The sequence below is a fragment of the Gadus morhua genome, chromosome 10 (assembly GCF_902167405.1).
Source record: "Gadus morhua chromosome 10, gadMor3.0, whole genome shotgun sequence".
NCBI classification, from domain to species: Eukaryota; Metazoa; Chordata; class Actinopteri; order Gadiformes; family Gadidae; genus Gadus; species Gadus morhua.
In genome coordinates, this window is record NC_044057.1 from 24,589,840 (window position 1) to 24,731,486 (window position 141,647).

At 42.2% G+C, this 141,647-nt stretch overlaps 11 protein-coding genes across 21 annotated transcripts in view; 1 reads left to right on the forward strand and 10 right to left on the reverse strand.

Moving 5' to 3' along the window:
- Positions 1-27,176, reverse strand: part of fat2 (FAT atypical cadherin 2) — a 54,764-nt gene extending 27,588 nt beyond the window's left edge. Inside the window, exons 1-11 of the mRNA XM_030368931.1 lie at positions 26,821-27,176; positions 16,355-19,630; positions 14,334-14,645; positions 10,835-10,893; positions 9,479-9,790; positions 7,743-7,950; positions 5,215-5,354; positions 4,975-5,037; positions 4,170-4,382; positions 2,826-3,036; positions 1-2,405 (exon numbers count right to left, since the gene is read on the reverse strand). The exon at positions 1-2,405 is cut by the window's left edge and continues 1,263 nt beyond it. Of these exons, the coding sequence (XP_030224791.1) occupies positions 1-2,405; positions 2,826-3,036; positions 4,170-4,382; positions 4,975-5,037; positions 5,215-5,354; positions 7,743-7,950; positions 9,479-9,790; positions 10,835-10,893; positions 14,334-14,645; positions 16,355-19,616 (7,185 nt within the window). The 5' untranslated portion in view covers positions 19,617-19,630; positions 26,821-27,176. The remainder of the gene's footprint in view (positions 2,406-2,825; positions 3,037-4,169; positions 4,383-4,974; positions 5,038-5,214; positions 5,355-7,742; positions 7,951-9,478; positions 9,791-10,834; positions 10,894-14,333; positions 14,646-16,354; positions 19,631-26,820) is intronic.
- Positions 27,177-41,342: 14,166 nt separating this feature from the next.
- On the reverse strand, positions 41,343-47,299 carry LOC115552926 (uncharacterized). The gene is made up of 6 exons (XM_030369320.1): positions 47,160-47,299; positions 46,676-47,011; positions 46,208-46,585; positions 45,911-46,027; positions 45,738-45,793; positions 41,343-43,287 (listed from the first exon to the last, which is right to left on the reverse strand). Exons 1-6 carry the CDS (start codon positions 47,266-47,268, stop codon positions 43,159-43,161), a joined length of 1,125 nt encoding a protein of 374 aa, XP_030225180.1. The 5' UTR covers positions 47,269-47,299; the 3' UTR covers positions 41,343-43,158.
- A 3,971-nt stretch (positions 47,300-51,270) lies between these two features.
- On the reverse strand, positions 51,271-53,380 carry LOC115552844 (uncharacterized). The gene is made up of 5 exons (XM_030369196.1): positions 53,321-53,380; positions 52,776-53,114; positions 52,316-52,687; positions 51,988-52,081; positions 51,271-51,689 (listed from the first exon to the last, which is right to left on the reverse strand). Exons 1-5 carry the CDS (start codon positions 53,352-53,354, stop codon positions 51,668-51,670), a joined length of 861 nt encoding a protein of 286 aa, XP_030225056.1. The 5' UTR covers positions 53,355-53,380; the 3' UTR covers positions 51,271-51,667.
- A 9,559-nt stretch (positions 53,381-62,939) lies between these two features.
- On the forward strand, positions 62,940-70,635 carry LOC115552843 (uncharacterized). The gene is made up of 5 exons (XM_030369195.1): positions 62,940-63,026; positions 63,566-63,877; positions 65,028-65,285; positions 67,368-67,466; positions 68,906-70,635. The coding sequence occupies exons 1-5, from the start codon at positions 62,978-62,980 to the stop codon at positions 69,091-69,093; spliced, it is 906 nt and encodes a 301-aa protein (XP_030225055.1). The 5' UTR covers positions 62,940-62,977; the 3' UTR covers positions 69,094-70,635.
- Positions 70,636-72,556: 1,921 nt separating this feature from the next.
- LOC115552043 (uncharacterized) lies at positions 72,557-75,743 on the reverse strand. Its single transcript, XM_030367751.1, has 6 exons — positions 75,392-75,743; positions 74,932-75,309; positions 74,607-74,704; positions 74,198-74,294; positions 73,214-73,354; positions 72,557-72,771 (listed from the first exon to the last, which is right to left on the reverse strand). Exons 1-6 carry the CDS (start codon positions 75,579-75,581, stop codon positions 72,557-72,559), a joined length of 1,119 nt encoding a protein of 372 aa, XP_030223611.1. The 5' UTR covers positions 75,582-75,743.
- A 4,249-nt stretch (positions 75,744-79,992) lies between these two features.
- On the reverse strand, positions 79,993-82,566 carry LOC115552296 (uncharacterized). Its single transcript, XM_030368240.1, has 6 exons — positions 82,472-82,566; positions 81,939-82,274; positions 81,466-81,840; positions 80,939-81,055; positions 80,754-80,809; positions 79,993-80,278 (listed from the first exon to the last, which is right to left on the reverse strand). The coding sequence occupies exons 1-6, from the start codon at positions 82,503-82,505 to the stop codon at positions 80,156-80,158; spliced, it is 1,041 nt and encodes a 346-aa protein (XP_030224100.1). The 5' UTR covers positions 82,506-82,566; the 3' UTR covers positions 79,993-80,155.
- A 1,817-nt stretch (positions 82,567-84,383) lies between these two features.
- Positions 84,384-99,119, reverse strand: LOC115552295 (uncharacterized). Of its 5 annotated transcripts, none has more exons than XM_030368235.1 (6): positions 99,008-99,108; positions 98,451-98,789; positions 91,247-91,624; positions 90,820-90,933; positions 85,076-85,131; positions 84,384-84,595 (listed from the first exon to the last, which is right to left on the reverse strand). In XM_030368235.1, exons 1-6 carry the CDS (start codon positions 99,039-99,041, stop codon positions 84,467-84,469), a joined length of 1,050 nt encoding a protein of 349 aa, XP_030224095.1. In that variant the 5' UTR covers positions 99,042-99,108; the 3' UTR covers positions 84,384-84,466. The 5 variants fall into 5 exon arrangements, with proteins under 5 accessions (XP_030224095.1, XP_030224098.1, XP_030224097.1 ...); XM_030368238.1 differs by lacking the exons at positions 90,820-90,933; positions 91,247-91,624; positions 98,451-98,789; positions 99,008-99,108 and adding exons at positions 85,250-85,366; positions 85,742-86,113; positions 91,713-92,048; positions 92,253-92,382; XM_030368237.1 differs by lacking the exons at positions 90,820-90,933; positions 91,247-91,624; positions 98,451-98,789; positions 99,008-99,108 and adding exons at positions 85,250-85,366; positions 85,742-86,113; positions 86,195-86,533; positions 86,738-87,004.
- A 5,203-nt stretch (positions 99,120-104,322) lies between these two features.
- On the reverse strand, positions 104,323-119,564 carry LOC115552298 (NLR family CARD domain-containing protein 3). Its single transcript, XM_030368247.1, has 12 exons — positions 119,363-119,564; positions 118,618-118,714; positions 118,399-118,500; positions 118,211-118,327; positions 114,697-114,766; positions 114,290-114,512; positions 111,068-112,901; positions 109,720-109,893; positions 108,989-109,162; positions 106,316-106,468; positions 106,094-106,140; positions 104,323-105,318 (listed from the first exon to the last, which is right to left on the reverse strand). The coding sequence occupies exons 2-12, from the start codon at positions 118,698-118,700 to the stop codon at positions 104,753-104,755; spliced, it is 3,543 nt and encodes a 1,180-aa protein (XP_030224107.1). The 5' UTR covers positions 118,701-118,714; positions 119,363-119,564; the 3' UTR covers positions 104,323-104,752.
- A 5,534-nt stretch (positions 119,565-125,098) lies between these two features.
- Positions 125,099-128,208, reverse strand: LOC115552297 (uncharacterized). Of its 5 annotated transcripts, none has more exons than XM_030368243.1 (7): positions 128,054-128,208; positions 127,509-127,847; positions 127,043-127,420; positions 126,670-126,786; positions 126,496-126,551; positions 125,856-126,029; positions 125,099-125,693 (listed from the first exon to the last, which is right to left on the reverse strand). In XM_030368243.1, the coding sequence occupies exons 1-6, from the start codon at positions 128,085-128,087 to the stop codon at positions 125,901-125,903; spliced, it is 1,053 nt and encodes a 350-aa protein (XP_030224103.1). In that variant the 5' UTR covers positions 128,088-128,208; the 3' UTR covers positions 125,099-125,693; positions 125,856-125,900. The 5 variants fall into 5 exon arrangements, with proteins under 5 accessions (XP_030224103.1, XP_030224104.1, XP_030224102.1 ...); XM_030368244.1 differs by having other exon boundaries at positions 125,099-125,696; XM_030368242.1 differs by having other exon boundaries at positions 125,099-126,029.
- A 7,477-nt stretch (positions 128,209-135,685) lies between these two features.
- LOC115552619 (uncharacterized) lies at positions 135,686-138,337 on the reverse strand. Of its 3 annotated transcripts, XM_030368869.1 has the most exons (5): positions 137,680-138,337; positions 137,161-137,490; positions 136,695-137,060; positions 136,369-136,462; positions 135,686-136,032 (listed from the first exon to the last, which is right to left on the reverse strand). In XM_030368869.1, the coding sequence occupies exons 1-5, from the start codon at positions 137,792-137,794 to the stop codon at positions 136,011-136,013; spliced, it is 927 nt and encodes a 308-aa protein (XP_030224729.1). In that variant the 5' UTR covers positions 137,795-138,337; the 3' UTR covers positions 135,686-136,010. The 3 variants fall into 3 exon arrangements, with proteins under 3 accessions (XP_030224729.1, XP_030224730.1, XP_030224731.1); XM_030368870.1 differs by lacking the exon at positions 136,369-136,462 and having other exon boundaries at positions 137,680-138,335; XM_030368871.1 differs by lacking the exon at positions 136,369-136,462 and having other exon boundaries at positions 135,686-136,368; positions 137,680-138,335.
- A 547-nt stretch (positions 138,338-138,884) lies between these two features.
- LOC115552618 (uncharacterized) lies at positions 138,885-141,542 on the reverse strand. The gene is made up of 6 exons (XM_030368868.1): positions 141,406-141,542; positions 140,891-141,220; positions 140,423-140,788; positions 140,125-140,241; positions 139,785-139,837; positions 138,885-139,470 (listed from the first exon to the last, which is right to left on the reverse strand). The coding sequence occupies exons 1-6, from the start codon at positions 141,446-141,448 to the stop codon at positions 139,354-139,356; spliced, it is 1,026 nt and encodes a 341-aa protein (XP_030224728.1). The 5' UTR covers positions 141,449-141,542; the 3' UTR covers positions 138,885-139,353.
- Positions 141,543-141,647: the final 105 nt, after the last annotated feature.

Consider the following 141,647-nt stretch of genomic DNA (forward strand, 5'->3'; position numbering starts at 1 on the left):
AACGATGTGCCCACACTTTGCCATCTCGTCCAGTGATACATCATACTGGGAATCAGCAAAGTTTGGTGGGTTATCGTTGACGTCAGTGACGTTAACGACGACATTGGCCTCAGTGCTAAGAGGAACGGTGCCATTGTCAGTTACTTTGATTTTTAAATGAAATTGCTTGGTGGTTTCATGATCCAGTATCTGAGTGTTTACAATGAGTCCAGTGTCCGGGTCTAACTCAAAGAAATCTGTCTCGTTCCCTTCTGTTTTTACCATTTGGAACATCAGATCTTTATTTCTCTCAGAATCCCTGTCTGAGGCAAATACCTGTAAAACGGAGCTGCCGACAGGAAGGCCCTCCGGAATGTCCACAGAGAACGGTAACTTTGAGAAAATCGGAGCATTGTCATTTACGTCCTCCACTTCAATTTCAACGGAGGCTTCAGAGAAAGCTCCTGTCACAGAATCGGTGGCACGCACAGTCAAAACATGCATGGACTGGCTCTCGTAGTCCAACGGGTTTGTAACAGTTAGCACTCCTGTTTTGAAGTCTATATGGAAATGTTTCGTACTGTTGTCCTCCTCCAAGCTATAAATGAGCCGATAGCCCTCTGGATTCCTAGCCTGCACGTGTAAAATGGTGGTGAAGGGAGGAACGTTCTCTGGGACTTTAAGAGGATAAAGCAATGTCTGGAAAACAGGATTTGTTCGGTTTCTCAATTGGATGCTGAGCTGTGCTGTTGTGCTATGACTGGGTTCACCGTTATCCTCGGCCAGGATGGTGAGGACATACTTGTTCAGAACATCAAAGTCAAGGGGTCGTTGAAGGGACACATCCCCCACCCTAGGGTCGATCCTGAACAGACCAAAGTCTTCCTCGAGGGAGTAGATGATGGATTTATTTTCTCCAAGATCTCTGTCATTGGCCATCGCCTGATATAAAACATCCCCTGGCTCCGAGTCCTCTGAGACCAACATGGAGAACGGCAGGTTGAGAAACTGTGGGGCATTGTCATTCACGTCGTCTATGTAGACCTTGACCTGGGTTTTGGTCCTTCTAGGTGGTACCCTCAGGTCACGAACCTCAACTACTACCTCGTACATGTCCTGCTCCTCTCTGTCAAAAGGGACACCTGTGGTTTCAAGAATACCTGACGTTTGGGATATGGTGAACCGACCCTTCGGGTTCAGAACGGTAAACACAAGAGGTTCGTTCCGGTGGCAGCCAGTGGGTCTGAGGGCTGCTAATGTTTTAACCAATGATTGGTTCTCCACAACCCTGGCTGAATAGGATTTCTCCCTAAATCCAAGGCCACTTGCTGTCAAGTTAAATAAATGCACCTTGACAATAGCAGAGTCTTTATAGAGCCCATCGGTAGCTTTCACAACAAGCTCATAAAGCGGCCTGTATTCAAGGCTATCAATCACGCGGATGACTCCAGTCTTGGGGTGGATTGAAAAGGCATCGTGAAGATTGCCCTCTGTGATGAAATAGGAGATTTCCGAGTCAGCGTCAACGGCCGAAATCTGTAAAACCTCTGTGCCTATGACAGCTGGGAAGATGATGGATGCCTCGTATTCCGGTGCTGTGAACTGTGGCGGGGAGTCATTCAGGTCCATAATGTGAACGGTGACCTTGGCAGCATGTTCAGCATACCTCGATGGCTCCCCAGAGTCCTTCACCTGCACACTGAAATGATGCACGGCCTTGGCCTCGAAATCAACTGGTGACGCTAAAGACAGTGTGCCCATGTTGAGGTCTATCTTGAAAACGTTAAGCGCCTCTGGTTCCACAATGTGATAGACCAACAGTGAGTTTGAGTCTCGGTCTGCGTCCAAGGCCTGGATGACCAACGGGGTGTTGCCCTCTCCCATCACCATGCTGTTGACGTGAGCAGCCTCACTGATCTGCCCCCGGTACTCCCGCTGCTGGAAGACGGGAGCGTTGTCGTTCTCGTCGATCACGTAGACGTGGACGACCGCCTCGGACAATGCCCCGGCCGAAGTGGAGGCCGTCACACGGAGCTTATACGAGTCGTGTTTCTCAAAGTCCAAGTGCTTCAGGACGGAAATTGAACCGGTGTAAGGGTTAATTTGAAAAGTCCTATTGGGGTCGCCGCTTTTGACACCATAGTGTACTGCTGCCGGGCTTGAGGCGGAAATGGTCACCAGCAACGATCCAGGAGAGCTGAGCTCACTAATCTCAGCAAAGTACTCCTCGGATGTAAAGGCTGGAGGGGTTTGTTCAGAGATGAGGACGGAGATGTGGAGGGAGCAGACGTCGCTACGCTGAGGGAAGCCCTGGTCGGTGGCCTTCACAGTCAGCTGGAACTTCTCTTGGGGATGGAGGTCCAAAGGTTTGGTTAAACTGATGGATCCCAGCACTTGGTCAATGGAGAAGAGATGGTCGATGTTACCTGTAACGAGACAGAAGAAAATATGAGGTTGTTCAAGTTTAATAAACTATTAAGATAAAGAGCTGAACTGATTTATATAATAACCTATGTAAAAACATTTTTTACACAGAAATCTTGAATATTAAAAGGCTTTTGATTACGAATATTAAGCCCAGAGTGGCCGCCTGCCTTTTTGAAATGTAGATTGTCCGAGGCTATGAGAGAAACTAACACATTTCCTCCGAGCTCTTCTTAACAGAATTCTTTATGCTGCTTTCACTGCTCTAGAATAAAACAGGGCTACAGCCTGTGCACAAAACGCTGCAGTTCTACCAAGCAAGGGAAATTAAAACCCATATCACTGGGTAATTGTGAAGCTGACACGTGTAAGAACAGAGAAGACTAATCCTACTGCTGCCTGACACAAAGGCCTCCACTCACCGGAGTGCAGAGAATAGGCGATGTCCGCGTTGCTGCCCGTGTCCTTGTCCAGCGCCTTGACCTGAATAACCTGCGACCCCGTGGCCGCCATGTTGGAGAGGATAGCCTCAAAGCGGGGACTCAGGAATATGGGGGAATGGTCGTTGCAGTCCTCCACATACACCATCACCCTCGCAAAGTTCCTCTTTACCGGGATATCCTGGTCGCGGACCTGTGAGGACGCAAGGCATGCAATTGTTAATAATTTGTATTTAAATTGAATATGTAATATCTCAGCATTTGAGCATGTTGTTTGTGTATATATATGTATATTTTACTATTTTACTGCCATATCTGTTTAAACGCACGCAAACTAAACAAGTAACGCATGAACAGTCCATGGCAATGCATATTAACGGGGGGACACATGCATATTAGGAACACAAGTCGATAACGATAATGCATACAATACTGATAAGAAACAATGTTTATAATGTATTGCGTATATCATTAAATAGAACCACAGTTACCGCATATCATATTTTGTATCATGTACGTTTTCTTTGCCGGAATTTATTTGAGAACTCAGAATTTCTGAAGTTGTGGAAGAAAACCTTATTCCATGTGTGAATAAGGCCATATTATTTGGCCATAAACTGAACCATTTGCAGTTGGAAATTCATGTACATCCGTCTCATCGGAGACTGCAGACGCGCTGTCAAAATATCAACTCGTCAGATTCAAATGCAGTCAAGGCTTAAAGGGGATGGGAGCTGGCACTCTCATTGGTTTGTTGCACGCTATGCCCAAACCACGCCTACGGGTAATTAGGCTACTTTAGACCAACCCTTTTTAGATGTGCGCCGGGCGCAAGAGTCATTTTTCGCGCCGGTAAAATAGCGACATCGCCATAGAACCGCCCACAAAGCTACTTGCGCTTGGCGCTTCTCACTTGCGTTTCCGACCGTTAAAATAGGGCCCTCAGTGTTATTAATTTATGTTAATACAGGTAAACCGGGTCCTCAAACCGATAACCGTGTCATTGGGCAGAGCTATCGTGACAAGTCACAAATTCAATCGGAATTAATTAAGTGCAAGACCTCGTAATACCGAGGTAACAGTTTATCTACTACGTTCATTCAGGGTTTTACAGGACTACAACCCTCTTGACTTGAGTCTCCTCAATACGCCGGAGAATCGCCAACATTTACTTTGAAAAGCACTTTGATTTTTATGTAGCCACGCAAATTGTGATATCTTTGAAAGCTACATCTATTAAATTACCCAATGTAAATATATTTCTGTTTAGTTCTGTTCCCCTGATCATATTGCACATGCACTCCTCTAAGTCCCATGCTGATTTACCATGATGACGAGTGTATGGACAGTGATGTCTTCGTAGTCCAGCGCCTCGGTCAGGACCAGCACTCCGCTCTTGGGGTCCAGGTGGAAGTACTTGAGGCTGTCAGGGTGGAGGCTGCTGTGGATGGAGTAGACTAGCTTGCTGTTGAAGTCCTGATCCTCTGCACTGACCTGCAGGACGTCCTTCCAGGGAGAGGTGTCCTCTGGGACACGGACCTAGGAGAACAGTGACCAGTTTAGTGTCGAGAGACCAGACGGGATCAGAGAGCAGATCACAGAGCAGATCACAGAGCAGATCACAGAGCAGATCACAGAGCAGATCAAAGAGCAGATCACAGAGCAGATCACAGAGCAGATCAAAGAGCAGATCAAAGAGCAGATCAAAGAGCAGACAGGATCAGAGAGCAGATCACAGAGCAGTTCACAGAGCAGATAAGAGAGCAGATCAGAGAGCAGAGAGCAGATCAGAGAGCAGATCGGATCAGACACTAGCAATACACTAATAAAAAAAATATTCTGACCAAATAAGAGTAATAATAATAATAATATATATATAATAATAATAATGGCATTTTAGAACCTAGATAAGATGTTGGAGACCAGATGGAACACAGACACTTAGATTGATAGAAAAGATTTAGCTGCAAATGTATTTGACTAGTGCACTATCATTATAGTGCTGATTCTGAAGCCATCAGAAAATGACAATGAACAAACAGCTATATAAACTGTACCGCAACACATGATCATCTATACCAGGTTAACTTGTACGGTCACATTCAGTCACGTGACCGGCAGCGCGCCTCACCTCGTACAGCGACTTCAGGAAGGCGGGGCGGTGCTGGTTCATGTCGATTACACGGATGTAGGCCTGGGGGGTGGAGCAGAACCAAGTCAGTGACGGAGGCTGAAGGGGCACGGTGAAAGTGTATTGGAGTTGATGTCGCCCGACCGAAAGAAACAGTTTTTCGAACCTTAATGAATGCAGCCGCAAACTCCTGTGTGCGTGTGTGTGTGTGTGTGTGAGTGTGGTTGTGCGTGTGTGGACCTGTGTGGTGGCGGTGTGATGTCCGTCCGTGACGCTGACGGTCAGGTTGTAGTTAGAGCGCCGAGCGGCGTCCAGGCGGCGGGCGATGAGGATGGTGCCCATGTTCCTCTGAATGTCAAAGTCATGATCTTCATCACCCCCTAGGAGGGAGGGAGGGAGGGAGGGAGAGAGAGGGAGAGAGAGGTAAATAAGGACCCTGGTAAAGTGTGTTGATTTTGAAGTAATATTCTATAACAGTGGGCTCCCCGGCCCGTTGGGTGCGATCCATCCAGAACCTGTGAGACCCTGAGGGGATTCACCACATGAACGTTGATCCAAAACCGCAACCTGGATCTGTCCTTCGCTTTGTGGGGTTTGTATGTGTTAGTGTGCGTGTGTGTGCGTGAGTGCACACAATTTCCATCTTTTATCTTTCCATCTGCCTTTCTCTTTCTCCACCTCATCCCTTTGCTTAAACAGTTTTCTCTCTGTCCCTCCCTTTCTTCCCCATATCTCTCTAGTCCCACACCTCTGCCTCTCTATTTCCCTCTCTCCCCCATCTCTCTCTCTCTCTCTCTCTCTCTCTCTCGCTCTCGCTCTCTCTCTCTCTCTCTCTCTCCTCCCTGCTTTATTTCTCTCATCATTGCCATAGCTCCCTCTTTCCACCCGCCCCTTCATGACACACTTGTTTCCGGGGGAAGCATTTGGCGGGGACACGCCCCGAGCAGAATGCTACCTCAGGAGGGCTCAAACTCCAGGCCCAGATGGTGTTTATCGGAGAGAATGAAATGTCAAGGCTCACCATGTCCTGCTTTTCTACATAAAACCCACGATACATGACATACTTTTTCCAGCAATACTGGGAGTAGTTGAGGACATCAGGAGTGGCGGGGAAAAGTATGTTCTTATTGGGTTACAGGTGAGAGGGGAAGGGTAAGTGTAAGGTTAATAACTCCCAGTTTAAAGGGTACTGAAAACCAGGAGAGACAGGATTCTCTCCCATGTTTCTGTCTCTTTCTTTATCTCTCCATCCTCTGACACTTTCTCTCATCTTTTGCTCTGCTACTCAATCTCATGTATCCTTTTAACACTAAGTGTCATACAACAGTTCTACTAGCAGACAATTTTAATCCAAAGTGAATTGACTTGAACAAGACATTCAGGAGCAGGTAGGGGTGAAGGCATCTTGCCCAAGGATGCCTGCAGGTAGACTGTGCACACTGGGGCTCGAACTGAGAACCTTTTGGTTAGAGGTCAACACTATTCTGTCTTTGAAAATACTGCTATAACACTATCATTCGGAGGATGAGGAGAGGAGAGAAGATGAGAGGACGAAGAGAAGCAAACGAGAGATGAGGACAGGAGAGTATAAAGAGGAGGAGAAGAGTAGAGGAAAGGAGAGGAGGAAAGAGGACAAGGAGAAGAGAAAAGAAGAGAGATGAGAGAAAAGGGGAGATTCGGAGAGAGGAGGAGAGTGTATGGAAAATACAACAGAACAGGCGGTCTGGCAGGTGAAGAGAGAGAAGGAGCTGATAATCTTTATCACACCTCCCGCTGCCTCTCGTCATCTCTCTCCCTCTCTCCTCACCTCATCGCTCCCTTACCCCTTGTCATCTCTCTCTCCCTCTCCTCTCCCCCTCTCTCTCTCTCCACGTCAAGCCTTCCCTTCCTCTAATCTCCTCTGCACCCCTGCAGTCCCCTCTGGTCCCCTCTTCATCAATCCTCTCATCTTTATTTCCGCAAACAACACACTTATCCTTTTGTACTCTTACAGCTCAATACAACATGTGACAAAGTAGCTGGCCAGTGGTTATGTGTAGACCTACACAAAGTAGCAAGCTAGAGTACAGGAAAATGGTTGTACTATTTGGCAACAGTCCAGTCCAGAGTGTGATATTGCTTAAACAACCCGAGCTACTTCCAGTATCCAACTCCTCAGTGTTGGGAAACCAATCCTCTGATCAAAAATCTTCTGTAGAAGCAAAACTTCTCATTGAATCGGCTAACCCACCAAACACATTTGATCTGTATGGAGTGAAGCATTTTTTATCCCAGCATTCCTGGGTTCTGGGAAAAGGAACAGGGCCAGGCTTGTTTAGATGCTCATCTGGATGGACGGTTCCCGAGACGCTGCCAGTCTTATAGCCCTGGCGCTGCACTAGTCAGCAGAATAAGCTAAGTGGCAATACTCTGAATGTCAGATATCACTTCAGCATACACACAGATGGGAATAGAGAATAAGGCATGTCTGCGGCTAGAGCTCCAGGCCAACGTGGCGCTCTTCTCTTTGGTGCAGCGTGAGCATTTCTCAGAAGAAAGTAGGATTTTAGCTTTTTCTCTTCCTGATAGATTGGTATCTGTGTGTCTGTCTGAGTGTGTGTGTGCATGTGTTAGTTTTGGAAGTGCCTTTGTCTCATTGTGTGTGTTGTTCATTTTTATATATATATATATATATATATATATATATATATATATATATATATATATATATACGTGTGTGTGTGTGTGTGTGTGTGTGTTTGTGTGTGCGTGGGTATTCATCCTCTCACCTGTGATGGTGAACCACCTCAACCTGTGCGTCTCCGTCATGATAATACCGACCATGTGAGTGACAGGCTCGGTTTCCATGACGGCGAAAGTGAACTGCGGCTCGTCGAATGTCATTGGCTCGGAGGAGGCTGTCGGCACGGCGACCCACTCCACGTCCAGGCGTGCGGTCGACGACTGCGACGGTCTACCGCCGTCTGTGGCTTTGATCTGAGAACCCATGAGAATATATTTACACTGCTACTAGAACTATTATGTGCACGCAAAATCATATCTTCTAATATTCTACGTTATAATTTCTTGCATAACATCTTGTCATGACCTTATTTATTGGATGTTATCAAATTGTGTCGCATAATATTATACCATATCATGTCATACATTAATCGTATTGTATAATATTGTATAATATATCGTTTTACAAGCAGAAACCAATCAAATCACAGAGGATTTCATGGATGCATCATCCTATAATGGAATGGAATTAATTATCTGAATTTTAATGAATTGCATTAAATTATATTTAATTAACGCCGTCTGATATATATGTATTACGCCTCAATTGTTCAGGCTCTCTTTGTTTGTGTCTTTGGATATTATGACTTCAACACTGAATGCCTATTTCGCGTTGATCCAAATCATCCCTCAATTTTGATGTTGCTAAAGAACAACCACAATGACGTTGTTTTTGTCAACAGTGTGTGTGTGTTCCTGTTTCTCTGTCATGTGTGTGTGAGTGTGTGTGAGTGTTTGTGTGTCCATTTATGTGTGCGTCAGGTCTACATGTCCTGAGTCTCGACAAAAGCCAAAGGACGCTAAAATGTCCCGCTGTCCACCAACCACTATGATGTGTCCCCTGTTGTCAGCGATTACGTAGCCAACGTGATCTAATTATAGCCCGATCATTAACTTCGATTGGGTCAGTTGTGCTACATTTTTTTGTGGAATACTTGATTCGGCCCAGCCTGACCCAGACACTACCTCCAGCGGCCCCCAGGTAAGTTGAGTTTGAGACCCCTGCTGTAAACAAACCAACAACGTGCGTGATGATGTCCGTCAACGAGAGCTGACTTTAACGTCATTGTTCTCAGCGACTCCCTCTGACACTGATTGGCCCCAGAAAATTTGGAGGGAGAAAACCCACTAACATACTGCAGCCCCAGACATAGTACTGAAGGGAAATTCAAATTGAGCAGAAGTACTTAGGCGGGCGGAGCCAGGCTAGGTTTAAGCAAGGCCAGGCTTAAACTGGAACAATTGCAGGAATTGTGATGTGAGCCACCAGAATATGGGTGAATGTGTATATGAATGGTTGTAAGTCGCTTTGGACAAAAGCGTCTGCTGAATGCCGTAAATATAATATAAATAATAAAATAGTGAAATAACGCTGTCCTCATCCACTGCTGTTGCATATATCAAGGTTAAATGATTAGTAATTGAGAAATGTTACTTTAAGTGAGAGACTAATGACGTCAGACTCAGATTTCTCTGATTTTATTCAGACATGTCCGTGATCTCTGTTTGGTAAGCCTTGAAGCTGTTCTTAGTGGTGTGCCACAGTTTAAACACTCTCAGTTTATTTACAGCTAAATCTTTATTGCTTTAAAATTGTAAGCCTAAGAAATAGTTACATATAGATTATCCGTTTGAGTAATTCCAAGTACATTTTCTGAGTTATAGATTAACTGACACGTTAAAGTTTAAATAGTAAAACTCAAAACCACAGAAATGTGTTTACCGTGAGGATGCTATAGTTTCCCGCCCAAAAGGGGCCCTGGGACGTTACTGCCCCGGTGCGCGGGTCGACCTGGAACCTGTCGTCCGTGTTGTCATGGAGACTGTAGGTGACTTCTGCGTTTGTGCCCGCATCGTCGTCGCGGGCAACCATGCGGCACACTTCCTGCGTGTTGGCGTGCGCCCGCTGCTCGGGCAGCGTGATGTGGAACAGCTTGTCGGTGAACTTCGGCCGGTTGTCGTTCTGGTCCAGGACCCGGATGATCACTGTGGCGGTGGAGCTCAGCGCTGGAGACCCGTGGTCTGAGACTATGACCTAGGAGGAGGGGGGGAAACAAGTGATAACCGGTGTGATCGAGTGGTTAGCACCATTAGCTAGCAGCGCAGGGGGGCTGGGTTTCATCTGTGGGGATCAAGAAAGGCCTTATTAGTACATATTTGGTTGTGGGAGAATGCTGACGTGTAAAGAATAGACATTTGATTTTGCCTTGTCTTTTTTAAAAAGACTCTAAAGGTTTGTGAACAGAATCTCTGTATGTACGTAGCGTGGTTCAATGTGCATGCGAGGGGATATTGATATTACTGGAAGATTTTGGTTGGGTTACAAACGATGTTTGTACAAGGAAGCAGAAGCACAAAGAAGTTGAGGAAGTAAGGGTTGCAAAGATTTACAGACCTAAAGACGGGGCCACAACCCAGAAAAGGTTTGGAACCACTTTGTTAGCACGACATTGACATCACTGCTGATGGAAGACTGAGAGCTATGCTGGGTCATTAGTCTTTGACAATTACCTCAACAGATGGTAGACAGCGGAGTTTAGACAATGTTTAGTACAACTAAGTGGAAAAAATATTTTCAAACTAAGTCCCTTGTTTGTTGGTTTAGGGCACACAAGTCAAACACATCATTATGGTCATGATACTTGGAAGCAAATTGATCGTTTTTCTCCTACCTATCTAAGACTATAAGTAGTTGAGGTTCACAGGGTTTCTGTGCAGGCTGGAGACAGCAGTGTTTATTCAGAGGCGATCACAATGTGAAAGTCTTTATAGTTAGTTGCTATGACAACTGATTATTGAGCAGCTACATGAAGAGTTTGTTTAGCTGCTGACATGAAGAGTTGACCAAACAACTAACAACATTTTGTTTATTTAGCTGTTAACACGAGTTTATTGATCAGCATATAATAGTCAACATGAATGCGTTTGTTGCTAGCAATACCAAAATGAAGTTGGAAATTGTTTAGGAGCTCATGAAGATTTTATTTAGCTCCCCCAATACTAACACAAAGTGAGGGTATTTATCAGAATATAATTCAAATGTTAATATGTTTGGTTAGGGGTTAACGAGGGGTCTTACCTCTATAGTGTGTTCCTCTTTATCTTCCCGGTCTAGTTCAGCCAGTGTCAGGATCACACCTAAACAAACAGAAACAGGAAAACACACAGTAAGATCATTAGTGCTTGGAGGGCTTCTTTGGTGTGTGTGTGTGTGTGTGTGTGTGTGTGTGTGTGTGTGTGTGTGTGTGTGTGTGTGTGTGTGTGTGTGTGTGTGTGTGTGTGTGTGTGTGTGTGTGTGTGTGTGTGTGTGTGTGTGTGATATCATGCACATACTTGTGGAGAAAGTGTGTGTGTGTGTGCATGCTTTAGGCTTGTTAATTTATTGAATGCACATGTGGGCCTGGGCATGCATTGTTGTGATTATGTGTATGTCTGCTTAGTGTGTACCGAGATTGTGTGTGTGTGTGTGTGTTTGTGTGCGTGCGTGCGTCTGTGTGTGTTTGTGTTTGTTCAATGAGAGTACTCTGCTGACATCTGAACCAACAGTGTGTGTTGGGGGTTGTTAATGTGAGGACAGGAGGTGGGGGGCATGTTTCTGATCTTAAAGTCTTAAAGTCTGCGTGTGTAAGTAAGTAGTCTGCGTGTCACATATTCCCAGTCCTGCTTCGACTTGTGTACGGTTTGATGAACACTTCCTTGTGTTTGTGTTTCTTGTCGCTGTCCATGGGTGTATTTGTGTGAGTGTTTGCTTTGCTTTTGGTGTGTGTGTGTGTGTGTGTGTGTGTTTGGACAGACCAGACAGGCACCACACCCAGTATACCCTGAGTGCTCTTATCCGATTGGTCAATATATTTTTCACGATGTGTTTATGCATGTAGAAACATGCACATAAGCCTGTATGTGTGTGTGCCTGCCTGTGTGTGTGTGTGAGCAGGGTGGGCTGTCTGTGCCTTAGGTGTGAGGAGGGGTCGTAGATCTAGGTGGAGGTTGGGTCAAGATGAGATACGTGAAGAGTGTGGAGGCCCGGTATGTAAGCAGGCGGGGAGAGCTTGAGGGGTTGCAGGGGCCAATAAAAGTTGTCATGTGCGTGGGTGTATGTTTGTGTGGGAGAGAAAGAGACCTTATTTTTTCTCTTTGTATTTTACAATGATTCCTTTGTTAAATTGTCCTAAACTTCCTTGGCAATTGAAATGAATATTTTCCATGCAGATAAAGATCTTCTGAATTGTGTGTGTGTGTGTGTGTGTGTGCGTGTGCGTGTGCGTGTGTGTGTGTGTGTGTGCACAGCGGGGGGTCACTGTGTGTTGTTTCAGGAGAGCAACAGCTGGTTGAGATTGGAGAGTGTGATAGCAGGTGGGAGCAGTAGAAAGTGTGTTTTAGTCATTGACCTGACATGGGAACCAGGGCATTACGCTGTGTCTCCCATTCTATCAGAGTACACTCTCGGGCTGGGTTTGTCCAAACTGCTTGAACATAAACAGAAGCCTTGCAGATCAGGGTTTGTTTTGTGGGTTCCCCGGACTAAGTGTCAACACTATCGACCACCAATAATTATTAATTTGAATACTTATATATTCCTTTATTGTTCTAATCATGTCTTTCAAAACTGACCATTAGGAACAGCCCCAAAGGGTCTGCCTAGACCCTTGTCTTTGTGATTCGCTTGACATTGGTTTAATCTTAAATCCATGATGACCCTCTTTAAATCCATGCCCCCTTGTTCCTTTGATTTAAGATAAGGGTTGGTTAGTGGGTTAAGGGTGTTGGACTCAAAGCCTTGGAGTTTTTGGTTTGAACACCAATATCCACAGTGTACCGCTAGAAAAACGTGCTTATCCCTGCTAGCATGTAGCAGTTAAATAAGCATGCTACAGTTGCAAGCCAGATACAGCTGGGGTAGCATGCTAAAGCTTTGCTAGCATGCTGCAATTGTTCTTGCCTGCTGCAGTCAAGCTATTATTTTCCTGTAAAGCTAGCCTGATGCTACTTTCAGGCTAGCCTTCTATGGCTAAGCTGTCTTCTACTATCATTCTACAGTATGATGCTACAATAAAAGCTAGCCTGATAAAGCTGAGGCGTCATGCTTGGGCTGTGCTAGCATGCAACAGTTAAACTAGCAGAGCAAGCCTGCTGCAGTTTAACCAGTCAAGCTAGCCTGCTACGTGCACTGAGTCACCCTTGTCCTGCCTAGACATGAGGCAACATTGTCATTCACCAGCTACAAACGTTGCTTTTTTAAATGTGACCATTCACTTTATAAGTTCAGGTATAGCCTACTGTGTTCCACTTCATTCCATTTGTCTTTTTATTTTTTTTAAATGTAAGACGCTTGGCACAATCTGCCTGTTCATACACTTTATTTATTTGTTCACAGATTATATTTTAATCTCGGAGTGACGTAAAAGATGAAACAATCTCAACTCCTGTCCATGCTTTCAGAGAAATTACATCTTGACATTTTGAAAATTACCATCCGTAGATAACAGGGATGTTTAGCGACTTTATTACTCCTACTCTTTCCACACACGCAAATGGTAATAAATATAGAATCTGAAGCTTCTGAAGTACAGAAACGTTGCAAGTCAGCTCAGCAAAAGAAAAAGGGGGATGTTTATGGCAGTAATGACATTTAAAATACACCAGTACTACGGTCCTTTAATCAAATATCAAACAATTGTTTTCCAGGCACTCGACACACGAAGGCCTGCAGGCCAAGCAGCTCTCATCATGCTGTCATCATTCACTGCAAGTGTCACTGCTATTGTCTGGATGCTACTGCAGCACCGCCTGTCCCAAACTAATCCTGCACTGGCTTGGCCTTGGGGCCTTGGAACAACACGGCTCAGTCTACAGATAAGCAGCATGAACATTAGGCGTGTAGAGACATGCCACTGCAGGGATAAAACAGCACCTTATTTGCCTGGAATATCAAAGTCAACGTCACTCATGTGACACAGAGGCTACTCAGCTGCAACTGTCAGAAGAGAGTGCCGGCGTTTGAAGGGAATCCAGGGTCAGCCATGTGAGTAATCACTCTGCACTCGGCTACCATCGTGGAGCTCGGCTGACTGACATGCTGAATGACGGGGGTCTCAAGGGCAATTGGGGGTAGTTTTGGTTTGAACCCTCACTTTACTGGCAACACGCCCTGGGTTTTAGAGGCAGATCTGCCCAGACCTGTTCAGGCCTGAGATAAACCATTTCAGGCCTTTTCGTCTTGGGAGTTATGACATTTAAATATGAAGCCTCACATCAGGTAATTGAGAGGAATTATACTTGTATTACATGTTGATTCTAGAAGGTAATTGGCTTGTTTAAGTTTAAAATGTTTTGAAGATAAATTGCCTTCCCTCAATTAGTGTTACATTTTATTCACGCATGGCTAAAAAAAATTAAATAAGGAACACTTGGAAAGGTTCTTTCCAAAAACCTTGTCTTTGAGAGAGTGGTTGGTATGTATGTAATACATGTGGAATTCCCATTTATTATAAAGACAGGGGCCTCTGCGACAAGATCAGATGGTACTTTATCTAGCCCAGATCTTATGTTCTGTACAAAGTATTATAACATGTTATTACCTGTCTTGGGCTGGATGTCAAAGTAGGTGCGCTGGGACTCCAGCATGTGGTAGGATAGCTTCCCCTCAGACGAGGAGTCTGCGTCTGAGGCGTGGAGCTGCAGGACTTGCCGGGCCTTGGCAGCATTCTCCGGGATGGTGGCGGAGTAGACCGGCTGGGACAGCTCGGGGGGGTTATCGTTGACGTCAAGGACCTCCAGGAAGACATGGGTCCACGACGCCAATGGCTCCGTGCCCAGGTCCGTCACATAGGCCGAGAGCCAGTAGTTGGGGACGGCCTCGCGATCCAGCGCTACTGTCGTACGGATCACACCTGATGGACACAAGGGCAGGGATATTAGACCATTACTGAAAATAAGATGTGGTTATGTAGGCTGTTTATGTGCAGAAACATTCATTGGGTGTAATACCAGCAATTGGGCGATTTCATATTTTATGTAATTCGTTTTTATCTTCCTTTTGTTGTTATTTGTAACTTGTTGAGGATACCTGGAATTCAACCCTGCCATTAATGACTTGTATTTGTATTTCTAATGTGCGTAAATCAACTTTACACTCAAAACTTGAAGGTCGTCCAAAACACTTGGAGCCTTTTATAGCTACTCTATTTCTGATATGCATAGATTGTGCTCAGCCCAGCTTGTAAATGTAATAACTGACTAGAGTTAAAGGCAAACGATTGTTTTGGGTGATTCGGAAACAACCAGGGAAACACAACATGATTCAACTGATGTTCAGAGCAGTGAGGGGAAGAGATGAGGAGAGACCACAGTGATGTTTAGAAACAGAGACTTGACCCAGGGAAACCTTCAATGATTTATGTGAATACCATTGGGGGGGGTAGTTAAATCCAGAGATGGTTTCCGTAGAACTATCCTAAAAGCATTAAAACGTCCAAAAACCCAAATGAGGATCAAAGGTCAAGTGGGGAGGGGTCAAGAGGTCTCAATAAATCTATCCTTATCTCTACGCTATATACATCTGTTTTTTAAAACCTGTAGATTCATATGTTCTGTTCACATATTATTATGTGATGTTATACTAAAATGGTAAGATAATGTAATGTAATGGTATATAACAATAAGATTGTGATCATAAATTCATTGTCACATTATTTATGTTTGTGACTTCCTACAATCATACAATGCAAATCTGGTAAGCAGTCTTCAATCTGTTTGTCATATTGGTCAAACTAAGATGCAGGGCTGTGTACAATTTATGATAAAATACCTCCTGAGCTAGTATTAAAGACATGTGGATAGATAGATGTTATTCACATGCTTCTCCCATGTGATTTATGTGAGAGATTGAAGAATGCACTTAGTGCCAGCGCTGGAACGGTATAAGTCCGTTATGACAGAGGAGTCTATTTGTCCTGATTTGATCTACTCCACGATCGCATCACTAATGGAATGTGCTTGTTGCCAGGGGTCAGAGGATGTTCACCAGGATGTATGGAGAACATCTTGAGCAACATCTCCCCAACAACCCTCTCCCCCACACTGAAGGGCAGATCAAATTGCACCAACCTACGCTTAGGAATGTCAACTTATCGCCGTCATAAGTATGAAGGGCTTCATTTTGACTAATTGGGCATGTCAAGAACTACATGAGGGCTGCATTGTCCAGTTAGGTTGGCAAAAGCACTTGCATAGTTGTTGAATAAAAAATCTAAGCTGGCAGCACAGCACATATTACGTGACATATTTTTCATATGGTAGTATTGGCAGTTTATGGATGAATGATTCAATTATAATGAGGATATAAATCATGTCGGTTCAGCAGAAGAAAGATGTATGTATTTTTTTTTACAAATTAGTTATTACGCCTCTACCAAAAGTGATTTTCATTTAATTCTGATACAGCACATTATACAGCATGTACAGGTTTGAAATCACTGTAGGGCGGCTGTTGACACTGCGGGAAAAAGATTGAATCCAGTTCCTTTTAGCAGGGATTCAAACACCTTAACTACAATGCTATCCTGCCTTTATATAAATAAATATATATCACATTTCGTACCTGTTTCCTCATCGATGGTGAAGACTCCCAGGCCCGATCCATCCTGGATATGATACCGTAGGGTTCCGTCCCGGCCCAGGTCCTTGTCTGATGCGGTGAGCGTCAAGACAGAAGTCCCTACCGCGGCGTCCTCCATCACGGCGGCCTCGTACACGAACTCGGAGAACGTGGGCCGGTGGATGTTCTCGTTGACGTCCAGAACCTGAATCTCCACAAAGCATGAAGAGGAGAGGGAACGAGGGAGGCCATGGTCCACGGCACGGACAGTGAGGTTGTAAGACGGCCTTCTCTCGAAGTCCAGCTCCTTCTCCAGTGTCAAGGACCCTGTAGAGGCGTCCAGGTTAAAGATCCCGCTCTCTGTGTTCTTGAGGTTATAGGTGATGAGGCCTCCACTTCCCTGGTCGAGATCAACACTGTCCACCCAAACCAACACAGTGCCCACAGGGACATCTTCGGGGACTTTTATTTTGTAGGTTCTGGGGACAAACTTTGGTGGGTTGTCGTTGACATCCTGCAACACCACAACCAGATCCATGGTGGAATACAGCTGTTGGCCAACATCGGCCTGATCTCTTGCTTCGATCTGGAGATCATATCTAGGTGTTGACTCTCTATCCAGATTTGCCGTCACTCTGACCTCTCCGGTAAGCCCATCAACTTTAAATACCTCAGAAGATGAACGGAGGGAATACTGGATAGTACCACGGGCCTCAGAGTCTAGATCTACAGCATGTGCTTTAAATACACTGACGTCCACTTCTGTGTTCTCTGGGACGCGCACCACGTATCTCGGCTGATCAAAGAAGGGAGCGTTGTCATTGACGTCCAGCACGTTCACCGCCATGAATTTCCACGAGGATGTTTGAGGTATCCCCAAATCGTAAACGGTTATGTTCAGGATGTAAAACTCTCTGCTCTCTCTGTCCAAGGGGCAAACTAATTGGAGTTCTCCGGAGAAGGTGCTTATAGAAAAACAACCATCCTCGTTGCCACTGGATATAGCATACACAAGCTTGCTGTTGAAACCAGTGTCATTGTCCGTGGCCATGAATTTAACAATGGTGGAATTGAGGGGGTAGTCCTCTGACAGGTCGATGGAGGAAGTCATGCTCGACTCAAACCTTGGAGAGTGTTTGTTAATGATGTGAACATCGGAGTAAGACTCCTCATCCTGCTCCATTAAACCTGGCTTGATAGACTCTATCAGTTGATCCTTCAGATGTCTGGAGATGCCTGTCTCCTGACAGCGAATGGTAGCATCGGTCCCTTCCTCGGTTAGAATGATGCTGACCACAGAAGGTTCTGAGTGGTGTTTCCCGTCTGTGGCTCTGACTCTCAGAGATAAAGAATGTCCCACTAAAACAGGGTTAATAGGCTGGTTCAACGTGATGAGTCCAGTCACAGAGTTGATAGAAAACAGTTGAAGCTCGTTCCCGGACTCGATGACGTAGCTGAGCTGATTGAGCTCGTCAAGATCAATGGCGGACAGCTCAACGACGGGGTTCCCAACGGGTAAATGTAGCGGCACAGTGGAGTTGCAGCCGACCCTCTCTAACAGTGGTATGTTGTCGTTTGCGTTGCTCATGGTGATGGTCACTGCACACTCGCTGACGTGGCTGAATGGACTCCCACTGTCAAGGGCCCACACCCTGAGATGGAACACACGCTTCATCCGCTCATAGTCCAGGTGTTCAGATGTTGAGATCAGGCCTGTGAAGGGGTCGATGGTGAACGGTATGGTGTCGGTGTTGGCGATGGCGTAGGTTATGATGCCGTTTTTACCTTTGTCTTGGTCTTCGGCAACAACCTGTATGACACTGCTGCCGACGGGGCCGTTTTCCGCCACAGAGGCCTTGTAGGAAACCTGGGAAAATGTTGGGCTGTTGTCGTTTTCATCAGTTATCTCCACCACTACGTGAGTTTCAGCTTGCCCATGGTTAGCCATTACATCAAACTCATAACGGTTCTTTCTTTCATAGTCAAATTTTTTGGTTGTGACAATAATCCCTGTTTTGGGGTTTATTTTGAAACTCTTGCTGTCTGGGTTGTTCTTGATGCTAAATGTGACATTTAAGGAGCCTGGGTTTACAGAAACCATGACCACATGAGTCTTTAGCGGGGAAAACTCACTAAGTGTAACAATGTAAGTGTCTTCAAGGAAAGCAAGGCGGGTGGAGTTATCTTGAGGAATGTGGATCACGGTAACAGATGACAGTAAGGGGGGAGAGCCGCTGTCTTTAGCTTGAAGGGACAGGTTCAGTCCAAACGGAAACTGATGCCACATAATCCTCTTGGTTGAGATCAACTGAAATCTCCCAGCTTCTACTCCTGCGGGGACAATTTCAAAACACTTGTGAGGGTCCCCTCCAACAATACTTAAGGATTCCACTGGCTTTATGCCTGCCTCCACAAGGACACTCACTGATATTTTCCCATCAGCCAAAAACACTTGCTTTCCAACAGGTGGGATTACAGGAGAGGCAATGTTGGCCTTCTGAACCTTCACTGATACCCGAGCAACATTGCCAAACTTTTGAACACCGGAGATCTTCTTCGTCCTGTCCTCGGCTAGGATGGTAAGTTGGTAATGAGCCGAACGGGAATAGTTTAGCTTCTTTGCAAGGCTGACAATCCCTGTGAAAGGATCCACGGAAAACGGATGGGCTCTGCTGGTGAAGGAATAATAGAATTGGGCGTTACTCCCGATATCAGCATCGGTGGCACTGACCCTTGCCACGCTCGTCCTTAGGGGGGTGTCTTCTCTGATAGCGACGTTGTAAGAGGCCGGAAGGAAAAGGGGCTTCAGGTCGTTGGTGTCAAGCACTAGGACGGACACCTTGGTCTTGGCCTTGAAGTCATGAGTGCTCTCGGTGGCTTCCACGGTGAGGACGTAACTGTCCCGCACCTCTCTGTTCAGAAGCGCAGAGTTACTTCTGCGTGTTTGAATCCGCAGGAAACAGATATCCCCGATCGTTAAAGATTCAACTTGGAAAAGACCATCGCCATCCCCGGTGACTAGACTGTACTTGATGTCCCAGGAAGAATCGGCCAATTGGATGCCCATCTTGACTGGCGTCTCTACATATGTCCGAGGGGCAGAGTTCTCCTTGATGGTGGTGTTGTAGAGGTGATGCGTGAACCGGAAGGGTGAGCTGTCTTTCCCCTTTGCTTTGCTCCCATCACAGACCCCTGTATTGAGGAGGAGGATGGTGGTGGCCAACAGGAAGACATCGTTTGGAAAAGCCATATTCAGCTTTTCCATGCGCCCTCCACACCCTGTTGAAGAGAGAGAGAGGGATACATGGTAAATAGGAATCAGTAAGAAGGATAGTATGGATAGTGGTCTTTGTACACAAAGCCATTCTACAGGGTGTTGGCTACGGTTTTGAATAGTTATAATTTCACCATACATGAATGTTGAAGGATTTAACACCTGTTGGCTTACTGTGCACCACATGAGAAGAGAACCAGAGCCCAGACCTTTTATAACTATGAAGGCCCCCATTTATTTCCCTTGGTCCCTTTTCTCAGTGAAGAATACAACGAGAACACAAAACACACAATGACACAACAGCAAAGAGGGAAAGCCTAGAGGGAGGCATTTATTTCCTGCCTCAACTTGTCTCGACCAAACCAAACTAAAAGGGCAGAAAGAAGCACATTGTTTCAGGAACTTTTTTTTTTTTTCAAACAGGTGGCAACTCAACCCTTTACCCAATAATTAATCCTCAGTTAGAAAATCGAAAATACATCTAATCAGGGTTTTTGGTTATAATCCTCTGCCAGGGGGTTCTACCAGCGGAGATTTGTTTTACAAGGGACTTTGAATTGGTAAGATTAGGGGAGGCGGACCTCTGCTGATCCAAACGTAAATCAAACAATTGTTTCATGTACAAAGTAATGTTTGCCTGCAGGCACAAGCTACTGAACCGACTTTCTCAAACAATTGCAATTCCAAGACCCCACACACATTCTGACATGAAATCATACTGATGGATTTATTGAAAGCCAAGTTAACATTATTTACGTCAGTTGTGAATAGGAGATATGAGTTCAACCAAAGGGCCTGGTTTACACAGCTGGTGGCTCACAGAGTTTGGTAGTACCTCACTTAATCTCAGTCGAACCTACACACCTAGGATGATTTAGCATAGGTGGGACGAAACCTACTGAATTCAAGTCTCACCCTGTTCTTCGTGATTCAGACACCCTGTTCTTCGTGACGTCAGCCTAATCCTTACAAGTAATATACTCCTTTTTTGTAAGGAATGATTGTAGAAAGCTGCTAGGCTTCTGAATTGAAACGATGTCACAGGAACTAGTGAAATGCCTTAGAAGCCTCAGCAAAGGTTGTACATAAAGCTGATAATCCACAAGCACATCCCATTATAACAATTTATTTGCATTTGATTTTGTTTCCTCCTGAGATAAAATTGGGGACAATACTTAAAAGGAACCACCTGGAGGTAAGCACGGAGCCCAGGTAGCTTGCCTCAACCCCTGACATCAGAGCAGCAGAAATCTCTGAAGACCTTGAGCTGACAGCAAAAGAGACAGCAAAAGAGTAAGCAAGCTAATGGGAGATGGGTGGGATCCCTAAGCTCAACTCTGACAGTAACTATCAATAGCTGCAAGCCAAAGGTCCACCCTTCAATATTATAGGGGGGATAAAGGAATGCCAGTGAAAAATAACTAAACAGAACAGATAAGGTGTTTTATTTAAAGCCTAAACGTTATGGAGAGCTGTATCGTCCATCACGAGACTGTTCCATGGTGCTCTGACCACCGTTCTCCCATGGTAGGGCTATGTATACAAAGAGAGATATATTTAGATAGACAGATAGTCCGGCGCTTGGTGTTCCAGTTAAGAAGAACAGGTATGTGTGTTTTATCTGGATGGTATCAGAAACAACATCAGATAAGAGGTGATGTTTGGGTTTGAAGTCGTCAACAGTGGTGTCTTAGTCTTTTCTCTACATGGAAGAGACTAATGGGATAGCAGCCAGTAGACTGGGAATTCAATCTCTTACAAGATAAACACACTTCCTTGAGAGCATGGGAAGAAAACTTTCTGAAGTACACAATGGGATAGAATAGCATTTCCTGATGGTCAGCATTCTTGATAAACAGTTTTTGTATTTCTGTGTTTCTGTGTATTTACATGCATGCATTTATAGAACTATTAATGTACATATGTGTGTATTTAAGTAAATATCTAATGGCTGTTATTATACGTATGCATACCTATAATTTTATGTCCAATTCAAACTCATCATAACCCACACCAAACTGCTTTGTTGTACTGAACTGGCTTTGTAGTCAATGTCCATGCATTTTGTTTGTGTTTGTGTGTGTTTGTTTGAGCATCCATGCATGCATTAATGTGCTTGTGCCTGTGCATGTGAGTGTGTCTGTGGTGTGTTCTTTCCCAGTGAGGGTTTGGGCGAGGCGAGGGACCTGCACATACTCGTTCAGTTCCCTGAGTCTGGATCGCATTTCAACACCACCCCTATGGCTCTGGGTGCAGGGTTTGGCAAAATGTCCAGTCCTACTCAATCTCCAACCTTCCCCTCAGCACTGGTCTGGCTCACACACAGACACACACAGACACACACACACAGACACACACACACACACACACACACACACACACACACACACACACACACACACACACACACACACACACACACACACACACACACACACACACACACACACACACACACATACTGGCTGATCATGGTGTATGTAGAACCAACCATCAACATCATGACGTCCCATCGCAACGACCGCCACCATTTCGGAAGTATAGGAGCACAGGAATGTTATTAGTATTAATAGTGTTTCGGAAATTGTTTGTAATTAATCATGATGTTAACGGTGCTTGTAAACTAATCCCACAACAACAAATCAGATAAATCAATGACTTGTCTATACAGGGGAGTCTTACAAGTTTTCTATAACAATCTTCGACTCTGCTTATACCAATAGGGTTCCAGGGAATAGATGGTCCAAGAGTGATGGGTGACAACGGGACAGGAGGGAAAACCCTGACTAAACGCTCCTCCTTCAATTCCCCTAGACAATAAGAGAGGCTCACATCACTAATGGTGCTCACACATTCAAACGCTTTCATACAGTGGTTTCACAGGTGGCTAGCTGGGGTACTCCCGGTAGTTTCAGCTTTTTTAAGGGAAGGTTTACAGCCCGATCGGAGGCCCCGAGCTGGTTTCAGGAGACGACCCCCACAGCACCTGTTTACGCTGCTCACAGAGGGCTGGTTGTCCCTGGGGGTCTGCACAAATTGCAGTTGTTATTAATTACAGATCTCCACAAAATATGTACTATATATATCTATATATATAGTACATATTTTAACAGAGAGAGAGAGAGAGAGGGATGTGAGAGGGGGGAGAGGGGAGAGGGAGGATGAGAGAGAGAAAGGGGATAGATTCCCCTGATCACAATTGCAAAGAAAGAAAGAATGATGTAAATAAACAATTTATTGGCAGTGCTGTAGGTCTAAATTTAAAATGTTTTCCTGAAATGATATAAATGTATAAAACTGCAGTCTGTTGCTTATTTAAATTAATTCAGTTGGAGTTTTACAAGGCGCCTCCAACTTGAAGAGGCAAACTACCGTATGTTCAATTTAACCTAATTGTGTGTGTGTGTGTGTGTGTGTGTGTGTGTGTGTGTGTGTGTGTGTGTGTGTGTGTGTGTGTGTGTGTCTATGCATGAAGATGTAAGTGTTTGCACAGATTTGGATTTGCTGTGTGGTTAATTTGGAAGGCTAGTAAAACACTACCACATCTGTGTGTATACGCATTGAAAAAAGCCTGTAATTAAGGCTTTGACATGGTTTACAAGGTTGCAACTGAAGTTTATTTACTACTCTAATTCAGTGATGTCTACATGTGTACAGATAAAGCTCCTGTCTGGATAAGTCATGGTCCAAAAAATGGGGAGAATTGCCTGCCTGTCTCTGTAAACACCAAGAGAGTATAAACACAGTGAAAGGGGCGCTGGGGGAGGTGCGTGACTGACGACCACCAGATCAGGACAGATAGCTTCCCTACTATCAGCGATCTATCCATCCACTGATGGTTTAGCTCTGCAGGCGGGATGCTATGCATGATCAATGAAGAAAGTAAGAAAGTAAATTGAAGAAACATGTATTTTATTAATATTTTACCAACATTCAGTTAAACTAGCAAGGTAGACAGGAAAGTTACCCTCCCTAACTGTTTAAAGATAATTAAACCCCTGAGCAACAATATGCATTACATTTTCTTACAATGTGCTTCTTTAAATGTACATTCAACATTTACATTTTTGGGAATTTTTATTTGCAATACAATTCTGTATGTTTACACTGTAAGATTTGGCAGTGTAAGCATAACCTACTACCAGAAGTGCTTTAGTCTTTGCTCTAAAAGGTAAAAGCATTTTAATAAGTATATTAGCTGGTCAGTTCAGCAACCTGTGTTAGCAGACATCTGATATCCGGGTAGGCATCAAGGGTTTTGTCATGGGATAATAACACTTATCTCAAGCATTTCAGGGTTAAGTAGGGACCTCAAGACCGACCTCTCCCAGGTCCTCAGAGCGGGAACTGTTCAATTAACATCAGGAATATCGCTTTGCGGCATGCTAGCCCCTTCTGGTTCTCTATTCAGATTAAGCTGTGCGTCTACTGATACACATACAACAGTGCATTTGTGTGAGTTTGCCTGCGCTGTCATAGAGCCTTGAGCGATCAGATGTGGCCTTATCGCTACCTTATCGGCATTTTCGGCAGAAATGACCTGGATCGAGGGGAGAGTATTACTCAACAGACACAGACGATGTTTCTAAGTCTTTTTTCGCCAGCTCTTGCAACCTCCTGTGTGCTTTTCTGCAGTCTTCTCTGTACTGTTTTAGATTCACACCTGAAGGATTCTATATGAGTATTTAAGGAGAGGCTTTGCGAGAGTGTAACCCCAGACGGGCGTCACACTGTCCTACCGTCTTCAGGCAACGTTTAAGCCTGTGTTTATCAGGGTGAGGTCAGTGTGTGGGTGCGGTGGGGGCATAGCTTTTGCTTTAACTTTCACAGAAAGCCTCAGGGGTCCCCGGCGCCTTAAGGTAGTATTTTAAGTAGAGGGAGGGTCTAAGCACATTCCCAGTGGGTGTATCTCTGACCCAGCTACGATGGTCAGTTCACTCACTGATGAATTTGAGCACCAGCTCAGCATGTAGGACCAGGCCTGGGCACCGGCACATGCTAACAGCACATTCAAAACCTTAAGTAACCTGGTCAATGTTCATTCAGGCTTAATGCCAAATTGATTTAAACACTGGATCCATTAGTCAGGTCTCCTGAATTTGTGCTTATGATATTAGGAACTTTGTTTGCCTGATCTTACAACTTTTGCTTATTTATCAGAGCTCTAAACTAAGCTAATTGTTATTAACATATTTAATTATTCAAATAAATGTGGACCTGGAAAGCACTCTGCGACTGTAGCTGTCCAATCAGACATTTTAAACAAACCTGTCTTGGCTTGATAATTGGACAAGAGTGTTTGGGTAATAATGCAGGATAATTACTCTTTGCACTTTCTACATTAGGGGTCCAATTCGTTATCTCCACTCATCTCATTTCTCAGCCCACTCAAACATCAGCCAGCTTGTTAGCATGTCACTCATAAAGACCTAAAGAGCACTAGACAAAGACTATTACCTTTGCCAAATAGAAATTCAGTCAATCTGAACTCTTATCAGCCAGAGATTGGCCCAAATATTCCATTGCATCATTTCAAAAGCCATCTAACGAGATAAGAGAGAAACTATGCATTCACCGTTTGAATTGCCTTGAAAATACACATGCTTATAAAGCACTTGATGAGACTAAATTCAATATCACCAACTCCATCTCATTCGTGCTACTGGAATAGTACTTTATCATACAGCCTTGCAGGCCTCCCCAGTAACAGAATTGTTTGATATAACGACACAAATTACACCCTCAAATAGAAAACTCCCAGAAACCCAATGGGAGACGGAAGAAACATTTAAATCACAAAGGATCCTTTTAGAACCTAGACTGACCCCAAGCGCGTATGCAGACGGATATAACAAAATGTCAAATGAACTAGGAACAAATTCGAAACAAGGCAAAGCCATGTGGAAAACCACCAGTCAATGTCAAAAAGGCCTTCAGTTTCTGTGCTATTTCTGTACATTCTCGTGCATATTGAGTTGTAATTGTGGTATTAAACAATATGAAATGCGTTTTAGACGTAATGATGATATTGAACCATTCCTTTTTGTAGTTGTAGGCCTCATGGCATTTTACAAATGTACAATAGTTGTGGAATTTGAAACACTTTCATATGTTATATTTCTCTAATTGTTGAATTACCACTAATAGTAATAATTATTATTATGATTATCATAATTATCCTATGGCTAATAAAACAACCGCACCCTGTCAAGTATTTTGTTTCAAAAAGGTTGCGAAACTCAATATGTTTTTTTAAGATACTCAAATTTTTTATATATTCTTTCATTGTTCTCAACTTTTTTGTCACAGTTTTGTCTAGAAGCGTCTGCTAAATGAAAATGTCAACGTAATAATACAAAAAGAAATGATTCAAACAACAGCTGGTATGGAGATCAGTACAAAGACAGGTTTCAGGATACACATGGATGTTTAGACATGCTCTGCAGTCCACCTGTTCAAAAAGTCATAGAAATTACAACGCTTGTTCCTGTGTCCATTCATCACAGCATCCATGATGGTTGTGGGGGGGGGGGGGTGGTATGTGTCAAATAATACTCAAAACGAAACCAGGATCTGCGTATGTATACATTTCAGGGACCAACCGACTGTGGAGAAACTTTGAATAACCCCGTCTTTGAGCCGACAACCGGTAGGCCTAACACTGTTGACACAGGCCTCACCAAATGCGCATGCCGTTAATTTGCAATTGTCACCCGCCCACCCCAAAACCCATCCCCCCCTTCCCATTCAACTAAACATGTCTTCAAATGGGTTCTTATGAGTTGCTCTCAACCGAAAAAAAACATTTCCCTCTACAAGTATTTTCTTTCCGCTAAGTCACTTTTAAGTCAGTTTGAGAGTCTTCAGGCTTTAGAAAGGAGGGACACTACATTATTTGCAGACTGCCGACTGGAAATATAAGACCTGCCACTACACGCTTTGACATGTGTCCACTTTACTGTCTTCCATTCTACAGACGCCAACAAGTCAAACCGCTTGGGGACAATGTTATAAGGTTCACTAGCACACATACCATGACAGTCAACATATATCCTACACGTGTTGCAGATAATATTAACACAAAAACATGTATAGTTTGTGTTTAAAGTCCCATGTTTGGAGTCCCATTTGGATGGTCTTATATTATTCTCAAAGTAATCTATAAAGCAGCTGAAAAACATCTCCACTCACTCACCTGAGTTTCTCCAAATCCGTTCCTCAGGTAAAGTCTCCCTCTATCGCCCCAAACGGTCGCTTGAGTGAAGTCCCCCGCTTTCACCCCACGCTTTAACTCTCTCTCTCAGTGTTCTCTCAGTCCGTCTTCTCTCTGTTCTTCTTGGGAGCCTTTAGGAATCCTTGGACAGCAAAGAGAGGAGCAGCGGTGAACAACTGTAGCCGTCTGGAGTAGGCTCCATGGTGAGGACTCACAAATACACTCACGCTCACACACTGTCAAAAGAGTGTTCTGAGTACCTAGCGCGCTACCGCTAAACTTGTGTGAACCAGAGTGGTGAAGAGACACCTCTGACTGCCTCTCCCCTCTCCCCTCCTCCCTGGTAGACACTGTCCCTCCTCCATGGCACGCGCACACACACACACACACACACACACACACGCACACGCACACACACACTCCGTTAAGACAGTCATGCTCTCATACGTACTCACAGTTCATTTACACTAATGTTTATACATGTTACTATACTTAATGTGTGTGTGTCTGTGTGTGTGTGTGTGTGTGTTTGTGCACACACAACCCCCCCCCCCCCCCCCCCCCCCCCCCCCACCGTAAACCCACTCTCACAAGTCCCCCCCCCGTAAACCCACTCTCACAAGTCCGTCCCCCCCCCCCCCCCCACACACACACATGGCCCCCAGCTCCTCCAGATTGTGGGCTGTGTTCCCGCCCTGCACTCTCCAGGAGCCCTGGCAAAACTACTTCCTGTGTGTGGTGCGCGCATGTGTGTGTGTGTGTGTGTGTGTGTGTGTGTGTGTGTGTGTGTGTGTGTGTGTGTGTGTGTGTGTGTGTGTGTGTGTGTGTGTGTGAAGGTATGTGAGCATGTGTGCGCGTGCTTGTGCATGTGAGAGGGGGAGATAAAGACAAAAAAGGAGTGAAAGAGAGAGTGGCAGTAAGAGAGAGACAGAGAGATAAAGAGAGGGAGAGAGACGTCTGATGACATCTTGACCTGCATTTTAAAAACAATATTTTAAAGTATGCTAAATCATTTCCAAAGCAAACCCCTCATTTCCCAAATCCCATACTTCATCATGGCCTTTCACAAAACCTAAATTCATTCATTTGTAATTAACACAAAAATAAAGGCATGATCACAAAGATCAAAAAGCTTGCCCTTATAAATTAATTTGAATCTATGTATGAATTGAATTGATGTGAATGAATTTATGAACACAGTGAAAAAGATCTGCAAATATTGGAGGCGTTATTTGTGTTTAAAAACAAAGGTTGATAATGCTATTGCCATTGCTGCCCCAAACCATTGGAACATTCTCCATCTGCTCTTTCTATGGACACTTTTAATCCCGCCTGAACACCTTATTTTCTCCCTGGTGTTTGAATCCAGAAATAAAGATATCTCTTCCTTTCTTATAAGGTCAAACTGTTGGGCGATTTGTGAAGCAGGAGAAAGAACGATTAACCAGAAGACACGTTTTAAACAGGGAAGAACAGTCAGTAAAAACCGATATCTAGAAAAAAAGGATTTTCGAGCGAACGGTGATGGGGTAGTTGTCTTGCTGCCCTGCTGGTTTATCCCCCATTCCCATGCTGACTGGTCGGAGAAAAGCACACTTAACGGCAGAACATTGCTTTGGTTAAACATCACATGAGCGATATACGTCAAGCTAAGAAAATGGAGAATGGCTCGGAAAAAGCTCTCGTTTCAAACGGAGTGACAGGGGGCAGGGTGGCGGGGGATGCTTCTCCTTTAAGGACGAAACAGTAGGTGCAGCATCCGCTAGGCTGGAGGCCCCTTGTGTCCTGGCCAAGGTAGAGAAAGCTGACATTTACACCACAGAGAGAACGAGAGACCACATGGGCCTGTGGAGAGAGAGAGAGAGAGAGAGAGAGAGAGAGAGAGAGAGAGAGAGAGAGAGAGAGAGAGAGAGAGAGAGAGAGAGAGAGAGAGAGAGAGAGAGAGAGAGAGAGAGAGAGAGAGGAAATGGTGGAGGGGGGGCTGTAGATAGATGAGAGGAGGAGAGGGGATAGAAGAGGATGTGAGGGTAGGGAGGAGAAGAAAAGGAAGGGGGAGGAGAGAGGGGGAGATGGAGGGAAGAGAGAGATACAAGAAAGGAGAGAAGAGGAGAGCTGAGGAGTGGTTTAAAGGACTGGAGCAAAAAGAGAGGGATGGAAGTAGTGAGAGGAAGAAGAAGAGGACTTTATAGGACAGAGACAAACAAATTCTCTAGAGGTCAGAGCGCATAGTGACAGAGTGAGAGAAAGATGATTGATGAGAGAGATGACAGGATACGAACGATTTGTTGGAGAAAAGCTTTAATGAACATACAAAGAATAAACGAGTTAAAGCGAGAAAGAAATTTCAAATGAAACGGCTATATGAGGATAGAGTAAGACATGAGAAAGGTGAGGAATGTGGAGAGAGAGAGAGAGAGAGAGAGAGAGAGAGAGAGAGAGAGAGAGAGAGAGAGAGAGAGAGAGAGAGAGAGAGAGAGAGAGAGAGAGAGAGAGAGAGAGAGAGAGAGAGAGAGAGAGAGAGAGAGAGAGAGAGAGAGAATGGACAGAAGGATGTGGGGGGATGGGATAATATCTTGAAATAAACACAAACAGAAGGTGGGCAGCGATCCACCAGGACCTCCAGGTGACCCTGAGAGGAGGGAAACGAGACCATCAGCCTCTCCTAGCAGATCCATGCTGGGCCATCCACCCAGCCATAGAGACCTCCGTATATCAGCCCCGCTCCACTGCTAGAACCACCCATCCACCCTGACGTGGAACAAGATCCTTTTGAGTAAAATTTTGAGAAGTCTTAGGGTTTGACTGGCAATAAATCCAACAAACTTTATTGATACATATATTTTTGCAAAACTGCTATAAAATGTGCTTTACAAGGGAGACAAATAAATAAAATGTGTTTTGATGAATAAATAAAATATGTATATTAATAATGTTATTAAGGATACGTTACTCTCATCCCAATCTTCCAACTTCCCATTCGGTTCCTCAGCAGATGATTCTTGCCTTGATTTAAAAAAAAGAAATCTGATACGATCAAAGATTGATCGAGTTTCAATTAATGAATAACAAAAAAAATACTATTCTAAATAAATTGGTGTCCAGTAAAGACCAGACTGACATTCATTGTGAAACGCGAAGGTGAATATCTGGATGGTCTCATAAGGCTAGAGGGTGACATCTGAATTCAGCTCTTTTCAAACACATTCAGTTTATTTTACCCTCCCTGTAAAACTATTAACTATGTTGAAAGTTCCGACAATGTACAGCTGGTAGGAAGTACTTATTTTTGTTCTATAAAGTAGGTCCTGATACAGCTGTAAGTGCTACCAAAAAAACAACAACTAGCAACTCCTCTAGATTACACCTCAGCTGGGTGATTCTTTTGGGGTCTTCTGTTGGTTCTGATATGCTTTTGGTGGCTGACTGGAGGGTTGATGACCATCTGTCATCCCCCATCCAACAGGTCCAACATGGCAGGTTAACTAATGGACACACCTCAGCGCTTCACTATTGGCTCTCACTCAAAGTCCTGACATCTCGTCTCCTGATCATCTCCCGACGGTTCGTCTGTCATCAAGTTTGCGGGCTCCTCGGCTCCTGACACCGTCGGGGGGGGGGGTCAAGTGATAGTCAGAGAACTAGTGTTTATGGGAACTGTCAAGGTACACAAAGAAAAAGGTAATGATATGAGTTTGGGCCTACAGGGTAGTAGAAAGGCCTTTGGTAGAGAGGAAAACTTGATAGCCAGGCAACTGATTGATAAAAATGTCCCCGACAATTACACAATTAACACAATTAACAACCATTACACCACTGACAAGATAAACAAACCCAGTGAAAGAGCTCCAGGTAATATAAGGCTACCTATTATGTCCCATTAAAACAATAAACATACATGCGTGGAATCAATCGATTATTTACTGTATGAAGTAAAATTTGTCAAAAAATAGCCTTAAACATCAGTCCAACAAAAACATTGCTTGTTAAAGGGTATTTAGCTAAATTAACTCACTAAACACACCTTTAATTCCCCTGATGTTTAAAAAACAGCCTTGAATTCATAAAGCTCGGCCTAATTGCACCAACCTACTCTCAGTGAGAGTTCATTAATTATATAACCTAACACACTGCAACAGGAAACCATAAAGCCAAAAAGGGTTCTTCAGACGAGTGCGGTTGAGTATTTAGCAGTACGGTATGTTGAGTATGTACACAGGACAAAGTGCCCGCTGATAGAGTGTCACGCTTGGTTTAACTGCTAGGACAAGCAAACTATCTTACTCTCGCTCATATCTTCTGTCAATTAGTCAATAAACGGAAAAGAATAGCTCTGCCGGTCACCGGTTTTATTCATCAAAAGAATGATTAAGAATGGAAATATTGGCCATTAGGCCTGTTAATGATAATAATACCAATTTCTTGGATTCATATGGTTCTTTCAAGGGACCAAAGAACGCTTTAAACACATAGAGACAACAATATATGAATACAGGAGCAGAAGGATATAATGGCAAACTGCTACAATTCAGATTGATTTCTAACAAGGGACAAATGAACAGAAGAAAGGATTCCAAAGGCCTGATGGAATGACATCGAGAATCACAAGGTTATTATATTTAAATTCAACCAATGTTAAAAATCTAAAAGCACATTGATAAAAGGAAGCAACGAAATAAAGTGATAAATAATTCATAATGATTAAACAAAACACCAAAACTACAGAGTATGGATATCAGGATTAAGGGCGGGGAAGCTGACTTGATTGTTTCATAAAATCTCCTTGATCACAAACACTACACTTTGAATTACACCCCCGACAAGTTTAAACCAACACAGTGAAAGAGCTCTAGGCCTTACCAGTCAACTATTGCATCCCACTCAAGACAATTGGAGACTCGCAAATGCGTTGACACTTGAACGGTAGGACGCGGCCAGCGTTCCGGTAATCTAATGATTATTTTCAAAGCTTTTGACTGATATCTAACATCTCATAAACCAAGTCCCTGCTCTTCACACTCTCTTCTCTCCAACCTTTTATTCATTGTTTAGGGTTATTTGAGGTTTTCTGCATCCATTCTTCCTCCAAAATTTATTCACATCATTGTGTAGTAAAATGAAGAAAACTTCCGGGGTTGTTCAACTTGGACCATATTTTCAGATAATTTGGGGTCTAAGGGTCTAATGTGGACAACTTCTTCTGAATTGGCGCAGTATTGACCGAGAACACCGTAGCCGTAATTCCCAAAAGAGTGCTGAAATGTAATCCTTTGGGGCAATGTCGTTGCGTCAATGTATGTCCTCTAAAAGTAATTTATTTTGCCACTGAGAGGTTAAGATAATATTCTAACATTATGGAAGGGATCCCGACAGAGAAATTAAATTAGTTTTGTTACCTTTCACCTTTCATTTTGTCATGTCAGTCTTTCTATCATTTCCTTTTCATAGGGATAAGACTGTAGCTTGAACTGATGGGATTGGTGAGCAAGTTTTGAAGAGGAGAAAGAGAATAACCGGACATTACTCTCACCCACAATCCTACCACTGCAAAGTACTTCAGCAGTACTATCACAATAATATTACGGGACTTCTACAGTTCTCTCACAATGCTACCAATACAAAGTAGTGCTACAGTATTATCCCAATGCTATCACATGACTGCTACAGTATCACAATACTCCACAATACTACCACTGCAAAGTACTTCTACAGATCTATGACAAAGCTATCACGGGATGTCTAAAGTACCATCACACTACTCCAAAATACTACCACTGCAAAGTACTTCGTACTTTTCTAGTTCTATCAAAGGACTTTTACAGTACCATCATAATACTCCACAATACTACCTCTGCAAAGTACTTCTACAGTACTATCCAAATGCTAGCATATGTCTTCTATAGTACTATAACAGAACTCAAAGATACACATTTACACATTAAAAGAAGGAACCAGATTTATTTGGAAATGGCGAGTCAAGTACAGGTTTCAACTCGGACATAACATCTCATGTCATCACACCAGAATGAAAAGTAATTCCTGAATCGCTAAATGTTTTGGAAGAAGGAAACGAGATATCAACACTTTATAGCTCAGGAATGTAAAAAGCCACTTTGTAAAATGTTGCTCTAAAGGTGAAGGCAGCAAATACCACTCCAGTTTATAAGAAGTTGCTTAGTAAACCCTTCTTTTTGAGGAACTTTTTTTATGGAAACTTTCAATGAAAGTGAGAAAGAAAGGATTGACACAAAAAGTGTGTGTGTGTGTGTGTGTGTGTGTGTGTGTGTGTGTGTGTGTGTGTGTGTGTGTGTGTGTGTGTGTGTGTGTGTGTGTGTGTGTGTGTGTGTGTGTGTGTGTGTGTGTGTGTGTGTGCGGACGTGTGCTGGCGTGCATGTGGGCATGTGTGTTGATGTCTGTGTGAGATGATGATTTATTGCAGACAGAGCACGTTAGGACAACACAAGGAGGCAGTGGTTTGTTCCTGAACAAACCACTGAGACACACAGGCAGACAGTCACAAGAGACACACAGGCAGACAGTCACAATAACAAAATCTAACCACAATTGGTGATTAACGGGGTCCAAACAAAATTAAAAGTCAAGAACACACTAATGGACGATCTATAAATATAACATATAATTGTCATATTTAAGGAAAGATGCTCCACTTATAAACCTGAACTGCAGCCTCATTCACATGGTCAAAATGTCTATTGATAGGCATACATCCAGAAAACTCCAAGCACACATTTCTCAAGTGAATTAAGGGCTTTCTTCAAGGCATATATCTGAAAAATCTTTGAAATTCTGTGAAAATTAAACATTTGTAGTCAAGAACACTAACGGAAGAAATATAAATATGACGTAGTCAGAGTAGTCAAAGATGAGTTAATTATGAAGGAAAAATGGTTAAGACCACCAAACTGCATTCCCTCCTCACCACGACTACGACTCGATATCCTGTCCATGAATATCTCAAACAGGATTGGGGACAAAGCCAGTCCGCCGTCCCTCCTTACACGTCGGGCCGAACAACACCCCTTAACAGTGGTATAATGAGCATATTCCAGAGACTGAAGTGAGCCAATGCTTTTATAAAACGGTTACAAGTATGGCGAAATGAAAGTCATAGTCACACTCAATTTTGGAAAAATAAGAAAGTCAAAAAAGCAGTTCCTCCTGGCTGCCTGCAAAGAGCATGGCGGTTGCAATGCAACACACTGTAGCGTCCCCCAGAGAGAAGGCTAGGCTAGAGATGGTAGCTTGGTTCGCCGGCAATTTAGTCTATCAAGCAGTTCACTCACTGTGTGCCAATTGCTTTCGTTTGTGTCCTGGACCTCTCTCCATTGCCTAGCTCACTCCCGGAAAAACAATATTTCCACACACTCCATCAATCAACATTTTTTAGGCTTCAGTGAACTATGCTATTGCTTTTATAAAACTGGCAAAATGACATCGACACACACTAGTAAAAATACTGTTGTATTCTTTGACATTTTAATTACAATAATTTGTTTCTAGTTCCAGGCGCGGCGTGATATGGAACTCTGCAAACTGATTGGACTTCATAGCAGTTAGGTATACGCCCATTATACAACAGTTAGGAACCAATCAGATCGCTTGATTTAAGCCAACCGTTTTATAATTAAGTATAACTTGATCTGGAAGTCCTTTCTGAAATCATTCCCGTTTCACACCTTCCTCACTTTTGGGTGGTGGGGGGTCATCAATCCTAGGACATACATGGTAATAAATGACGTGTGTGTTGGGGTTGAGGGGGTCTGTGTATGTTCACCTTTGAAACCATTAAGACAGCAACCATCTGAACGCAAGACTGACATGGGGCCGTCTCTATTAACTTGATCAAAAGTATTTCACTCTATGTGTTCTTTTTTTTCACCAGCATAATCCATCTGAATTAGTTCCCATGTCCCTCCTAATCACACAGCCAAGAAAAATCTGACGGAGAAGTTACAAAACACGTTCTGCAAAACAAGAAACTTTTTTCTTTTCTACTGTTTGATAAACCCCCTCTAATGTATGCTTGCATAATCCCGTGCCTTTTTGCAGAGCCACAGAAACTCTCCTGTAACTATGGCAATGGTCCTGTGGAATGGACTGTACAAGATATCTCTCTGGCTTCTCTCTCTCTGTCTCCATCTAGAGAGAGTGATCATTAACATTGGAAGGGATAATATTTGAGATATCGGTGCAGTGAGTACAGGAATAATTGATAGATAGATCATAGGAGAAGGAAATAGAGAGACGAGGCACAGAGGCGAGGTGCTAGCTACCGGCCATAACAGAGCACAACCCTGGTTACACATCCACTCCCGCCAGCAAATCAACAATGAACAATAGGAACCATTTTTATAAGATGACAAGCTGTTGTTTTATCATTGGGGAAGCACGGTATAATTAGGGAGGGTTTGTTTTGGGTGGATTGAGCTTTAATCCACCCAATCCACCCAAAACAAAGGCCTCTCTGTTAGCACTTTTTAGAAGGCAGTAGTCCTCGCTAGAAGCCATTAGCACTAGCTTGAAGCCTTCAGCACCGTGCAGGAATCTGAACAACTGTGCGCAACTTTTACATCCCGATTCTGAAACAACTGGGGGAAAATATCGATCCTCCAATATGTGGGAGTTAATACCTTGCTCAAGGGTTTCTTGTCGCCACATCAGAGAGGAGTCATTGGCATGTTGTTGGCTTGTCTCCTGAGCAAGTGACAGCTCTCCTGCAGTGATTCACTGCACAGAAACCAGACAGAGTCAACACTAGCTTCGAGAAACCCTCTCGGCTACATAGCAAGAACAAAATGAATAAGTAAATAAGATCCTCTTATTTACTGTTAAGGCTTCGGACCATACACCTGTCCATCCAACCAACCATTTTTCTCCTTTCCAACTGTAACGCAGTAGAAAATTGGGCCCTCTTATATTATTTTATTTCCATATTATATACTTATTTTTCAAAGTTTCCCCTTTATGTACTTTGTCTGTACTATTCCCTTAATTCTCATATTGTTTACCTGTTGGGTTATTAAGCTGTCCATCAGAGATTCTGCTCATACTGGAGTCTTATTGGCTGTATCTAAGAATACAGACCTCCTAATTGGTAGAGGGAAGTAAGCCCCGCCTTTCACGTAGCTGTCGTCAATGCACGCGCAGCCAGAACGCTAACACCTGCAGACAAGTAAAACGAGCTGAGAAAACGAGTCAAATTGTAGAAAGTGTCAGTTATAAAGCTGTATAAAAACGGATTAGAAGTTGAAGTGAAACAAAACCAAAGTGAGAGAGAGGGAATTGATGAACAAGCGCCGGGAGTTGTATTATTTTCGGCGGAGTCTTGGCTAGGTTTTTTTGAGTCCTTGGAAACCCTAGATAATCTGGATCGAATTCCCCTTGACGAAGGAGAGGCGAGCTAGTGAAGATACCTCCTTATCCAAAGGAGTATGGAAAGCCAAGAAGGCCACAAACTGGCCCTAGAATGGCGCGGTAGAAGTGCTAAACCGCACGGAAACATTTGGTTTGGCAGGAATTCCGTACGGATTCCGTACACAGTTACAGTTACATACACCGTTAACTAATATGCAAGAAGAAATACTATACAAGCAAGTATTTACATGAGAGAGTACGTAAAGAGTGCATAAAAACAGTGGAAGAAAACCGTGTCAGACAGGTAGCGTTGATATGCAGTGTAATGTTATGTAGTGGGTCCGGCCTGATGCTCCTCCCCAACCTCCATCCTCCTTTGCCGCCGTTTACCTCAGAGTGTGGTGTTGTACAGTTTAATGGCACGGGGGACGAAGGAGTTTTTCAGACTGTTGGTGTTGTGCTTCGCAGAGAGACAGACTTGTGAAGGAGGGGTTGGGTGCGGAGGTTCAGCAGCCTGTGTCCAGTCGCAAGGCGAGGTAGTTTTGCTGATAGGTGGCGGGGAAGGGAGGGGAGAGTGGCGGAGAACAGATATGCTGACAAGAGCAGACAGAGAGCCTTTGTCTTCAAGGCTGAGCAGATAGAGAAGACAAAACATAGACCTCCTGTGTTCAGACTGACCCTGTGATCATGACCACACACGCACACGCACACGCACACGCACACACACACACACACACACACGTCACACACACACAAACACAAGCATGCACACTGACAAATACACACACACACACACACACACACACACACACACACACACACACACACACACACACACACACACACACACACACACACACACACGCTCACGCACACACACACCTGGGCCCCGTTTCCCGATAACGATGGATCCACGCTCGTACGATCATTCTCACGATGGATCGCAAGATCCAACGTAAATTTCTTTGGAACGTTTCCCGAAACTCCTCTTAACATGCACTCACAAAGTTCGTAGGATTGTAACTGTCCACTGACATGGTGCTGAAACGGGCTATGTAGGAGGGGGAGACGCAGGAATGTTGCAGGAAAATGGGGTTAAAAAGGGGTAAAATATCTCCCCATCAAGGCCAACAGCAGAGTAGTCTACGCAAAGAATAGACTGCAATAATATGAATGCTAAAGATATTAAAAGACAATTGATTAGGCCGACATATGCATCAGTCCTAATCCTGAATGCAGTGTGCGTACATTTCTTCACGGCATTTCTCTCCCAGAAATAATTCCATACTAACAAAAATCTAAAATAGCTTGTGTGACGACTACATTAATCTTAATGTGCTGATTTCTGAAACGTGCTTTGCGCCGCAAAGAGAGCCGACTTTATCTGATTCCGCATAAGGTTTCATTGATTGGCGCGCACTCTATAGAATATTTGTAGCCATAAAAAATGCAACGGTCCATAATTCAAACACAGAGGCTAGGCATTGACACACGCACTTACACTAAACTTTGATGTCAAGTAGGGGGCAACAATATTTCATCCCGCGGGCCTCAATTGGCCCCCGGGCCACGAGTTTGAGACCCCTGGTCTAGATCCTGCCCATATTGTTGGGCAGGATGAAGTAGGCTATAGGTCTTTTTACACTGCCAAGCCGGTTCGGTCGCAGCGAGGCACGCCCGGCGATTTCACCTTCTTATCTCAAGTTTACTGTGTAAAACCGAGGGGGTCAAATCCCCCGTTCGTCACGGGGCAGGTTTTCTTGGTTCACTGGAGAAGGCGGGGCTGCGAGTCTCTGACCTCTTTAGAATAATTTGTATTATTGCATACTCTCGAATGTTTAACGAATGAAGACACCCGCATGCAATAATGAGTTCACATCTGAGTGTAGACTACAAACGCGATTAACTATGGTCAGGGATGTTCGTTACTGTCTAAACACGTTCCAATAAATAGTGAACTTCATCACAGCCTCACCGAAGCGCCTACAGTGCTTAATGCAAACAATCGCAGCAAAAAACGCCTGCAGAAATTCTCCGACACCCGCTGGTCTCAGCATGATGCATGTCTACAGTAGCCTATGTCTTCTGTCATTGTTCAATATGAGGACATTTTAACCACGATGGTTGAATTAAAATCAGAGGGAGACAGCAAGTGCAGCTCGAAAGCGACCTCCTTCACAAGAGCAATGGGATCATTAGATTTTATTACATGCCTTGTGACGTGGCGTTTGATGGGTACATTTCGGCTGTGCATGTATTTTTGGAATCTTAGATTCCTGCAATAAATGATGTTGTTGTTGACTTCTAACATGTCTCTATCTTTGCTGTTTAAATCTAACAGTAATCTATGAGAAATATATCGGCGGTAACCACTGTTTTTGGTTGTGAATTTGTGCCAGCTGGGCATTCCGTGGTATTGGATGTGTTTTAACAAAACGCACCCAATACACGGAATATCCGCTGGTGACGCCACTGAGGCTGTAGTAGGCTAACGATGCTCTTAGCGTCCTACGAGTACCCCTGGAGTCCTCGTTAGCTACGAGCGGTTTCACGACGTTCGTTACCAACGATACTTTCGGGAAACTTTCGGGTGTGAAAACTGTACAATGCTCGTATGACGCACTTCACGATCCACTTAGGCCAACGATGCGTTCGGGGAACGGGGCCCTGGAGACACACAGCATACAAATATAAAAATGACACACTGATCTATACTGATATAGGCCTACTCTATACTGATCCCAGAGACAGAAACGTCCATTTTAAATAAATAAAAAGGAAATAAAAATAATGCGTCACGGTTGCATCAACAATTTGAACGTGCTAAATTCCATCCCAGGGAGGTAGTGATGTGTGAGAGCACCTGGTTCAGATAATTGTATCATCGTACATTTCATTTCCCTATAGCCATTCTCTAGCTGTGCTCTGACCCGAGATAACCGGCTGCATTGTAAGCTACGGTTGCAGCCTTAAGGGTTGTGTTTGGCAGCCAGTGCTAATGGAGCGTTGGACTTTGTTGGAACTGAACACACCGTCAGAGTCAGTGTTTGTGTCGATTAAAGAAATGTCAACAAAAACACGAAGAAATGGGCGGGGGGGAAGGTGTGAAGAGCAACACACACCAATTAAACAAAACAGCTGAAAACAGACTCTCTTTCCCTACTACTTTTGATATTGAAACAACTAAAGCTCTCACTGCGTGAGAGTGTGGTTTGTGCAGGGCTATGCAGGTGTTGCGGGTTAATTTCTACATAGCGGGACTCCAAGGCGCTGCGTTCCTGCGGGAGACGGCATACACTGGCGTGACTCGTATTACAAAAGAATGCCTGCATATGCCCTTGTAGGTATGCTCTTACACGCTCACACACCTCACAAACCTACACATGTACGGGTAACACAAAGACACACACTTTCCCTTTGTTTATTTTTCCTTCCTTCCTTTTGAGTGGGAGTCAAACACTGTCCCCTCCTTATTCCATCCAGTTATGCAATTCTTTATGTACTTTGTTTTAAAATGAAATATACCATGAAAGGCACACTGTACAACACTGTTTAATGACATGAAGAGACAGGCACACACACACGCACGCACACACACACACACACACACACACACACACACACACACACACACACACACACACACACACACACACACACACACACACACAAACACACACACAAAACACACACAAAACACACACAAACATGAGTATTACCATCCTTCAGAACCCCTTTCCAGTCCGCATGAGGCAGAACAGTTCACCTTTCTCCTGTGCATGCGTGCGTCTGTTTGTGTGTGTCTGGCTCATGACCAAGAGAGCGATTTCAATACAGCAGAACACAGATGTTTGTGTACATGAATGATTGCTGAGATCTTCAAAGAGCTCCAACAGCACAATGATATAGTATTTTTTGTTTGACCTGAGATTTTGCACACTTTTTTTCAGACTCCACTCTGCCAACTCCCATCGTTGACCAAACATGGCTGTTTGTGGTCGATCAATACAGTCCACTGAGGTTAGAAAGCTGATAAAGCGAAGTACCAATTGTATAAGCTATGGCAGCATAATTATTTTCCAATCAATAATTATTATTATTTTTTTTCAATCTACAGGATTCTACAACTTAACGCCTTAAAGGTAATCATTTCCTATAGTTTATTTTTAGGGCCTACTTAAGTTTTAATGTGGTTTAGAACTGGGGCTTTTAGCATTACTCTTGTCAGTTATGTAATATATTTTTGACTTATATTTATATCCAGTCACAGTTAACACTCTTTCTGATCGATGACTGGTTACCCATGGTAACAGGACAACTCACGACGCACCTCAATTTTGTTCATAATGATATTTTTCATTTATTTTGCCTATTTGGGGAAAAACAGCACAATTTTCAAGGTTTACATCAAACCTTTCAAGCGCTTTCATTGCTGAATGTGTCTTTACAACCGCTTAATCAACACGACCCTGCCCTCTGTTCTTTATACGGCCCACAGGGATGTTTTTTTAACATCAAGGATGGCTATTGAAGCGCAGAAGAAGAGCGTGGAGGAAATGAATGGAAGCTGTTTCTCTTCTTTTAGGGAGATGGGAACTATTGACTCCTGCTCTCGTTTGATCTGGCAGGCACGATAACACACACACAGACGCAGGGATAGTGCAGACCCTACCCCACACCCCAAGCATAAAACTCCTAGCCTTCATTGACACATCACACAAATGAATATGGCATATAACTACAAAAACACACGCAAACACACACCACGCACCCACACACCCACACACACACACACACACACACACACACACACACACACACACACACACACACACACACACACACACACACACACACACACACACAGATCAGATTAGGTGAAGCTAGGGCGGGATTTGGCAGGAGCAGGCCTTGAAGATCCTGAACGATAGGTCCTCTGCTCCGCTCCGCCGCCATCCTATTGTTTGTACACTACACAGAGATAGGTAGGCTGACAGAGATGCTCTTTGTTTTGAAATCAGCAGGAGTCCTGGAGTCCAGCTGCAGCGGGTCTCTAGGGCGAACGGGAACACAGAGAGAGAGAGAGAGAGAGAGAGAGAGAGAGAGAGAGAGAGAGAGAGAGAGAGAGAGAGAGAGAGAGAGAGAGAGAAACATACACACACAGAAAAAACGCTTGCAGTAAAAGATTGCAAGAAAGAAAGAGTAAGACAAAGGAGGAGGAAACAGAGGAAAGGTTTCCCCACTCTGAATGAACGCTCTTCCGGGAAATTAAGTAGCAGGGAGAGGAGTGTGGGCCAGTGACCTTCGGGTGCTGTATTAACAAGTATCCATTCTCCCCCAATCCACAGCAAACTCAGAGGAAGACAAAGATTCAGGGATTGATTTTAAAATGAAAGTGGATAATAGTCTTTAGATTTAATCTGAAAATATAGTTTGGAGGAGCCCATATACTGTGGCCTGATTACTCAACACACTCAGCCTCTCCTTAGGCTGCCATTTAAACAATTTAGTATATTTAATACAATCAAATCACAATCAAATCACATTAAGTCTAACCAAAGAGATTAAATGAGTGAATTATTAGAGTATCACTTCTTCACTGTTTTCTGGAGAGAAAAAAAAAGATCATACCATGTCAGAAATATAATCACAGGTCCTACATGAAAATTTACGTTATATAAAAGGTATGTGGGGTTAGTTTTTTTAAATGAGCACTAGCCGTCCTTAAGCATTCAACATATTTTGAAGATATTCGTTTTAATGAGGACTATATCTATCAGCAGACTGAAATAGCAGAACTTTAATATGGTACTATTATGTCTGATTGAATAGTGGTATGGCCGCGGCCTACATTTGTCTGAGATAGTAAAAGTTGGTTATTCCTACTATTCTGAATGCAATGTCTTTGACCTCACAGTGGCCAGCTCTACACTACAAGTGACAAGAGCTGGATTCCAACCTTGTTCCTCCAAACCCCGGTGTCCAAAAATCAACTGACCGAACTGCAGTTTTTTACACATACATTCATCGCAAAGATTTTATTTTTATTTCTATAGATATAAAATAAATGCTACCTCTTACTACTATTTGAATAAGCAATGCCTCATAAAGAAGGCGCTACAAAGTTTGCAAACTAAATAAATAACGCATCATATGTGATGACGTACCTATGAAATTAGGCCTAAGATGTTGATTAAAAAGTGTCTCACAGTCATTAAGCGTTTTTGAGGTTCTTTTCGAACATCCCTGACATTTGTAGTAATTCGTAGGTCTGCTGTAAGTATTTTGAGGAATATTGGACTAGATTAAGGCAAACTCAGTTACATGTCGCCCTCTTCTGGTCAAATAATATTTTACAGTCAAACGTATTACAAATGAGGAGAACTTTTAGGGGGCCGTTGAATCGAAATACAGTTCATCCTTGGCATTAAAACGAAATGAAATAGCTTTATATAGGCTAATATAATATACAATATTAATCTTAACATGAATTCGACGACTGTGCTATTTCAAATACTCGCAGGTTTGTCCCAGCCGACATGAGTTAAGAATTGAAGGTGGCACGAGCAGTAAAAAAAAAGAAAAAATCATCCACATTTATGTGGGGAATTGGCATGTTGGCGCCCCCTCTGGCTGCAGACGCACCTGATTGTCAAGCAGGTGCCGTGCACAGATGGACTGAACCCCCACTGAAGTCCGTAGTAGGCCCTTCAGTAGGGGGGTTAATTTGTGAAGATTGTCAAGATTTGATTACAGTGTTGCATTTTTTTACACAAAAGACAGCATCACAAATGATTAGCAATTCAATGTTTATGATCCAAAAGAACTGACATTACCAAATAAAATAAACTATCTGCATGCATTCATGACAATAAACGAGTCTGGATTAATACTATTACTACCTCATTTAGCCTCATGAGGTGACATAAACTCCCAGGTTGATGGACTTCACTGGCAGGTTTCTGTCACAGCAGAATACACACTCTCCTGAGTCCTTTCAATGTTATTCCTCCCTCCCTTGGTTTTCCTGCCAGAGAACTCCAACGCTGCATAGTTCAAACCATCTTTTTCCCCGTCCTACAACAGAGAAATGTGTATTACTACCAAACAAATTATAGGATTCAGAGTTGTATTAGAGGCCATTTCTTCCAGAATCAAAGTCACAGCTACAGTCCTACTACTGTATATGTGTGTGTGGGTGCGTGCGTGCGTGTGTGTGTTTGTTGCTGGTTTGGCACCATAACTAAACACTATACCTAGACCTAACACTAGACATTTTACCAGGTAGCTGAACTGTGTATTTTCAAATATGTCTCACTTTAAATACATTTGTTAATTAAAATTTGTGATCTCCAAGCCATTCAAAAGGACAGCGGCATATCTACTCGATAAGGATTCATTTTAAAGGTCCCATGACATGCTATTTTATGTATTCCTTAATATAGGTATTAGTGGGCAACTAACACAGTATTCAAAGACGTTCCTGAAATTCAGCCGTGGTGCAGAGTTACAGCCACTCCGAGCCAGTCGCACATTGAGCTTCCCCCAAATGCGCTGTTTCGGTGGGCGTGTCAAGGAGGAGGGTGGGGGTGTGGCCCTGAGCAGCTTGCAGCCAGGGACGGTACCATGCGCTCTGTTTACAGTGGATGTATCGCAATGGCGAGGCGCACGCAGCCTTTAGCCGTGTTCTGTAAATATTCTAGAACACACGGGAGTCCTGGAGCTCTATATCTAAATATTATCAAATAGCCTGCACAGATATCTATATCATATAATACATATTATCACGGCCAAAAGCTGTGTGAGCCGATATTCCGACGTTCCTGGTTCTTCAACGTCCACATCAATGTGAATACACACACTGTAACGCAAGTGTTTCTTGTCGGTTCTTTGACGTGTCTTGTATTTCCACAACGAGACTGTCGTGGGGGTTATCTGAGCCATGGTTGAGAAGGAATTGGGGGAAAGGAACTTTGGTTTGACTCGCTGAAGTAGGCTACATGAACTGCGACATGCCGCGAGGCACCATCGCCCGGCAGCGGGCAGCCGGCAGCAGGCAGCGCGCAGTTCAGTCGACTTCAGGTTGATGTGAAAGTGGAAGAACCAGAGACGTCGCAGAACCCGTCAAAGTCGTTTGTGATTCATAATATCGTCTGGAGGCGCACACAATATGTTATATGATATAGATATCTATGTATTATATGATATTATTTAGATATAGAGCTCCAGGACTGTAACGCAAGTGTTGTACACTTCCTTGTTATTTGGATAACCGTTCTGCTGTTGGTGTGATGGCGCAAAACGCGTCGGACTCTCGTCTCTGGTATTTCTACAACGAGACTCGTATTGGGGGTTATCTCAGCCAAAGTTGAGAATGAATTGGGGGGAAGGAACTTTGGCTTTGACTCCCTCAAGAACATGAACCACGACATGGAGGAGAAAGGGATTGTTGGCGGCGAATGTCTCCCGCTTGAGCCCCGCTGAGGGACCACCGCCGGAGGCGGAGGTGCCTAAGCGCTGCCCGGCAAAGATCCCTTTCTCCTCCTTGTCGTGGTTCATGTTCTTGACTTGAGGGAGTCGAAGCCAAAGTTCTTTCCCCCCAATTCATTCTCAACCTTGGCTGAGATAACCCCCAATACGAGTCTCGTTGTAGAAATACCAGAGACGAGAGTCCGACGCGTTATGCGCCAAATAACAAGGAAGTGTACAACACTTGCGTTACAGTCCTGGAGCTCTATATCTAAATAATATCATATAATACATAGATATCTATATCATATACTATATTGTGTGCGCCTCCAGACGATATTATGAATCACAAACGACTTGGTCGGGTTCTGCGACGTCTCTGGTTCTTCCACTTTCACATCAACCTGAAGTCGACTGAACCGCGCGCTGCCTGCTGCCAGCTGCCCGCTGCCGGGCGATGGTGCCTCGCGGCAACCGGCGGCATGTCGCAGTTCATGTACTTCAGCGAGTCAAACCAAAGTTCCTTTCCCCCAATTCCTTCTCAAACATGGCTCAGATAACCCCCACGACAGTCTCGTTGTGGAAATACAAGACACGTCAAAGAACCGACAAGAAACACTTGCGTTACAGTGTGTGTATTCACACACACACACGTGGCGCTCGCACGGTCGAGTCTCATTGGCGGGCCAACGTCTCTGGGCGGGCCAGGCAGAGTAAGGGGAGGAGCCGAGATTCCTCATGACGTCATGAGCACAGACATTCCAAATCAGCGCGCTTGAGCCTCCGTTTTTTCAAAGGCGAGCAGAACAGCTAGTGCTCGTTTTACACCAAACGCAAGTTTTAGCCACTGGGGGACCATAGGCAGGCTAGGGGAACTCATATTTATGTTAGAAAACCTCACAAAGTGAGATTTTCATGTCATGGGACCTTTAAGAACGATAAAACATCCTTTGACAATTGATAAAATGTTACAGAATAAGACTAAGGTTATGCTCTTTGTGACACAATCAAAGTAATTGTTAATGTCGACACAGGGCAACATGTTAAAACAGATGTACCTCTTCTCCCTGAATCACTGAGTCACGTGGAACATGGTAGGAAGCACTCAATGTTCCTGAGAATAAGAACAGAAGAATATTTATGCTCTGAGTTAAAAAATAGGATGGGTGTCACACTGCAATATATGTGTCTAAATACAATGAGAGAATACATTCTGGAGAATGTACTGTACCTTTGCGATGCTCAAAAATATGCTTTTTAATTCTGGTTAGGAACAGGATTATAATCACAGCCAGACAGCAAGCCAACAGTATTCCAAGCATCATGTTCACTAGATGTCGGTCGGGTTCTAGAATCAGTTGATCAACATCAGAAAGCTTTAGTTCACTTATGTTTGGCTCCATTTCCATTGGCATGGACCAATTTAGTCATACAAATAATCAACCTCAAATACATTTTAGAGAAAAGTTGAATTCAACTTTGCAAAAAAATTTTTTACAGCAATACTTAGGAAGAACACGATATTGACCTGTTATGTCCAGTGTAGTTCCATTTCCAAACATAATTTCCCCGCATGCTGCCAGGGCACAGTAGTAAGTCCCAGCATCAGAGGAGTTTACATTGTTCTTGGGGAGAGTGTAGACACAGCTCTGTGGAGCAGACGGAGGCCCAAAACTATTCTGACATTCACCTCTCCTGTTTCCATTCATGTAAATGGCAGCAGGGTGAGATGGTCCTGATCCTGATCTGAACCAGTACACACTGGGTTCCCCTTGGCACTGGTTACTGTGGTCCGTCCTCTGGGAGGTAATAGAGCACTGGAGAGCCACAGGGTCTCCCAGCTGAGCTGATGCCGAAACAGGCTGTTGGACCACTGTCTGGGAGAAAAACCTCTGGTCATTGTGATCTGCATAGTAAAATAATATATGCATCATCAAAAGGTTCTTAAAATGCTTGTCATATTATGAATATAAACATTGAAAATGATTGAGCCTACCTTTGACAGACAGAAAGGTGCAATTGTCCCAGGAGTCAAGTGAGTATTGTCGACAGAAATAATTAGCTTCATCACCTTTAGTTACGTTTTGAATGATCAGATTAAAGTCAGAAGCACCTTCTTCCATTGTGAATCTTAAATCAAAGTGGGGCTTCATTGTAATTGATCCATACGATTTCGAAGCAACCATTTGGGGAAAGTATCCAGGAGATTGCTTGTACCAGTATAAATAATAAACATTCTTGTCTTTAGCTTCACAATGAAGGGTAACATTATCTCCAAGTCCTGCTGATTTCACAAAGATCAATCGAGGTTCCTCCTGAGACTGAATCAGCACTAATAAAAAAAAGAATAAATGAACTATGAATAATTGTCCTTAAACATTCATACTTTAGTTTTGATGGTTTAGGTTTAGAAAAAACAGTGAAGTTGAATGAGTAATATTTGATACAAATAAATGGAATTTTAGAAGGAATTGACTTACGTGCTGTACTCAGAATTATCATAGCAAAATACATGGTTACGTTTTGGCGCTGAAGCTGAACCAGCGCTGTTCTCGCTCTAATGAAAGATTTGAACGTAAAATATTCCATTTACATACCGTAGACCAACTGTGATTGGCTGAAACCCAGAGACACTGAATGAAGCAAGCCAATGATCCACCTTGATTTTTGTGATGCGCAGTTCATGTTCATATATTTTGGCTGACGGAAAAAAAGGTTTGACAGGAAACAAAGACTCAAGCCATCAGCTAACGGGGGTGTTGGACTGGGTCAGAGATTATCGACCCCAGCATGGCTTCCTAAAAGCTCACAGACAGGTCTCGGTGGTATGCCCGCAGCCTGCGTAAGGTCCCTGCTCCATCCCAGCTGACCACTGCTCCTGTGGTCACACAATGCGCCCCTTGGGTCAGACGGCTTGTCCCTCCTGCCAAAGATTTCCATTTGCCAGCTCAGGCTAACCGTTTACCCCTCCACTCACCCGTTTGCCCCTCCAGCTCCAGTTGGGGTCCTTCAGGACTTTCACACATCCTTCCACGCTTTAACTTTGGGGGAGGGAATGGGGTAATGTGGAAACATGGTGTTCGCTAGATCCCCTTCTCAGGAAGTTGTTTTATTTTCTGTGCTTATTCGATGCAAAACCGGTTGTGACCTTTTTGCCATTTTAGAGGAAATAAAGACGCTGTGTGATCTAGCCTCAGTGACTATCAAGTGTCCTTCTTAGATACAACAACAGCTTTTAGGGTCACTTCCTCTCTCGCTATTTCTTTTACCACTGGGTCGGAAAAAGAGAGCGTGGCCCCAAGCAACAGATGAGCTGAGAGGCGAGGGCTGTGGCTGGCCCTGTCTCTGTTTTACACGCACCACTGAAACCCTTAGGCGTGAGGCTGCAGGTATCAACAGGATGTGCTGCTGAGGTTCTTCAGAAACCAACAATACAATGGACATACATTTCAGATCACTGACTGAACATAGACGGCTATATTTGTGTGAGTGAACTGTCAAAACCCGGCTCCTAGGCTATAGCAAATACGGCGTAGGACAAAAGATGGCAATAAACGAATGGATTTATTATATTAACTTAAGACAACTGAAGTTATATTGTGAAAACAAAGCAGAAACAAAACAAAGAGAATGTGCTGCTGCTGCTGGCGGGGATGCAGCCGAATGCCAGAGAGAGAGCGAGAGCAGAGTTGAGTCTGGGTTTTTATACTTTCAGGAGCGCCTGAACCAGGTGCTCCCAATCCACTCTGATGATGGTACCTTCAGGGACATAGGAGAAACAATAACTGGTCAACCACATCAACACTAGACAGGGACCGTCACAGAACAAAGAATGTTTACTTGATTAATTTGTCATTTTTGTATTTTCTTTTCAAAAGAGTCAAATTGATTGAATCAGTACATTTAAAAAATGGCTACCATCTTATTACAATGATTGATAAAATGACATTCAGAGATTTTAATATCTTAATATTATTCACGTGGGATCATAATTTACTGCAGGGAGCATCAGATGCAACATCAGTTCATTATAGAGACACATCAACAATCATTCAAACACAACCACTGATGTCATGTGAATTGTCAGTGCTGCGCATGCACCCTTTCTTCATGTACGTTATCTTAGCCATGTCTGGTTCTATATATAGGGTCCCTATTTACCAGCCAATCCTAAGTGTAGCTCTTTGTGACATCATGTAAGTGGGAGTGTCCATTCAGATGTTTGACAGCCGGGTTGACACTCCCACTTTGTGATCTCACAAAGGGATACATTCCTAAATGGCTCATCTACTCGAAACCTTGTGGTAAAATAGGGACCCTTTATGTTCACGGATGCGCACCAACTCTGAACCTTCCCCCCCCCTTCCCACCTTCTTGCTGTCATTATTGATAATAGCCACAAAGCCCCAGATAAAGACTTAATATCACTAGCTCAATAGTGTAGGACATCGTATTTACTAGAGGTGTGTGTGTGTGTGTGTGTGTGTGTGTGTGTGTGTGTGTGTGTGTGTGTGTGTGTGTGTGTGTGTATGTCTTTGTATGGTTAGACACAAGCATGCATAAGTAATACTTTTTATGAGTTCAAGATGAACACAACTGGTATATCTTTGACTTTGACCCCATTAAAAGTTGCGGCCTAGAGTGTCTAGCCACATGATCTGCTGTGACTGTTAGGTCTGTGGTTTTAGCTGCAAAGCGTCACTTACCTTCTAAGGAATGCATATCCTGTGTAAGCTGGGTCAGTACTGTTGTTTAAAAAGTAGAAATGACCTGAACCAGAGGTCTCCAGATATCTCTCAGTATGTCCCAATCAGTGTAAGTGTGTTATCAGAGTCAGTGGGTCCATTCTCATCCTTTTTATGCACTTCTTATTTTTTTTATTTTATGAAAATATACCTTTTAGGCATCAATAAATGTACATTGTAAAAAAAAGATATGAATGGCTAAGTACGGCTGCACATAAAGATAGGCTGGACCAAAGACAGCATCACAAATGGTGAGCAATTCAATGTCAATGATCCAAACAAAGCGACATTAATAAACATTAGAAACAATATACAACTGCTCCAGACAATATGCAATTCCTCCAATAATACCACCATTAACATCTCCTTCAGCCTCATGAAGTGACACAAACTCCCAGGTTGATAGACTTCACTGGCAGGTTTATCTCACAGCAGAATGCAGACTCTCCTGGAGCAGGGCCGAGCTCTCTGAGTGGCCAACGACGTGCGTCGCGACCTAGGTCGCATTGGTCGCGACGTAGGTCGCTTTGGTCGCGACGTAGGTCGCTTTAACTTTGGGGGACGGAAGGGGGTAATGTGGAAAAATGGTGTTCACTAGAACCCCTTCTCAGGAAGTTGTTTTATTACCTGCGTGTGATCTAGCCTCAGTGACTATCAAGTGTCCTTCTTAGATACAACAACAGCTTTTAGGGTCACTTCCTCTCTTGCTATTTCTTTTACCACTGGGTCGGAAAAAGAGAGCGTGGCCCCAAGCAACAGATGAGCTGAGAGGCGAGGGCTGTGGCTGGCCCTGTCTCTGTTTTACACGCACCACTGAAACTCTTAGGCGTGAGGCTGCAGGTATGAACAGGATGTGCTGCTGAGGTTCTTCAGAAACCAACAATGCAATGGACAAACATTTCAGATCACTGACTGAACATAGACGGCTATATTTGTGTGAGTGAACAAAGAATGTTGACTTGATTAATTTGTCATTTTTGTATTTTCTTTTCAAAAGAGTCAAATTGATTGATGCGGTACATTTCATTCAGAGATTTTAATATCTTAATATTATTCACGTGGGATCATAATTTACTGCAGCGAGCATCAGATGCAACATCAGTTCATTATAGAGACACATCAACAATCATTCAAACACAACCACTGATGTCATGTTAATTGTCAGTGCTGCGCATGCACCCTTTCTTCGTGTACGTTATCTTAGCCATGTCTGGTTCTATATATAGGGTCCCTATTTACCAGCCAATCCTAAGTGTAGCTCTTTGTGACATCATGTAAGTGGGAGTGTCCATTCAGATGTTTGACAGCCGGGTTGACACTCCCACTTTGTGATCTCACAAAGGGATACATTCCTAAATCGCTCATCTACACGAAACCTTGTGGTAAAATAGGGACCCTTTATGTTCACGGATGCGTACCAACTCTGAACCTTCCCCCCCCCTTCCCACCTTCTTGCTGTCATTATTGATGATAGCCACAAAGCCCCAGATAAAGACTTAATATCACTAAGCTCAATAGTGTAGGACATCGTATTGACTAGAGGTGTGTGTGTGTGTTTGAGTTCAAGATGAACACAACTGGTATATCTTTGACTTTGACCCCATTAAAAGTTGCGGCCTAGAGTGTCTAGCCACATGATCTGCTGTGACTGTTAGGTCTGTGGTTTTAGCTGCAAAGCGTCACTTACCTTGTAATGAATGCTTACCCTGTGTTAGCTGGGCCAGTACTGTGGTTTAAAAAGCAGAGATGTACTGAACCAGAGGTCTCTAAATATCTCTCACTATGTCCCAATCAGTGTAAGTGTGTTATCAGAGTCAGTGGGTCTATTCTCATCCTTTTTATGCACTTCTTATTTATTTTATTTTATGAAAATATACCTTTTAGGCATCAATAAATGTATATTGTAAAAAAAAAGATATGAATGGCTAAGTACGGCTGCACATCAAGATAGGCTGGACCAAAGACAGCATCAGAAATGGTGAGCAATTCAATGTTAATGATCCAAACAAAGCGACATTAATAAACATTTGAAACAATATACAACTGCTCCAGACAATATGCAATTCCTCCAATAATTCCACCATTAACATCTCCTTCAGCCTCATGAGGTCACACAAACTCCCAGGTTGATAGACATCACTGGCAGGTTTATCTCACAGCAGAATGCAGACTCTCCTGAGTCCTTTCACTGTTCTTCTTCCCATCTTTGGTTTTTCTGCCAGTGAACCCCAACGCTGTACACCTCAAAATATCTGTTTTCCTGTCCTTCAACAGAGAACTGTGTATTACTACCAAAACATCTCAGAGGATTGACAGTTGACACCACATGATATGTTTTAATCGTCATCTAACAGCCATTAATGCTTTTTCAAAGCATTATAAAGTTGATATTTGTTTCAAATGGTATGAGCATCTCTAGTCATACAATAACTATTTAAAATGGAATAATCCAAAGAGAATGTACTGCCAAATCAATATAGGAGATCTTGCACACTGAAACTTCTCCATCCAAGCGGGGGGGATGTTTTGTTGAATATGCTGTAGCGTTATTATGCTCAAAAACCTGTAATGTATGATTAGAATGAGGATTAGAATCACAAGTAGACAGCAAGCCAACATCATCCGATGTACCAAGATCACCAGATGATGGTTGGGATCTAGAATCAGGAAATCAACAATGGGGCATCATGAATCTGTACTCTAGAGATCATATTTTGTCTGTTATCTGTACCATTACATTCACAGTGTGGCATGTATAATTTAATGTTTTGAGTACCATTTAAAATATGCCCTCAGTATTACGTATTAGAAGTTATTATATTATGTATCTATTGTCTTCTTAATTAAATAATTAGCAGATAAACTGGAAGCAGGAAATAAAATATATTCACCTGTTATGTCCAGCGTAGTTCCACTTCCAAACACAACTTCCCCACATGCTGCCAGGGCACAGTAGTAAGTCCCAGCATCAGAGGAGTTTATATTGTTCTTGGGGAGAGTGTAGACACAGCTCTGTGGAGCAGACGGAGGCCCAGAACTATTCTGACATTCACCACTCCTGTTTCCATTCACGTAAATGGCAGCAGGGTGAGATGGTCCTGATCTGAACCAGTACACACTGGGTTCCCCTTGGCACTGGTTACTGTGGTCCGTCCTCTGGGAGGTAATAGAGCACTGGAGAGCCACAGGGTCTCCCAGCTGAATTGATGCTGACACAGGCTGTAGGACCACAGTCTGGGAGACAAACCTGTTGTCATTGTGATCTGCATAGTATTATAATATTCATCATCAAAGGTTCTTAAAATGCTTGTCATGAAATTGAATATAAACATTGAAAATGATTGAGCCTACCTTTGACAGACAGAAAGGTGCAATTGTTCCAGGAGTCAAGTGAGTATTGTCGACAGAAATAATTAGCTTCATCATCACCTTTAGTTACGTTTTGAATGATCAGATTAAAGTCAGAAGCACCTTCTTCCATTGTGAATCTTAAATCAAAGTGGGGCTTCATTGTAATTGATCCATACGATCTCGAAGCAACCATTTGGGGAAAGTATCCAGGAGATTGCTTGTACCAGTATAAATAATTAATATTCGTGTCTTTAGCTTCACAAAGAAGGGTAACATTATCTCCAAGTCCTGCTGATTTCACAAAGATCAATCGAGGTTCCTCCTGAGACTGAATCAGCACTAATAAAAAAAAGAATAAATGAACTATGAATTATTGTTCTTAAACATTCATACTTTAGTTTTGATGGTTTAGGTTTAGAAAATACAGTTATAAACAAGTATAAATAGCTGAATTGCAAGTTACATTGTCACCAAACCACGGTGGCTTCAGTTGAATGAGTAATATTTGATACAAATAAATGGAATTTTAGAAGGAATTGACTTACGTGCTGTACTCAGAATTATCATAGCACAATACATGGTTACGTTTTGGCGCTGAAGCTGAACCAGCGCTGTTCTCGCTCTTATGAAAGATTTGAACGTAAAATATACCATTTACATACCATAGACCAACTGTGATTGGCTGAAACCCAGAGACACTGAATGAAGCAAGCCAATGATCCACCTTGATTTTTGTGATGCGCAGTTCATGTTCATATATTTTGGCTGATGGAAAAAAAGGTTGACAGGAAACAAAGACTCAAGCCATCAGCTAACGGGGGTGTTGGACTGGGTCAGAGATTATCGACCCCAGCATGGCTTCCTAAAAGCTCACAGACAGGTCTCGGTGGTATGCCCGCAGCCTGCGTAAGGTGCCTGCTCCATCCCAGCTGACCACTGCTCCTGTGGTCACACAATGCGCCCCTTGGGTCAGACGGCTTGTCCCTCCTGGCAAAGATTTGCCCCTCCGACAATCATTTGCCACCTCAAGCTAACCGTTTGCCCCTCCACTCACCCGTTTGCCCCTCCAGCTCACCTTTTGTCTCGGCAGCTAACCGTTTGCCCCTCCAGTTGGGGTCCTTCAGGACTTTCACACGTCCTTCCACGCTTTAACTTTGGAGGACGGAAGGGGGGTTTGTGGTAATATTGTGTTCACTAGAACCCCTTCTCAGGAAGTCGTTTATTTATTTATTTAGTCTATTATTTGTGCTTCTTTGTTACAGTACCTGTTGTGACCTTTTTGCTCTGTGGGATGAACGTTTTAGAGGAAATAAAGACACTGTGATCTAGCCTCAGTGTATATCAAGCGCCTCTTCCTTTTAAGCCACAACAACTTTTATGGTCACTTCCATTCTCGCTATTTATTTTACCACTGGGTTGGAAACCGAGGGCGAGACGGGCCCCAAGCAGCAGATGAGCTGAGAGGCGAGGGCTGTGGCTGGCCTTGTCTCTGTTTTACACGCACCACCAAAACCTGTGAGAATAAATAGACCTGGCTGCAGGTATCAACAGGATGTGCTGCAGAGGTTCTGCAGAAACCAACAAAGAAATGGACATACATTTCAGATCACTGACTGAACATAGACTGCTACATTTGTGTTGGTGAACAGAGAAAGTTCACTTGATTAATTTGTATCTTTTGTATTTTTTTTTTCAAAAGAGTAAAATTAATTAATTCAGTACATTTCAAACATTGCTACCATCTTATTACAATGGTTGATAAAATTACATTCAGAGATTTCACCTGGGAACATAATGCACTGCAGGGAGCATCAGATGCAACTTCAGTCCATTACAGAGACACATCCCCATCATTCATGCACAACCAATGATGTATTATCTTAGTCTTGTATGGTTCTATATTGGGTCCATATTTAACAGCCCGCATCTGGTTGACGAGCTATTTCAAAATGTAGCACTTTCTTACATCATACGAGTGGGAGTGTCCAATCAGATGTGTGACAGACAGATCAACTCACACCTCCTATTTGATGCAGTCCACCAGTACACTCCTCCCAGTCGAGTGGACAGTCCCACATTGAGATGTCACTAAGGGATATATTCTGAATGGTTCATCAACATGCCAGCTTGTGGGAAATTAGTGGGCCATTATCTTCACAGTTTGAGAACACCTTTGGACCTTTCTCCTTCTCCCAGTTCCCTTCCTACTTGCTGTAGTTGGTGTAACTAGTCACCAAGGAAAGACACGCAAGAGTTACATTAATGGAAATATTTGTCTAGAGGTGTGTGTGTCTGCTCTATGCAAGACTTTGTGTTGCTGCACACTGTTACACACGTTGTGTGGGCCCAAGATCAACGTAACCGATATCAAAAGTTTGAGCTCTGAGATATAAAAAGGTGCCGCCTATATGATTTAGTTCTGTGACCTTATGCTTGTGGTTTTAGCTGCAAAGCATCACTGCTCTTTGAGTGCTCAACCTGTACAAGCTGTGTCAGCACTCAGGTTTTAAAAGCAGATATTAACTGAACCAGAGTTCTCTGCTTATCCTTTCTGTTTTATCTTGTTTTTAGGACATCGATTTTTTATATCTCATTAGATGTTATTTCCTGTGCATGTCATTCTGTCCATATTACTCTTTTACTCACATCTACGTCTCTTTTTTTCCTTTTGTGGAGTATAATTTTAATCATCAAGATTTGTTGACTGCTTAATATTCTCTTAATGTCCAAGTACTGCTGCACATCAACCAGATAGGCTTCACAAAATATGTCACAAATTACTGTTTGTGACCCACCAAGAGCCAAATCACTAAACATAAGTGGCGATCTATATGTACTTGAGTCATGATCATAAACAAGTCTTGATTAATAACACCATTATCACCCCCTTTAGCCTCATGAGGTGATACAAACTCCCAGGTTAATGGACTTCAGTGTCAGGTTTCTCTCACAGCAGAATACACACTCTCCTGTTGTCCTTCCACTGTTCTTCTTCCCTCCTTTGGGTTTCCTGCCAGAGAACTCAAACGCTGAGGAGTTCACGGAATCTGTTTCCCCATCCTACAACAGAGAATTGTATAACTACCAAACATCTGGGAGGATTCATAGCTGTAGAATATAAGTAGAGACCACTTCTTTGATGGTGGAAGTCTGGTGCATTGGTTTCCAATCGTATACTGAGGTCTAGAACATGCCCGTGTCGTACAACAACCAAACAGGCAAACAGCATTTCCGCTCGATAATGATTGATTTGAAGAATCTATTAAACGACGCGTGGTAAGTCCATGTCTACCTAGCCAACATGTTCAACAGATTTACCTGTTGTTCCTGATTCCCTGAGTCATGTGGAACTTGGTTGGAAGCACTCAGTGTTACTGAGAATAAGGACCGAAGAATATACATTTTAAGAATTCAAACAAAAGATCCATACTTTATATGTCGGTAAAAACACAATATCTCACTGAATAGATTCTGGAGAATGTACTGTACATTCGCGATGATCACAAACATGCTTTGTATTTCTGGTTAGAAACAGGATTATAATCACAGCCAAACAGCAAGCCAACAGTATTCCAAGCACCATGGTAACTAGACGCCAGTTGGTTCCTAGAATCAGATAATCAACATTTGGTCAGGTCTGATCAGAAAGTCTTATGTCACTTATTTTTCAGGCAATTTCCCCTGGATTGGGCCTCTTTAATTATAAGATGTACAGCCATAAAGATAACCATATAGAGTTCTTGTAAATCTATATGTAATCAGATTTTGGATTTGAATCATACTTTTGGATCGTTGTTTTACTTTCTGCATTCTTCTATGTTTTCGTTTGACTGCGCTGCAAAGCTATAATTTGCACAGGCTGTTTACTTCCTCATCTGAAATGATGTTTGCAAAAATGAATCCCAGAGATTTGTCCATTCCCTTATTCACTCCATCGAAAAAACAGATGTATTAACCTGTTATGTCCAGCTTAGTTCCACTTCCAAACACAACTTCGCCACATGCTGCCAGGGCACAGTAGTAAGTCCCAGCATCAGAGGTGTTTACATTGTTCTTGGGGAGAGTGTAGACTTAGCTCTTTGAGGCTGACGGAGGCCCAGAACTATTTTGAGATCCACCCCTCCTGTTTACATTAATGTAAATGGTAGCAGGGTGAGATGGTCCAGATCTTAACCACTACAATCTGGGTACCTCTTTGCACTGGTTACTGTGGTCCGTCCTCTGGGAGGTAATAGAGTACTGGAGAGCCACAGAGTCTCCCAGCTGCACTGATGCCATCACAGGCTGTGGGACCACAGTTTGGGGGACGAACCTAGGATCATTGGGATCTATAAATTAAAATACAGCTATCATCTAAAGGTTCTTGAAATGCTTCTCATGATATTGAATTTGAACAATGAAACAGATTGATCTTACATTGACAGACAGAAAGGTGAAATTATTCCACTAAAGTATTGTTGACAGAAATAGTTTGCTTCATCACCTTTAGTTACGTTTTGAATGATCAGATCAAAGACACAAACACCTTCTCCCTCTGTCAATGTTAAATTAATGTGGGGCTTGAAGGTAATTGATCCAAACAAATTTGAAGCGACCATTTCGGGAAAACATCCAGGAGATTGCTTCTACCAGTATAAATGATTGCAATCTTCAGATTCACAATGAAGTGTTACAGTATCTTCAAGTCCTGCTGATTCCACAATGACCAAAGGAGGACTCTCTGTGACTGAATCAACCCCTAAATAAAAAAGAACGAATAAGATCAATTAATTATTGGTCTTGAACATTCATACTTTAATTTGAGGCTTGAAAGTTTGTGGAAACACTGATTATGAAATATACATATTCTGATATGCAAGTAATATTATCAGCAAACACCTCTGGCTGATCTGAATGAGTTATAAAATAGAAAGCAATGGAATTTGAGTTCGAATTTACTCATGCGCTGTAGTCAGGAATATCACAGCAAAATACATTGTCACGTTTTGGCGCTGAAGCTGAACTAGCGCTGTTCTCGCTCTGATGAAGGACTAGGACTTAAAAGACACCATTTACATACCATAGACCAACTGTGATTGGCTGCAATTTAGAGGTATCCCACCTGGCCGCTGCTCCTGTGGTTTAGACGGCTTGTCCCTCCTGCTAACCGTTTGCCCCTCCTGCTCACCGTTTGCCCCTCCTGCTCACCGTTTGCCCCACCTGCTCACCGTTTGCCCCTCCTGCTCACCGTTTGCCCCTCCTGCTAACGTTTCCCCATCAGCTGAGCTCCTTCAGGACTTTGACACTTCATCAATCTTAACTTTAAAATACAATCATACACAGATTACATTAACCTTGTTTATATAATTACTATTCACATTAAAAGGAACTGTATACATTCTCCCTGTATCTCTCTAACTGAGAGAGGTTAAGGTAGTTCAGATTTGCATTCCCACTGGAGCCACTGAGTCTGATACTGAGGCCAGACCAATCTGCTGACTTCTTTGTTGTGTAGAACTGTATTTCAGTCCTGTCTTACAGAATTGCAGACATGTCCACTTCCCCCATAGTGTATTGCAAATTAACTTGGCCTCTCCCGCCAATCCTAAATGCTCCAGAATGGTCACTCCCACTTTCCTTTGTTAACTGTATATTCCCTACCCACAATGCAAACGTTTCCCTATAAGAATCTTGTTCACCCATTGTCTCACTGAATGTTTCCTTGGTAACTTTGCTGCATGTACTTTCCCATTATCATGCTCTAATATTAAGACCTGTCAGGCTGCTTGGGGCCCCCTGGTGGCCAAGGAGCCCCTTATGCCTCGGGCCGGCCCTGACTTTACAATTAAGGCAGGGTAGAGTTTTGAAAACACTGAAAACTGAAAATTAGGTATAGAAAGCGACTCTCTGTGATCAAGGAGATAGAATGTTTGAGTACCAAAATTAACCTGAGCTACAATGAGGTAGAGTGTGCGTGTTTCTAACACTGCAGAGAAAGCGGCAGCAAGTTGAGAGGGTGGTGTAAGGTCACGTCTTGGTTTTTTGACAAACCCACCACAACTCATAAATAGACCTGACGGTAGGTACAACAACAAGGTCAACAGGATGCGTTGCTAAGGCCCTGAGGCCTGTTTCAGGTAGCTGGTTTAACATACTCTGAGTTTAATCCTGCGCTCTGAGTTGGTTGACTCAGAGTTCAGGGTTGAAAAGCAACTCTGGGTTTTCGGTTTCAGAACAGGTGATCAGCGTTGGGTTAATCAACTCTGAGTATGTTCACTCTGGGTTGAGGGCGTGCCTGTTGACTATAAAGTGCCATCATCAATGGATCTCTGATAACATGATCAAACATGGACCAAAAGCGTAGATCCACTTACTTTTCCCCCACGGAATTGGAAATTCTAATGAACGCGTATGCCAGTTACCCATTTTAAAAAAAGAAGCAATTCCGCCGCGGCAGCGAGAGCGCGAGAGAGAGCTTGGCAGTAAATAGCTGAACAAGTCAATGCGTGAGTAAAATAAATTAGAAAAATAAAATAAAATAAGAGGAAAGTTTAATATCTTCCACTTATTCAATGTGTAAATTGTGTGTGTGCGTGTGCGTGCGCGTGCGTGTGCGCGTGCGTCAATTTATGCAACCCCGAGTTGCCCCACGGGGACTTGGCAGCAAATGAAGATGAAGTACAAAAATATAGTTTAAACAGGTAAACTAATGTTTAATTGAAATCAAATCAATTGTGCTGTTTTGCCTGCTCTACCTAATTTAACAGCTATATTCAACATGTGATGGGCCTATATTTAAGTAGTAAATGTAAGTAGTACATTTCCCAGCCACCCCAACGCTGCCAATATAGGATTTAGCTATATTAGAAGGCTACACCTAGGCAAAATGCATTATATATATATATATATATATATATATATATATATATATGTCTTCAAAATAGCGCTTACTGATTATTAGGGTAAAATTTTCCTCCATGTTAGCAAATTGAAAAAAAGCAGAGGCCCGGCAGACTGGCGGGGGTCCACCTCTGCAGCCCTCAGAGGCTGAGGAGATGGCCCTCAGCCAACAGAGTATGCGTCCTGTGGATGATGGCATCACTGGGGGGAGCTCCTCTGATCCCCCCACCCCCCAGGATAGAAGTGCCTTTATAAGAGGTTGGTTATTCAAAATAATTAAATACGTACACGCAACCCAGCGCGTTGCAAATTAGATGGGGCAATATTCTGGCTCAAGTAGTAATTGCACTTGGACGTCTAATCATCTGATGGCGTCATCGCCCTACTTGAACCAGATGCCCTCACCAACTTCCATGCAATTGTAAAAATTCAAAAGATGCAAAAGGATGCTTTGGAGATCCAAATTTTGGAACATAAGTTAAAGGTGGGGGAGGTGCAAACTGGGATACTGTTCCCTGCTCTAAAAACGTACCCAATATAAATTACTTAATTTTTTTTGTGCTTTCAGGAAATAAAGGAATCCTCATAATAAGTAGATTGTCTTTATTAGAACACGGGCTGTGGTGGGACAAGTTATTTTGTTGAACAGTTTACTCAAAGGGTTTTATTTCAGTGAACAATGCAGACGATTATGCTGAGCATGTGCATGAAGAGAAGAACAGCATCTGGTTAAAAGCAGTACCAGGGTCTTTTCTGCCTTGCATTCATAAAATGAGTTTCTTGACTTGCAGCAGTTATGGGTCCGTGGTTAGTCAGCTACTCTGATCATGGGAAAGCCACAACGTTGAAGTGACTGTAGTACAGAGCCGGTGGGATGCACGGGGCGGATCATTTTGCACATGCGTTAATTGCGATAAAAAAACAAAACTTAAACTTAAAGCATGCCCCCGAGGCGTTTGACAGTTAACATGGGGGCTGAGAAGGTGGTCTAAATAAATGATAGATTGCGCTGAAAAACGATAGGGCTCGGGAAGAAAATGATCAGTTTCCACTAACTCAGAGCGAACAAACTCGGGGTTGCCTCAAAACCAGCTACCTGAAACAGGGCTCTGGAGAAACAAACCCTGAGGTAGTTATCGATCCCCATAACTGACTGAGCCTGAACAGTGCTTGTTTAGTGAATAGAGAAAGATTGTAATTGTATTCTATTATTTTTGTTTGTATGTGCTTTTTTAAAGAGTTAGTTGTTCGCAACAATTTTGATGACGATCTTGATTAAATGTTTGATTCATTTTGATTCAGAGATACAAATATCTTGACATTAATATCAATTTGGGATCCTATTGCACTGCAGTGACCAGCACAGACAATTATCTTGCCTTTGTCTTGTCAAGCCTTAAATGCAGGGCATGCACTTGTTTGTGCCATGTTTGTAGTCACTCCCTCTTCTCTCTAGATCTATCTCTCTACACAGATCCACACACCCACAAGGTTGGCATGTTTCAGGAAAGCAAATCCCCACTAAAAATCAATATGTATTGATGTATCTATCTACTGTACGTATGCGTGTGTGCATTTCTGTTGAAGAGAGAACCGGATGACAGTAGAATAGAAAAGTAGAGCAGAGAAGAGTCCTAAGGGGCAGATTTCCAAAATGGCTTGCAACGGCTAATCAACCCACACCTGGAGGAATATCATGGGACCTTTAATACATTAGGCTCGAGGTGTGTCCTGTTTGCTGTAGATGTGTGTTTTATATGCAATTACAGAATTAAGGGTTTTTGTTAACTTTTTAAATGAATAAAATTGTCTCTATCTTTCTAACAGGTGTTGACAAGCCATTTTAAAATCTAAATTGATGACCTTAGTGGGAGGGTTCACTTAGATGTGACAGCTGGATCAACTCAAGCCTACCAGCCGATGCAGTCCACCAGTCAGCCCCTCCCAACAGGGTGGAAACTCCCACATTGTTGTGTCACAAATGGAAAGATTCTGAAAAGGCTCAGCAACAGGAAACCTTGTGATAAAACGGGCCATCAATGTTTCTCCCCTTCGCCCTGTTCCCATCCTAAATTATAATTATATATAAGCGTAACTCTTAACATATTATAACTTCTATGTATTTGATACTATTCTGCATGTGTAACTTGCTTGGATGCATGTCTGTATGAAATATATAATTTTTTAAAGAAGATCATTTTATCTTTTTAGTTCTATAAACATTCTTAAGGTTCCAGCCATGTAAATTGATGCACATACACACATCTCACACACACACACACACACACACACACACACACACACACACACACACACACACACACACACACACACACACACACACACACACACACACACACACACACACACACACACACAATTTAATGGAACTCTTATTAATTTTACCCTTGTTTTACTGTTTCAAATTCCAGTTGACATCATACCGAGAAGATAATTTACTACAAAAAAGTAGATTTTAGGTTTGAGTCTTCATAGTCAACAATTTATATTTATATTCATAGAAAATGCTCTAGTGTAATTGTTAAGCGATTGCAATACAATTGGTAGCCATGACACATTTAGAATGCAATACTGCCACTTACCCTCCGCCACTAAATTTTTGGCCCAAATTTAGCACGTTCCTTTCCCTTACACTGAAAATAATGTATTAAACATCTGATACGTTGGATTCTCCCTTGATTTTCTTTATATATTTGCATAAAAAATATATATTGATAAATATATAAATAGATTTTGAGAAAAGATGCACTTTGCTCAACTCGATTAATTCTAGTCCAGATTAATTATTAAGTAAAATGAAAAAGCATGAAACATAAGAACTGATAATTATTGCTTTTAAACAGGGGATTATGATGTTGGAACAAGACTGATGTTCCAACATAGGTCTAAAACATTGCTTCTCCAGGAAATGTTACAAAATGTTAAAAAAAAGAGACAATCTTGTGGATAATGTACCTTCTTTACCGAAAAAGAGAAAATTAACATTCTCATTATTTGTGACTCAAATGGTTCAAGTGCTGACACCTCTGCAGATAGAGTCAAGGCCATTTCATGGGGACAAATGAGATGAGGCCAACACTTGTTTTTGTGTTTTTGCTTCTCTGCCATCTCTAACATCCCCTATGGCTCAGATTGCCATTCATCCTAATAAGGTATTGTCCCTTTTAGTTCAGTTGTGGTGGGTATAGTTTTTTCAGAGGTTGCACAACTTCCACTTTTGCGATGACTTGTGGGTCTCATAATGTGCGTTCTTGTGAAGAGGCTGAAGTCCGGAACTTCACTAAGACAACACTGAGGTCGAGATGCTCAACACGGGGGCTGTGCTGCTGTTACTAATTGGTGTGACCGAAGGTGAGACTTATACGGCATTATAATTGTTTTAAATCGTTATGCATTTTATGTCATCTAGTCAGCTATAGTTTTGTAGTTATTAGTTTAAACATAAATAGTTGCTTTTCAACATTTGTTGGGTTGATTTAAGTATGTAAATTCTGGATAAATTGAGTCCATTTATTGTTGAATATCATTTATCATTACTCTGCCTTTTGCTTTGTGACTTCCCCACAATGTGAACTCACTTTTGTTGTTTGAAAAAACAACAGTATTATTATTATTATCGAGAGGATTCAGGGTAGGGTATTTTCATTTATATGAGAATAATATGGAAATTATGTTCATCAAATAAAAAATGGAATGAAATATTAAATGTTTCAACCTTAAACGTTTAAGAGTATAATGTACCTCTCTGCAATGCCACACATTGTTCAAAATGTCCATCCCTCTTAATGTAATGTAATAAGAGAGTTCTTACAGCAATAGCGAGAGTTGGTCTGTGAATCTCAGTGAGATATTTCTCCTGTATTGTTTTATTGTCTTCTGTAAACCTCAAGGTGTGAAGACCTTCTGCGACGCCACACAGCCACACATCACAACGCAGTGCTTTGGCTCTCTGGGAGGAACCGTTGAAATCCTGCTGCCTACTATGACCTCACAAGATGATATCTACAAACTGAAGATAAACAATATTGTGGTTTTGTCCAAGAGCAGTGAGACAACAAACTTTCAATATTCGTTTAATATCAGTACTGGAATATTTACTATAAAGGACATCAACTGGTCGGACAGCGGTACATACTCAATGGAAGTACATAATGCATCTGGAAGGGAAGTAGAAAATACAAAATGTTTTTTAACCATTCAAGGTGAGTAACTATATCTTATTTTAGTAGCAGTAGTTATTGGTAACTAGGGTTAAGGATTTAGGATTAAGGATTCATTAAGGTCATTAAGGAACATTTAAACATTAACCTCTGACTTCATAGCCCTTATAGAAACACTTTCGGCTCTCAGGCTCCATGTTAAGTTTATCGGTAACGTCAAATGCTATACTGTACTTTGTGAACTGGGGATTTACCTTTTCTAGGTACTCTTTTAACAGTCCCTCTGCCCATTTATTGCTGTCAACATTTGATATAAAGAGGGGGCTGTGTTGCTCTACGTTACATTAGAAGTGCTTAGGGTGAAAATGCTGATTATTCTGCTACTGCCCAATTTGTGTATGTCGGCATAAAATATGTCAAGTACAGTAAACACTAGTTAGTCTAGGAGCAGGAGGGTTAAAGAGGTGGATACTTATATGTATTATATATTAGTATTGTGGCGTCACTAGGCTGTTTTATTCGATTAGGATTTTATTTAATTAGCCCCAAATATAAGTTTTGGGTAAAGAAAACCCCACTATTCCACTATTTATTGCTATTTTTACTGGTAACTATGGAATGCATTAATTTAATTCAGTCTAGAAGTGATGAAATGATTCTAGTCACTAATGGTAGTTAGTTATTTAGAAAGAAACATGGGGATCCCAGTGAAATCTTCTAATTAGGTAGCCTAGTCCTTCTAGATAGTCCTTCTGGCAAGAGAATAAACAGCTAAAAAAATAACCAGACTGTTTACCACCTTAAGTGAATCAACCTATCCTATCCCAAGTCAGATCCATATATATATATATATATATATATATATATATATATATATATATATATATATACCTTGAATGGGACTTTGATTTTTGGGGATAAGCAGCACAGCAGTCAGGTAGCTAAGCTATAATAAACTGCGTATTTTGTTTACTTAGGTAAAGCATTATGAAAAATTTGCTTGCACATAAGGCATACAAAAAAATGTGCCGCACGCTACGCGCGCATTTTCCTTTTCCCTCTGGGCTAAGCACCGGATCTTTATGAAACCTAGCAACGCTCCTGGAAGTTAAGTTTGTTTCTATGAGTGAACAACAGAAGATTTACGTTCAGTCAAACCGTTCAACTCACCTCCTCAGTCTGTTTCCCTTAGCCCCGGTCTCCTCTCCCCTCCTGTCCCGGGAGTGTCTGTCCCGGGGACAGCAGAGGGTGTCCTGCTCTGCCGGGGGGGACGGGCTCCACTACAGCTGGAGTCTAGACGGACTCCCGCTGAACGACCCGCGTCTCCTCTCCGGACCCGGTAGCGCTAGTGAGGTCACTCTGGAGCCGGGCCGGTCGGGACTGCTCAGCTGCTCGGTCCGGGACAACGTGAGCGAAGCCACGGCTAACATCACCTTGTCTGTGTGTGACGGTGAGTGACAACACAACGAGAGAAATTAATGAATGGAGCTTGGATTCACTTGTAGCCCTAGTTGATTCATCACATGACCGATCAACATTGCCTCGCATAGGGTTCATATAGGCCTACGTAAACTGCACATCTAATGGAACAACCCTGTCTCATTAAAATTACGTTCTCAGAGAACTCTACGGCATTCTCAATTAGGCTACGTTTGTCTGAAAAACGTATTTTGTCCGTGATTACGTATTTTATTGAACACATGACAAATAATAATAATAATAATACATTTAATTTAGAGGCGCCTTTCAAGACACCCAAGGTCACCTTACAGAGCATATAGTCATCATACATTTTTTTTTAAAAAAACAAGACATTGTGTAAAAATAAATAAACATAAGCAATAAGAAATAAATAAGACAAAACAAAACAAAAAAAAACAATCAAAACAGTGATCAGTTAGACGTTGTGTGCGAGTTTGAACAGGTGAGCTTTGAGTTGTGACTTGAAGGTTGTAATGGTGTCTGATTGTTTTATGTGTGGGGGGAGGGAGTTCCAGAGCCTGGGTGCTGAACAGCTGAATGACCGGGCACCCATTGAAGTGAGTCGTGATGTGGGGATACATAGTCCAGCAGAGGTTGAGCGGAGGGAGCGGGAGGGAGTGTATTCTTGGAGGAGGTCGCAGGCATAACTGGGGGCTAGGTTGTGGAGAGCTTTGTAGGTGAGGATAGGCTACGTTCGTTCTCAACCCATTTTTTGATAAGATGGATAAGAAAAAAAAGCGCCTCATGCGGTAGGCTACACAAAGGGTAGGAAAGTTCCTCTGAATCTTTCTCGTATATCGCACCATATCTCTCTCCGTCTTCGTTTAATGCGCCTGCAACACTCTCCAATGATGAACAACGGCTCGTGGTTTTCACTGTCTTATCTGGTTATCACTGATTATCATCTTGCTACATCCTATATAGGCCTAATCCAGATAAGCCAACAGACACACACATGCATGCACGCACAACCAGGTCACTATTCAGCGCATGAATTTGAGAAAAATAGTGAAATGGCAATTATAAAAACAACAATAGTAGGCTATACAATAGTATTGCGTAGACTTCAGTAGAATGAACACATGCCCTTCTCCAGCTAGAACAAGCCTACTCATGTTGATATCGCTGCGTTGTCCTGTCCATCTAATCGTATTTACATCAAAATGAAAACCGCCAATGTGTGTAGGGTCCGGGAGGGTAAATTAGGGTGCTAGCTCAAGCAGGCAATTTACCTCGGGCTGTGTAAACGCGCGGACCATGCCGGAAAAAGGCGCGAATATGACGGGCATATTTGGCAGTGTAAAACGTCTTTTGAGACAGATCTGTTTTATTATTTAATAGGTGGACGGAATCTTTATCTTTAATTACCAAGCAGATGTTTACAATTGGAATGGTGCTATACTAAACGTTTTACTGCATATGCATCAGCAGATAATGCATCAAACAAAGTTAAAGTCAGGCATGCATCATACGTTATTTTCATAACGTGTCTGGTTAGTGTCCCCACCAAAGCTCAGACCAAACCGACGCCCTTGTACTTACGTATGTGTATGTATGTATACATTTTTGCCAACGAGTGAAAAATACATTAAGAGCAATGAATGCAAGGTGCTCGGACACAGTAGTGGATTCATCACATGACGGATAGGCTAGCCATTGTCTCTCATAGGGTTAAAAATGTAAACTGCACATCTAATGGAACACATATATCACAGTGGGTGCACAGAGACAATAATACCTTATGCTCTGCGATAGCTGTGGGATCATTCAACTTCAATATAATGGGTAAGCTAAGCAGACTAGCCCATAGATATAAAAATAAAAAACGCATATACAAATATATATCTGTAATCAATCATTAAATGGAATTTAATAACAACCATAATTAATGAAACATTAAGATAATGCAAAAAATGATGCTATAATCTGCCTACCCGTGTGTTTATATATATATATGTATATATATACATATATACATATATATATTCATATTTATTTATAAATATTTTTCATATCATTGTTCACTGTGCCATACTTTTCTTTGTCACAGGGCTCGTCCCTATAATAGCTGCTTCCCTGTCAACGATGGCTCTGCTCCTGATAGTAGCATTGGGAGTCTACTGCGCAAAAAAGCACAAAACCTCAAAAGGTATGAATTCCCTTTGCTGCGTCCTTAACAATGTAAAGTATAATGTTGCACCAACGTTACGGTCAAACCCTATAATGAAATTTAACGCCGTCCAGAGTTTAGGAGGTCATTCTGGAATAGGGTGACCAGACCCAAATTCACCAGATGTGGGACAAAGACTACGTTTGTGTGGGTCAATGTGGGATACCAATGCATCGAGGTAGTCCAAAATACCTCTTAAAAAAACCAACATTTCTATTCTACCCCTTTGCTTATAACATTACTATGCCAACTGGTTGATTCAGTAACACATAACAGCCTGCAAATAAAAACTTAACAAATATATCTTATTTAAATGGAACTTTCCCAAGTTCTTCCATGTGAGAAAAACGCATGGAGCTTTCATGCTATTTCACAGTGCCTCAGGTTAACACACCTGACTGTATACAATCAAACAGAACACACAGTCTAAGCTACAATTGTTATTTCAAGTATCAAGTACGAGTCGTGATTTTCCTCTGCATGCCGTTCTGACCTGATTTGCACAGATTCTTGTTGATAGGCGTGCCCTTAACCTAGCTACGTCCGCGTCCCAGTTTGATTGACATGATCAAACAGCCTGCCTCGCCCCCTGATGAAAGCTCTTACTGCTGTCTCCGCAGCTATTTGATAAATGCCGGATTAGGGCTGGGCGATATGACGATATCATACCGTGGACGATATGAAAGTGTCTACCGGGAGAGATTTGGCCATATCGTTTATACCGAGAGAGAAAAAAAATTATATTGCACTGCACTGACTGAAGCAAGGCAGGTGTGAGACTCACCTGTTAACTTGAAAAAAAATCTCATTTGTATTGAAGAAACAGTTGTATAATTAGTATTTAAAATATTTGTGTGATGCTGTGATTTTTAACACTGCACTGACTGACAGCCAGGCAGGTGTGAAGCACACCTTTACATTTTTTTTTTATTTGTATTGAAAAAACAGTACAATGTTTACAAGATGTTTGCACTATATGACACTGCAGTTAATGACAGATTGTTCGCTACTTACTCCTTTGTAAGCATGGAAATTCAAGTTCAAAATAAAAGAAAAAACTGATCAAATGTGAAGTATGGTTATTTTAAGCCATTTATTATTTTAATTTACTTCAAAAATACCATATCGTGATATATATCCATATCGTGATATAAAATTACTCATATCGTGATATAAGATTTTGTCCATATCGCCCTATGCCGGATTAAAAAACACGCATTTCAAAAAAATTTAATTGATTGTCAATAACAATGCGGGACAAGGTCTCAATTTGAGGGACGTGTAAAAAGTAATGGGAATGCCATGGAAATGCACCCTGTTCTGGAAGGCGATACTGGTTCTCACTATTGTTTGGCGTTCTGTTCTCTCATTTCCTCATTTGCTCTTCCTCTCCATTCGTGCCGCCCTCCTCTCCGCAGACACCACAGAAGCAGAAGATGTAACCTACGCAGACGTCTCTGTGCTCCAGCGTCGGGGGCAGCGGAGAGAGCAGGGGGAGGGGGAGGTGGAGTACGCGGCGGTCAGGGTGGCTCCAGGCCCCAGGCGGACGCTGGAGACCAATGTGGACGAGTGTGTGTACGCTCAGCCCCGGAGGACGAGGCCCTGAGAGCTGTCAACTCTGAAGGACGCGTAGACCTTTTCAACTTTTTTACTGATACTCCCATCGTGGCTTCTGAAAGTCATTGGCTCCCTATGTTCTGATGATTCAGCAATATTATTTAAATTATTTCAATAACCCTTTCTCCTGTTAAATAAAAGTAAACAGATAAAGTATGAGCAAATACTCCTGAAATCTGAATCTGTGGAACCACTTCTATGTAGGCCTATGTGAAGGTGCTTGGATTCAGCTGTATGAAATATAGTAGAATACAATTGAATGTATTTTCTTAATATCTACTTAAAGGACAATTCCGGTATTTTGATCATTGAGGCCCCTTTCTGGTTTGTCTAGGATGAAATAGAGTGGTAGGTTGACACCGCAATTTTGACTATTGGTCCTGTCTCGGGTATTTGGATCATTTTGAATCGCCCCTGCTTGCTTCACAGTGGCTGGATTTCGTAATTCTTTTTTTAACGTGCATAAATGTTGGAAGACCTATGTTGGATGTTGGAAAATCTATAAATAGATCAGCCAAAAAAAAACAAATGCATTTATATTTTGTAATATACATAGGCCTACATCATTATTTGCCTCTCTGCTTGGGTCCTTTGGCATCTTTATGGTATGAAATGGCAATATTGGGCGAGTTGAATTTAACTTTTGGGAACATATTTCCCTTTTTTTACTGTTTCAAATTCCAGTTGACATCTTACCATACCGAGGAGATAATTTACAACAAATAAGTAGATTTTAGGTTTGAGTCTTCAAAGTCAACAATTTGTATTTATATTTATAGAAAAATGCTCCATTGTTATTGTTAATCGATTGCAATACAAATGGTAACGATGATATATTTAGAATGCAATACTGACCCATAGAGGCTAGCCTGTGCCCCTACACCTTTGGTCCAAATTTAGCACGTTCTTTTGCCTTTGCATTTAGTCGACCTAACGATACACTGAAGATAATGTATTAAACATATTATACGTTGGAATTTCACATGTAATATTCAATATATTTGCATTAAAAATATATATTGATGAAAATATAAATATATTTTGAGAAAAGAAGCAGACTGGTCGGCCTACATTTTCTCAACTCGATTTACTCTAGTCCAGATTCATTCAAAGTAAAAGGTAAAAGCTTGAAACATAAGAAATGATAACTATTGATTTTAAGTAGGGGAACATATAAAACCTCACATTAATAATTGTCATGATGCCCACAATGTTAAAGAAAAGAGACAATCTTGTGGATAATGTACCTTCATACCTAAAAGAGAAAATAAACATTCTCATTATTTGTGAATCAAATGGCTGAAGTGCTTAAGTCATTTAGTCATTTAGTTGTAGTTAGTGGTTTAAACATAAGTAGTTGCTTTTCAAAATTTTTGGGTTGAATTTCGTTTTTATCGTATGTTAATTCTGGATAAATTGATTTATTGTTGAAAATCATCCCCACAATGTGTTTTCTCCTTTGTTGTTTCAAAACACAACAGTATTACCACATATTATCGAGAGTATTTGGGGTACGGGAAGGTTATTTTCATTTATGTGACAATCATATGGAAATTATGTTAATCAAATAAAAATGTCCATCCTTCTTATAGTAATGGTAATAAGAGAGTTCTTACAGTAATAGTGGTGGTGGTCTATGAATTTCAGTGAGATATATCTCCTGTATTGTTTTATTCTCTTCTGTAAACCTCAGGGCTGAAGACCTTCTGCGACGCCACACAGCCACACATCACGACCCAGTGCTTTGGCTCTCTGGGAGGAACTGTGGAGGTCCTGCTGCCTAAGACCTCACAAAATGATACCTACAGACTGAAGATAAACATTGCAATATTTCTTTCCAACCTCTGTCCAATAACAAACGATCAATATTAATTTAATGTCAGTACTGGAATATTTACTATAAAAGACGTCTGGTCAGACAAGGGTGAAAACTTGATGGAAGTAGCCTACATAATGCAGCTGGAAAGCAACTAGAAAATACAAAATGTCATTATACCATTCAAGGGGAGAAACTATCTTATTTCAGTAGCAGTAGTTATTGGTAACCAAGGTTACAGATAAGAGGGAAACAGCTGGTTTTAGCTGCTGTTTTCCTCTAATCATCATTAAGGATAATTTAGTTTACCCACTAAACATTGGACGTCGAATAGACGTGCAGATCATGTCTATATCTGGTCCGTCGGTCCATGACCTATTCTGGACATCTATTTGACGTGCAAACTACGTCCACTATTTGGATGTCAAACCATGACCCAACTTGGACGTCATATTGACGTTAAACATTTCACCTTTGAACTGGGTAAATAAAAAATGTTGTCGCCTGCCCTCAGCCGACAACGAAGTCCTGATAGCGACGGGGAGGCTGCTGCCGCCGCCTGTGAGCCCTTGGGGTCACATGCCCCAACCCCCCACTGTCTGTTTGAGTCGGAGGACTCGTCGGTGTGAGTGGAGCCGTGCTGGTAGAGCTGGGTGTGTCGGGACATCCGGCCGCCTGGGGTCGGTAGGGTGCCAGGCGGTCTCTGTGTAACACCACCACCCGTCCACGGACACGCATCTTCACCCGATACACAACATCGGAAAGTTGCTCCAGCACCTCACAGGGCCCCACCCACTGGCTGGCAACCCGCTCCATGGGGGCCCCCACCTGGTATTGCTGCAAAGGAGCATGGGAACGTCCAGTCGGCCCCTTCTTAGCAGTGCAGGAGTAACAGCAGTGAACGAAAAGCTCTGTTTCTTTCCCGCAGCCAGGACAGTTAAAACGCTGGCGCAGCTTGTTGAGGGCCTTGGCCATCCATCCAGACGGCCCTTCCCTCGACGTCCCCTTCCTCATCGCTGACGTTGGCCTGGCACACCTGGGGACCTGGTCGTTTGCATGGGGTCATAACGGCCTCCACCCTCTCTGCCTCCTCCAGCGAGGCACTGAGGCTGGTCGGTTCCTTGATGCGGAGGTGTTCTCTCAGTCTCTCTGGTGTGAGGCCAGAGATGAAGGCGCCGAGGGCTAGCTCCTGATGGGCTGCTTTTTCAAACATGGAGTAGCCACGACATGCATAGAAGCGCACATCTGCGGCATAAGTACCCAGCGTCTCACCCTCTTGACGGCGCCGACGGTTCAGCTGGTCCCGCATGTTGTCCATCGAAACCCGCTGGCCAAAGTGTCGTTCCAATGCAGCCGCCAGCGTTGCATAGTCTAGTTACTCGGTGGGCGTTAGGTCGAGCAACACCTGCAGCGCCTTCCCCTCCAGTGCTAGAGCAACGTGGGCAGCAGTGTCTTGGTTGCTCCAATTGTTATTTGCTGCAGCCAGCCCAACTGGGGGTTGTGATGCTGGCGTATCGTGGGAGCTTGAAGGTGGTCCGTGGTGCCGGGCTAGCATTGGGAATGCCCGCAGCAGCAACCGGGGGTGAGGCAGTGGGCGGCGCCCTCTCGGTGGTGTTCAGGGATGTCCTCTCAGCGGCTAGCTCTCAGCGACGGTCCGCGACACCTTCTCAAAGGCGGCGGCCAGTGATGCATTCTCGTCGGCGGCGATCAGCAGTGAGCTGTCGACGTCGGCGGCTCTCAGCGGTGAGCTGTCGATGGCGGTGGCAAGCAGCGGTGAGCTCTCAGCGGTGCCATCTCGATGGCGGTGATCGGCGTCGTAGGTCAGCGGTGGCAGTCTCTCTGCGCTGGTCACTCGTCATGCATGGCGGCGGGGAGTACTGGCACCATCGGGTCAATCACTCCTCTCCGCAGGCAGATCCTCGCCGAGACACTGAAGAAGTTCTTCAATTTCGAAAAGTTTCTTCGCGAGATAGCTTCTTGACATCGCCCTCTTCGTACTGGGTATTCTTTTTATAAAATCCTTATTTTCTGTGTCATCAAATTTCGGTCCACTGCAGGGGTTGTTTTGTACGGAAGCCGAGAACGGCCATCGATTATTTTATTTTTTTATGCACTGTTATCTCGTGATAACGACTTATTATCTCGTTATCTCGATATAACAAAGATCGTTTTCTCGTGATAACGAGATATTTTTTCCCCTTCGTTTTCTCGTGATAACGAGATAGGACTCGAGGACTAATCTGAAAGCCATCTCTTACAGAAAGGCACAATGCAATTTCTGCCTGTGTTAGACCTTGGTTGAAGTAGGTCCTGATGCGTTGATCAATAATGTGATCTGCCATTTTCACCTCCCTGGGACACACCTGGATCAGACAGTGGAAGCTCTCGTAGGGTGAAATCAGCACGATCACATTAACCAGCGCCAAAAGTCTGTCTGTTATATCGAGATAACGAGATAATTAATTCGTTATCACGAGAAAACGACCTTTGTTATATCGAGAAAACGAGATAATTAATTCGTTATCACGAGAAAACGACCTTTGTGATATCGAGAAAACGAGATAATTAATTCGTTATCACGAGAAAACGAGCTTTGTTATATCGAGAAAACGAGATAATAAGTCGTTATCACGAGATAACAGTGCATAAAAAAATAAATAATCGATGGCCGTTCTCGGCTTCCGTAGTTTTGTAACGACAGGTGACGTCTTTTTTCCAACGTCTACCGAACGTCTAATATTGACTTCTATGGGACCTCCGTGTAAGGGCTATTTTTAGTCCAAATGTGACGTCCGAGTGACGTCTTTTTGACGTCAAATTTGGGTCCACAAAAGATTTTTTGACTTTTTCGTTCACATCGGCAGAAATGATGGGGAAAACTTTTTCTCGATGTCAGAAAGTTCTCGTGAACAACACTTCATGGCGCTCTTATGATTCTACTTCCGTACGGCAACTGGGGCCAGATTTTGATTTACTACATATGGTCCCTATTTACCAGCCATTTCTAAGTGTGGCTCTTTGTAATTTCAAATAAGTGGGAGTGTCTACTCAGATGTTTTTATATATATATATATATATATATATATATATATATATATATATGTATATATATATATATATATATATATATATATATATATATAAACAATATATTCTACTGAGAACATACAAGTCTGTAACAATTCCACCATTATCACCACATTATCCTCAGGAGGTGACACAAACTCCCAGGTTGATGGACTTCACTGGCAGGTTTCTCTCACAGCAGAATACACACTCTCCTGAGTCCTTTCACTGTTCTTCTTCCCTCCGTTGGTTTTTTTTCTGCCATTGAACTCCAACGCTGCATAGTTCAAACTATCTGTTTTCCTGTCCTACAACAGAGAACTGTGTATCACTACCAAACATCTGAGAGGATTCACAGTTGACACCACATGATATGTTCTAAAAGTCATCCAACAACCATTAATGCTCATGCAAATAGTTTAAATTTGGTTCCAAATGTATAAATATCTCTAGGCCTACTAAAACTATTAAAATGAAATAATCCAAATTATAATGTACTTCCAAATCAATACGGGAAATCTTGCACACTGAAACTTCTCCATAAAAGTGGTTGGGATGCTCTTAAATCTGTCCTGATATGAGTTCTTGTGTTGAATATGCTGTAGCGTTATTATGCTCACAAACCTGTAATGTATTATTAAAATGAGGATTACAATCACAAGCAGACAGCAAGATGACATCATCCGATGCACCAAGATCACCAGATGATGGTTGGGCTCTAGAATCAGACAATCAACAATGGGGCATCATGAGTCTGTAGAGATCATATTCTTTATGTTATCTGTACCATTACATTCATAGTATTGCATGTGGAATTTTTCGCATACAATCTCAATCACGCCCTCAGCATTACATATATTCACTAGTTATTATATTATGTATCTATTGTCTTCTTAATTAAATAATTAGCAGATAAACTGGAAGCAGGAAATAAAATATATTCACGTGTTATGTCCAGCGTAGTTCCACTTCCAAACACAGCTTCCCCACATGCTGCCAGGGCACAGTAGTAGGTCCCAGCATCAGAGGAGTCTACATTGTTCTTGGGGAGAGTGTAGACACAGCTCTGTGGAGCAGACGGAGGCCCAGAACTATTCTGACATTCACCACTGCTGTTCCAATTCATGTAAATGGCAGCAGGGTGAGATGGTCCTGATCCAGATCTGAACCAGTACACACTGGGTTCCCCCTGGCACTGGTTACTGTGGTCCGTCCTCTGGGAGGTAATAGAGCACTGGAGAGCCACAGGGTCTCCCAGCTGAGCTGATGCAGACACAGGCTGTTGGACCACAGTCTGGGAGACAAATCTGTTGTCATTGTGATCTGCATAGTAAAATATCATCAAAAGGTTCTTAAAATGCTTGTCATGAAATTGAATATAAACATTGAAAATTATTGAGCCTACCTTTGACAGACAGAAAGGTGCAATTGTCCCAGGAGTAAAGTGAGGATTGGCTACAGAAATAATAAGCTTCATCACCTTTAGTGACGTTTTGAAGGATGAGATTAAAGTCAGAAGCACCTTCTTCCATTGTGAATCTTAAATCAAACTGGGGCTTCATTGTAATTGATCCATACGATTTCGAAGCAACCATTTGGGGAAAGTATCCAGGAGATTGCTTGTACCAGTATAAATAATGAATCTTCTTGTCTTTAGCTTCACAATGAAGGGTAACATTATCTCCAAGTCCTGCTGATTTCACAAAGATCCATCGAGGTTACTCCTGAGACTGAATCAGCACTAATAAAAAAAAGAATAAATGAACTATGAATAATTCTTCTTAAACATTCATACTTTAGTTTTGATGGTTTAGGTTTTGAAAATACAGTCATAAACAAATATAAATAGCTGAATTGCAAGTTACATTGTCACCAAACCACGGTGGCTGAAGTTGAATGAGTAATATTTGATACAAATAAATGGAATTTTAGAAGGAATTGACTTACGTGCTGTACTCAGAATTATCATAGCAAAATACATGGTTACGTTTTGGCGCTGAAGCTGAACCAGCGCTGTTCTCGCTCTCATGAAAGATTTGATCGTAAAATATTCCATTTACATACCGTAGACCAACTGTGATTGGTTCAGATCCAGAGACACTGAATGAAGCGAGCCAATGATCCACCTTGTTTTTTGTGATGTGCAGTTCATGTTCATATATTTTGGCTGATGGAAAAAAAGGTTTGACAGGAAACAAAGACTCAAGCCATCAGCTAACGGGGGTGTTGGACTGGGTCAGAGATTATCGACCCCAGCATGGCTTCCTAAAAGCTCACAGACAGGTCTCGGTGGTATGCCCGCAGCCTGCGTAAGGTGCCTGCTCCATCCCAGCTGACCACTGCTCATGTGGTCACACAATGCGCCCCTTGGGTCAGACGGCTTGTCCCTCCTGCCAAAGATTTCCATTTGCCACCTCAAGCTAACCGTTTACCCCTCCACTCACCCGTTTGCCCCTTCAGCTAACCATTTGTCTCGGCAGCTAACCATTTGCCCCTCCCGTTGGGCAACTTCAGGGCTTTCACACGGCCTCCCACGCTTTAACTTTGGGGGACGGAAGGGGGTAATGTGGAAATATGGTGTTCACTAGAACCCCTTCTCAGGAAGTTGTTTTATTACCTGCGTGTGATCTAGCCTCAGTGACTATCAAGTGTCCTTCTTAGATACAACAACAGCTTTTAGGGTCACTTCCTCTCTTGCTATTTCTTTTACCACTGGGTCGGAAAAAGAGAGCGTGGCCCCAAGCATCAGATGAGCTGAGAGGCGAGGGCTGTGGCAGGCCCTGTCTCTGTTTTACACGCACCACTGAAACTCTTAGGCGTGAGGCTGCAGGTATCAACAGGATGTGCTGCTGAGGTTCTTCAGAAACCAACAATGCAATGGACAAACATTTCAGATCACTGACTGAACATAGACGGCTATATTTGTGTGAGTGAACAAAGAATGTTGACTTGATTAATTTGTCATTTTTGTATTTTCTTTTCAAAAGAGTCAAATTGATTGATGCGGTACATTTCATTCAGAGATTTTAATATCTTAATATTATTCACGTGGGATCATAATTTACTGCAGCGAGCATCAGATGCAACATCAGTTCATTATAGAGACACATCAACAATCATTCAAACACAACCACTGATGTCATGTGAATTGTCAGTGCTGCGCATGCACCCTTTCTTCGTGTACGTTATCTTAGCCATGTCTGGTTCTATATATAGGGTCCCTATTTACCAGCCAATCCTAAGTGTAGCTCTTTGTGACATCATGTAAGTGGGAGTGTCCATTCAGATGTTTGACAGCCGGGTTGACACTCCCACTTTGTGATCTCACAAAGGGATACATTCCTAAATGGCTCATCTACATGAAACCTTGTGGTAAAATAGGGACCCTTTATGTTCACGGATGCGTACCAACTCTGAACCTCCCCCCCCCTTCCCACCTTCTTGCTGTCATTATTGATGATAGCCACAAAGCCCCAGATAAAGACTTAATATCGCTAGCTCAATAGTGTAGGACATCGTATTTACTAGAGGTGTGTGTGTGTGTCTGTGTGTGTGTGTATGTCTTTGTATGGTTAGACACAAGCATGCATAAGTAATACTTTTTATGAGTTCAAGATGAACACAACTGGTATATCTTTGACTTTGACCCCATTAAAAGTTGCGGCCTAGAGTGTCTAGCCACATGATCTGCTGTGACTGTTAGGTCTGTGGTTTTAGCTGCAAAGCGTCACTTACCTTGTAAGGAATGCATATCCTGTGTAAGCTGGGTCAGTACTGTTGTTTAAAAAGTAGAAATGACCTGAACCAGAGGTCTCCAGATATCTCTCAGTATGTCCCAATCAGTGTAAGTGTGTTATCAGAGTCAGTGGGTCCATTCTCATCCTTTTTATGCACTTCTTATTTTTTTTATTTTATGAAAGTATACCTTTTAGGCATCAATAAATGTACATTGTAAAAAAAAGATATGAATGGCTAAGTACGGCTGCACATCAAGATAGGCTGGACCAAAGACAGCATCACAAATGGTGAGCAATTCAATGTCAATGATCCAAACAAAGCGACATTAATAAACATTAGAAACAATATACAACTGCTCCAGACAATATGCAATTCCTCCAATAATACCACCATTAACATCTCCTTCAGCCTCATGAGGTCACACAAACTCCCAGGTTGATAGACATCACTGGCAGGTTTATCTCACAGCAGAATGCAGACTCTCCTGGAGCAGGGCCGAGCTCTCTGAGTGGCCAACGACGTGCGTCGCGACCTAGGTCGCATTGGTCGCGACGTAGGTCGCTTTGGTCGCGACGTAGGTCGCTTTAACTTTGGGGGACGGAAGGGGGTAATCTGGAAACATGGTGTTCACTAGAACCCCTTCTCAGGAAGTTGTTTTATTACCTGCGTGTGATCTAGCCTCAGTGACTATCAAGTGTCCTTCTTAGATACAACAACAGCTTTTAGGGTCACTTCCTCTCTTGCTATTTCTTTTACCACTGGGTCGGAAAAAGAGAGCGTGGCCCCAAGCAACAGATGAGCTGAGAGGCGAGGGCTGTGGCTGGCCCTGTCTCTGTTTTACACGCACCACTGAAACTCTTAGGCGTGAGGCTGCAGGTATCAACAGGATGTGCTGCTGAGGTTCTTCAGCAACCAACAATGAAATGGACATACATTTGATCACTGACTGAACATAGACGGCTATATTTGTGTGAGTGAACAAAGAATGTTGACTTGATTAATTTGTAAATTTGGTATTTTCTTTTCAAGAGTCAAATTGATTGATTCAGTACATTTAAAAAATGGCTACCATCTTATTACAATGGTTGATAAAATGACATTCAGAGATTTTAATGTCTTAACATTATTCACGTGTGATCATAATTTACTGCAGAGCATCAGATGCAACATCAGTTCATAATAGAGTCCCATCACCAATCATTCATACACAACCAATGATGTCTTGTCAATTGTTACGTGCAGCGCATGCACCCTTTTTTCTTTTACCTTTTTTATTTTTCAGTTATCTTAGCCTCGTATGGTTAAACATTGGGTCCCTATTTACCAGCCTGCATCTGGTTGACGAGCCATTTCAAAATGTAGCACTTTGAGACATCAAACAAGTGGGAGTGTCCAATCAGATGTGTGACACACAGATCAACACACATCTACCAGATGATGCAGACCTCCAATCCACTCCTCCCAGCCGAGTGGACGCTCCCACACTGTGATGTCACAAAGGGATTTATTCTGAAATGGCTCAACAACATGACATCATATGGTAAAAAATGGGGATTTCATCTTCACAGTTTGAGAGCACCTTTGGACCTTTCGCCTTTTCACAGTTCCCCTCCTACTTGCTGTAGTTGGTCTAACTAGTCACCAAAGAAAGACACGCAAGAGTTGCAGCAATGGAAATATTTGACTAGATTTGTGTGTGTCTACTGTATGTAAGACCTTGTGTTGCTATTCACGCATGATAAAACGCAATTTCAAACTTCTGTGCTTACCCTGTTACATAGATTTTTGACAATAAAGTACACTTGAACTTGAACTTGAACTTGATGATAAAAAAATGTTGGGTGGGCACAAGATCAACGTAACCGATATCAAAAGTTTGAGCTCTGAGATATAAAAAGGTGCAGCCTATATAATGATCTGCTGCTGTGACCTTATGCTTGTGGTTTTAGCTGCAAAGCATCACTGCTCTTTGAGTGCTCATCCTGTGCAAGCTGTGTCAGAACTTGGTTTTAAAAGCAGATATGAACTGAACCAGAGTTCTCTAACTATATTTCATGCTTATCCTTTCATGTTTTATTTTGTTTTTAGGATATCGATTTTTTATATCATTTGACTTTATTTCCTGTGCATGTCATCCTGTCCATTTCACTCTTTTTTACTCACTTCTACGTCTCTTATTTTTCATTTGTGAAGTATAATTTTAGGCATCAAGATTTGGTAACTGCTGCACATCAACAAGATAGGCTTCACAAAATACATCACAAATTATGAACAATTTGCTGTTTATGATCCACAAAGAGCGACATCGTGAAACATAAGTAACAATCTATATACTCATAATAATAAGCATGTCTTGATTAATAACACCATTATCACCTCCTTTAGACTCATCATGAGGTGATACAAACTCCCAGGTTGATGAACTTCAGTGTCAGGTTTCTCTCACAGCAGAATACACACTCTCCTGATTCCTTTCAGTGTTCTTCTTCCCTCCTTTGGTTTTCCTGCCAGAGAACTCCAACGCTGCGTAGTTTAAGGAATCTGTCTCCCCATCCTACAACAGAGAACTGTATAACTACAAAACATCTGAGAGGATTCATAGCTGTAGAATATAAGTAGAGACCCCTTCTTTGTTGGTGAAAGTCTGGTGCATTGGTTTCCAATCGTATACCTGAGGTCTACAATATGCTGGTGTTACAATAACCAAACAATAGCCTCGCTCATTTTACCAGGTAACTTCCCCCTGAGCAGGAACGTAGTTAGATATTGCAACAAATGAGGGTAATATTATTCTTAATTTGCGATACATTGCTGTACTTTACCATTCTGATAAGTATAAGAATAGTCATATGTGTGTCCAGTCCAAGCCAATCAATAGACTAATAATATACATTTCTGCTCGATAATGATTCAATTTAAGGATCAGAATATAGCCCAAACGAACATGATAAAAAATGTTTTCTGTTCCACTCCATTTGACACAAAGTAATCATCAATGTCTACCAATGCAATATGTTCAACCGTTGTACCTGTTGTTTCTGAATCTGTGAGTCACGTGGAGCATGGAAGGAAGCACTCAGAGTTCCTAAGAATAAGAACCAAAGATTATTAACTCTCTCAATTAAAACAAAAGATACGTGTCACAAAACTGAACATGTCTGTAAAAACACAATGTCTTGAATAATACGAATAAACCCTGAAGAATGTACTGTACCTTTGCGATGATCACAAACATACTTTTTATTTCTGGTTAGAAAGAGGATTGTAATCACAGCCAGACAACAAGCCAAAAGTATTCCGAGCACCATGGTAACAAGATGCCGGTTGGGTTCTAGAATAAGATAATCAACATTTGGTCATCATAAAGCTTTCTGTAAAAATAAATTCAGATAATTTCCACTGCATAGGCCTCTTGAGTCATAAAACGTACAGCCACAACAGCCTTTTATCGTAGATCTATATGGAGTTACATTTTTTGCATGATACTTTTGTATAGTTTTTGTACTTTCTGCGTCATTCTGCAGATGAAAAATAGAACACACTGCGCTGCTAGGCTATAATGTGCACTGGCTTTTAATTCCTCTTCTGAAACTATGCTTGAAATGTTAAAAAATAATCCCAGAGATTTAAGATTATAACTAAACTGAGATTATTTTTGCATAGAGATTAAAAAATGTACTTAAATGAAAATAATTGTTCATTGACTCATTCACTACGTAGAAAACAACACAATATATTGACCTGTTATCTCCAGTTTAATTCCATTTCCAAACACAACTTCCCCACATGCTGCCAGGGCACAGTAGTAGGTCCCAGCATCAGAGGAGTCTACATTGTTCTTGGGGAGAGTGTAGACACAGCTCTGTGGAGCAGACGGAGGCCCAGAACTATTCTGACATTCACCTCTCCTGTTTCCATTCATGTAAATGGCAGCTGAGTGAGATGGTCCTGATCCAGATCTGAACCAGTACACACTGGGTTCCCCTCTGCACTGGCTACTGTGGTCCGTCCTCTGGGAGGTAATAGAGCACTCGAGAGACACAGGGTCTCCCAGCTGAGCTGATGCCGACACAGGCTGTTGGACCACAGTCTGGGAGACAAACCTATGATTGTCATCTAAACAGATGACAATTAGGTAATATATTTAACATCAAAAGGCTCTTAAAATGCTTGTCATAATATTGTTTATGAACTGTGAACGGGATTTATCTTACCTTTGATGGACAGAAAGGTGCCATTATTCCAATAAGCACGTGTGTATTGTTGACAGAAATAGTTTGCTTCATCACCTTTAGTTACGTTCTGAATGATCAGATTAAAGACACAAGCACCTTCTACCTCTGTCAATGTTAAATTAATGTGAGGCTTCATTGTAGCTACTTGAAACACTTTCGAAGCAACCATTTCGGGATAACATCCAAGACATTGCTTGTACCAGTATAAATTACTGCAATCCATTTGCTGAGCTTCACAATGAAGGGTAACAGTATCCCCAAGTCCTGCTGATTCCATGGAGACCAAACGAGGACTCTCTTGGGCCTGAATCAACACTAAAAAAATGAATACATTTTAACAATTGTTCTTCAAAAATTATTTTTTTTTTATTTGCTTTTGGTTTGCAAATACATTCATGAAGATTTAGACCTATAGTGCAATGCAAGTAATATTATCAACAATCAACTCTGGCAAAATTTGAATAAGTTACATATGGTGGAAAGAATTGGAATTAGAGAAGGAATTTACTTACGTGCTGTACTCAGAGTTATCATAGCAAAATACATTGTCACGTTTTGCCGCTGAAGCTGAACCAGCGCTGTTCTCGCTGTAATGAAAGATTTGAGCATAAAAGATTCCATTTACATACCGTAGACCAACTGTGATTGGCTGCAACCTAGAGACACTGAATGAAGCAAGCCAATGATCCTCCTAGTTTTCTGTGAGGTGCAGTTCATGTTAATATATTGTGACTGGTTCAGAGCTTGTGGACCCAGACAAACCATGAACTGAGCTTATTGTCATCCTCACCCTTCCAGGGTAACCACCAGCTTGGCCTGGCTCCGACCAGCTCACAGACAGGTCTCGGTGGTATGCCAGCAACCTGCATCAGGTGACTGCTCCTTCCCACCTGCCCGCTGCTGCTGTGGTCACACAAGGCGCCCCGGCGGGCGGACGGCTTTTCCCACCGGCAAAGCATTTGCCCCTGCTGCTACATTTTTGTCCTTCCTGCTTACAGTTTGCTCCATCAGCAATCGTTTGCCCCTCCTGATAACTATTTGCCCCACAAGCTGGGCTCTTTCAGGACTTTGAATCTTCGTTACACACTATAACTTTGGGGGAAGGAGGGGGTTTTGTGGACATTTTGTGTTCAATGGAACCCCTTCTCACAAAGTCGTTCGATTATTTGTGCTTATGTGCGGCAATATCGGTTTTGACCTTTTTGCTGTGTTGGCCACTGTTAGGATGAACATTTTAGAGAACATTTTATCGAATGTCCTCGTCCTTCTTAGATAGAACAAAAACTTTTGGGGGCACTTTCTTTCTTGCTATTTCATGTTCCACTTGCTTGGAAAATGAGAGAGTGTGGCCTCAAGCAGCAGATGAGCTGAAAGGGGAGGGCTGCGGCTGGCCTTGTCTTTGTTTTACACCCACCACCAAAACTTGTGAGCATAAATAGACCAGGCTGCTGGTATCAACAGGATGTGCTGCAGCGATTCTGCAGAAACCAACATTGAAATGGACATACATTTCCCATCACTGACTGAACCTAAATGGCAAAATTTGTGTGTGTGAACGGAGTATTTTCACTTGATTCACGTTGTAATATTCTTATAATTTTTTTTCAAAAGAGTAAGGTTAATTAATTCAGTACAATATTATAACAATGGTTGATTCAATTTAATTCAGAGATTTGAAATCTCTTTCATATTCGGCAGCAGGGGGCATCAGATGTAACATCAGTCCATTACAGAGAGAGACCCATCACCAATCCTTCATACACAACCACTGAAGTCTGGTCAATTGTTATGTGCATCACATGCACCCTTTGTTCATTTACTTGTTTGGATTTGTCAGTTATCTTAGCCGTGTTTGGTTCTACATATGGTCCCTATTTACCAGCCATTTCTAAGTGTGGCTCTTTGTGATATCATGTAAGTGTGAGTGTCTACTCAGATGTTTGAAAGACAGCTCAGTTATGCCGACCAGTCTCTGCCGTCCACCAGTCCACCCCCCCGGCCGAGTGGACTCTCCCATAGTGTGATGTAACGAAGGGGTACATTCTGAAATGGCTCATCAACATGAAACCTCGTAGTAAAATAGGGACCCTTCATGTTCACAGATGTGCACCAACTCTGAACCTTTTCCTCCCCCCTTATGTATGCTTACACACATGCATGAGTAAGTAACACTTTTTGTCGGAGTCGGTGGGTCCATTCTCATCTTTTTTTACTCACAATATATGATTAATGTAAGAAATATATTCAGCGGGAAATATGGTTGCAAACCAAGATAGGCAGGACAAAATACAGCATCACAAATGATGAGCAATACAATGTTTATGATCCAAACAAAGCAACATTACTTAACATTCAAAACAATATATATATATATGTATATATATATATATATATATATATATATATATATATATATATATATATATATATATATATAACGTAACAATGCCACCATTATCACCCCCTTTAGCCTCATGAGGTGACTCAACCTCCCAGGTTGATGAACTTCAGTGGCAGGTTTCTCTCACAGCAGAATACAGACTCTCCTGGATCCTTCCACTGTTCTTCATCCGTCCTCTGGTTTTCCTGCCAGAGAACTCCAACGCTGCGTAGTTTAAGGAATCTGTTTCCCCATCCTACAAAAGAGAGCTGTATTACTACCAAACATCTGGAAGGATTCACAGCTGTAGTAGATACCAAATCTTCTGGATTGAAAGTCAAAACTACAATCCAAATGGTGTATCGTAGTGTAATCATACACTGAGATCTAGAATATGCTGGTGTCTCACAATAACCAAACACTAGAATTGTATCAATCATAAAATCATAAAATCATCATCATTTTATCAAGTAGCTACAATTTATGCAGGAAGTTGGTCCGAAATATGAAATCCTTTTAAATAAATAAATCCTTGTAAATTTTAACCGTTCCGATGAGGACACAAATTGACATATAGGCCTCGGTTTTTAAATGAAAAAATGTAATTATATATTTTTCCATTAAATAAGCAAACAACATTTCTGCTCGATAATGATTTATTTGAGGAATCGAAAAATCGATTAAACGACGCTTGGTAATTCAATGTCTACCTATGCAACATGTTCAACAGATTTACCTGTTGTTCCTGATTCCCTGAGTCATGTGGAACTTGGTTGGAAGCACTCAGTGTTCCTGAGAATAAGGACCGAAGAATACACATTTTCTGATTTCAAACAAAAGATACATACAACTTTATATGTCTGTAAAAACACAATAACTCACTGAATAAATTCTGGAGAATGTACTGTACCTTCGCGATGATCACAAAGATACTTTGTTTTTCTGGTTAGAAACAGGATTATAATCACAGCCAGACAGCAAGCCAACAGTATTCCAAGCACCATGGTAACTAGACGCCAGTTGGTTTCTAGAATCAGATAATCAACATTTGATCATCAGAAAGTCTTATGTCACTTCTTTTTCTGGCAATTTCCCCTGGAATGGGCCTCTTTAATCATAAAATGTGCAGCCATAAAAATAACCATATAGAGTTCTTGTAAATCTATATGTAATTAGATTTTGTATTTGCATCATCATTTTCGATTATTGCTGTACTTTCTGAAATTTTCTATTTGTTTTTTCTGCCGGTAAAAAGCAAAGACTGAATGAAGACTGCACTGCAGGGCTTTAATGTGCACAGGCTGTTCACTTCCTCTTCTGAAATGATGGTTGCGAAAAATAATGCCAGAGATTTGTCCATTCCCTCATTCACTCCATCTAAAAAAGGCACCAATATATTAACCTGTTACTTCCAAACGGGTTCCACTTCCAAACACAACTTCCCCACATGCTGCCAGGGCACAGTAGTAGGTCCCTGCATCAGAGGTGTTTACATTGTTCTTGGGGAGAGTGTAGATACAGCTCTGTGAGGCAGACGGAGGTCCAGAACTATTCTGACATTCACCACTCCTGTTTCCATTCATGTAAATGGCAGCAGGGTGAGATGGTCCTGATCTGAACCAGTACACACTGGGTTCCCTTTGGCACTGGTTACTGTGGTCCGTCCTCTGGGAGGTAATAGAGCACTGGAGAGCCACAGGGTCTCCCAGCTGAACTGATGCCGTCACAGGCTGTTGGACCACAGTCTGGGAGACAAACCTCTGGTCATTGGGATCTATAAATCAAAATACAGCTAGAGGTTCTTGAAATGCTTCTGATGATATTGAATATGAACAATGAAAAAGATGGATCTTACCTTTGACAGACAGAAAGGTGAAATTATTCCACTTCAAACGTGAGTACGATTGACAGAAATAGTTTGCTTCATCACCTTTAGTTACGTTTGGAATGATCAGATGAAAGACACAAACACCATCTTCTCCCTCTGTCAACGTTAAGTTAATGTGGGGCTTCAAGGTTATTGATTCATACAATTTCGAAGCTACCATTTCGGGAAAACATCCAGGAGATTGCTTATACCAGTATAAAGTACTGCAAACCTCATTTTCAGATTCACAATGAAGGGTTACAGTATCTCCAAGTCCTGCTGATACCACAAAGACCAAAGGAGGACTCTCTTTGGCCTGAATCAACCCTAAATAAAAAAGAACAAATACGATTAATGACTTGTTGGTCTCGATCATTCATACTTTATTTTGAGGCTTGAAAGTTTGTGATAACACTGATAAAGAAATATACCCATTCTGCAATGCAAGTCATATTATAACCAAACACCTCTTGCTGATATAAATGAGTTATAAAATTGAAAGAAATGGAATTAGAGATGGTATTTACTTACTTGCTGTACTCAGTATTATCATTGCAAAATACATTGTCACGTTTTGGCGCTGAAGCTGAACTAGCGCTGTTCTCGCTCTAATGAAAGACTTGGACTTAAAAGACACCATTTACATACCGTAGACCTACTGTGATTGGCTGCAACATCGAGACACTGAATGAAGCAAGCCAATGATCCTCCTAGTTTTCTGTGGTTGGCAGTTGATGCTGATATTATTGTGGCTGGTGGAAACAACGGTTTGACAGGAAACCCAGAACTGAGCCATCGGTTATCAGTGTTGGACTGGGTTAAAGGTTATGAACCCCAACAAACCAATGAACTGAGCTCATTGGGGTCCTGATCCTGCCAGGGTAACCTCCAGCCATGGGCCCGGCTCCTATCAGCTCACAGCCAGGTCACGGGGGCATGCCCTCAGCCTGGGTAAGGTGCCTGCTCCATCCCACCTGACCACTGCTCCTGTGTTCTCACACGGCGCCCCAGATGTCAGAAGGCTTGCCCATCCTGCTCACCGTTTGCCTCTCCAGCTGTGGTTTGCCCCTCCGGCTAACCGTTTACCCCTCACGCTAACCGTTTACCCCTAACGCTAACGGTTTGCCCCACTAGCTTGGCTCCTTCATGACTTTGACATGTCCTTCCACACTTGAACTTCGGGGGACGGGAAGGAAATATTATGTTCGAAGTAATCTCTTGTTAGGATGTCGTTTTATTATTTGTGTCTATTTGCTGCAATACCAGATGTGACCTTTTTGATACGTTGGCCATTTAAGGATCAACATGTTAGAGGAAATAAAGATTTGTGTGTTCAAGCCCAAATTAATATTGCGTGTCCTCGTCCAGTTTAGATTAGACAACAACTTTTAGGGTCCCTCCCTTTCTTGCTATTTCTTTTACCACTGGGTTGAAAACAAAGCACAAGGACTCAAGCAGCAGATGAGCTGAGAGGTGAGGGCTGTGGTTGCCCTTGTCTCTGTTTGACAACTACCACCAAAACGCGTGAGCATTGAAGGACCAGGCTGCAGGTATCAACAGGATGTGCTGCGGCGGTTTGGCAGAAACCAATTATGAAATGGACACACATTTCCCATCACTGACTGAACCTGAACGGCGATATTTGTGAATGTCAACAGAGAAAGTTCATTTGATTAATTTGTAATATTATTTTAATTTTCTTCAAAAGAGTAAAGTTAATTGATTCAGTAATTTAACCATTGTTACAATCTTATAACAATGGTTGATTCAATTTAATTTCGAGATTTGAAATGTCTTTCACATGGGATCATATTGGGCAGCAGGGAGCATCAGATGCAACATCATTCCAATATACATCTCCAATCCTTCATACACAACCAAGGATTTTGTTACGTGCATTACATTCATGTAACAAAATCAGTTACCTTCGTAACTGATAAAGAAATAGACCTATACTGCAATTCAAGTAATAATATCACCAAACATCTCTGGCTAATTTGAATGAGTTATAAAATAGAAAGAAATTGAATTTGAGATGGTTTTTACTTACTCACAATCCTGTCAGGAGGTTGTTTTATTATTTGTGTTTATTTGCTGCAATACCAGTTGTGACCTTTTAACTATGTTGGCCACTTAAGGATTAACGTTTTATAGGAAATAAAGTTGTGTGTGTTCCAGCCTAAATCAATATTGAGTGTCCTCGTCCTGTTTAGATGCGATTAAAAACTTTTAGGGTCACTTCCTTTCTTGGTATTTCTTTTACCACTGGGTTGGAAACAAAGCTTAAGGGCTCAAGCAGCAGAGGAGCTGAGAGGCGAGGGCTGTGGTTGGCCTTGTCTCTGTTTTACACACACCAGCAAAACTCGTGAGCAGATATAGACCAGGTATCAACAGGATGTGCTGCAGAGGTTCTGCAGAAACCAATAATGAAATGGACATACTTTCCCATCACTGACTGAAACTTAACGTTGATCTGAACAGAGAATGCTCCCTTGATTAACTTGTAATATTTGTTTTCTTATTTTCAAAAAAGTTCATTATTTCATTACTTTAACAATGGTTACAATCTTATACAATGGTTTGTTACATTTCATTCAGAGATTTTAATATGTCTTTCACATGGGAAAATATTCGGCTGCAAAGAGCATCAGATGCAACGTTAGTCCCTTACAGAGACCCATCCCCAATCATTCATACACAACCACTGTTGTCTGGTTTATTGTTGCGTGCAGCGCGTTAACCCTTTGTTCAGTTACGTTATCTTAGCCGTGTTCATTCTACATAGGTTGCCTATTTACCAGCCAAGCCTAAGTGTAGCAATTTGTGACATCATGTAAGTGGGAGTGTCTATTCAGATGATTGACTGCCGGGTGGACGCTCCCGCTTTGTGATCTCACAAAGGGATTAATTCTTAATTGGCCGTTCAACACTTGTGGTAAAATAGGGACCGTTTATGTTCACGGATGTGCACCAATTCTGAACCTTTTCCTCCTTCGCTCCTCCCATCTTCTTGCTGTCATTTTTTATATTAGCCACGAAGCCCCAAATAAAGACTTAATTTGCTAAGCTCAATAGTGTAGGACATCAAACTGACTAGAGGTGTGTGTGTGTGTGTGTGTGTGTGTGTGTGTGTGTGTGTGTGTGTGTGTGTGTGTGTGTGTGTCTTTGAGCACAAGATAAACACAAATGGTATAACTGACTTTGACACAATTAAAAGGCGCGGCCTAGAGTGTCTAGCCACATGATCTGCTGTGGCTGTTATGTCTGTGGTATTAGCTGCTAACCTTCAATTACCTTGTAAGGAATGCTTATCCTGTGTTAGCTGGGTCAGTAGCGTACTGTGGTTTCAAAAGCAGAGATTTATTGAACCAGAGGACTCTAAATATGTCTATCCTGTGTGGTCAGCTTGGTCAGTAGGCCTACTGTGGTTTAAAAAGCAGAGATGTATTCAACCAAAGGACTCTAAATGTCTCTCAATATGTCCCGATCAGTTTAAGTGTGTAATCAGAGTCAGAGGGTCCACTCTCATCGTTTTTACACACTTCTCAAAGTTCATTAAATATTTTATTTTGTAAGAATAGCTTTTAGGCATCAATATATGTGTATTCTAAAAAAAGATGCAGGGCTAAGTACGGCTGCACATCAAGATAGGCTGGACCAGAGACAGCATCACAAATGATGAGCAATTCAATGTCAATGATCCAAACAAAGCAACATTAATAAACATTAGAAACAATATACAAATGCTTCTGACAATATGCTGTTCCTCCATGAATACCTCCATTAACATCTCCTTCAGCCTCAGAGGGTGACACAACCTCCCAGGTTGATGGACATCAGTGGCAGGTTTCTCTCACAGCAGAATACACACTCTCCTGAGTCCTTTCAGCGTTCTTCTTCCGTCCTCTGGTTTTCCTGCCAGAGAACTCCAACGCTGCGTAGTTTAAGGAATCTGTTTCCCCATCCTACAACAGAGAGCTGTTTTACTACCAAACATCTGGGAGGATTCACAGCTGTAGTAGATACCACATCTTCTGGATTGAAAGTCAAAACTACAATCCAAATCGTGTATCGCAGTGTAACGAAACACTGAGGTCTAGAATATGCCGGTGTCTCACAATAACCAAACACTCGAATTGTTCATTTTAGCAAGTAGCTACAATTTGTGCAGGAAGTTGGTCCGATATTGGAAAAAATTTACCAACTTTTAAACATCATCACAATACTTTTTTGTAAATCCTCATTTTAACCGTTCCGTTAAGGATACAAATTGACATAATGTGACTTCGTCTTTCAATACATTTTTTAATTATATATTTTTCCATTAAATAACCTAACAACATTTCTGCTCGATAATGATTGCTAGAAAAATCAAAAAATCTTGTAAACGAAGCGTGGTAAGTCAATGTCTACCTATGCGAAACCGATTTTAAACAGATTTACCTGTTGTTCCTGATTCCCTGAGTCATGTGGAACTTGATTGGAAGCACTCAGTGTTCCTGAGAATAAGGACATAAGAATACACATTTTCTGAATTCAAACAAAAGATACATACAACTTTGTCTGTAAAAACACAATATCTCACTGAATAAATTCTGGAGAATGTACTGTACCTTTGCGATGATCACAAACATACTTTGTGTTTCTCGTTAGAAACAGGATTATAATCACAGCCAGACAGCAAGCCAACAGTATTCCAAGCACCATGGTAACATGCCAGTTGGTTTCTAGAATCAGATAATCAACATTTGGTCATCAGAAAGTCTTGTGTCACTTATTTTCACGGCAATTTCCCCTAGAATGGGCCTCTTTAATCATAAGATGTATAGCCATGAAGCGAACCATTAAGAGTTCTTGTAAATCTATATGTAATTAGATTTTGTATTTGCATCTTACTTTTCAATTATTGTTTAACTTTCTTAATTTTTCTATTTTTTTGTTCTGCTGATATAAAGTCTGAAATGATGGTTGCGAAAAATAATGCCAGAGATTTGTCCATTCCCTCATTCACTCCATCTAAAAAAACTCAAATATATTCACGTGTTATGTCCAGCTTAGTTCCTTTTCCAAACACAACTTCCCCGCATGCTGCCAGGGCACAGTGGTAAGTCCCAGCATCAGAGGAATCTACATTGTTCTTGGGGAGAGTGTAGACACAGCTCTGTGGAGCAGACGGAGGCCCAGAACTATTCGGACATTCACCACTTCTGTTTCCATTCATGTATATGGCAGCAGGATGAGATGATCCTGATCCAGATCTGAACCAGTACACACTGGGTTCCCCTTGGCACTGGTTTCTGCGGTTTGTCCTCTGGGACGTAATAGAGCACTGGAGAGCCACAGGGTCTCCCAGCTGAACTGATGCCGTCACAGGCTGTTGGACCACAGTCTGGGAGACAAACCTGTGGTCATTGGGATCTATAAATCAAAATACAGCTATCATCTAAAGGTTCTTGAAATGCTTCTCATGATATTGAATCTGAACAATGAAAAACATGGATCTTACCTTTGACAGACAGAAATGTGAAATTATTCCACTTGTCACGCGAGTACGGTTGACAGAAATAGTTTGCTTCATCACCTTTAGTGACGTTTTGAATTATCAGATGAAAGACACAAACAACTTCTCCCTCTGTCAATGTTAAATTAATTTGGGGCTTCAAGGTAATTGATTCAAACAATTTTGAAGCGACCATTTCGGGAAGACATCCAGGAGATTGCTTGTACCAGTATAAATAATTACTATCCGTATCTCCACATTCACAATGAAGGGTTACAGTATCTCCAAGTCCTGCTGATTCCACAAAGACCAAAGGAGGACTCTCTTTGGCCTGAATCAACCCTGAATAAAATAGAACGAATAAGATCAATGAATTATTGGTCTTGAACATTCATACTTTAATTTGAGGCTTGAATGTTTGTGATAACACTGATAAAGAAACATACATATTCTGCAATCCAAGTCATATTGTAACCAAACACCTCTTGCTGATTTAAATTAGTTATACAAATAAAAGAAAAGGAATAAGAGAAGGTATTTACTTACTTGCTGTACTCAGGATTATCATTGCAAAATACATTGTCACGTTTTGGCACTGAAGCTGAACTAGCGCTGTTCTCGCTCTAATGAAAGACTTGGACTTAAAAGACACCATTTACATACCGTAGACCTACTGTGATTGGCTGCAACCTAGAGACACTGAATGAAGCAAACCAATGATCCTCCTAGTTTTCTGTGGTTGGCAGTTGATGCTGATATTATTGTGGCTGGTGGAAACAACGGTTTGACAGGAAACCCAGAAATAAGGCATTGGTTATCAGAGTGTTGGACTAGGTTAAAGAATATCGACCCTAACAAACCAATGAACTGAGGTAATTGGGGTCCTGATCCTGCCAGGGTAACCTCCAGCCATGGGCCCGGCTCCTATCAGCTCACAGCCAGGTCTCGGGGGCATGCCCTCAGCCTGGGTAAGGTGCCTGCTCCATCCCACCTGACCACTGCTCCTGTGTTATCACACGGCGCCCTGGATGTCAGTTGGCTTGATGGCCCTCCTTTTCACCGTTTGCCTCTCCAGCTGTGGTTTGCCCCTCCGGCTAACCGTTTACCCCTAACGCTAATGGTTTGCCCCACTAGTTTGGCTCCTTCATGACTTTGACATGTCCTTCCACACTTGAACTTCGGGGGACGGAGTGGGGTGGGAAGGAATCATTTTGTTCACAGTAATCCCCTGTCATGAAGTCGTTCTATTATTTGTTTTCATTTACTGCAATACCAGTTGTGACCTTTTTGATATGTTGACCACTTAAGGATTAACGTGTTATAGGAAATAAAGATGCTGTGCTTTCAAGCCCAAATTAATATTGAGTGTCCTCATCCTGTTTAGATACGACAACTACTTTTAGGGTCACTTCCTTTCCTGCTATTTATTTTAAGGGCTCAAGCAGCAGACGAGCTGAGCGGAGAGGGCTGTGGCTGGCTCTTGTTTGACACACCACCAAAACAAGCGAGCATATATAGACCTGGCTTCAGTTATCAACAGGATGTGCTGCACAGGTTCTGCAGAAACCAATAATGAAATGGACACACATTTCCCATCACTGACTGAACCTAAACGGCGTTATTTGTGCATGTGAACAGAGAATGTCCACTTGATTCACCTGTTATATTCTTATAATTGTTTTTAAAAAAGTAATGCTAATTAATTCAGTACTAACAATTTTTACAATCTTATTACAATGGTTGATTCAATTTAATTCAGAGATTTAAAGTTTCTTTCATATGGGATCACATCAGATGCAACATCAGGCCATTAGAGACCCATCACCAGTGTCGGTGGGTCAATAGAGGGCGCTAGGGTGCCGCCCCTCCGTGAAATATTCACTTGAATATATCTGCCAACTATTAAACAACTTTTATCAATACGAAATAAATCAACAAAAATACCTAGCGTCTATCGTTTAGTTGTGTGAGATACATGTCACTGCCAGCAGCCATTAAAATGCGTCTGAACGTCAATGAATTGGGCTAGGCTAGTTATTGGTCGCTAACTTTTTGCTGTCTATCAAGCAGAGACAGCTTTTCATTGGTGCAAGAAAATTCGCCCTCGGGTCGCACCAGTGTGCGCCCTAGGCCAATGGAATCGCTTTTCTTTTTTGTTATCACCACATGATTGGACAATTCAGCGGATCAATCAAATAGGCTACCTCCCTCAACAGCATTCGCGAAACACAATGACATGTAGAGAAGAGATAGAGATACTTTCCACCCTTTTCATTGGAGGATTTGGACTCCCCAAGTAATATTATACTTAAAAGGAGCAAGTAAGTTACATATTAATTTAGTCTTTCGGCCCGTAGCATATAAACAAAATGAAGCAACTGTCCCATTTTTCTAGCTGCATTTGAAGTAGACGAGACTCACAAAAAATGGACACTATACGACAGTGATCATGATTTGTCTCAATATCAGAATAACAACAATGGGTCAAATAGCAATGGCTGGTGGAATGGCCCTAAGGTAGGTCTGTATATGCAGTGTAAGCTTGTCCAGGCCCTGCACGTCAGGATGTAGGCTATGAATCTGAATGAATAGTAGGTAAATAGGTAGTGGCCATCCCCAAAATGCACCAGAATACAGAAAATCAAATCTATTAAATTCAAATGTTTATATGGGGGGGTCTGGGGGTCTGTCACCCCCAGAACCCCAGACCCCCAGACCCCCAGTCCGTCACTGTGCCCCACCAACATTTTTGATCACCAGCCGCCACTGCCCATCACCAATCCTTCATAAACAACCACTGATGTCTGATCATTTGTTACACGCAGCGCATGATGCACCCTTTGTTCATTAATGCTATCTTGGCCGTGTTTGGTTCTACATAGGGTCCCTATTTACCAGCCCTTTCTAAGTGTGGCACTTTGTGTCATCATGTAAGTTAGACTGTCTACTCAGATGTTTGACAGACAAACTTTGTTTTGCCTACCAGTCTCTGCAGTCGGTAACGGTTCATATTAAGGTCTTGTAAGCCTTTGTTAATAGGTAATAAGACGCTTATTTTATGCTTATTAACATTAATTGTTATTAAGAACATTATCTATAAGTGTTAATGATGACATAATAAACATGTTTATTGTGAGATTATAAGACTTTTATAAGCACTTATAAGAAACTTGTCACCTATTTATTGATTGCTTAATAACATAGATAATAATCTTATGAGTTTCTTGTAGTTTTTAATAAAAGCATTACAAAACCATTTATGGAGTCTTACGAACTCACCTATTATAGGCTATGTCATTGTTAAACCTTTACTAAGCTTTTTTTATGCTTATTGAGGTTAATAAATCCTTTATGAAACTGCTAATTATGCATTTTGCAGGTACGGGATCTAAAGCGGGAATAATGCTTATTAAGGTTAATGAGTCCCCACATGTTGAGCGAGTGTGATCTGTTTTGTGCCTCATACAATATGTATGTAAAGGCTTCTATTTTGAAGGTAGTTTTAAACTGGAAGTTCGTTTTATGCAAGTGGATGATGGCTTGACGCCAGGCCCGCAGGAGCAGTGCAGACTTCCGCAATCCACCAGTGATCAGCGGCCAAACCTGGTATTGCAGCTGTTTAAGCTGGCTGTGGACGGGTCCCTCGATTCAAGGGACCCAGAAGTAGAGATATCTCCGTTCACTCTAATACCAGTGGGGAACAGGAATGAGTCTCCGCAAAAAATGTCTGGATATCAATCAAGGGCTCAAAATTATCTTTATACCATGTTCTAATAAAATGTAAGTTTTCTCGTTTGAAAAAGCCACTTCAAGCGTTTTATTAGCCGTTTTATTTATTTATTTTTTGCAGGAGAAGGAGGGGTGGGCAGCAGAAAGGGGTCGTAGTGAAACAAATGTTGTTTCGGCCCGGCATCCGAGAGGGGTAAGTGTACGGCTCCGTTAACTTTGCGTGTCCGAGTTTTTTCCTTTTACTTAACACAAATGACGTTGGTGGTCTTCAGGCACTGTGTTGACTTCTTATCAGTTAAAGTCGCCGAGGGATGTGTAGACAGACCTCTCGCTTATGATGTTACAATGCTAGACAACAAGAATATTTCTGCATCCGACAAGTCATGTCCTAGGGCGTGGTTGGCTCCCAAACCTTGTAGATGCGGAAGCAAATCCCTCCTTGATGTTGCCCTGCACCATTGAGCAGTTTTCATAGGAATGAATGGGGTCAATTTTTTAATCCGCTGTCCTTTCTTTAATAGGTCCATGCTTGACGCATATGCTTGATGAAGTGATGAACATGTCGGAAGTTTAAAGTTTAAAAACAATATACATTTTCGAAAGAGCTGTTTTAAAGTCTGTTTTTGTTCTTCACCGCCTAACATTGTATTTACAGTAGGCCTATATTTATTTTTTAATTGACCTTTTATCAACCTTGATACCATATAGTACTCATTAACTGATAATAAGTGTATATTAAAGGACTTATTAACCATAATAAGCATTGTTCCCGCTTTAGATCGCCTACCTGCAAAATGCATAATTAGCAGTTTAACAAAGGATTTATTATCCTCAATAAGCATAAAAAATGCTTAGTAAAGTTTTAACAATGACATAGCCTAATAGGTAAGTTCGTAAAACTCAATAAATGGTTTTGTAATGCGTTTATTAACAACTGTAAGAAACTCATAAGCCCATTATTAATGTTATTAAGCAATAAATAAATACGTTAACAAGTTTCTTATAAGTGCTTGTAACAGTCTTATAATTTCACAATAAAGATCTTTATTATGTCATTATTAACACTTACTGATAGTCTTATCAACACAAATTAATGTTAATAAGCATATAAAAAGGTCTTATTAAATATTAACTAAGGCTTATTACAAGGACCCTAATATAAAGCGTTACCCAACAGTCCACCCCCGCTGCCGAGTGGACTCTCCCACATTGTGATGTAACGAAGACATACGATCTGAAATGGCTCATCAACATGAAACCTTGTAGTAGAATAGGGACCCTTTATGTTCACGGATTCTCACCTACTCTGAACCTTTTCCTGCCCTCCCCCTTGTATATCTTTGACTTCATGAAAAGGTGTAGCCTATATGGTGTCTAACCACATGATCTACTGCTGTGACCTTGTCTTTTTAAATTGATTGTTTAAAGCGTATTTGATCAGTGACCTTGTGTGTCAGTGTGTCAGTGTGTTCATTCACATCGTTTTCAAGCACTTCTTAAGGTGTCTTTATTTTTTTATTTTGTAAGAATACATTTTAGGCATTGATACAATTTATTCATAAAAAATGATATGCAGGACTAAATACGGCTGAACATCAAGATAGGCTGTGCGAAAGACGGCATCACCAATGATGAGCAATTCAATGTTTATGATCCAAACAAAGCACATTAGCAAACATAAAAAACAATATGCAAATGCTCCTCACAATATACAAGTCCTTAACAATACCAGCAGTTCACCTCCTTTAGCCTCATGAGGTGAGACAAACTCCCAGGTTGATGGACTTCTCTGGCACGTTTCTCTCACAGCAGAATACACACTCTCCGGGGTCGTTCCACTGTTCTTCTTCCCTCCGTTGGTTTGTTTTTCACTGAACTCCAATGCTGCGTAGTTCAAACTATCTGTTTTCCTGTCCTACAACAGAGAACTGTTCATCACTACCAAACATCTGAGAGAATTCACAGTTTACACCACATGATATGTTTTAATGGTCATCGAAAAACCATTTATGCTTGTACAATTTATTACAAAGTTGATATTTGATCTGAACATCTCTAGTCCTACTACAACTATTTAAAATTAAATAATACAATTTAGAATGTACTGCCAATCAATGTAGGAGATCTTGCACACTGAGCGCTTAAAAGCTGTTTAACGTGTCCTGATATGAGTTTTGTGTTGAATGTGCTGTAGCGTTATTATGCTCACAAACCTGTAATGTATGATTAGAATGAGGATTAGAATCACAAGCAGACAGCAAGATGACATTATCCGATGCACAAAGATCTCAAGATGATGGTTGGGATCTAGAATCACACAAACAACAATGGGGCATCATGAATCTGTTGAGATCATATTCTTTCTCTAATCTGTGCAAGTGCAATCACAGTATTGGATGTGGAAGTCAATATTTCAAATACAATCTCAAATCTCAATCTCAAATGTGCCCTAAGTATTCCATATATTCAAATGTGATTATCTTTTATGTCTTCTTTCTTCTTAATTAAATTAGCAAATAAACTCGAAGAAATAAATTAAATATATTGACCTGTTATGTCGATCTTAGTTCCACTTCCGAACACAACTTCCCCACATGCTGCCAGGGCACAGTAGTAAGTCCCAGCATCAGAGGAGTCTACATTGTTCTTGGGGAGAATGTAGACACAGCTCTGTGGAGCAGACAGAGGCCCAGAACTATTCGGACATTCACCACTCCTGTTTCCATTCAGGTAAATGGCAGCAGGGTGAGATGGTCCTGATCCAGATTTGAACCAGTACACACTGGGTTCCCTTTGGCACTGGTTACTGTGGTCCGTCCTCTGGGAGGTAATAGAGCACTGGAGAGCCACAGGGTCTCCCAGCTGAGCTGATGCTGACACAGGCTGTTGGACCACAGTCTGGGAGACAAACCTCTGGTCATTGGGATCTATAAATTAAAATACAGCTATCATCTAAAGGTTCTTGAAATGCTTCTCATGATATTGAATATGAACAATGCAAAAGCTTGATCTTACCTTTGACAGACAGAAAGGTGACATTATTCCACTTGTCACGTGAGTATGTTTGACAGAAATAGTTTGCTTCATCACCTTTAGTTACGTTTTGAATGGTCAGATGAAAGACACAAACACCTTCTTCTCCCTCTGTCAATGTTAAATTAATGAGGGGCTTCGAGGTTATTGATTCAAACATTTTCAAAGCAACCATTTCGGGAAAAAATCCAGGAGATTGCTTGTACCAGTATAAATAACTGCTAACCGTATTGCCACTTTCACAATGAAGTGTAACAGTATCTCCAAGTCCTGCTGATTCCACAAAGACCAAAGTAGGACTCTCTTGGGCCTGAATCAACCCTAAAAAAAAATAGAATTAATAAGATCTGTGAATTATTGGTCTCCAACACTACTTTATTTTACGGCTTGAAAGTTTGTAAATACACTGATAAATAATAAATAATAAATAAATAGACCTATTCTGCATGCAAGTAATATTATCAGCAAACACCTCTGGCTAAATTTGAGTTGGTTACATCAAATAGAAATAAATTTAATTTGAGAAGGAATTTACTTACGTGCAGTGCTCAGAATTATCATTGCAAAAAACATTATCACGTTTCGGCGCTGAAGCTGAACTAGCGCTGTTCTCGCTCTAATGAAAGACTTGGACTTAAAAGACACCATTTACATACCATAGACCAACTGTGATTGGCTGCAACCTAGAGACACTGAATGAAGCAAGCCAATGATCATCCTAGTTTTCTGTGGTTGGCAGTTGATGCTGATATTATTGTGGCTGTTTGACAGTTGTTTGACAGGAAACCCCGAAAAAAGCCATCGGTTATCAGAGTGTTGGACTGGGTAAAAGATTATCAACCCCAACAAACCAATGAACTCAGCTCATTGGGGTCCTGGTCCTGCCAGGGGAACCTCCAGCCATGGGCCCGGCTCCTATCAGCTCACAGCCAGGTCTCGGGGGCATGCCCTCAGCCTGGGTAAGGTGCCTGCTCCATCCCACCTGACCACCGCTCCTGTGTTCACACACGGCGCCCCAGATGTCAGAAGGATTGCCCCTCCTATTCACCGTTTGCCTCTCCAGCTGTGGTTTACCCCTCCGGCTAACCGTTTACCCCTCACGCTAATGGTTTGCCCCACTAGTTTGGCTCCTTCATGACATTGACATGTCCTTCTACGCTTGAACTTTGAGGGGAGGAAATATTTTGTTCACAGTAATCCCTTGTCTTGAAGTCGTTCTTATTATTTGCGTTTATTGGCTGCAATACCAGATGTGACCTTTTTTGATACGTTGGCCATTTAAGGATTAACATGTTAGGGGAAATAAAGACGGCGTGTGTTCAAGCTCAAATTAATATTGCGTGTCCTCGTCCAGTTTAGATTCAACAACAACTTTTAGAGTCACTTCCTTGTTTGCTATTTTTTTTTCCACTGGGTTCGAAACAAAGCACAAGGACTAGAGCAGCAGAGGAGCTGAGAGGCGAGGGCTGTGGTTGGCCTTGTCTCTGTTTGACACACACCACCAAAACGCGTGAGCATTGAAGGACCAGGCTGCGGGTATCAACAGGATGTGCTGAAGCGGTTTGGCAGAAACCAACAATGAAATGGACATACATTTCCCATCACTGACTGAACCTGAACGGCGATATTTCTGTATGTGAACAGAGAAAGTTCACTTAATTTATTTGAAATATTGTTTTAATTTTCTTCAAAAGAGAGCAGTTTACTAACGATGGACTTCACTGGCAGGTTTCTCTCACAGCAGAATACACACTCTCCTGAGTCCTTTCACTGTTCTTCTTCCCTCCTTTAGTTTTTCTGCCATTGAACTCCAACGCTGCATAGTTCAAACTATCTGTTTTTCTGTCCAACAACAGAGAACTGTGTATCACTACCAAACATCTGAGAGGATTCACAGTTGACACCAAATGATATGTTTTAATAGTCATCGAACAACCATTAATGCTTATGTAAATAGTTACAATTTGGTCACAAATGTATAAATATCTCTAGGGCCTAAAAAAAAAAATTGTTTGGTTCCGGTTTCCGACCGACCCTGTCAATTTATGTGCGACCCAAATTATTTTATGAGTTTTATAAAAAAAAAAATATATATATATATATATATATTTTTAAATGTAATTACGTTTTGGTACAGCACCTCTATAATTACGTTTTGGTTCAGCACCTCTTCATTCTGTACAAGGATGAGCGAATTTTCACAACCTACCTATCATTCGCTGCCGCTGGAAAAAATAAAAAAATAAAATAAAATAAATTCCCTACCTACCCATGACCTCAACTGACAACCAACAGGAACCAAACTTTTTTTTTTTTTAGGCCCAGGCCTACAATAACTATTAAAAAGAAATGAAAATGAAATATGGGAGATCTTGCACACTGAAACTTCTCAAATCAAAGTGCTGGGATGCTCTTAAACCTGTCCTGATATGAGTTCTTGTGTCGAATGTGCTGTGGTGTTATTATGCTCACAAACCTGCAATGTATGATAAGAATGAGGATTAGAATCACAAGCAGACAGCAAGCCAACATTATCTGATGCACCAAGATCACAAGATGACAGTTGGGCTCTAGAATCAGACAATCAACAATGGGGCATCATGAGTCTGTAGAGATCGTATTCTTTGGGGCCTATCTTGCATCCTGCGCAATTGACGAAATCACTGGCGCATGTGTCGTTGCTAGTTTGCAACTGGCGCAGAGCGTTCTTTTCCCTCCTGCGCCATGCGTCGGTAAATTAGGGAATGATCTTGCGCCCAAAGGGGCGGCTCGACGAAAGGAGGAGGCGTGTTCTGGCGCAAACGTTCCCTGGTGCTATTTTGACGTTTCAGAAACCACTTGCGCCACAAACCAGGAAATACCTGGTTTAAAGTCAGTGGCGCGTTGTTCAGATGCTATTTTAAGGGCGCATGCATAATGTTGCTTGTGCACCTCATGTATACACTTAGCTTTTCTCATCTACCTAGCCACACATTTTTGGTAAATTACTTGGGAAAGAACAGCAGATACAGCGGTAATAAGTAGGCCTGCTTTTAAATCAATGCATCTGCAAACACCGTACAGCAAACACATATTTTCTTGACACATACATCGTGTACATGCCCATAACTTTTAGGATTGATGAGTATTTGATCGTGAGAAAACGAGAAAAAGAATGAATGAATGCGGGTGCACGTGTGTGCGTCCATCTGTTTAAACACAAGCAAACTAAACACGTAACGCATAATGCATGTGTGCATCTGTCTCATCGGAGACTGCAGACACGCTGTCAAAATATCAACTCGTCAGATTCAAATGCGCTCATGGCTCTTAAAGGGGATGGGAGCTGGCACTCTTACTGGTTTATTGCACGTTACGCCCAAACCACACCTACGGGTTATTAGGCTATTTCAGACTATCCTTTTTTAGAGTCATTTTTCGTGCCGGAAAACTAGCGACATCGCCGTAGAACCGCCCACAAAGCTACTTGCGCTTGGCGCTTCTCACTTGCGTTTCAGGCCGTTAAAATAGGGCCCATATGGTGTCCCATGGGGAGTACCACTTATTTGCTGTACAAGGTGTCAGGGTGTGGGTGTCTCCCTGTGTTTCCCTCCTGTGTTGATTACTGTTCCCTCCCCTAACGTGTCTCAGCTGTTCCTCGTTGTGTTTGTTATTTAAGCCCTCGTCTTTCCTTTGTTCGGGGTGCTGTCATTGTGGTTTGCTTGTGGTTTGCTGTGGTTAGTGTTGGTGGTTAGTCCTGCGTGTTCCGTGTTCCTTGTTCCCTCTCGAGTTCCCTGTTGTCTCCCGAGTTCCCTGATTCCTGTGCCTTAGCCTTTAGGTTTGAATAAAGTGCCGTTTCCCTCAATACCGTCTGCGTTTGGGTCCTACCTGCCTGCTGGCACCTCCAGCTTTCCTTAACAGAATGACAGCAACCCCGATGGGACCCAGCGGACGCTCAATTTGGCCGTAAGTTGGAGGATTTACTAGCCAAAATAAATAAGACAATGGAGCGCTGGGAGGGTGTGGGGAACCACCCGGTTCCTCCTGGTACTCCAGCTCCCGCACTGACTCCGGTCCCCGAGCCCTGTCCGGTTCCTGAGCCCACTCCTCGCTTTCCAGAGTGGTACCGGCCTGGTCGCCTGCTTGAGGTGGTCCGTCCTCCGCTCCTGCCTGAGGGGGCCCGCCCCCTGCTCCTTCCAGAGGGGTACCGGCCTCTGCATCCACCGGAGGGGGTCCGCCCTCCAGACCGTCCAGGGGAGGCACGCCCTCTACCTGGCCTTTCACCAGAGGGGACCCGCCCTCTACCCTGTCCACCAGAGGGGACCCGCCCCCTACCTGGCCTTCCACCAGAGGGGACCCGCCCTCTGCCTGGCCCTCCTCCTGAGGGGACCCGCCCTCTACCTGGCCTTCTACCAGAGGGGACCCGCCCTCTGCCTGGCCTTCTACCAGAGGGGACCCGCCCTCTGCCTGGCCTTCTACCAGAGGGGACCCGCCCCCTACCTGGCCTTCCACCAGAGGGGACCCGCCCTCTGCCTGGCCTTCTACCAGAGGGGACCCGCCCTCTACCCTGTCCACCAGAGGGGACCCGCCCTTTGCCTGGCCCTCCTCCTGAGGGGACCCCCCCTCTACCTGGCCTGCCTCCTGAGGGGACCCGCCCTCTACCTGGCCTGCCTCCTGAGGGGACCCGCCCTCTACCTGGCCTTCCTCTTGAGGGGACCCGCCCTCTACCTCGCCTTCGCCGGCCTCCTGAAGGGTTCCGCCTTCACCGCTGCCGGCCTTCTGAGGGGGTTCTGTGCCACTGCAGGTCTCCTGAGGGACTGAGCCCTCATCGTCCTTGCCGCCGGCCTCCTGAAGGGTTCCGCCTTCACTCTGCCTCTGCTTGCCCCCCAGGCCGTCCGCCTGAGGCTCCCTGCCATGCCCTGGGGCAGTTTTCTGGACGCCCGCCTGACGTCCCTCGGCTCTGCCGCAGTCCATTTTTTTTGATTCCCCCCTCCTGGCGCCCCTCCACCCACCCGTTTTGGGTTTGACTTTCTTTGTTTTTTGCTTGTCGTGGGTCGCCTGGGAGTCGACCCTTAAGGGGGGGGTACTGTCAGGGTGTGGGTGTCTCCCTGTGTTTCCCTCCTGTGTTGATTACTGTTCCCTCCCCTAATGTGTCTCAGCTGTTCCTCGTTGTGTTTGTTATTTAAGCCCTCGTCTTTCCTTTGTTCGGGGTGCTGTCATTGTGGTTTGCTTGTGGTTTGCTGTGGTTAGTGTTGGTGGTTAGTCCTGCGTGTTCCGTGTTCCTTGTTCCCTCTCGAGTTCCCTGTTGTCTCCCGAGTTCCCTGATTCCTGTGCCTTAGCCTTTAGGTTTGAATAAAGTGCCGTTTCCCTCAATACCGTCTGCGTTTGGGTCCTACCTGCCTGCTGGCACCTCCAGCTTTCCTTAACACAAGGTCAGACACGTGGGATGGCTTCTAAAGTTTATAATTGTATCTCTAATCCTCATATCTCTTTAGCAGTGGAAAGTGATTGAAGTATGAAAATCTTCCAAAATATAGTCTTTGTAAAACCTGCTTAGTTAATCTTATTGACGTCTCCTCCTTTCATGTTTTTTCAAGATCAGCTTTAAGAAGAGCAAGAAAATGTGCATGTGTGTGTGTATATGTGTGTGTGTGCATATATTTGTATATGCATATGTGTATGCATGCGCGTGTGTGTTTATACGCGTGTGTGTGCATGCGTGTTAATTTGTGTTTGTGTGTGTGTCAGCAGTGCTTAATTTGTAAAGTGTGAGGTGCTGGATCGCAGAGTGGGGGTGGATCCGGTGACTCAAAACGGAAAAAAATGACACTGCCTACGTGGCTTCTGTGACTAAAAAAACCGAAACAACACTGTGTGTACATCAGGGCAATGTTTATTTTAATTTTATAACATGTAAACATGGGTGCGAAATGTAAAAAAAAATAATACACTGCAACAATTATCAATCGGACTATTAAATTAACAAAAGAAAACACTGGATGAAACACTCCGTCATGTGACCATGACCATGTCAACAGCAACAGCCTACTTGTGGGACTTACTATTTAAATATACACATATAATTAAACCATCTATAGTAGGCTATATATTCCAATGATGACCACCCAATAATCAACAAGACAAGGCAAAGGAAGAGTAGTGAGGGGATGGTTGAGGGAAGAAGAGACGCCCTTTGCTTGTTTGGGATCCGTTTATACATGCATGTGTGTGTGTGTGTTTCAATAAGTGTGTGAGTGTTCACGTGTGTCCTCAGACCGAGAGATGAGGAGATGATGAGCGAGAGTCTATAACTTACAAAGAGAAGCTTTGGAACCAGCTGTGAAGGGTGAAGGGGACCCACACAACATAAACCCCGGGAGGAGGTCCTCCTGGGTGAAGGTGGACTGGAAGGTGTGGAGGAGTGTCAGTGTGTTTGAGGACCCTCCTTCACCTGGGGACACTCTGTAGAAGGACAGAGTGCCAGCAGGCCGGTCCAGATACACTCCTACTCTGGTAGAGCCAGCGGGGCGGAAACGTATGTCTGTTTTAATATCGTCGTGCCAGGCAGTATAATCACCGTCATCACAATAAAGACTCCAGGACCTGTTGTTGCCTGAGAGGCTGTCCCCCCACCCTCTCCTTGAGATTCCACGGTGTGTCACTGCTATCTGAACTTCTCCTTTCCACTCTACCTCCCAGTAACAGCGGCCAGTCAGAGCCTCTCTACACAACACCTGGTACTGGGATTTAAATCTCTCTGGGTGATCAGGATACGACTGCTCCCATCCAGACACCTCCACCTTTCTGTTGTCCTCGGAGAGAGAGAGTCGTCTGTAGGCTGTGTTTGGGTCCAGTGTGAGTTCAAAGGCATCTGACGGAGAGAACAAGACATGATGAGCTGCTGAACCATTCTTCATCATCATCATCATCATCATCATCATCATCATCATCATCATCTTTAACATAGAAAGACTAAATCATATCAGATGATAGTTTATGCGATATCTTCTGAGACCAATCTGTTAATTATCCCCAGAGTCAACACGGAAAATGGGAGGCAAGATTTAATTACTATGCAACAAATAACTCCCTGAGGATTTAAGACTTTCCCAAAGTCTGACCACTTTTAAAACAAGACTGCAGACTTTTACGCGTGCTTTAGCTTAATGCTAAATCTTAAATACACTGCACTTTCAACAATGCGTTTTTAAACTTTGCCTTTGTTTTTTATTACTAATCAATTTTATTGTATTATTTTATTTTAATGTATGCATTTTTTTACTTTCCTTTGTTTTCTTTTACTCATCTATTTTATTTTATTATTTTATTGTATGTGAGGCACTTTGAGTCTGCCTCGTGTATGAAAAGTGATGCATAAATATAGTTGCCTTCCTTTGCCTCTCTATAATCTGAAATATCTAAGATAAAGTCTACATACTTTTCAAGATATTAGACTTTGAAAAGTTCCAATACACATCCATTGTAACCCAACTGTGTAAACATACATAAACACAGGGAAACATAGCTATATATACGTATACACAAGTCCACATTTGAATGAACGGATGTGATCTCCTGCTGTATGGATGGACTTTCCATCTCAATAGTTAGTGTGTTATGATTGATCAAATTTAACGAACACTTACACTTCTTTAGAGCTGGTTTCAGCCTCCACACTCCACCGTGCTCCACACTGGGGGGAGGGGAAACAACGTGAGAGCAGCATGTTTAAACATTCACCTTCATCATCTGCTGTCTCATCACTTTCTACACAACATGAGTTACAGCTGCCTTTCGAACCCCTTCATCTAGCAGTGGCTTGAATCCTTGAGGGGAGACTTTGTCCCTGACTGGTGTACTCTCCATACCTGAGAGTTTCCAGTCCAGCAGAGAGCAGCGCAGCTCCAGAGTCTCCTGGGTGATTGTAGCTCAGGTCCAGCTCTCTCAGATGGGAGGGGTTGGAGCTCAGAGCTGAGGCCAGAGAAGCACAGCCTTCCTCTGTGACCAGGCAGCCAGACAAGCTACACAAACACACACACACACACACACACACACACACACACACACACACACACACACACACACACACACACACAAGTGTAAAATCCTATTTTTGTCGGCCAACAGGTTTGTGAACGTCCGTTGTTTTGGTGACGTAGAAGTGCCTTTTATGAAGCACTCCTGGTCCTGCTGAAGGGACTCCGGCGGCGAGGTGTCTGTGGATGTGTGGAGCTCTGTCTAGCCAGCGGTTGATGATGACGAAAGCTTCTCAGACATACTGTAGTACGCTAGGTTTTCTAAACCAGACCATATTTCGATTGGGACCATTTGAACAGCGCCATCCGTGGAAGAAGGCCTTACCGGAAACAAGCGGGTATTCAAAGGCAACATAATACATCAGTATTGTAGCGCCCCTAGTCTCTGTTCCGCTGTGGAGCGTGGTCCGCTCAGAGGACAGGACTTTTGGCTCCTTTATATTTCACATGATTAAAGCATCACCTTTACCTAGAACACGGTTAGATTGTACAACCATCTAAATTATAGATTGAATCAGGGAAACCACTAATATGATCAAAAGTATTATTATCAGGGGTGCAAACTGGTGATGGCCCAAAAAGGTGATGACATTTTAACGTCAGAAAACAAATCAAATGATCCTTGATCCTTCCTGTGATTCATGCTCCATTATACTGAACTAACGGTGTAAGTCACTCATATAAGCTGTATGAAGCAGTGCTCATAACAACTCAGTCGCATCTATTAGAATTTAAAATGTATTTGTTAAATTTAAAATACATTTAAGATAAGTGACTTACAATAACCCCCCCCCACACACACACACACACACACACACACACACACACACACACACTTCCTCTTCTGAGCAGCTATGTGCCTCACTTTGGTTTCCTGTCTCCACTGTATTCTTCCTGCTTTGTTATTAATATTTGAATTAATAAATTCAGATTTAGAAATAAAGTTTAGAAATTATTTCTACTTTAAATATAACAAAATATTGTTTATAAAGCAGCAAGAGCAATGTTTACGACAGCACATAAGGTTAACTATCGAAACATCATAATATCTCACTGTATTGTGTTCATATTTATAATTGGAAAAGTTGCATGCATATGGATGTATTAGAAAATCCACCTAAAAGGCAAGGTTTAACATTTCCAATGATACCAAAGTCATGAATGTGGTCATCACAGGTACTGAGTTATAAGCTGAGTTAAATAACTGTCCTCTGATGTGGAACTTGCAGTGTAACTGTTTGACCATTGAGTAAAACTGACCTGAGCGTTTCCAGTGTACAGTGTGGACTCCCCAGTCCAGCAGAGAGCAGCTTCACTCCTAAATCCTTCAGATCATTGGTACTCAAGTCCAGCTCTCTCAGACTAGAGGAGTTGGAGCTGAGAACCGAGGCCAGAGCTTCACAGCATCTCTCTGTCAGTTGACAGCCATTCAGCCTTTACGTACAATAAACAGAAAATGTTAGGAACAGTGATTAATGTTTAATTTTAAAAAATGTATTAGCCATTTTTATTATAATTAACTATATGTCAATACAGAGGATCTTTAAAAAATACCAAGAGGTCAGATAACTATAGTTTCAACAAAACTCCTGAAAATAATCCTTAAAATACCTCACTCATTCAACTTTACTAAACAACTGTAAAGGTTACCTTACTGTTTGACTACATGATTATGAGTTTAATAGGAATGTAATGTAACATACATATTTTAACATCATTAACAAACTGAATCCAACGTACACTTTTTACTGTCATGGCAACCCAAATAGAATGAGATTGAGGTCTTGTGTTTCATAAAATGAGTGGTAATGGCGTTGCGATGCACGCAAACTGCCAAGGTTTAGTTCAATGCTGGGAGTTTAAGCGCGGCTGCATTGCGACGCTGGTGTGATCGCTCTATTGGGAAAGACGACCCACTTAAGTTCCAATGAAGACACACTGCTTTGATCAGAAAACTAAAACAGTGGTTTGTACTTTGTGCAAAGTTTCACTGAAATGTCACTGAAGCACTAGCGCTATTCAAGAGCATGTGAAGAAATGCACTATTCTGGATGACAGAGAGAAGAAAATAAATCCTAATTTGAGTATATTATCTAATCAGCAGCCGGTTATTATTAATAGGTAATTTATTGAGGAGGAGGAGGACGAAGAGTTGGTTGGTGAGGAAAGAGATGTCGAGGCACTGGCAGTAAAAACAGAAAAAGACCCCCTGTGCAATCAAAATATTAACAACTTATTTGAAGTGAGTGAATCTGTTCACATGAATGGACACAGATGGATGGTAGGTGACCAAGGATATCTTCACAACTAATAAAGGGGTGCGACCACATTTGTTAGGGTGCCACCAAATTAAAAAGTTAGTGGCACCCGTGCCACCAGTAGAAAATAAGTCTTGAGCCCTGAGAGGACATATTCTACTTATTTATTTAGACCTGTTAATTTCTGGAGGTAAATCTGTTCAACATCCTCTGATGTGTAACTGTTTGACCATTGAGTAAAACTGACCTGAGCGTTTCCAGTGTACAGTGTGGACTCCCCAGTCCAGCAGAGAGCAGCTTCACTCCTGTATCCTGCAGATCATTGGTACTCAGGTCCAGCTCTCTCAAACTAGAGGAGTTGGATCTGAGAACTGAGGCCAGAGCTTCACAGCATCTCTCTGACAGATGACAGCCATTTAGCCTTTACACAAATAAACAGAAAATGTAGAAACTGTGATTAAATTATTATTTTTATCACTTTTACTTTCATCATTAATTCATTTAATCTTTCATTTGTAATCAATCTTTTACTTTTAACAGTTAAACAGACTTGTATGGAAATCTTTAACTAGATATGTTTTCTCAATTGAACTTATATATAGTGGTCAATACATTAGATCGTTATTTATATTCAATATTGACTGTAAAATGTATAATATTGAATAGTGTTTTTGTAGTGTTGGAAAATGGTTTATTTGAAGTGAGTGAATCTGTTCACATAAATGGACACAGATGTATGGTAGCCGTGACCAAGGAAATGTTCAAGTCTAATAAAGGGGTGCGACAACATTTGTTAGGGTGCCACCATATGAAAAAGTTAGTGGCACCGGTACCACAAGTAGAAAATGCGCCTTGAGCCCTGAGAGGACATATTCTACTTATTTATTTAGACCTGTTAAATTTCTGGAGGTAAATCTGTTCAAAGTCCTATGATGTGGAACTTGTAGTGTCACTGTTTGACCATTGTGTAAAACTGACCTGAGCGTTTCCAGTGTACAGTGTGGACTCCCCAGTCCAGCAGAGAGCAGCTTCACTCCTGAATCCTGCAGATCATTGGTACTCAGGTCCAGCTCTCTCAGACTAGAGGAGTTGGAGCTGAGAACTGAGGCCAGAGCTCCACAGCATCCCTCTGACAGATGACAGCTATCCAGCCTTCACACAAAATAAACAGAACACGTAGGAACTGTGATTAACATATTTTCTTTATCATTTTTTCATTAATTAATTTAATCATTCAATTTTAATCAATCTTTTGCTTTTAATGTTTAAACAGACTTGTGTTGAAATCTTTAACTAGAGATGTTTCCTCAATTTAACTAATAATATACTGGTCAATACATTAGATCCTTATTTTTATTCAATATTGACTGTAAAATGTATAATATTGTGTTTTTGTAGTGTTTGAAGATGGTTTTGTTCATTAATATTACTTTTTATTGTAGTACTATCTATATTGTGTATTGTATTCTAATACATGTTATAGTACTTCTGCAGAGATGTTTTGTATATTCTAAAATGTTATAGCGCAGTAACGGAATAAATGTACCGGCGTTACGTATTCAGAATACAAATAATAGCTAACTGTATCCCGTTACAGTTACAATTTAAATAGTTGGTATTTAGAATACAGTTACATTGTTGAAATCAATGGATTACATGACGATACTATTGTTTCAGCAGAAGTATCGTCATTTTTCAACAGCATTTAGTGCGCACTAAACGAGTTTGTTCTCCTTGGTTCGGTACGTTTGCGTTGGTGTGAATGCAACCACCTCACTTCAATGTGAACCAAATCAGCCGACCAAGACCTCCCTGAACAGCTGGTCTCGGTTAGCTTCCAAACAAACCCTGGTACGGTTCGCTTGAGATATGAAAGCGAACGCACCTCGGTCCGATCCAGTTCTACAAAGCATAATGGCTCTTTGGAAGTAACAGGCACCCGCTCAGCCGCGCGCATTATGGGAATTATTGTTTTATTAGCGGTAAATCCAAGATTCGAAGCAAATTGTCGGACCGTCTGGGAATTTTGGCCAGACACCCACATAAAACGTATGCTGGAAAACACCCATAAAATGACGATGATTGAACGATCTCTCTCTCTCTCTCTCTCTCTCTCTCTCTCTCTCTCATTCAATGTGAGTGATGAGTGATTGATGAGTGATTGAGTGATGAAACGGAATATGTTACATATATTACATTTTTGGGCATGTATTCTGTACTCTGTAACTGGATACATTTTAAAAGTATCCTTCCCAACACTGCTTATATAATAGTATTTTGTATTAAGTGTTGTGTGTATTTTAAAAAACGTTATTAGTGAACCTACAGAGAAGTTTTGGAGGCTTTGACCACTGGCAGCAGCCTCAGAAGACCCTCCTCTGTAGCAGAGTATTGCTTCAGGTCAAACACGTCCAGCTCCTCTTCTGATGACAGTAAGATGAAGACCAGAGCTGACCACTGAGCAGGAGAGAGCGATTTTATGGAGAGACTCCCTGATGCCAGGAACTGTTGAATCTCCTCCACTAGAGAACGGTCGTTCAACTCATTCAGACAGTGGAACAGATTGATGCTTCTCTCTGGAGAAAGTTTACCACCGATCTTCTCCTTGATGTAAGACACGGTTTCCTTTTTGGTCTGTGAGCTACTTGTCTTTCTCATCAGATCTTGTTTGATCTGAGTGAACAGTGATCTACCTTGTGTCTGTCCCAGAAGACCTCGTAGGACAATCTGATTGGTCTCCAGAGAAAGGCCCAGGAGGAAGCGGAGGAACAAGTCCAGGTGTCCATTCTCACTCTGTAAGGCCTTGTCCACAGCACTCGTGTAGAGGAAAAGTATATCTTTCCTGGAGGTTGGTTGTTCTTCTGAGAGCAGATTGACACCAGTGTGGATGAAGGACCAAAATACATAAACGGCAGCCAGAAACTCCTGGACGCTCAGATGGACAAAGCAGAACACCTTGCCCTGGTACAGCCCACACTCCTCTTTAAAAATCTGGGTGCACACTCCTGAGTACACTGAGGCTTCGTTGATATATTCTTTACACCCTGCCAGGTCATCCTCGTAGAAGATCAGGTTGCCACTCTCCAGCTGGTTAAAAGCCAGTTTTCCCAGAGAAACAATGATCTCCCTGCTCTGTGAACTCCAGTGTTGATCTGTTTCAGCTATTGAACGATACTTCCTGTCCCCTTGTATGGACTGAACCCTCAGGAAGTGGCTGTACATCTGAGTCAAGGTCTTGGGCGTCTCTTCACCTATCTGGGATGTTTTGAAGAAGTCCTCCAGAACTGTAGCAGTGATCCAACAGAAGACTGGGATGTGACACATGATGTGGAGGCTGCGTGATTTCTTTACGTGGGCGATGATTGTTTTGGCCAGCTTCTCGTCTCTGAATATCTTACTGAAATACTCCTCCTTCTGTGGGTCGGTGAACCCTCTCACCTCTGTCACCATGTCAACGCACTCAGCAGGGATCTGATTGGCTGCCGCAGGGCGTGTGGTTATCCAGATGCAAGCAGAGGGAAGCAGGTTGCCACTGATGAGGTTTGTCAGGAGCACTTCCACCTTGGTGGACTTTGTGACATCAGTCCATATCGGGTTGTTCTGGAAGTCCAGAGGAAGTCGACACTCATCCAGACCATCCAAAATGAAGACAACTTGGAACTGGTCGTATCTGCATATTCCTGCTTCTTTGGTCTCAATAAAGAAGTGATGAAGAAGTTCCACCAAGCTAAACTCTTTCCCTTTTAGTAAATTCAGCTCTCTGAAAGTGAAGGGAAATGTGAAGTGAATGTCAGGGTTGGCTTCACCTTTAGCCCAGTCCAGAGTGAACTTGTATGTTAAGATGGTTTTCCCAACGCCGGCCACTCCAGTTGTCATTATTGTCCTGATTTGTTTATCTTGTCCAGGTAAGGGTTTAAAAATGTCGCCACATCTGATTGGTGTTTCCTCCTTGACTGGTTTCCTGGAAGCTGTTTCAATCAGTCTGACCTCATGTTCCTTGTTGACCTCTCCACTGTCTCTCTCTGTGATGAAAATCTCTGTGTAGAAGTCATTCAGAGGTGCTGATTTTCCTGCTATAGCGATTCCCTGAAACACACCTTTCATGAACTTCTTCTTCAAACGAGACTTGATTTTATGTTGGCACTCGACAGCAGCAGATCCTAAATGGGAAAACAAAAGAAGGCATCAGTTTGTGGATGGTGACATCAGTGGAACCAGGTAAATATTTCCTGTTCAATCATCAACTTCATGATATTTAGTTGCTTCATAACTCCAAGTTTTTGGAGAAGCTGGTCGTGACAAGGCTGAATGTTATAGATTAAAAATGTTCAGGACTATTTTGTTTTTCCACAGCAATTTGTGTAAAGTGAAATGCTGATACAACAAGATAGTGTTCTCTTCCACTGAGTTATTCTGCTGTTTTTCTGCAGTTTAACTTTAATAATAATAATAATAATAATAACATTACATTTTATCTCAAGGCACCTTTCACAACACCCACGGTCGCCTTATAATCAAGAGTCAAAAACAGCAAGAGCTGCATCGCCAACAGGATGATCAGAAAAAGACATGAGGATGGAGACCCAGGTAGGAGCGGGTAAGAACAGCAATGAGGAGACCCAGGTAGGAGGGAGTACGAACAGCAATGAGGAGCCCCAGGTAGGAGGGAGTACGAACAGCAATGAGGAGCCCCAGGTAGGAGGGGGTACGAACAGCAGTGAGGAGACCGAGGTAGGAGGGGGTAAGAACAGCAGCACAACGGGGATACAAGTAGGGGTCATTACAGCGAGCAGGTTAGTGGAAACACATGTGTTTTGAGGAGAGATTTGAATGTTGTCAGGGTGTCTCCAAAGCCTGGGAGCAATGCAGCTCAGAGCCCTAGCACCCAGGGTGCCGAGAGCCCTAGCACCCACGGTTCTGAGAGCCCTAGCACCCATGGTGCTCAGAGCCCTAGCACCCATGGTGCTCAGAGCCCTAGCACCCACGGTGCTGAGAGCCCTAGCACCCATAGTGCTGAGGCGGGAGTTTGGGACGGTGAAGACCAGCTGAGGATGACGAAGGCAGAGGCAGTGCCTGTCCTCCTGGAGGAGGTCGGGGAGATAAGTGGGGGCCACGTTGTGGAGGGCTTTGTCAGTGAGCAAATGGTTTTAAGGTCAATCCGGTGTTGGACAGGGAGCCAGTGTAGTTCACACTGCACACTAGTTAAGTGCAGTGTGTTGGACGAGAATGGGGGTGATGTTGTCGGATGATTTGGTGCTGTTGATGATGATGTTTAACATTCTTTAACCTCATACCCCCACAATAACCCTACATATCTGGATCAAACCATTTAACCTGATACCCCCAGTATAACCCTAAATATCTGGATCAAACCACTTAACATGATACCCAAACAATTACACTACATATCTGGATCAAACCCTTTAACCCCAAAGATTGTCTCCACATTGAAGTCTGTTTTGACATTTAGTCTGAAAAGAACAAATAATAATCTCCTACTGCTCTTCAAAATGTGTATTTTTTTCTTCTGTTTTAAAGAGTCTCTTACCGCTCAACAGTTTGTCAGCCAGTCCCTTCTCGTTCATCTCCATCAGGCAGAGCATTGTGATGTCCAACACTCCCTCGACGGCATGCCTCCTCTGCTCCTCGTACTCACCATCCACCTCCTCCTCCCTCTGACTCTCTGAGCATTGTGGGTAATCTGAGAAGAGATCCCTCCAGAGCTTCTTCAGCTCCTTGTCTAGAAAAGCGTGTGCGTTCTCCTCAGCCCTCTGGAACAAAACAAACATCAAGGAGAGCTTTACTCTGAACTAACTGAGGAAATCAGAAGCATCTGTCCTGGATTAACGTCCGCTGGTCTAAGGAAGGAAGCCTGGAGACTATAAGTACCACAAGAGATGCTTTCTAATGTTCATGGAGAGCAAAAGTCAAACGTCTTGGTCGACATTTACACACCTTGATCAGCTCTGTTGGAGGCTGCTGTTCAGACTGAGCACTGGTAACCATTACCCACTCCTGGTGTTGTCTGTGGAGAATACACACACACACACACACATGTGATGGGACATTGGTACTGCTAAGATGGACTGTTCTTCTCCAGCTCATCATCGCTCTCTACAGCGGGCACTCCCTCCGTGCGACACGGAGGGAGGCTTTGGTACCGTTCTCTGGTTGAGGACCGTTATAGCCCCCTCTGGTGGTTGTTCAGAGAGGTTCTGCTCACTGGTTCAGGACCGTTATAGTATTTTTCCCGGCATGGTCCGCGCGTTTACTCTGCCCGAGGTAATTTGCCCACTTGAGCTAGCATCCCAAATGACCCTCGCGAACCCTACACACGTTGGCGGTTTAATTTTGATGTCAACGCGATTAACCGGCTTTGCGGTTCCAGGGGTAGAGGTGTTGCTACGCTGTCTTTACAACAGAGACAAGGCAGCGATATCAACATGAGTAGATAACTGGAGAGACAGTAAAATCCGTGAGCTGCTGACCATCATGGGAGAGAAGGCAGTTGCATAATGCATTAAAGGCCCACTATGCAACTTTTTTAGCCAAAATTACATTAAGTATGCAGGTTGAGAGTTATGCTGATGGTTCTGCATCCATTTCTGGGTTGATTGGTGGGTGTGTCATTTACCCATGTCGCCTCTCCAGTGAAAAAGCGCACATGGAACTTGATCTGTTCGGACCGACACAATCCGGATGTGACGCAGCGGAAGTATCCTCGAAAATGTAGTCAGATTGTAGTTTCGAAAATGCTTTACGGCACAGACACACACCCAAACATGGCACCGGCTAGATATAAACAGCCAGTTGCGAGGCAATTGTTGTCCGAGGTAGGAAACCCAAACGCCGCCGTGTTTGGGTGCATGATAGAGTTTAGATCGGGTTAGATTAAATAATCTCGGATATAAATAACGATCTCATCTCATCGTCATCCGTTTATCCGGGGTCGGGTCGCGGGGGGAGCAGCTCAAGCAGGGGGCTCCAGACTTCCCTTTCCCGGGCCGCATTGACCAGCTCTGACGGGGGGATCCCGAGGCGTTCCCAGGCCAGTGTTGAGATATAATCTCTCCACCTAGTCCTGGGTCTTCCCCGAGGTCTCCTCCCCAATGGACGTGCCTGAAACACCTCCAAAGGGAGGCGCCCAGTAGGCATCCTTGCCAGATGCCCGAACCACGTCAGCTGACTCCTTTCTAAGTAAAGGAGCAGCGGCTCTAATCCGAGTTCCTCACGGATTACTGAGCTTCTCACCCTATCCTGAGACGCCAGCCACCCTTCTGAGAAAACTCATCTCGGCCGCTTTTACCCGCGATCTCGTCCTTTCGGTCATCACCCAACCCTCATGACCATAGGTGAGGATAGGAACGAAGATCGACCGGTAGATCGAGAGCTTTGCCTTGCGGCTCAGCTCGTGCGGTAAAGCGAACGCAATACCGCCCCCGCTGCTCTGATTCTCCGGCCAATCTCACGCTCCATAGTACCCTCACTCGCGAACAAGACCCCGAGGTACTTGAACTCCTTCACTTGGGCTAAGGACTCATAAATAACGATAATCGGGTTAAATAACTTCACATGGTGTGTCTGGTGTGTTTCCAGCATTCGTAGTGTTGATCAGCAGAGAAATAGTCCGCCATGACGTTGAGGTTGCTTAGCAGCCAGAGACTCTGTCCATGCAAGTGAACGGAGCGTTCACTCTTCGTCATAACTATCAAACCAAACATCCTTCACATTCACCGAGCGAACATTCTGAAAGTAAAATGCACATTTCTCGCTAAAAATGTTTCCATAAACGCATTTAATGGCGTAACTATGTTACTATTTCCACCCAGAAAAAAGAAAGATGTCGGCCGTATGCTTCTGTGCAAGGGTCACTACTATGGTCACTACAGTAACGAATTGCTTTACGGCACAGACCCACAAACACGGAACCGGCTCGATATAAACACAAGTAACTAATGGATTGTTATATTCATCAAAGATCAGCCGACCAAAAAGAGACAGAGAAACCCAATGTCGGAGGAACAGAAGAAGAGAAAAGGGAGACAGACCGACAGAGAGGCCAGACACGAGTAAACGTTGGGCAAGCTTTTCAGAAATAGCGTGAACTGAAAGAAAAAGAAGACTGCAAATCAGACGCCGACTCGGCCGTGTTGCTTTTGAAATTGAAAGTACCCTTGGGTGAACTTTTTCTGCGTAATATTCTTGATTCTGATAGTCTCTGTACACATGTGTTTGCTCAACCATTTTTTTGAGCCCTGTAAAAATTGTTTTCTCGACCGTTTTGTTGTGAGCCCTGTTTGTTTCTAGCTTGCTTGGTTGCAACCATATAAACACCTTTGTTTCCATGGGTGTTTTGCTGTTCGTATGTCTCGTCCCCCAGATACAGACTGAATCCCCGAATCCAGGTTCTTGTTTATTTCGATTATTATGTTGGCCAAACCTCTTACACTGATTGTTCTGTTCAACCTAAGATAAAATAATTATAACCTAGGGTATAAATTCTCCCCGTCAACTATAAAAAATGATGGATTTATGTTTATTGCAATGCAAATACACCATTTTAAAAATGTATAACCTTGCCTACACTTTATGAACATCTATTTCGGACATGGCTCCGCGCATTCGCCGGCTTCTTTGAAAACAAATGCACATGGCTCGCGTAGAAGAGCATGGGGAAGGGACGTCAACGAGTTGTTACGACAGTGTTGTGAAATATCTACTACGAAGCTTTAGGGGGCGCTGTGTAGAGAAATGTGCGTGCCAAAACCAAGAAAACAGCGAAGAAATGCCCGAAGTTGCATAGTGGGCCTTTAAATGAAGCTGTTGAAAGATGGTGCGTTCTACGAGAAAGACGCAGAGGAACTGTCCTTACGAGGCTTTTGTCGGGATAAATAACATGTGGTCAGCAAAATAAAGAATACGTTGCCGTTTTTGCACTGGTAAATAGTTCATCGCGTTTGTAGCCTACACTCCGATGGGAACTCATTCTTGCATGCGGATGTCTTCATTAATAAAAAAGGCCATGAAGAATGGGGAATTTTACCCCCTCGGTTTCACACAGGCAAGGCGGTGAAATTGCTGGGTGTGCCAAGCCGTGACCAACACACAGGCTTTGGTCCTGCGTTACTGAACTGATATTTCACACTCCTCGTTTAAATGTCGAGGTTCATTGTCTAACTTTTGCCTTCCCAACGTTAACAACCTCTTTTGAGTCCCAAACGCTTTGCCACAGCAGAGGCAGACGTTGGCCCACGCACAGAGAGGGCGGGTCCTGGGGGCGGGGCTAACTGGACAGAAGGGTATCCTATTGGAGGAAATTAAACTAGCTCTCAATCTGGCACGGAAACAGCATCCTCCTGGGGGTAATTGATCCCGATTGATTATTTTCTGACAAATGGTCGGCGGGCAGGATCAAGATGATCCGCGGGTCGCCAGTTGAACAGCCCTGATGTATTGGCTGAATTCTCACCTTTCCTCAGAAGATTGGTGACTTCCGTCTTTAAAGTTAACAGGTTGTTCCATAAAGTGGTCACTCTTCATGGAGACGCAGCTGGGTCCAGGGGAGTCTGCTCTCTCCTGATGGACTCTTCAAGAAAAAAAAGGGTTTATGGATGTAGGATAGACACTGTATTTCTATGATATCTGATCAATTCTTACCTTTGTTTATGAATAGCCTTATTTTTTCTGAACAGGTTACGTATTCGCTTCAGGGAGAGACGCCTGGGTTCAGGGGAGTTTGCTCTCTCCTGCTGCTCTGGGCTTCAACACAACACACACACACACAGCTGTTCTCAAACTAATGATGGAGTCATGATATATCACTGCTGAGCTCTGGAATCGACAACAGTAACAGACAGTGAGAGATCCTCTTCTTACCTCTTAGCTTTGCTCTGGCAGCCATGTTCCCCAGACAGAGTGGTTTTAGAGGTAGGACCCCCCTCCTCACTCTCCTCATCCATAGTAGACCGGAGGCCTGGACGCAAACACAACTCAGCCATCACTTCATTGGCCTTTTTAACTGAACCACAGATTAATATAACACATATCATATTAACATATAATTCAACCAGTGAAACATATAGATATGGTATCCTCTAATTAACGTGAAATAATCGTTTATTTAGCATCAGGAGGAGGCGTGACCAATGAGTCTCTTTCTCTTACTCGAGGGCTCCAGCTGTGGTTTAAACCATAGGAACCAAGTCTAGATCTGGAGGAACCCCCCCTGTGAAAGTGGTACAGTCCAGCATCATGTTGTTAGGAGGATTTATAAAACTGGAAATCCCCAGTTGCTACGCACAAATATTGAACTTGTGATTTAAATATCAGGACATTCACAGGAATTCTGTCTCGTCCTTCTTTTAATATTGAACATCAAATTAATCACTTGAATGTGGAACTCAGTGTTCAACTTATCACAGGTTAGTGAAGCAATGGTTACAGTGAAACATTAGCTAACATTGTATTCTCTAAAGTAAACTCTGTCTTTAATTGATACGTGATGAGATCATTATTATGTACCAATAACCTAAAGACAATATAAAGGTAAGTAAACTGGTTGATCATTATTATATAACAGTAACCTAAAGACAATATAAACGGTAGTAAACTGTCGGCCTACCTTATCTATTCCGGGATAAAAATGCGGCCCATATGCTATACAGTTATAAAAGTATAAATGCAAGGGTAGAAACGGAGGTTGAAGTGTTCTTGAAACAAGTTTGTCTGGGAAATCAAAAGGAATCAATGTATTAATTATTAATAGATTAAAGTGGATCTAGAGAAAGATCTTCATGGCCGCTCACTAAGAAAGACTGAAGTTCAGATGAGGAAGTCGTTTGAACTTCTCAGGGAGGAAGCGATGTTATGTCATCTGGCGTCATGTGATTTCAGGTAAAGAGAATGTTTGAGACCTCAGACACGCACATACACACACTGATGCACACACACACACATGCGAGGACATGCACACGCACACACACAGACACACACATTCACTCACACCCACAAACACACACACACATGCACATACACACACACACACACACTCACAATTACACACATACACACACACACGCACAGGCACACACACACAAGTTGGAAGTCGAGCAGCGGCGTTCTGCGCATGCTGGGGACTTTTCGTGGTGAGTGGGTTAAAACAGAGATCAGCGCATTACGCCGATGCATGGAGGAGCGTCTCAGCTTCCGCTGTGGTTGACTGACGTTGACTGCGATCCACGACTCTCAGATGAGAGGAGGCAGTTCTGGTGAGCCTTCTGACATGTTGATCGTAAGAAAGCATCGGGCCCAAACTCTGGTCCCAGCACCTCTGGGAGACAGCAGAGCCGTCGTAGCGTGACATCACCCTCCCCCCTCAGCTCCCCGCTGTCAGGGCAACCAGACAGGAAAATTCGCCCAAAACTGTAGGATTCTCATGACACCCGCAGTTAATACCTATGACAGATCCATTAATGCTAAAACTGTACGGACGTACAGCTAAGCTACGCATCTTACTATCAGACACTACACCGGTTAATTTGATTGGAAGGGATGCTTTGGGTAAATTAGGATTGCAGATATTATGTACACCACAGGGCATAATGATTGAACCTGCAGGAACAGCATCTCAAATGATTCTACCAAAGCCTGACACAGCAAATGTGTATTGGATAGGGAGAATTCAGGACCAGGTAGAAGAGACAATGGGAAAATGGGGTAGCTACATAAAAAACTCAGATCCTACATGCAAGGGAGGCAATGATAGGACATAATTGTACTACTGTGTGGCAGGAGACGGGGCAGGAAAAGCAGCAGCGATCGAATCACAGTACATAGTAATAGGACCACAAGGAGCAGCCATGATGATACCAGATGCAGATAAATCATCAGCAATAAAAGATTGGTTTAAAGAAACTAACAAAGTTGCCCATATTATGTTGTTGATAAAAAATGGATTTGAAGCAAAAGATCTGGGGGAAATGATGTTAAACGAAAAACAACAAACTTGGGAAAAAACAGACAATCCATTGGTTCTCATGCCATGTTGTGGGAAGTTTTTAAAGATTCTTTGTTATGCACACATACAGGGATCTTGCAGGAAGTGGAGGTAGTTCAGAAAAAACAACGACAGATGACAATAGGGGAACCATGGGATAGGCGGAATGAGATGAAAGAAGAGATGTTGGCAACCATACCAGGATGGTCAAGGTTCGACACAGATGTGGGTTTGGTATATTTGGCTAACCCAGTAGTAGTCCGGCCAAGACAAAATGTTAAATTACCATGGCGAAGACAGTACTACATGAGACCAGAGGCTAAGATGGGAATAGCCTTTACCATAGAAGGTGTAATAGCAGCAGGAGTGCTAGTAGAAACCAGAAGCAACTGTAACACTCCTCTGCTTCCAGTCTTGAAAGCTGACAAACAAAAATGGCGGTTGGTGCAGGACCTACGAGCTGTGAATGATGACTTCCTTCTCAGGAAGTCATTCTATTATTTTTGCTTCTGTGCGGACATATCGGTTGTGACCTTTTTTTCTGTTTTGGCCACTGTTAGGATGAACATTTTAGAGGAAATAAAGACGCTGTGTGATCAAGCCTGAATTAATATTGAATTCCCTCGTCCTTCTTAGATAGAACAACAACTTTTAGGGGCTAAAAGTTGTTTCGCTATTTCATTTTCTACTTGCTTGGCATATGAGAGAGCGTGGCCCCAATCAGCCGATGAGCTGAAAGGCGAGGGCTGCGGCTGGCCTTGTCTTTGTTTAACACCCACCATCAAAACGTGTGAGCATAAATAGACCAGGCTGCAGGTATCAACAGGATGTGCTGCAGAGCTTCTGCAGAAACCAACCAATGAAATGGACGTACATTTCGCATCACTGACTGAACCTAAACGGTAATATTGTGATGGAAGTTTCCAAAAGACATGTTGTTTGCAAGTCAGTAAGACACTGTGACCCCTTAGCTATTATCTACAGTAAACTAGTCACTGTTTATACTGCGCTTATCACCCTTGAGAGGACCTGAGACAGCCTCAGCCGACTCAGAAGCAGCAATACCACAAGCTACATCCTGAGATGGCCGAAAGAAGTAGGGGCCTCCCTGTGTGCAGCTCTGCCCTCAAGAAAGATTCCCTGCTTGAACACTAGAGTGTGCCCACTCTTTGGGGCTCAATACAGCGCTTGAACCTTTGTATGGTTGTCGTGTTGTGCAGCCCCTCTGCAGAGACTACATATATTTTATGTTACCCTTTATGAGTTACGTTGTCAATACAGTTCAAAGAATTGAGAATTTTCACTTGATCATTTGTAATATAGTAAAGTTCATTATTCTGTACATTAACAATTCTCACAATCGTATTGCAACGGTTGATTCAATTGCATTAAGAGATTTTGATATCTTATTATTATTATTAGGATTAGGATACTTAGGATAATATTGGGCTGCAGAGAGCATCAGATTCAACATCAGTCCAAGACAGAGACACTTCACCAATCATTCACACACAACCGATGATGTCTTGCCAATTGTTACGTCCCTTTGTCCATTTTTTGGATTTCTCAGTAATTTCCCATGTTTGGTTATGGAAACAATTATGATATAAGGTCCCTACTAGCAGGAAGAAAGGTTTCCGTCATTCCCAAGTATTACCTACAGAGGGCCACCTACGGGCTGAGTCCTTTCAGTCTAACGATTCATGAAACACCCTGCAAAGTTTTTCAATTTATATATTTTCTACTGAAGGGAGGCGAAATAGATGATATTCATCCATGATCGTCATAGTAAAAAACCAAAGCTATATTATATCGTATATAGTGCATAAATATGTTTGATATTCTTGCTGCAGATTGATCATTTCTGTTCCTTGTTTATTATTGCTGAAAGGAAACTGCGGAGGTGAATAAGAAAAAGATGAAGTGGTCTTGGCTTTGCCGGCTCTTCACTTGCAAAGACATATGACCTACAGCGACTTGAACTTTGGATACAGAAACTTTAGGAAGACTAATGAGGGTTTGAGGGATTCCCAAATTACAATTGTGTCTCCGTCCAAAATATTTTGACATATTTTGAAGGAAGAAAAACGCCCACCTGGCCGCTGCTCCTGTGGTCTCACAAGGCGCCCGGGGTTTAGACGGCTTGTCCCTCCTGCTCACCATTTGCCCCTCCTGCTCACCGTTTGCCCCTCCTGCTAACCGTTTTCCCCATCAGCTGGGCTTCTTCAGGACTTTGACCCTTCATTCCACTCTTGAACTTTCGAAAGGGATCGGGGCGGGGGGGAAATATTGCGTTCAGGTTAACCCCTTCTCAGGGAGTCATTCTATTATTTGTTGCAATACCGGTTGAGACCTTTTTGCTATGTTGGCCACTGTCAGGCTGCGGCCGCTGTAAGGCTGCGGCCGCTGTAAGGCTGCGGCCGCTGTAAGGCTGCGGCCGCTGTTAGGCTGCGGCCGCTGTTAGGCTGCGGCCGCTGTTAGGCTGCGGCCGCTGTCAGGCTGCGGCCGCTGTCAGGCTGCGGCCGCTGTCAGGCTGCGGCCGCTGTCAGGCTGCGGCCGCTGTCAGGCTGCGGCCGCTGTCAGGCTGCGGCCGCTGTTAGGTTGCTTGGGGCCCCACGGTGGCCAGGGAGTCCCTTATGCCTCGGGCCGGCCCTGACTTTACAATTAAGGCAGGGTAGGGTTTTGAAAACACTGAAAACTGAAAATGAGGTGTAGAAAGCGACTCTCTGTGATCAAGGAGATAGAATGTTTGAGTACCAAAATTAACCTGAGCTACAATGAGGTGGATTGTACATAACCACCAGTGTAAAGTGTTAATGCAACAAGCGCAGGGAACATAACACTTAAAGTGTTGCTTCCTTTCATCTTTCCCCTTAGAGTGTGCGTGTTTCTAACACTGCAGAGATAGCGGCAGCAAGTTGAGAGGCGGGGGTGGTGTGAGGTCACGTCTTGGTTTTTTGACAAACCCACCACAACTCATAAATAGACCTGAAGGTAGGTACAACAACAAGGTCAACAGGATGCGTTGCTAAGGCCCTGGAGAAACAAACCCTGAGGTAGTTATAGATCCCCATAACTGACTGAGCCTGAACAGTGTTTGTTTAGTGAATAGAGAAAGATTGTAATTGTATTATTTTTGTTTGTATGTGCTTTTTTAAAGAGTTACAGTTGTTGGCAATATTTTTGATGACGATCTTGATTAAATGTTTGAATAGTTTTGATTCAGAGATACAAATATCTTAATATTAATTTCAATTTGGGATCCTAGTGCACTGCAGTGACCAGCAGATGCAACATCAGTCCATTCAGGAGCAACATGCCCACCATTTGTACAAAGCACTTAAAAAACTATCTCAGTCCTGTCTTAAATTCAGGGCATGCACTTGTTTGCGCCATGTTTGTAGTCACTCCCTTTTCTCTTTGAAGTTATCTCTCTGCACAGATCCACACACCCACAAGGTTGGCATGTTTCAGGACATCAAACCCCAGCAACCATCAATACGTATTTATGTATATATCTACTGTACGTATGCATGTTTGCATTTCTGTTGAAGAGGAAACCCGATGACCGTAGAGTAGAAAAGTAGAGCAGAGAAGAGTAGAGTAGATTCCTAGAGATCTTCATCAATAAACCGACCATGTCTTTTTATAGGCCTGCCGTGTTTTGTTCTCCCTCCATGGGGAAGGTCTAGGTAAGTTACACCTTTTATGTTTTTTTCGTTAAATAGATTTCTCCCTTTATATGTCATGAGGCAAGAGGTGTGTACTGTCTGCTGTACTTGTGTGTGTATTATATGCAATTACAGAAGTAAGGGTTTTTGTTAACTTTTTAAATTATTTCAATTTTCATAGTTAGCCTTGTTTTGTAAAGAGTCTCAATCTTTCTAACAGCTATTGACAAGCCATTTTAATATCTAAATGTTTGATCTTAGTGGGAGGATTCACACTGATGTGCAGACGGATCAACTCAAGCCTACCAGCCGATGCAGTCCACCAGTCAGCTCCTCCCAACAGGGTGGAAACTCCCACATTGTTGTTTCACAAATGGAAAGATTCTTACATGGCCCATCAACTGGAAACCTTGTGATAAAACGGGCCATTGATGTTTGTGAATTGGCACCACTTTTTTGCCCTTCGCCATGTTCCCATCCTAGATTGTCCTTGTCGATACTAAGCAGAAAACAATGGTCTCTAAACATTTATATTTTATAGCTGTTTGTCTCATTTAGATTTGTGTAACCTAAACATTCTTCTTTACTTCCTTCCAACAACCTAGACAGCCATGGGGATTGTAACTTGAAACATACAAATCAATAATCAAGGCTGTGTTCATTATAAATTAGAAACAAATATTTCCAAGCATTATTATTAGTAGTTGAATTTATTTTTCATTGCAAATTTTCCACAAAGCAGTACATCTTGCCGAGTTGTTTGGAGCATTGGAACTAATGACGTCAAGGTCACACGTTCCTTGTCCATTCCAAATAATATCAGTTAACACATTCTAGAAACAATTACACACTTAAGAGTCCTAAGTCAGTATAAACTTAAAATAAACTAAATGTAAACACAAGTCGATCAGTTATTTGATCTCATAAAATGTAGGAATTTACAGAAAGATGCACATAATGCAGGTGGATTAGGAATTTGCAATGACTGAAAGTATCTACACCTGCTCATCTCCATTTGTGCAAGCTGTGTCAGTATTGTGGTTTAAAAAGCAGATATGAACTGCACCAGAGGTCTTTAAGTAGCGTTCATGCTTTTCTCTTTGTGTTTTACCTCGTTTTCTATATATTTGTTTGTTTCTCATTTGATTCATTTCCAGTCTTTCTATTCTCCTCTTTCATCCTTCCTCTTTCACTCACTTCATCGTCTCTTCTTTTTTCTTTTGTAAGGTATCATTTTAGGATTCAAGATTATTTTAACTGCTTGATTTTTCCTTCATGGCCAAGTCCTGCTGGGCATCAACCAAGATAGGTTTCACAAAATACATCACAAATTATGAGCAATTAAATGCTTATCATCTAAACAAAACAACATCACTAAACATTAGGAACAATCGACATGTAGGTACTCATGACAACAAACAAGTCTTGATTAATTCCACCATTATCACCTCTTTTGACTCATCAGGTGACACAAACTCCCAGGTTGATGGACTTCACTGGCAGGTTTCTCTCACACCAGAATACAGACTCTCCTGATTCCTTTCACTGTTCTTCTTACGTCCTCTGGTTTTCCTGCCAGAGAACTCCAACGCTGCGTAGTTTAAGGAATCTGTTTCCCGCTCCTACAACAGAGACCTGTATTACTACCAAACATCTGAGAGGATTCACAGCTGTAGTACGACTTCTTCTAGATTGAAAGTCAAAACTACAATCCAAATGGTGTATTGGTGTGTAATCATGAGGTCTAGAACATGCCGGTGTCTTACAATAACCAAACACTAGAATTGTTAATTTTACCAACTAGGCGCAATTTGTGCAGGAAGGTGGTTTGGTATTGCAAAAATTTTTTAACTAATATTAAACTTCATTAACTATACTTTTTTTTAATTCCTTCTTTTAACCGTCCGGATAAGGATAGGAATTTTCATATGTGCCTCAGTTTTTCAATGATTTTTTTATTTTATATTTTCCATTAAATAAGAAAACAACATTTCCACCTAATAATGATTGATTTGAAGAATCAAAAAATCGATTAAACGACGCGTGGTAAGTCAATGTCTACCTATGCAACATGTTCAACAGATTTACCTGTTGTTCCTGATCCCCTGAGTCATGTGGAACTTGGTTGGAAGCACTCAGTGTTACTGAGAAGAAGGACCGAAGAATATAAATGCTCTGAATTCAAACAAAGGATACATAAAACTATATATATCTTTGAAAACACAATTTCTCACTGAATCAATTCTGGAGAATGTACCGTACCTTCGTGATGATCACAAACATACTTTGTGTTTCTGGTTAGTAACAGGATTATAATCACAACCAGACAGCAAGCCAACAGTATTCCAAGCACCATGGTAACTAGACGCCAGTTGGTTCCTAGAATCAGATAATCAACATCATAAGAAAGCCTTATGTCACTTCTTTTTCTGACAATTTCCCCTGGAATGGGCCTCTTTAATCATAAAATGTACAGCCATAAAGATAACCATATAGAGTTCTTTTAAATCTATATGTAATCAGATTTTGTATTTGCATCATCACTTCCGCTTCTGAAATGATGGTTGTAAAAATAAATCTAAGAGATCTGTCCAATCCCTCATTCACTCCATCGAAAAAACACAGATATATTAACCTGTTATGTCCAGCTTAGTTCCACTTCCAAACACAACTTCCCCGCATGCTGCCAGGGCACAGTAGTAAGTCCCAGCATCAGAGGAGTTTATATTGTTCTTGGGGAGAGTGTAGACACAGCTCTGTGGAGCAGACGGAGGCCCAGAACTATTCTGACATTCACCACTCCTGTTTCCATTCATGTAAATGGCAGCAGGGTGAGATGGTCCTGATCCAGATTTGAACCAGTACACACTGGGTTCCCCTTGGCACTGGTTACTGTGGTCCATCCTCTCGGAGGTAATAGAGCACTGGAGAGCCACAGGGTCTCCCAGCTGAGCTGATGCTGACACAGGCTGTTGGACCACAGTCCGGGAGACAAACCTGTGGTCATTGGGATCTATAAATTAAAATACAGCAATCATCTAAAGGTTCTTGAATTGCTTCTCATGATATTGAATATGAACAATGAAAAAGATTGATCTTACCTTTGACAGACAGAAAGGTGACATTATTCCACTTGTCACGTGAATATATTTGACAGAAATAGTTTGCTTCATCACCTTTAGTTACGTTTTGAATGGTCAGATGAAAGACACAAACACCTTCTTCTCCCTCTGTCAATGTTAAATTAATGTGGGGCTCCGAGGTTATTGATTCAAACATTTTCAAAGCAACCATTTCGGGAAAAAATCCAGGAGATTGCTTGTACCAGTATAAATAACTGCTAACCGTATTGCCACTTTCACAATGAAGTGTAACAGTATCTCCAAGTCCTGCTGATTCCACAAAGACCAAAGTAGGACTCTCTTGGGCTTGAATCAACCCTAAAAAAAAATGGAATGAATAAGATCTATGAATTATTGGTCTCCAACATTCATACTTTATTTTGCGGCTTGAAAGTTTGTAAATACACTTATAAATAAATAGACCTATTCTGCATGCAAGTAATATATCAGCAAGCACCTCTGGCTAAATTTGAGTTGGTTACATAAAATAGAAATACATTTAATTTGAGAAGGAATTTACTTACGTGCTGTGCTCAGAAATATCATTGCAAAAAACATTTTGGCGCTGAAGCTGAACTAGCGCTGTTCACGCTCTAATGAAAGACTTGGACTCAAAGTACACCATTTACATACCATAGACCAACTGTGATTGGCTGCAACATCGAGACACTGAATGAAGCAAACCAATGATCCACCTTGTTTTCTGTGGGTTGCGGTTGATGCTGATATTATTGTGGCTGGTGGAAAAAGAGGTTTGACAGGAAACCCAGAACTGAGCCATCGGTTATCAGAGTGTTGGACTGGGTAAAAGATTTTCAACCCCAACAAACCAATGAACTGAGGTCATTGGGGTCCTGATCCTGCCAGGGTAACCTCCAGCTGGGCATGGCTCCTACCAGCTCACAGGCAGGTCTCGTTGGCATGCCAGCAACCTGGTTGAGGTGCCTGCTCCTTCCCACCTGCCACAAGGTAACCCTGTTTGCTCGTCGTGCTAACCGTTTGCCCTTCGAGGTTTGGCACTTCATTCCACACTTGAACTTTTGGAAAGGCATTGGGGAAGGGGGGAAATATTGGTTCAAGGTTACCCCTCCTCAGGGAGTTTTTGCTAAGTTGGCCACTGATAGGCTGAACGTGTTATGGGAAATAATGAAGCTAAGCATTTAACCTGAATGAATATCGAGTATCCTCATCCTTCTTAGATACAAAAAAATTCAGGTCACTTCCTTTCTTGCTATTTCTTTTTCTTACCGTTGGAAACCGAGGGCGTGTCCAAAAGCAGCAGATGAGCTGAGTGACGAGGGCTGTGGCTGGCCTGGTCTTTGTTTTACACGCACCGCCAAGACTCATGAGCATAAATAGACCTGGCTGCAGGTATCAACAGGATGTGCTGCAGAGATCCTTCGGAAAACACTGTCATGCAGCATTCATTTTCCATCACTGACTGAATGTAAACGCCAATATTTGTGTACGTAAACAGAGAATGTTAACTTGATTCACAACATTAGTGATTTGTGTTGTGATTGTTTGTGTTGAATTGTTACTATCTTCAATGTTTACTATAAGTTTTATTCGTATTATGCAATGGTTGATTCTTAATATTATTATTCACTTTGGATTATAATGGGCCCAATCATTGGTGTCTTGTCAATTGTTGCATGCACCTTTTGTCCATTTGCTTTCTAGATTTGACAGTTGTCTTTGTTGTGTTTGGTTCTATATAGCTATTCTATTTACCAGCCGGTGTCACGGTGACGAGTCATTTCAAAGTGTAGTCCTTTTTGACAACCTACAAGTGGGATTTCCAATCAGATGTGTGACACAGATCAACTCACACCTCCCAGCTGATGCAGTCCACCAGTCCACTCCTCCCGGCCGAGTGGACACTCCCACACTGTGATGTCACTAAGGAATGTATAGCTGCTGTGTGTAAGTCTTTGTGTGGTTACACATAAAAACATGGTTGGACAAAAAGCATGCCTGATGAACACTTTGTGCGGGTACAAGATCAACTCAACCGATATCAATTATGTGACATCTGAGACGTAAAGAGATACATCCGATAAAATTTCCGGTCAAAATATCTAGTGCTGTGACCCTTATAAGTAATCACTGCTCCGTTATGAGTGCTCATCCTGTGCAAGCTCTGTAGTTTACAAAGCAGATATGAACTGAACCAGAGGTCCCTCAGTACCTTTCATGCTTTTCCCTTCCTGTTTACCTTGTTTTTTGGATATTGATGGATATTGGATATTCATTTATATCTCATTTGATTCATTTCCTGTGCACGTCAGTCTTTCCATTTTCCTCTTTTGCTTTTATTTTATGAAATATTATTTTAGGCCTAAACATGTGGTAACTGCTTGATTTTCCTTCACAACCAAGTCCTGCTTGCTCATCAACCAGATAGGCTACACAAAATACATCAAAATGTTAGAGTAATTAAATGTTTATCATCCAAACAAGGCAACACTACTAATCCTAAGAAACAAACTCCATAAACTCATGTAGATAAACATGTCCTGTCAATGCATTGCCACCATTATCACCTCCTTCTGCCTCATGAGGTGACTCAGTCCTCCTAGGTTGGCGAACTTCAGTGCCAGGTTTCTCTGCAGAATTTCACAGCAGAATACAGACTATCCTGAGTCCTTTCACTATTCTTCCCAACTTTGGTTTTGCTTATGGAGAACTCTAATGCTGTTTAGTTCAAGGAATCAGTTCACCCATCCTACAACAGAGAATTGTGTGCTACTAAAAAAACATTTAAGCCAGCTGTAGTAGAGAAACACTTCTTCTAGAGTGAAAGTCTAAGCTTAAATCCTACTGGTGTATTAGTGTCTAATCACTAGAAAAGTTCATTATAACCGGTAGCTACATGTTGTGCAGGAAGGTGTTTAGATATTGCAAAAGTATTTCCAATGAAAGTTTCATTAGAAATACATTATTGGAAATACCAGCTTTAATTGTTCATAAAAAAAAAAAATCTATCATATCTGGCTCACTTGTTAAATATATTGGTCGATTTTTTTTTTTTTTCGAAAATCTCCACAAGCTAATGATTTATTCTAAGAATCAACAATCGATAAAATGTCACAGGATAATCCTTGTTTTGTTGCTTTATGTAACACAATCAAACTAATTGTCAATGTCTACCAATGCAACCTGCTAAATGGATATACCTGTTGTTCCTGAATCACTGAGTCACGTGGAACATGGTAAGAAGTACTCAGTGTTTCTTAGAATAAGAAGCAAAGAATATTTATGCTATTTATTAAAACGTAAAATACAAGTCACACTTTAAAATATATCCGTTGAAAACCAAATACAATTCTGGAGGATGTAGGCCTACTGTAATTTTGCAATGCTCAAACTGCTTTTTATTTCTGTTTAGAAAGAGGATTATGATCACAGCCAGACAGCAAGCCAACAGTATTCCAAGCACCATGGTAAATAGATGCCAGTCTGGTTCTAGAATCAGGTTATCAACATTGCGTCATCAGTTCAAAGACACTGTCGTTAGCTTTGTTATTTTTGTTTTTTTATGAAAATCATTAAGAGACGGCATGTTGTGCTGAACGTATGCTGATACGTTTAATTATTTGATATTGGTAATAAATGTCTTGATAAATATGAATTATTGCACACCAGCCATGGTCCTATATAGCATATAGCTTATCTTTTGTTGGTGATTACAATGTTTTGGGTTTTATTGAACCAACTGGGGTTTAAAATGTTTGTTTCAATACTGTATTAGTTCATTTTCTTTATACTGGAGCTGGGCGCCAAACTGGAGGGAGGCAAGGCACCCATGGCTAGGTCCCTTCCCTTGTATGCGAGTTAAAGCACTGGGATACAAAACATTTTTCCACCAGTTTTAGTTTGCAGTAATGATAGATGTGAGGCACTTGAGGTGAGTGGTAGCACCCCTAGGCATTCAACAGCGTAGTTTGCCTCACGGCAGTTGGCCTCAAATTTATCTGGTAGGTTTCGTTTTAGTTTTGGACTGCTATTTTAGATTGTGATGTTTTAGATTTTATGTATAAAATATCTAGGCTGACGAGATATATGCTGAAGGTTTGGATTTTTTTGGAATTACCGTCTCTGTCCATTCAGTTAAACGAATCTGCTTGCCTCATCAGTATTGTCAATAATATTCAACAACACAAAAGTAACATACCATATTATACTGATTTCAAGGGGTGTAATTCCCCTGGTGGCGTTGTCGATTCTCCCCTCAATCCTCCCCACTATTGCCCTCGCTACACATGCATCAAAATGGTTGTCAGTAATCATAGTAATGCAAACTCATAGTTATAATAACTTATAATAACATAGTTATAATACAATAACTTTATTGTACATGTAAGAAAAAAAATGTGTCAGGCCAAAAGACATGGAATACCGACACCATCAAAGTGTAGCTGAATCCTGTTTCAGCTCACATTCTAACAATAGACTGTACAACATATGGTTCCGTGTCCGTGATATCACCTATTGGATTCCACACAACCGTTAGAAGGCAGGGAATCCCCACATGGTTATGAGCGACTTTGTGCTAATTCTTTTGAAATTAGTACCATGGTTAAGTATTAGTTTACTGTGGGGTTATACTATCAGTCTACGAGAAGCTTAACACTCTCGGAAGCAGCAATTTAATCTAGTTTGATGCAAAGTTGAACGTTCACAAACTGGTTTGTGGAGACCAAGACGTAGATTTGCGTGCGGACCTAAAGGCGTGTCCCCACCAATGTCAAATGACGACTGAAATGTCCCCACCAATATTCCGGTTGAAATGAAAAAAAAGCCCCTCATGTGGTACACAAAGGGTTAAATTCCCACCTTAGTACCCCCTCCTAACTTCAGTCTTTCTTTTTACACTGCCAAGCCGCTTCGGTTGCGGCTTCTCATAAGGAAAGTTCCTCTGCTTCTTTCTCGTATATCGCACCATCTCTGCCCGTCTTCGTTTAATGCGCCTGCATCACCTTCTCTCCCATGATGGTCAGCAGCTTGCGGTTTTCACTGTCTTATCTGGTTATCACTGGTCATCACTTTCTTGCTACATCCTATATAATCCAGATACCTCAACAGACACGCACAGACACGCACAACCGGGTCACTATTCAGGGTTAGGGTTAGGGGGTTCGATTGCTGCACTGTCTAGACAGATACAACGCAGCGATATAAACATGAGTAGTTCTAGCTGGAGACACCTTTATCCAAGCAAAAATTAGAAGATCACTAGCAATATCAGCGGCGGATAAAAATGTCATTATAATGGTGAGTCCTAGGAAGTCAAACCTGAAAGTGACTGTACACTTTATCTGTTATAGAATCAACCTGTTTATAACATAAATTCGTGCCAGTTGGTACTGGTAAACAGGGAGGTTTAAGAAGCTAATCGATTCCCTCATAGATATGGGTGACACTCGCGCTTGTGATGTCAAAATGGGTCAATTTCACAATAGTTTGTAATGGCCAATGCCATCTCCTGTGACATTAGGGCCCCTCTACATTTACATGATTCCTTTCTCAATTTTAGAAATACAAAACTTTTAAGTATTTTTCCCATCAAGAAAAGCAATGAAAGTGAATTGTTAAAATGCACTTCACTGTGACCTATATATACTTTGAATGTTTTTGAACCAAAAATAACCACAGCAACAATGAAGTGGCGAGGTATATTTTTTACAGCTCTTTTATACACTGGGGTAAAGTGGCAGTTTATGCAGCAAGCAGATGAAAGGGAACGCGCATGTCGCTTCCTTTGTTATTGCACCTTTCTTCTTCACTGGGTTGTTGCGGGAGAGCCTGTAGGTTGAGCGACGTGGGCCGTCGTTGGCCATGTCTTTTTTTTCTTTGGTGCACCGCTTCAGCTCTTAACCGTAAAGAGACCAGACTGCAGGCTACAGGACGTAGTGCTTATGTTTTTCAGAAACCAGCAAAGGGGGAATTTTGAATTGGTGAACAGAGAAAAACGTTTGCTTGTATCCGTTTTATATGGCCTACTGGCTTTTTCAAAAAGTAAAAAAGAAAAGGGAACTATTTGAAAGCAACATCGAGTCTATTACAGAGACAAATAGATGCCTACATAATCAAAGCTTTCTTGTCCGTCTGTCTCATCAAGTGTACACCTGTTAAGGTAGAGAAATGCTGGAAAAATGTGGGGAAAGTAACGCAAATATAGAGAGAATATTACAATTATAGTGCTGGTATTTATACATACACAACCATGGTCATAAATACAAATGTGAACTCAACACAGACTTGTTCACTCAGCGGAAAACATCAAGGCTGAGTGGTTCAAGGAGTTTGTTTTTCTTGTCCTACAACAGAGGATTGTGCTTTACTACCAATGAGCAACAAGATTCAAGATTGTACTGATCATTTGTTGTAGAGTCAAAGTAAAAACTACAATCAAAGGTCTGATGCTGGGCTAGCATCTATGATAACACTGAGGCTAAGAACGCGCTGCTGGTTTTTTATAATATAATATAAAATATAATATAATATAAGATTATATATAAAATATATAATTTTATAATATATTATATAATAATATAAAATGTATGCCAGCAACCTGCATAAGATGCCTGCTCCTTCCCACCTGTCTGCTGCTCCTGTGGTCACACCAAGCCCCCCGGGTTTCAGACGGCTTGTCCCTCCTGCTCTCCGTTTGCCCCTCCTGCTCACCGTTTGCCCCTCCTGCTCACCGTTTGCCCCTCCTGCTAACCGTTTCCCCCATCAGCTGGGCTCCTTCAGGACTTTGACCCTTCATTCCACTCTTGAACTTTGGAAAGGGATCGGGGCGGGGGAGACAGATTGTGTTCAGGGTAATCCCTTCTCAGGGAGTCATTCTATTATTTGTTGCAATACCGGTTGTGACCTTTTTACAATGTTGGCTGCTGTCAGGCTGAACGTGTTAATAATGAAGCCGAATGATCCAACCTGAATGAATATTGAGTATCCTCGCCCGTCTTAGATAGAACCACAACTTTTCGGGTCACTTCCTTTCTTGCAAATCCTTTTACCTCTGAGATGGAAACAGAGAGAGAGGCCCCAAGCAGCAGATGAGAGTTTAGGGCTGTGGCTGGCCTTGTCTCTTGTTTTACCCACACCGCAAAAACTCGTGAGCTTGAAAAGATCAACAGGATGTGCTGCAGAGGTTCTTCAGAAAACACTGTCGTGGACATACGTTTCCCATCAGTGACTGAACATAAACGGCTATATTTGTGTATCTGAACAGAGAAAGCCACTTGATTCCCTTGTAATATTTGCATTCTTTTTTTTAAGAGTTAATTAATTCAGTACCTTAACTTTGGTTACGATCGTATTACAATGGTTCATTAAATTGAATTCAGTCTTATTCACGTGGGATCATATTGAGCTGCAAAGAGCATCCGATGCAACGTCAGTCCATTACAGAGACCCATCACCGCTCATTCATACACAACCACTGATGTCTTGCTAATTGTTAGGGTGCAACGCATGCACCCTTTGTTCATTTACCTTTTAGATTTGTCAGTTATCTTAGCCGTGTTTGGTTCCATATAGGGCCCCTATTTACCAGCCATTTCTATGTGTAGCTCTTTATGACATAATGTAAGTGGGAGTGTTTACTCAGATATTTGACAGACAGACTTAGTTATGCCGACCGGTCTCTGCAGTCCAGTCGTCTGCTCCTCCCTGCAGAGTGGACGCTCCCACTTTGTGATCTCACAAAGAGAAGCATTCTGAAAAGTCTCATCAACATGAAACCTTGTGATAAAATAGGGACCCTTTATGTTCACGGATGCGCAGCCACTCTGAACCTCCCCCCCCCCCCGCCCCAATAGCCACAAAGCCCCAGATAAAGACTTACAGTTGAGGAAATATCAATCACCTCTATAGTGTAGGACGTCTTATTGACTAGAGGTGTGTGTAAGTATTTTGAGAACAAGATAAAGACGACTGGTATATCTATGACTTTGACACCATGAGGAGGTGCGGCCTATACAGTGCCTAGCCACATGATCTGCTGGGACCGCTAGGTTTGTGGTTTTAAAAAGCAGAAATGTACTGAACCAGAGGTCTCTAAATATCTCTCAGTGTGTCCCAATCAGTGTAAGCGTGTTATCAGAGTCGGAGTCAGTTGGTCCATTCTCATCCTTTTTACGCACTTCTCAAAGTTTCTTGATTTTTAATTTTGTAAGCAATACATTTTAGACATCAATATATGATTATTGTAATAAAAATATCCAGGGATACGTGTGGCTGCACACAAAGATAGGCTGGACAAAAGACAGCATCACCAATGATCAATGATTAAATGTTCAAGTCCGTAACAATTCCACCATTGTCACCACCTTTAGCCTCATGAGGTGATACAAACTCCCAGGTTGATGGACTTCACTGCCAGGTTTCTCTCACAGCAGAATACACACTCTCCTGAGTCCTTTCACTGTTCTTCTTCCCTCCTTTGATTTGTCTCCATCACTGTGTAGTTCAAACTATCTGTTTTCCTGTCCTACAACAGAGAACTGTGTATCACTATCAACCATCTGAGAGGATTCACAGTTGAAAACACATAGAATGTTTAATGTTTTCATCTAATAACAGTTTATGCTAATAAAAAGATATATATTTTTGTATAAGCATACATATTTTTTCATAAGGTATAAACATCTCTCGTCCTACCGTAACTATTTAAAATGAAATAATCTAAATAATAATGTACTGCCAAATCAATATAGGAGATCTTGCACACTGAAACTTCTCCATAAAAGTGGTTGGGATGCTCTTAAACCTGTCCTGATATGAGTTATTGTGTTGAATGTGCTGTAGTGTTATTATGCTCACAAACCTGTAATGTATGATAAGAATGAGGATTAGAATCACAAGCAGACAGCAAGCCAACATTATCCGATACTCAAAGATCGCAAGATTATGGTTGGGATCTAGAATGAGACAATCAACAATGGGTCATCGTGAATCTGCAGAGATCATATTTTGTCTGTTATCTGTACCATTACATTCACAGTGTGGCATGTGGAATTCAATATTTTGAATACAATATCAATCATGTCCTCAATATTACATATATTCACATCTGACTAAATTATGTATATATTGTCTTTTGAATTAAAAAAATAGCAGATAAACTGAAAGCAGGAAATCCAATATATTCACCTGTTATGTCCAGCTTAGATTCATTTCCAAACACAACTTCCCCACATGCTGCCAGGGCACAGTAGTAAGTCCCAGCATCAGTGGAGTCTACATTGTTCTTGGGGAGAGTGTAGACACAGCTCTGTGGAGCAGACGGAGGCCCAGAACTATTCTGACATTCACCCCTCCTGTTCCCATTCATGTAAATGGCAGCAGGGTGAGATGGTCCTGATCTGAACCAGTACACACTGGGTTCCCCTTGGCACTGGTTACTGTGGTCCGTCCTCTGGGAGGTAATAGAGCACTGGAGAGCCACAGGGTCTCCCAGCTGAGCTGATGCCGACTGTTGGACCACAGTCTGGTAGTCTAATTTCTGCTCATTTCCATCTTCATAGCGAAAATACAATCAAATGTACCAAATCCAAATATTGTTTGTGTTTACATCAGATTAAAAGATTTTTGTTCATGATAAAACGCTGAATCTTACCATTCACAGACAGAAATGTGCCGTTGTTCCAATTCTTGTTTTCATCAATTCCTTGCTGACAGAAATAGTTTGCCTCGTCCTCTTTCTTTACATCTCTCATAGTCAACTTTCCTTTTACCAGTTTAACCCTTAATTTGTATGGCGGATATATCGTTGGAGTGCCATAAATTGCATTGGCAACCACTTGGGGAATATATCCAAGAGATTGCTTATACCAGTATAACACTTTACTTGTACCGTTCAAAGATGCACAATGTAGAGAAACAGTATCTCCGATATGTGCTTTGGTCAAAGAGAGTGATCGAGGATTTTCTTGGGATTGACTTAGCACTGAAAATAGGAGAAAACAAAGCATTGTATTTAAATTTTAGAGGGAATTTAACAAATACATACATTCATACTCATATACATCCACACATACATGCTCCCCTGTACTATTTAAACAGACCTTCGCAAAATGGCTCATAATTACACTTCATGAAAGTCAATTTTAGAGAAGTTGTAGAGAAATGTACTTACAAGCTGTACTCAAGATCGTTGTTGCAAAAAATATTGCCATCATTGTCCCCTTATGGTGCTGTACCAGAGATGTGGTCTCTTCAGTGAACGATTTGACTTTGAAGACGACAATCATTTACAGATCTAAGATCAAGCGTGATTGGCTGGAACATGGAGACACTGAAAGTAGCGAGCCAATGACCCACCTGACTTCAGTCAGATGCAGTTCATGTTAAATTTAAACACAACATAGTAAACATCCGTTCCCTTTATCATATTTTTTGCTCTCCCTTAATTCATTATCATTAAAATAAATTGTATTTTCATTATTTTTATGCGACATTGAATCCACAAGTACAGTAAAATCATTGTTGCTTTATATTTTCAAGGGATATTGCAACAATTACTACTAACATAAGAGATTGAAGTATATTTAGCCTAATTATACCGATAAACGAAACCTTATTAGTATGATAACCATTATTACTAATGACAGTGACAAGCGTATTACTAGTTGGTGGCACTATAGTGATAGTTATTGCCTGAATAGTGCAGTTATATCTGAGACTTTAATATTTGTTATAACAGTATTATCCATAATACCGGTGATTGTAGTAGAAATACAGTTATACTACTGAAAGTTTTCATGAGTAACAATCATGAATTTCATAATTGAATTGAATTTTTACTCCCTTTTTGTTTTGCAATTTTACCTTGAATAATATGAAATGGAAGAATGAGTTTGTGTGTATGTGTTGGTGTGTATTTGTGTGCTCTAACCCTAACCCTAATATATACAATGTTGATTTTGTTTGAACATTAACCAATGAGTAACCAATCCACCCCAGCAACAATGAAGTTGAGATAGCTCTCCGTTCTCCATGTTGAAGGTGCAGCCCTTTCAAGAAACTCAAGTGTTTTATAACCACCAGTGTGAAGTGACAGTTAACTGTACCAGCCCCGGAAAGATGAAACCCTATTAGTGTCACTTCCTCTCTTGCTATTTCTTTTACCACTGGGTTTGAAGCAGAGCGAGGCCCCGAGCAGCAGATGAGCTGAGAAGCGAGGGCTGCGGCTGGCCGTGTCCCTGTTCTACACACACCACCAACCTGACCAGACCTGACTCGAAGTATCAACAGGATGTGCTGCTGACGGGCCGGAAACCAACCATGAAATTTACATTTTCCATCATTGACTGAAACCAAAAGGGGATTTTTATGTCAGTGAACAGCGAAAATGTTGACTTTAATTAACTTTTTTAAAGTCATCAATAGTAATTCATGATTTTAATGATCATCCTTATAAAATGCATACAGAGGAACAACACCAACAATTCGGACACAATCAATGCTGTCTTGTCTGCCACTTATCAATTAAGCACATATGATAATCGTTGGGAAATGATATAAGTAAAATGAACACGGTCACTATGGAGAGATTGGTCTCATGTTTATTGATACTAGCATGAATCAATTATTTTCTTGTAAAGGTTAACTTGCGTCATGTAAATTGACATTTGAATGATGGTCGTGTACTTGAACTTAACTCGGCACAAAAACAACTCTCGATCGGAGGGTAAGTGTTCCGTAAGCGAATCAGTCCATAGACTACAGAGAGAACCTACTGCGTATAACCAGGAACACAATATAGAGGAATATAAACTATATTAGGCCGTGGCAGACTTCAGTAGCAGGACTATCTCACAGCAGAATACACACTCCCCTGAGGCCTTTCAGTGTTCTTCTTCCCTCCTTTGGTTTTCCTGCCAGAGAACTCCAACGCTGCGTAGTTCAAGGAATCGGTTTCCCCGTTCTACAACAGAGAACTGTATTACTACTGAACATTTGAGAGGATTCCCAGTAGTAGAGATCACTTCATTCAACGTCAAACCTGAAATCATACTGGTTTACTCATGGCCAATAATATACTGAGGCACATCCTAGACCAGTTCCTTTAACCAGTAAGCTTAACTTCTAGAAAAAAATAAAATAAAATGAATGTGTAACTCAACTTAGGTTTTAAATAAAAAATAGGAAATCCCAAAATTCATTAACCTCTAAACCAAAGCATTTCTTCTAAATTAATTTAAATGAGTAAATCAATGATTATACACAATACAGACGTACCTGTGGTTCCTGAATCACTAAGTCATGTGCAACATCTGCGGCCCTCCGTGTCCCTGATAATAAGAATCGTTGTGTTAATGCAGAATTTATTTAATATAATGCAAACAATTCTAAACCTTTATATTGCATGACAAATGTAATGGAGAAAAATATTATAGGTCAATCTATTAAAACAGAACTAGTCTTAAAGTTGGGACAGATTTCTGTAAAATACAATGTGCCACAGTCTCAATTATGTATACAGAGTCCAAGGTTGTCTATCAACAGTTTTGGATCTCGCTAACCTGTCCTGAGGTCAGATCAGGTCACATCAATAGGCTAAGTGTATAATGTACTGTACCTTTGCACTGCTCACAAACTTGCATTTCATTTCTGGTTAGAATGAGGATTATAATCACACCCAGACAGCAACCCAACAGTATTCCAAGCATCATGTTAACTGGAAGCGAGTTTTGTGCTAGAATCAAACAAACAACATTGGGTCATCAGGTAAGCTTCAGTATGCATAATATTTTTTGCAATAATTTCATAAACATTTTCCCCTTTCAAATAAAATAATTCTCTGTATCTTTTGTGGATATTATCTTCTTCATGAATTGATTAACAAATAAATTAAGTAGGAAGTAAACTGTATTGACCTTTAGTGTCCAGCTTGGATTCATTGCCAGACACAACTTCCCCACATGCTGCCAGAGCACAGTAGTAAGTCCCAGCATCAGTGGAGTCTACATTGTTCTTGGGGAGAGTGTAGACACAGCTCTGTGGAGCAGACGGAGGCCCAGAACTATTCTGACATCCACCACTCCTGTTCCCATTCATGTAAATGGCAGCAGGGTGAGATGGTCCTGATCTGAACCAGTACACACTGGGTTCCCCTTGGCACTGGTTACTGTGGTCCGTCCTCTGGGAGGTAATAGAGCACTGGAGAGCCACAGGGTCTCCCAGCTGAGCTGATGCCGACTGTTGAACCACAGTCTGGTAGTCTAATTTCTTCTCATTTCCATCTGCATAGCGAAATACAATCAAATGTACCAAATCAAAATATTGTTTGTGTTTACATCAGATTAAAAGATTTTTGCTTATGATATTAAAACGCTGAATCTTACCATTCACAGACAGAAATGTGCCGTTGTTCCAATTCTTGTTTTCATCAATTCCTTGCTGACAGAAATAGTTTGCCTCGTCCTCTTTCTTTACATCTCTCATAGTCAACTTTCCTTTTACCAGTGTAACCCTTAATTTGTATGCCGGATATATCGTTGGAGTGCCATAAATTGCACTGGCAACCACTTGGGGAATATATCCAAGAGATTGCTTATACCAGTATAACACTTTACTTGTACCATTCAAAGATGCACAATGTAGAGAAACAGTATCTCCGATATCTGCTTTGGTCAAAGAGAGTGATTGAGGATTTTCTTGGGTTTGACTTAGCACTGAAAATAGGAAAGAATCGAAGCATTGATTCAAATTTTAGAGGGAATTTAACAAATATATACATTCATACTCATATACATCCACACATACATGCTCCCCTGTACTATTCAAACAGACCTTTGCATTATGGCCCATGATAACACTTCATGAAACTCAATTTTAAGTTGTGGAGAAATGTACTTACAAGCTGTACTCAAGATTGTCGTTGCAAAAAATATTGCCATCATTGTCCCGTTATGGTGCTGAACCAGAGATGTCTTCTCTCAAGTGAATGATTTCACTTAGACGACAATCATTTACATATCGTAGATCAACTGTGATTGGCTGGAACATGGAAACACTGAAACAAGCGAGCCAATGATCCACCTTGCATCTGACTTCAGTCAGATGCAGTTCATGTTAGATTTAAATATAACACAGTAAACA

Coding starts and splice junctions, on each gene's coding strand:
- LOC115552926 (XM_030369320.1), bottom strand. CDS start 47,268: ATGGAATATTTTACGTTCAAATCTTTCATTAGAGCGAGAACAGCGCTG. Junction 47,012..47,159: donor GATAATTCTGAGTACAGCAC/GTAAGTCAATTC, acceptor TTTTTTTATTAG/TGCTGATTCAGTCTCAGGAG. Junction 46,586..46,675: donor CACCTTTCTGTCTGTCAAAG/GTAGGCTCAATC, acceptor TTTACTATGCAG/ATCACAATGACCAGAGGTTT.
- LOC115552844 (XM_030369196.1), bottom strand. CDS start 53,354: ATGTATTGTGCTATGATAATTCTGAGTACAGCAC. Junction 52,688..52,775: donor CACCTTTCTGTCTGTCAAAG/GTAGGCTCAATC, acceptor AATACTATGCAG/ATCACAATGACAACAGGTTT. Junction 51,690..51,987: donor ATTCTAATCATACATTACAG/GTTTTTGAGCAT, acceptor TCTCTGTTGAAG/GACAGGAAAACAGATATTTT.
- LOC115552843 (XM_030369195.1), top strand. CDS start 62,978: ATGCTCAACACGGGGGCTGTGCTGCTGTTACTAATTGGTGTGACCGAA. Junction 63,878..65,027: donor ATGTTTTTTAACCATTCAAG/GTGAGTAACTAT, acceptor TGTTTCCCTTAG/CCCCGGTCTCCTCTCCCCTC. Junction 67,467..68,905: donor AAAGCACAAAACCTCAAAAG/GTATGAATTCCC, acceptor TCCTCTCCGCAG/ACACCACAGAAGCAGAAGAT.
- LOC115552043 (XM_030367751.1), bottom strand. CDS start 75,581: ATGGTTGCTTCGAAATCGTATGGATCAATTACAATGAAGCCCCAGTTT. Junction 75,310..75,391: donor CACCTTTCTGTCTGTCAAAG/GTAGGCTCAATA, acceptor TTTACTATGCAG/ATCACAATGACAACAGATTT. Junction 73,355..74,197: donor CAGTGAAAGGACTCAGGAGA/GTGTGTATTCTG, acceptor TCGATATAACAG/ACAGACTTTTGGCGCTGGTT.
- LOC115552296 (XM_030368240.1), bottom strand. CDS start 82,505: ATGTATTTTGCTATGATAACTCTGAGTACAGCAC. Junction 82,275..82,471: donor GATAACTCTGAGTACAGCAC/GTAAGTAAATTC, acceptor TCATTTTTTTAG/TGTTGATTCAGGCCCAAGAG. Junction 81,841..81,938: donor CACCTTTCTGTCCATCAAAG/GTAAGATAAATC, acceptor TCATCTGTTTAG/ATGACAATCATAGGTTTGTC.
- LOC115552295 (XM_030368236.1), bottom strand. CDS start 99,116: ATGGTGTCTTTTAAGTCCAAGTCTTTCATTAGAGCGAGAACAGCGCTA. Junction 90,934..91,246: donor AACTAAGCTGGACATAACAC/GTGAATATATTT, acceptor ATCTGATTCTAG/AAACCAACTGGCATGTTACC. Junction 90,706..90,819: donor TGTTTGTGATCATCGCAAAG/GTACAGTACATT, acceptor CCTTATTCTCAG/GAACACTGAGTGCTTCCAAT.
- LOC115552298 (XM_030368247.1), bottom strand. CDS start 118,700: ATGGATGAGGAGAGTGAGGAGGGGGGTCCTACCTCTAAAACCACTCTG. Junction 106,141..106,315: donor GCTGGACTGGAAACTCTCAG/GTATGGAGAGTA, acceptor CCCTCCCCCCAG/TGTGGAGCACGGTGGAGTGT. Junction 105,319..106,093: donor GAAACCAGCTCTAAAGAAGT/GTAAGTGTTCGT, acceptor TCTCTCCGTCAG/ATGCCTTTGAACTCACACTG.
- LOC115552297 (XM_030368243.1), bottom strand. CDS start 128,087: ATGTTTTTTGCAATGATATTTCTGAGCACAGCAC. Junction 127,848..128,053: donor GATATTTCTGAGCACAGCAC/GTAAGTAAATTC, acceptor ATTTTTTTTTAG/GGTTGATTCAAGCCCAAGAG. Junction 126,552..126,669: donor TGTTTGTGATCATCACGAAG/GTACGGTACATT, acceptor CCTTCTTCTCAG/TAACACTGAGTGCTTCCAAC.
- LOC115552619 (XM_030368869.1), bottom strand. CDS start 137,794: ATGATTGTCGTCTTCAAAGTCAAATCGTTCACTGAAGAGACCACATCT. Junction 137,491..137,679: donor AACGATCTTGAGTACAGCTT/GTAAGTACATTT, acceptor TCCTATTTTCAG/TGCTAAGTCAATCCCAAGAA. Junction 136,463..136,694: donor ATCTAAGCTGGACATAACAG/GTGAATATATTG, acceptor GTCTCATTCTAG/ATCCCAACCATAATCTTGCG.
- LOC115552618 (XM_030368868.1), bottom strand. CDS start 141,448: ATGATGGCAATATTTTTTGCAACGACAATCTTGAGTACAGCTT. Junction 141,221..141,405: donor GACAATCTTGAGTACAGCTT/GTAAGTACATTT, acceptor TCCTATTTTCAG/TGCTAAGTCAAACCCAAGAA. Junction 140,242..140,422: donor ATCCAAGCTGGACACTAAAG/GTCAATACAGTT, acceptor GTTTGATTCTAG/CACAAAACTCGCTTCCAGTT.